Source organism: Phacochoerus africanus, chromosome 2 (assembly GCF_016906955.1).
Source record: "Phacochoerus africanus isolate WHEZ1 chromosome 2, ROS_Pafr_v1, whole genome shotgun sequence".
Taxonomy (NCBI): domain Eukaryota; kingdom Metazoa; phylum Chordata; class Mammalia; order Artiodactyla; family Suidae; genus Phacochoerus; species Phacochoerus africanus.
Window position 1 is genome coordinate 123,224,035 of NC_062545.1, and position 129,140 is coordinate 123,353,174.

The window sequence follows — 129,140 nt, forward strand, 5'->3', positions numbered from 1 at the left end:
AGACAGATAGATAGATAGATAGATGATAGATAGATAGATAGATACAGAGAAACTTAGAAAAATGAAGAGAGGTTATACATTCAGTTCTGTGAAGTCTTAACTTTTTTTTCCTTTTTGTCTTTTTAGGGCTGTACCCTTGACATATGGAGGTTCCCAGGCTAGGGGTCAAATCGGAGCTGTAGCTGCCTGCCTACACCACAGTCACAGCAACTCGGGATCTGAGCCGTGTCTGCAACCTACACCACAGCTCACAGCAATGGCGGATTCTTAACCCACTGAGCAAGGCCACGGATTGAACCTGCATCCTCATGGATGCTAGTCACATTTGTTTCCACTGAGCCAAGATGGGAACTGCTGAGGTATAATCTTTTAAAGTTTTAAAGCAACCAGGTAACAGTATCCTGACAACATGATAGAATCCTGATGTGTAATGTAAAGGATTATGATGTATGGGAAATCCAAGTCGGAACGTACCTGAAGTACAGATGAAATCAGTTTGCAGCTACTGAAAGCAGGGAGGAACATATAAGTTATTTATTACAAAGAAAAAGAGCCAAAGTAAAAGGCTTGGAGAAATGAAGTTAAAAGGAATAGAAGTAGCTCCTGAATAGAAGTGAAAGACCAAAGTAGTTTCACTAAAATGGCTTCACAGCTGCCTTTCCCTGCAGACGACTTCGGTATCTACTATGTCCTGTGAGCCTCTGTCTACTACAGCTTACTCGAAAAGTTTAGTTGGGGTGGAGGGAAGAAGCTATGCTTAAAGGAATCAGGAGTACATGCCTTATTTCAAGTTGACCCATTGGCGGCCCCCCAAAGGAAAGGGAAGATATTAATATCTAGTCAGTAGGTATTCCTAAAGAGTGACGGTTCAGGGGCTCCCATGACATCAGTAAATAAAAGGGAACATGGCCAACCATGTAACAGCATTCTTCAAACTGGTAGCATTGTAAGTAGAGGTACTGAGGTGAGGTAGCTGTACCCAATTGTAGATACTACATGGAAAGAAAAACCAAAAGGACAAAAATACTGGACTGCCTGGTGCAGTAGCCAGATTATAAAAGGAAACTGTGTGGAAAGAGGAGGACTGTCTTCTCTGTGCAGGTCTGCTTGGCCACGTGGACACACTAATTCTATAGCTACTATCGAGGAGAGCCTAGATCAGTCATTACTTTTTTAAAAATGTTTTTAGGTTACCATTTATTAAGTGTGGCATCTGTGCCACATGCCTTGCATCATTTAAGCTAATCCTCACAACAACATTATAAAGCAGGTAATATTATTCCTATTTTATAGATGAGAAACAGATATTAGTCCCAGATCATGTAACTGGTAAGTGACAGAGTCAGAATTTAGCTCTTATGTATTTATTTGTTTTTTACTTTAAGGGCTGCACCCATGACATATGAATGTTCCCAGGCTATGGGGTGGAATTGAGCTACAGCTGCCAGTCTACACCATAGCTCATAGCAATGCTGGATCCCCGACCCACTGAGCGAGTCCAGAGATCAAACCTCCTGCATCCTCATGGATACTAGTCAGATTTGTTTCTGCTATGCCACAACCAGAACTCCCAGAATCAGAATTTAAACTGTGTTCTTTCTCTCCCGCTATGTATTATGTATGTTTGTGTTTACATGTATATATATGCATATACATATATAGAACACACACATATGTATGTGCTCTTAATGTATATATATATACTCTTACCATGTGTATATATTATGCTGTTAAATGTATATATACCATATATATGTGTATACACACACACATATACGTCTGATATATAAATCCAAATAACTCTTGACAGATAGGTGTTAGGTGAATTAACAAATAGATATCCCTTCTCTCCACGTGCCACAACAATGCCTTAGTACAGTGCCATGGGCAAATGACTAAACCATTCATACATGATATTTCACCTGTAAAACAGGCTTTAAAAATAATTATACCTGCTCAATAGAATCATTGAAAGAATTAAATAGGAAAGTTCATGTTAAGTACTTAACAAATGCTAGGTTAATACATGATAGCAATGGTTATTAACTATTATCTATTATTAATAGTAACAATAGACAATACTAATAATAACTTACTTGCCGAGCAAAAACAGGAAATAGCTGGATATTTAGAAGGAAAATCTGTGTTTTTAGCAAAGCAATTCTAGGGCTCTGAAAGGCCAGTATTTTCTGTCTTCTTGCTTTGGTTTTAGGAAAAAAAATTTTTTCTCTGCTTATGTGGCCTCAGGCACTGTTCAAGGAGCCCTGAACAAAGTAATGCAATTTTAGACTCCAAGTCCAAATACTTCTGTCCTTGATAGGGGATGGATGTATTTGGTGGAAGTCTTATGAAAACTGTGTCATAAGATCGAATGGGCCTTATTTCATTTTTATGTATTTTGTTCCTTCCAAATACTTTCCTTTCTTTCCACATGGCACCAACCCAGCTCAGAGTGTACAGATCACTATGACCCCTTTCCAGTGAACGAGGCTGATGAGAACCAGCCACATTTCCAGGGTGTGACTGGCCTACGGAACTTGGGCAATACCTGCTACATGAATGCCATCTTACAGTGTCTCTGCAGCATCTCGCCGCTAGTGGAATATTTTCTCTCCGGAAAGTACATTACTGCCCTTCAAAAGTAAGACCGTTTGCAACAGGGGCCCGCTGTATAGCACAGGGAACTCTACTCACTCTTCTGTAATATACAGGGAAAGAATCTGAAAAAGAACAGTTTTGTGTATAACTAAATCACTTTGTTGTACACCTGAAACTAACACGACATTGTAAATCAACTATACCTCAATAAAACTTTAAAAAATGAAAAAAAGTAAAAACATTAGCCTTCCCTGTGGCCCCGTTCCCACCCCTGCTCCCCAAGGTGAAGTTAGGGAAAGGATCTTCTGGAGCCCCTGTTAAGAGCTAAACCAAATAATAGAGGCTGCAGCACCCCAGATCCCTTTCTAGGGTGAGTAAAACAGGAAGGTCAACCAAGAAAGTGATGAAGCTTTGTTGGGGGCCTGATGCCACATGTGGAAGTTTTTAGGTGCCTTCTTTTCATTAAATCAGCCAGAAACATTTCCCTTCCTTCTTCCAAGGGATTGCAGTGAGGTTGCCACGGCTTTCGCCTATGTGATGACAGACATGTGGCTTGGAGACTCTGAATGTGTCTCACCAGAAATATTTTGGTCAGCTCTTGGCAATCTCTACCCAGCGTTAATGAAAAAGACGCAGCAAGATGCTCAGGAATTCTTGATTTATGTCCTGAATGAACTTCATGAAGCTCTGAAAAAGGTAAGTAGAATGAATGGCCTTGAAATAGGATTGACTTTTAGATCTATCAGCTACTTTCATTTTTCACTGGTTTGTTCAGTAGATAGTATCTATTCAGTGGAGTTGCTGGGGTCACTATGGGGAACATTCAAATTAGTATTTGAGTGGGTCTGTACTTACCAAACTTAGCTGGTTATCAGAATCACCTGGCAAGATTTTTTGGCACAGCTTCTAAGGCCCTCACTCCAATGTTATTGAATTAGAATGTCTGAGTGGTCTTCTGGGAAAACTTGGGATTACTAGTGATCAACAGGTGTGAAAACCACTGATCTAGTTCCCCTTGTAATAACATCTGCATGGACTGGTTTTTAAAGGTGAAAAATATGAGATATGTTTTATCATGAGATAGAACATATAAAACTTTACAACTTAAAATAAATGTTCTCAGAGTTTCCTCATGGCTCAGCAAGTTAAGGATCGGTGTTTTCACTGCTGAGGCTTTGGTTATACCTGTGGTGCAAGTTCCATCCCTGGCGTGGGAACTTCTGCATGCCATGGGCATGGCTAAAACAAACAAACAAACAAACAAACAAGCAAAATGTTCTTGGTAGCTACGAACCTGAGAAAATATCAAGCTTGGTATGAGGTGAAAGGACAGATCTGTATACTGCAGAGTTTCATCTTCATACTAAATGTGTCTGACCTGAGTTCTTCATTGGATTAGGACATACATTTAATAAAACATGAACTCACCAGTTACTAAGGAGGTTACCTTTATTTGTAAGAGGCACTACTTTCGGCCTTGATCCAAGACCCACACCCTCCAAGGATGTGCCCTGGACTTTATACAGTGTCCTTGTGCTGCTGTTAGCTTAGTTCATAGCCAGCACCTAGGAGACACTTAGTGTGGAAGATCACAAACTATCACTGTTAATCACTCTCATTTGCAAATTATTAGCCAGAGGGGAAGTGATGGGCAGTAAAGTCACTTAAGTCCTCATTTGCAGCCAGTCTGAATTACATAGTTTCCCAAGGTCAAACTTGAAGTTAGAGGCATCAACTATAGATAGGTGGAAGACCTGGGCGGCAGAATGTGACGAAAGAAGCACAATGCAGAGTTGTGTGCGCAGCTTCAAAGCAGAGCTGACTGATGCTTCCTCAGAACGTATATTCTGCTGAGGCTGTAGAATCACTGACCAATCAGCATGCTCCCGGAAACACTGTTCCTGAACATCAGCTAAATTCAATTTGGGCTCCAGGGAGAGTGAAGTTGGGCTTAACCTTCTTAGAAGTTTAAGATTTGCTCTTTAAAAAACAAGGTTTTCAAACAAAGGAGAAGAGGCTAGGGAACAACACCTGAAGGGCCTGGAAGCAAGATCCAATTCCTTTATTTTACCTCTAGATCAGCTCGCTGGACCAAAAGCTAGTTTGACAGCTTACCTTCTTCCCACAGTAACTGCCTCCAGGACCCTATATCACATTACCTGTCAGCTTATGGGGCCATGGACATGTGTTTTACCAAGGTTAGGGTGTCCTCATTCCTCAGCTTCACATAAGAAGGGAAATAACTGAATTATCAGAAATCACACCTAGTATACACTGTTAAGATCTTATTCTTTTTATTGTCTGAATCCAAAACTAAGTGGTTTTGGGTAGCACTGTATCATTCTGATAGGAAAAAAATCAGGGTATTCTGTTAAAAAATTTGATAGCCATTAGTTGATTTGGGATGAATTTATTCCTTGATTCAGTACCACCGAAGAAGATCATATGAAAATAGATCTATTCCAAGATGCTGCAGGAAAATGATTGCCAGTGAGTCCTCTATCATCACCCGGCTGTTTGAAGGGCAGCTCAGTTACAGCATTATATGTTTAAAGTGTGAAAACTGCACCTATAAGAACGAGGTCTTCACTGTCCTGCCCCTTCCCATTCCATCGGAATATGAGTGCTCTCTTCAGGTAGGGATTTTTACTCCTAGAGAATTCTTTTGTCTTTTTCTACTCAAGCCCTGAATTTTCTCAGGTCTGTTTTCTACATTTTCTAGTGGGTTGCTTTATAACTTAAAAAACAAAACAAAACAAAACAAAAAAAAAACTGGGGAGTTCCCGCTGTGGCACAATGGAATCAGCAGTGTCTTGGGAGCGCTGGAATCCAGGTTTGATCCCTGGCCCTGCACAGTAGGTTAAGGATACAGTATTGCCACAGCTGCAACGTAGGTCGCAACTGTGGCTCGGATCTGATCCCTGGCCCAGGAACTCCATATGCCCGGGGCGGCCAAAAAGAAAAAAAAAAAAATTGTAAGTCTGTGATGACAATGTTTTGTAGAAGAGCAACCTACAGCCAAAAGTTACTGTGAATTCAGGTTATTTCTAAATGTGCTTAATAAAACAGCCTCACTGGAAAGCTAGAAAGATAGGTGTGGCTTTACTCAGTTTATTGTGATGGCTTGATGCACATAGGTTATTTATACTTATCAAAATTTTATGGCCCTTTCTTACCCTAGAAGTCTGTAGGTCCAGATTGGGAACTAGACAGAAATGATCCTCTTAGTGTTGAGCTCTTATGTTTTGGACAGAAGTTGAGGAATTTGAGAGGAAGAAAATGAAATAGTGTCTTAGTTTAACTCCTGAATTTTCTTTATCATGACACCAAGAGTTAATCTGTAAAGGATGTGGAGGTGAGAGGGATGGCAGTGGCAGTAAAAGGCAGGGAGCAGAAACCAGGGAGCAATAAGTTTCCTTGCAGAAAAACACACATGTATGTTTTCTTCCTGAATTATGAAAGCACATATATTGCTAAAGGTTTTAAAGTAGCAGAGAGAGAGAATAGAATTCTACTACTTATTCAGAACTGGGTTTTGTTCTCAGATCAAACTGCAAAAGATGGCTGGAGATGAGGCACTGGCAAGTCTACTGCAAACAGAATATGTGCTCATCTTCCTCTTTAGGTTAATGGTTTGCTGAGTGGGGCCCTGGGTGGGTGAGGATATCTCCTGTGGGAATGAGAGCTCATTCTCTCTGTGCTGCTCTCTTTATTATAGGCCACTCCCAAATACTGGGATAGGATCATTTTTCAATCACCAGATCACTTTTGTGATGAGATGAGTAATTTAAAGCAGTTGCCTGTCTTGGTTAGTGGAAATTGCATAGTCAGTATTATTCTGAAACAAACCAGAAATGTTAAAATGCTGATTCAGAGATTAGAAGTGAGATGGACCCTTGGATCTATTTCAGTAACTGAAAAAACAGCACCTCCTTGCCAAGTGGACTCTATCTAGGCTGCAGCTCGTGGCACTGGCATCTCCTCGAGTTGTTGACTTTGAGAAAAGCATCAAAGATTACATTCCCAAAGCTCTTTCAAGTTCTAATATAGACAGGATCCGGGGTTGCAGTGGATCTAGTTTGGTTACCAAATGCTTTTTTCCTCAACAGGACTGTCTCCAGTGTTTTTTTCAACAAGACACACTGACTTGGAACAACCAGATTCACTGTTCCTTTTGTGAAACCAAGCAAGAAACAGCTGTGAGGGCCAGTATTTCTAAAGCCCCCAAAATAATTGTCTTTCACTTAAAGAGGTATGGATTTTGACATTTTGTGAGCATATTTTTTGAACAGCTTTATCAGGATGTAATTCACATACCAGGCAATTCACCCATTTAAGTGTACAATTCAATGTTGTTGAGTATATTACATTAATTTTTAAAAATCTTTGATAAGGAGTTCCCTTGTGGCCCAGCATGTTAAGGATCCAGCCTTGTCACTGCAGTGGTTTAGTTCACTGCTGTGGCGCAGCACAGGTTTGATCCCTGGCCTAGGAAGTTCCACATGCTGCAGGCATGGCCCAAAAAAAAGTCTGTTGTAAGATACATACAACAAAATTTGCAATTTAAGTATATAATTCACTGGCATTAATTATGTTCACAATTACACTATTACACAGTCACTATTTCTAAAACTTTTTCATCACCCCCAACCGAAACTCTGGAACCATTAAACAGTTACTCCCCATTCCTCTTTTCTCCAGCCCTTGGTAACCTCCAGTCTACTTTCTGTGTCTGTGAACTCTCTGATACTTCATGTAAGTATAATCATACAGTATTTGCCCTTTTCACTCAGTATAATGCTTCCAAGGTTCATCCTTGCTGTGACATGTACCAGAAGGTCATTCCCTTTTAGAGCTGAATAATAATCCATTGTATGTATGTACATCATATTTTGTTTATCTGTTCAACTGTTGATGAACATTTGGCATTCATCTTGAATGCTTTTAAAAAATAAAAAATACAGTTCCTACTGTATAGCACAGGGAACTATATTCAATGTTGTATGATGAACCATAGTGAAAAAGAATATTTTTAAAAGAATGTATATATGTATAACTGAATCACTTTGTTATACAGCAGAAATTAACACAACACTGTAAATCAACTATATTTCAATTTTTAAAAATTCCCTATTGCATTGGGGAAATAAAAATTTTTAAAAAATTAAAATAAAAAAGTTAATGTCCTAAAAAAAAAAAAAAAGATTCCCTGACTTTACCCTTGGGGATTCTAATCCCACAGGTCTGAGGTGGAATCCAAGCATCACTATTTTAATTTTTAAATTCCCCTAATTTTTTATTTTTAAATGTTTCATATCTACAGAAAAGTTGAAGAGATATAAAATGAATACCCATATACCCTAGAATCATCATTAGTTGGTGCTACTTTGTCACACTGCCTTTTGTTCTTCCTATCTGTCTGTTTGTCTGTCTTTCTCCCTGCAGCCTTTCCACTTTGTTAGCTGAACCACCTAAAGTAAGATGCAGGAGTTCCCACCATGGCACAGTGGTAATGAACCCGACTAGTACATATGAGGATGAGGGTTCCATCCCTGGCCTCACTGAATGGGTTAAGGATCCAGCATTGCCGTGAGCTGTGGAAAAGGTCACAGACATGGCTGGCATGGCTGTGGCTGTGGCATAGGCCAGCAGATGTAGCTCCGATTGGACCCTAGCCTGTGAACTTCCATATGCTGTAGATGTGGCCCTAAAAAGACAAAAAATAAAATAAAATAAAATAAAATAGAGTAAGTGGCAAACACCATGGCATTTCATGCTTAAACACTTCAGCATGTATTGCCTAAGAATAAGGACGTTCTCCTACATGATCATGACACTATTATCATACTTAAGAAGTTGAACAATAATCTTATATCACCCAAGATATAGTCTATATTGAAATTCCCCACATCCCAAAAATGACTTTCATAACTTTTTTTTTCTAATCTAGCATCGAGTCAACAACTCTACGTTGTATTTGGCTGTCTCTTTAGTCTCATTTAATCTACAAAAATCTAGATTGTTCTTTTTCCATATTTAAATTTTTTTTCTCATATTGTGCCTTTGAGGAGTCCCTGGTTTAGATTGTGTGCCCCATCCTGGATTTGTCTAATTGTTTCCCTATGGTTAGATTCAGGCTAAACTTTTTTTTAGCAAGAGTCTCCCATAGCTGATATTATGTACTTGTCATCACATCATGTCAGGAGCCAAACCATACAAGTTTGTCTCATATTGGTATTGATAAGTTTGACCCTTTAGTTAAGGTAGTGACTATAAGATCTCACCCTTTAAAGGTTTAGTTTTCTCCTTTGGAAGTAATGTCCTTCTGGATTCATGGACTTTTTTAACTTAATGGGTTTAATATCCATTACTGTTATCATTCTTCTTGATGTTCAAAATCTTCAAAGTTAGCCAGTGGGATCCCTTTCAAGCCAGCTCCTGTAACCATATTAGTTAATTTAAGTTTAATAAAGTATAACTACATATAAAAAATGTATCGTTTCAGCTATATAGTTCTATGAATTTTGGCAAATATGATGTTGTCATCACTCCAAATGTAGAGATTATTTCCATCACCTTAAGAAAGTTTTCTCATTCTCCTTTGTAATCAATCCCTTCTTCCACCCTCAGCCTGTAGAATCTTCTGATGTGGTTTCCATCTTCATAGTTTTGCCATGTCCAGAATACCCTATGTTATACCATATTGTGGCCTTTTGAGTTTGGCCTCTTTCACTTAGCACAATGAGATTCATCCATGTGGTGGCATGTAGCAGTGGTTTCTTCCTTTTTCTCTCTCTTTTTTTTAGGGACATGCCTGTGGCATATGGAGGTTCCCAGGCTAGGGGTCGAATTGGAGCTGTAGACTCTGGCCTAAACCACAGCCACAGCAATGCCAGATGGGAGCCTCGTCTGTAACCTACACCACAGCTCACGGCAATGCCAGATCCTTAACCCACTGAGTGAGGCCAGGGATCAAACCTGCATCCTCATGGATGCCAGTCAGATTCGTTTTTCTGCTGAGCCACGATGGGAACTCTGTTTCCTTTCTTTTTATTGCTGTGTAGTATATACCCTTTTATGAATGTACGAAAATTGTTTATCCATTCGCTAGTTGCTGAATATTTGTGTTGTTTCCAGTTTGGGGCAGATAGGAATACAGCTGCCATTAACATTCACGTATAGGTATTTTTGCAAATATAAATCTTGATTTCTTTGAAATAATAACTAGGAATGGGATTTCTGGGTCATGTGATATTCCCTTAGTTTTTACAAACAAGGTTTCTTGCTTTCTGGCACAAGAATATCTCAGTATCACCCAGTAATTTCCCTGCCCCAGACTTAAATCAGCCATTTTTCCAAAATGAACATAATGTATTTTTTAAAAAGCTCTGGGATGATTCTGATATGAACTCAGATTTGGGAACTGCTGATCTATATAGCAAATGGAGAATATGACAAGATTTTCACAAAATTTTATCTCATTAAAGATATATTAAAACCTCAGAGAAGGAAAATAGGACACTGCCAAGACAATGTATTCTGAAATCAAGATAAGGAAAAGCTGAGTCGGCTTGGTTAGAGTGAACAGCATGAGCTGGAGGGAAGGTTTCAGAAAGTTATCCACGTGATTTCTGCTCCCCTGATGCCAAGCCTGGCTTTATCCCTTTCTTTTCCTCCCACTGGATTGACTCTATCCTGTCTCACTCCCTGACTCAAGATCTTGGCCCATTCTAGCCTCAGTTTTGGCCAGGCTTGTGGATGTGGAGATTCTAAATCTATGTAGATAAGAAAAACATAGTTTATGTATAGGTCTGAACCAAATAATCTTTCCAAAAAATTACTGTTAACTCTACTTGGGATTTATGAAGGTCTGTGGACTTCGTCTGTGGTGGTTCACGAACTTACTTTCTATTTCACACATTTGTTTTATCTCTCCAGGTTTGACATTCTGGGTACAATGAAAAGGAAACTGAGGACAGATATTCATTACCCACTCACTAACTTGGACCTTACTCCTTACATTTGTCCAATTTTTCGGAAACATCCTAAATATAACCTCTGTGCAGTGGTGGTGAGTAATATACTGAAACTATTTAACAGATTTTTTAAAAAGCTGTAGAATTACCTGCTTGAATGACTGTTCCTTCTATATTTCCCTAGCACTGCTCTTTTAAAAACAAAATATAGGCATTCCCTTGTGGCTGAGCAGGTTAAGGATCTGGAGTTGTTACTGCTATGGCTCTGGTGAGAGATGTGGTACAGATTCAATCCCTAGTCTGGGAACTTCTGCATGCTGCAGATGTGGCCAAAAAATAAAATAAAACAAAACAAAATATAGGGCCAAGAAACTCCCTGCTTTGACCATGAACAGTACAACAGTGAAAGAATACAGTGTCCTCTTCACTGCTCTCACTGTCCGTCTGCTCTGTGGCTCTTTCAAATCTAGGGATCTTTGTGAGCTGTGCTCTGGGGAGAAGCAGAAGTTGGTTCTAGTAGCTTTATGTGGAATAACCATGAACACTTCCATGGTCAAAGCCCCCTGAACACGAGGTACACAGGAGTCACAGACACACTGTCTGTGTGAATGAGTTCCAAGGAAACTCTGAGGGTTCCCTTTGGCTCTAAATCAACTGTCATCATCAAGGATTCCCCAAAGGAAGGAAAGCATGAAGTATAATTCAGACCAAATCATCCAGATCTTCCCACAACATCAGCCACTCCAAGTACCAGCCCATTCTCTGGGTTTCTGTTCTAGATCATGCCGTTAAATATCTGCTTCAGAACACTCAGATTTTAGTTGAACCTGGATGTCCGGCTGTGTCCATGTCAGATGGGCGAGGCTCCCTCCAGAACCCAGTATGCTTCACTAGAGTCCCCTGATGTACTGAAGTCTAACTTGCCTATTCAGCTTGTTGTTGGATTAATATAGTATAAAATAGTGATCCAAATGCTTTCTCTTTAACGTCTCTCAGAACTGTACTTCAAACTTAAAAAAAAAATCCTTCTTTATTGTTTCCTTTTTACTTCAAGCCTTGACCTTCTCCTTCTTTCTTATCCTGCCTTTAAATATGATTTTCCTTTTCCCACTCACCTAATTGGATATCTAGAGTGACATCTCTTCTTTATCGTAATAGACTCCAATGTGAAATCTAAAATGATATAGGACCTCTCCCCCCATTTTATTCTTATAACTTCTCATTATAAGTGTTTCTGCTATTTTAAAAAAAATCCAAAAACGGAGTTCCTGTCATAGATCAGCAGAAACAAATCTGAATAGGATCCATGGGGAAGCAGGTTTGATCCCTGGCCTCGCTCAGTAAGTTAAGGATCCAGTGTTGCTGTGAGCTGTGGGGTAGGTTGCAGACACAGATCGGATCTGATGTTGCTGTGGCTGTGGTGTAGGCAAGCGACTACAGCTCTGACTGGACCCCTAGCCTGGGAACCTCCATATGCTGTGGGTGTGGCCCTAAAAAGACAAAAAAAAAAAAAGGAAAAAAAATCCAAAAACATAATTTATATAAAAAGTCTGGCTTCTTATAACTTCTAAATTCTTTTAGTGTTTAAATTATTATTAGTTCACTGAAGGGTAAAACTTGGTTTTGAAAGAGAAACATATCTAGGGAGTTCCTGTTGTGGCACAGCAGAAACCAAAGAGAAATATATCTAGAATTTACTGCAAGGTGATGATTGACCAGAAATGAGAACTGAGCACCTTAGGAACTGTGATGTATTGATTAGAGGGAAAGGCCATCCAGAGCTCTGCTCCTCAAGGTGTCATCTCCAGGAGACTCCTGTTAGAAATAAGCAATATCAGGCTCCACTCCACCTTTACAGACTGGAAACTTGCCTTTTAGTAAGATCTCCATGTGATTTGAATGCACCTGAAGTTTGAGAAGTACTAATTTGGACCAGAAAGGATGGATTACCTCTACACCATCCTTAACAGAGATGTATCCAGCTTTTGAATAAGCCCTTGAAGGGCTTTCTGCTTCACAGGGAAGGCTCTTTGTCTGCCAGATTTGATTTATTTTACAAACATGTGGTGCTTGCTCTGTACCAGGCACCGTTCCAAGCACTTTATGAATAATCACTCACTTAATCCTTACGTAGCCGTGTGAAGTGTAGGCATTCCTTTGTGTTCTACTTCATTAATTTCTGGTCTTTATTTCCTTCCTACTTTCTTCAAGTTTTCATCATGTTATTTAGAGGTGCATTTGAAAAATTCCAAACATAATTTAAAATAGTTGTCTTTTGTTATTAATTTCTAACTTAATTGTGTTCTTATCAGAAAATATGGTTCAAATATCATCCTTTTTTGGTATATGTTGATAATTGCTTTGTGTCATAGTTTTATGTGTTCTTGAAAATAATTTTTAAATTAGGTTCAGAGTTGCTTTGATTTGACAAAAAAAAATTTTTTTTTGGTCTTTTTTTGCCTTTTCTTGAGCCACTCCTGCAGCATATGGAGATTCCTAGGCTAGGGGTCTAATTGGAACTGTAGCCACTGGCCTACACCAGAGCCACAGCAACGCAGGATCCAAGCTGTGTCTGCGACCTACACCACAGCTCACGGCAATGCCGGATCCTTAACCCACTGAGCAAGGCCAGGGATTGAACCCGCAACCCCGTGGTTCCTAGTCAGATTTGTTAACCACTGTGCCACGACAGGAACTCCTGATTTGACAAAATTAATAACTGAAAGATATATGTTAAAAGACTATGATTTTGCCAAATTCTTATAGTAATTGTCATAATTTGAATCTATGTGTGCAGTTTTATATCTTTGTAGTAAATTGTTCCTTTTATCATTCTAGAGGGAGTATTTTATCCTTAGACATGCTTTTGCACTTAAAGTCTATCAAGTCTGATATTGATAAAACTATGCCAGCTTTGTATTCGATGATATTGTTTGTTCTTTTTCTGTCCTTTTCTTCTCTTTTCTTTGTTTTTGGTTTCTTCCAATTTTATTGATATAATTGACATATAGCACTGTATAAGATATACTGAACAGTGATGTAACCTACATAAATCATGAAATGATTATCGCAGTACGTTTACTCAACATCCATAGCTAATACAAATACAAAATTAAGGAAACAGAAAAACATTTTTCCTTGTGATGAGAACTCTTTGGATTTATTCTCTTAACATCTTTCATATCTAACATACAACAGTGTTAACTGTATTTATCATGTTGTACCTTTCATCCCTAGTACTTATTTATCTTTTAACTCTAAGTCTGAACCTTTTGACTACCTTCATCTACTTCCCCCTTTCCCCACCTCTTGCCATTGTAACCACAAATCTGATCTCTTTCTATGAGATTGTTTGTTTTTGAAGTATAATTGATCTACAACACTGTTAGTTTTTGTTACACAACATAGTGATCTAATAGTTTTATACATTCCAAAATGATCACTACAGTAAGCCTAGCTACGCTATATCACTATACAAAGATATTATATATTTGTCGACTATATTTCCCCAGACTGTATATTTCATCCCTGTGACTCATTTATTTTGCAACTAAGTGTACTTCTTACCCTCCCTCACCTATTTCTTTCCTTCTCCTACCTCACTCCCTTCTGGCAACCACCTGTTTGTTCTCTGTATCTATAACTGCTTCTGTTTTCTGTTTTCTTTTTTCTTTTTTTGTTTTTGTTTTTCAGGTTACATATATAAGTGAGATCATTCAGTATTTGTCTTTTCTCAGCTGACTTAATTTACTTAGCGTAATACCCTCTAGATCCATCCATGTTGTTGAAAATAGCAAAATTTCATTCTTTTTTTATGGCTAATACTCCATTATATATATATGTACCACACATCACACATCTTCTTTATCCATTCCTCTCCCGATAGGCACTTGGATTGCTTTCATATCTTGGCTGTTGTAAATAATGCTCCAGTGAACATAGTGCATATATTTTTTCAAATTAGTATTTTGGTTTTCTTTGGATATATATCCAGGAGTGGAATTGCTGGATCACATTTCTCTTTTAAAATTTTTGAGGAATCTCCATAGTTTTCCATAGTGGCTGCACTAGTTTTTTTCCCACCAACCGTGTACTAGGGTTCCCCTTTCTCCACATCACTTGTTATTTTTTGTTTTTGTTTTTTTAATAGCCATTATGACAAGTATGAGGTGCTATCCCACTGTGGTTTTGATGTGCATTTCTCTGATCACTGTGGTGATGAGCATCTTTTCACCTGCCTGTTGTTCATCTGTATGTCTTCTTTGGAAAAAATTCTATTCATATCTTTTGCCCATTTTTTAATAGGGTTGGGTTTGGGGGTATTTTATTTTATTTTGGGCCACACTTGTGGCATATAGAAGTTCCCAGGGTTGAATTGTAGCTGCAGCTGCTGGCCTACACCACAGGCACAGGAACATAGTATCTGAGTCACATCTGCACCATACACCACAGATTGCAGCAACATCAGATCCTTAATTCACTGAGTGAGGCCAGGGGTCAAACTGTATCCTCTTGGATACTAGTTGGGATCTTAACCTGCTGAGCCAAAACTGGAACTCACGTTTTTTTGTTGTTGAGTTGTATGAGTTGTTTATATATTTTGGATGTTAACCCCTTATCAGATATATCGTTTGCAAATATCTTCTCTCATTCAGTAGCCAGTGTATTTGTTTTGTTGATAGGTTCCTTAAAAGGTTTTTTTCCTTCCCTTCCCTTCCCTCCCCTCCCCTTCCCTTCCCTTCCCTCCCCTCCCCTTCCCTTCCCTTCCCTCCCCTCCCCTTCCTCCCCTCCCCCTCCCCTCCATCCTTCCCCTCCCCTCCCCCTCCCTTCCCCTCCCCTGCCCTCCCCTCCGTTCCCTTCCCTTCTCTTCCCTTCTCTTCCCTTCCCTTCCCTTTCCCTTTTGTTCCAATGCAATGTATAGCAGCCTGATGTGGGATCTCAGTTCCCAGACCAGAGACTGAACCCTGGCTGCAGCATGAAAGTGCCAAATCCCAATGACTAGGCCACCAGAGAATTCTCTCAAAAGCTTTTTAGTTTGATGCAGTTCCATTTATTTATTTTTGCCTTGGTTTCCCTTGCCTGAGGACACAAATGCAAAAGAAATATTGCAAAGACTAATGTCAAAGAATGTACTGCTTGTTTTCTTCTAGAAGTTTTGTGGTTTCAGGTCTTATATTTAAGTCTTTAATTCATTTTGAATTTTTGTGTATGTTATAAGAGATTGGTGTGATTCTTTTGCATGTAACTGTCTAGTTTTCCCAACACCATTTCATTTGTTCATTCATTTATTTATTTTTGATTACTCAATGAATTTTATTACATTTATGGTTGTACAACAATCATCACAACAAAGTTTTATAGCATTTCCACCCCAAGCCCTCTGTGCATCCCCCTACACCCCAACCTGTCTCATTTGGAAACCATTAAGTTTTTCACGGTCTGTGAGTCAGTATCTGCTCTGCAAAGTTCATTGTGTCCTTTTTTCAGATTCCACAAGTAAATGATAGCATTTGATGTTGGTGTCTCATTGTCTTATTGACTTAACTTAGCATGATAGTTTCTAGGTCCATCCATGTTGCTGCAAATGCCTTTACTTCTTTCTTTTAATGGCTGAGTGATATTCCATCGTGTATATGTACCACATCTTCTTTATCCACTCCTCTGTCGGTGGACATTTAGGTTGTTTCCATGTCTTGGCAATGTGTGTATAGTGCTGCAATGAACATTGGAGTACATGTGCCTTTCAAGTCATGGTTTCATCTGGATAGATACCCAGGAGTGGGATGGCTGGATCAAATGATAGTTCTATTTTTAGTTTTTTGAGGAATCACCATACTGTTTTCCATAGTGGTTGCACCAATTTATAATCCCACCAATAGCATAGAAGTGTTCCTTTTTCTCCACACCCTCTCCAGCACTTATTGTTTGTAGACTTTTTGATGATGGTGATTCTGGCGGGTGTAAGGTGGTACCTCATAGTGGTTTTGATTTGCAGTTCTCTAATGATGAGTGATGTTGAACATCTTTTCATGTGTTTTTTGGCCATCTGTATGTCTGCTTTGGAGAATTGTCTGTTTAGATCTTCTGCCCATTTTTTTTTTGATGGGGTTGTTTGTTTTTTTGGTATGGAGTTGCAGAAGGTGTTTATAAATTATGGAGATTAATCCCTTGTCAGTTGACTGATTTGCAAATATTTTCTCCCATTCTGTGGGTTGTCTTTTCATTTTGTTTAGGGTTTCCTTTGCTGTACCGAAACTTTTAAGTTTAATTAAGTCCCATTTGTTTATTTTTGTTTGTACTGTCATTACTCTATGAGGTGGATCTGAGAAGATACTGCTGTAGTTTATGTCAGAGTGTGTTTGGCCTATGTTTTCCTCTAAGCATTTTATACTCTCTGGTCTTATATGTAGGCCTTTAATCCATTTCGAGTTTATTTTTGTGTATGGTGTTAAGGAGTGTTCTAATTTCATCCTTTTACATGTGACTGTCCAGTTTTCCCAGCACCACTTCTTGAACAGACTGTCCTTTCTCCATTGTATATTCTTGCCTCCTTTGTCAAAAGATTAGGTAGCTGTAGGTGCGTGGGTTTAATTCTGGGCTTTCTATCCTGTTCGACTGATCTGTATTTCTGTCTTTGTGCAAGTACCATAAGGTTTTGATGACTGTAGCTTTGTAGTATAGTTTGAAGTAAGAGAGCCTAATTCCTCCAGCTCCATTTTTCTTTTTCAGGGAAGCTTTTGTATTCTGGGTCTTCTGTGCTTCCAAACAAATTTTAAAATATTTTGTTCTAGTTCTGTGACAAATGTCCTTGGTAATTTGATAGGGATTGTATTGAATCTGTAGATTGCCTTAGGCAGTATAGTCATTTTGATAATATTAACTCTTCTAGTCCAAGAGCATGGTATGTCTTTCCATCTCTTTGTGTCATCTTTGATTTCTTTCATCAGTGTCTTATAGTTTTCAGAGTACAGGTCTTTTGACTCTTTACGTAGGTTTGCTCCTAATTAATTTATTCTTTTTTTTTTGTCTTTTTGCTTTTTCTAGGGCCACTCCTGTGGCACATGGAGATTCCTAGGTTAGGTGTCTAATCAGAGCTGTAGCCGCTGGTGTACGCCACAGCCACAGCAACTCGAGATCTGAGTCGTGTCTGGGACCTACACCACAGCTCACAGCAATGCCAGATCCTTAACCCACTGAGCAAGGCCAAGGATCGAACCCGCAACCTCATGGTGGTTCCTAGTCAGATTCATTAACCACTGAGCCACAATGGGAACTCCATTAATTAATTTATTCTTTTTGATGCAGTGGCAAATGGGATTGCTTCCCTAATTTTTCTTTATGATCTTTCATTGTTAGTCGATTCTGTGTATTAATTTTGTTTCCTGTGACTTTCCAAATTTATTGATGAGCTCTAATAGTTTTCTGGTAGAGTCTTTAAGATTCTCTAGGTGTAGTATCATGTCATCTGTAAATAGCAGTAGTTTTACTTCTTTCTTTCCAATTTGCGTTCCTTTTATTTCTTTTACTTCTCTGATTGCTGTGGTTAGGACTTCCAAAACTATGTTGAATAGTAGTGGCAAGAGCAGACATCCTTGTCTTATTCCTGATCTCAGCAGGAATTTGTTCAGCTTTTCACCACTGAGAATGATGTTAGCTCTGGGTTTGTCTTATATGCCCTTTTATTATGTTGAGGTAGGTTCCCTCTATGCCCACTTTCTGAAGGGTTTGTATCAGAAATGCGTGTTGGATTTTGTCAAAGGTTTTTTCCATGTCTATTGAGAGGATCACATGGTTTTTATTCTTCAGTTTGTTAATGTGGTGTATCACATTGACTGATTTGTGGATAGTGAAGAATCCTTACATCCCTGGGATAAATCCCACTTGATCATGATGTACAATCCTTTTAATGTACTGTTGGATTTGGTTTGCTAGTATTTTGTTGAGGATTTTTACATCAATGTTCATCAGTGAAATTGACCTGTAGTTTTCTTTTTATGTGATATCTTTGTATGGTTTTGGTATGAGGGTGATGGTGGCCTCATAGAATGAGTTTGGGAGTGTTCCTTCCTCTACAATTTTTTGGGATACTTTCAGAAGGATAGGTGTTAGCTTGTCTCTGAATGTTTGATAGAATTCACCTGTGAAGCCACCTGGTCCTGGACTTCTGTTTGTTGGAAGTTTTTAAATCACAGTTTCAATTTCAGTTCTTGTGATTGGTCCATTCATCTTTTCTATTTCATCATGGTTTAGTCTTGAGAAGATTGTACTGTTGTAAGAATTTCTCCATTTCTTCTAGGTTTTCCATTTTATTGGCGTACAGTTGCATGAAGTAGTCTCTTATGATCCTTTGTATTTCTGTGATGTCCATTGTTACTTCTCCTTTTTCATTTCTAATTTTACTGATTTGGGTCTCCCTCTTTTTTTCCTGGTAATTCTGGCTAAGGGTTTATCAATTTTGTTGATCTTTTCAAAGAACGAGCTTTTCGTTTCATTGATCTTTTCTGTGGTTTTCTTCATTTCTATTTCATTGATTTCTGCTCTGATCTTTATGATTTCTTTCCTTCTCGTAACTTCAGGTCTTGTCTGTTCTCTCTCTAGCTGCTTTAGATGTAAAGTTAGCTTCTTTATTTGAGGTTTCTCTTGTTTCCTGAGGTAGTCTTGTATTGCTCTAAACTTGCCTCTTTGAACTACTTTTGCTGCATCCCATAGGTTTTGGAGTGTTGTATCTTTATTGTTGTTTGCTTCTAGGTAATTTTTAATTTCCTCTTTGATTTCTGCAGTGATCCCTTGGTTGTTTAGTAGCATGTTGTTGAGTCTCCACGTGTTTGTGTATTTGGCAGTTTTTTTCTTGTTGTTATTTCCAGTCATATAGTGTTGTGGTTGGAAAAGATGCTTGTTATGATTTCAATTTTCTTAAAGTTACCGAGGCTTGATTTGTAGCCCAAGATGTGATCAGTCTTAGAGAATGTTCCATGAGCACTTGAGAAGAATATGTATTCTGTTGCTTTTAATGGAATGTCCTATATCTATTAAGTCCATCTGGTCTAATGCTTCATTCAGGACCTATGTTTCCTTATTGATTTTCTATCTGGATGACCTATCCATTGCTGTAAGTGGGGTGTTAATGTCCCCCACTATTACTATGTTATTGTTGATTTGTCCTTTTAAAGTTGTTAGTAGTTGCCTTATGTATATATATATATATATAGTGATCTTATGTTGAGTGCATATATATTTATAATTGTTATATCTTCTTCTTGGATTAATACTTTGATCATTATGTAATGTCCTTCCTTGTCTCTTAAAATATTCTTCATTTTAAGGTCTATTTTGTATATTATGAGTATTGCTACTCCAGCTTTCCTTTGATTCCCATTTGCATGGAATATTTTCTTCCATCTTCTCACTTTCAATTTGTATGTTTCTCTAGAAGTGAAGTGGGACTCTTGAAGATGGCATATATATGGGTCTTATTTTTGTATCCACTTAGCCAGTCTATGTCTTTTGGTTGGGGCATTTAGTCCATTTACATTTAAGGTAATTATTGATATGTATGTTCTTATTGCCATTTTATTTACTGTTTTGGATTTGTTTTTGTTGCTCCTTTTTCTTCCCTTCTTCTTTTGTTCTTTCCTCTTGTGGTTTGATGAGTATCTTTAGTGTTGTATTTGAGTTGATTTTTCTTATTTTTTTGTGTATCAATTGTAGATTTTTGGTTTGGAGTTGCCCTGAAATTTTGATATAGGTGTCTATATATATATACAAGATTGTTTTAAGTTGTTGATCTCTTAATTGCAAGTGTATTTCCAGTATCCTGCATTTGTACCTTCCTCTTCTCATATTTCTGATTTTTGGTAGCATAATTGTGCATGGATGACTTCATATCTTTACTGTATATATGCCTTTACTGGTGTGCCTTGTCATTTGTGGTATTTTTGTTTCTGGTTGTGGCCTTTTCTTTTCTGCCTAGACAAGTTCCTTTAGTATTTGTTGTAAAGCTGGTTTAGTGGTGCTGAATTCTCTTAGCTTTAGCTTATCGGTGAAGCTTTTGATTTCTCCTTCAAATGTAATGAGAGCCTTGCTGGGTAAAGTAATCTTGGTTGGAGGTTTTTTCCTTTCATCACATGAAGTATATCATGCCACTCCCTTCTGGCATGCAGAGTTTCTGCTGAAAAATCTGCCAACAACCCTATTGGTGTTCCCTTGTATGTTATTTCTTTCCCTAGCTGCCTTCAATATTTTCTCTTTGTCATTCATTTTGGTCAGTTTGATTAGTATGTGTCTCAGGGTGTTCCTCCTTGGCTTTATTTTATATGGTACTCATTGTGCTTCCTGGATTTGAGTGAGTGGTTCCCTTCCTGTGTTAGGGAAGTTTTCAGCTATTATCTTCGAATATTTTTTCTGTCCCTTTCTTTCTCTTTTCTCCCTATGATACAGATGTTGGTGCGTTTAATGTTGTCCCAGAGTTCTCTGAGCCTGTCTTCATTTGTTTTCAATCTTTTTTCTCTTTTTTTTTCCACATCAGTGATTTCCACTAGTCTGTCTTCCACCTCACATATGCGTTCTTCTGACTCCTGTATTCTGCTGTTGGTTGCTTCTAATGAGTTTTTTATTTCAGTTATTGTATTTTGCATCTCTGCTTGCTTAAGTTTTAAATCTTGTATTTCCTTTCTTTGTGTTTGCTCTAAATTATCTGTCTGCCTCCAGTTTATTTGTAATGTCTTGCATCATCTTCAGCATCAACAGTCTAAAGTCTTTTTCCTGGAGGCGTAGTTGTTTTTCTGAGTTTTTTTCTTGCTCCATTATCTGAGTTATATTTCTCTGTCTTATCATTTTTATAGGTTTTTGGTGTGGTGTCCTTTTTGCAGACAGTAGAGTTGTAGCCTCTCTTACTTCTGGTGTCTGCCTCCCTTGTGGCTGAAGTTGTTATGTGGGCTTGGTATAGGCTTCCTGATGGGAGGGACTGGTGCCTGCCCACTCGTAGGTGGAGCAGATTCCTATCCCTCTGGTGGGTGGGGCCTTGTCTCTGGTTGAGGTTAGAGGTGGCTGTGTGCCTGGGGGGGGGGTCTTTAGGCAGCCTGTTTACTGATGGGTGGGGCTGCGATCCCACCTGGATTGTTGTTTGGCCTGGGGCTTCTCAGTGCTTATGGGTGGGGCCAGATTTTCAAAAAGCGGCCACCTCTGGAGAAACACACAAAGCTGATGAATATTCCCAAGAGCTTTGATTCCAATGTCCTTCCCCTACAACAAGCCACAGCCCCCCCCCGTCCCCCCGTTTTCTCAAGAGATCCTCCAAGAAGTGCAGTCAGGTCCAACCCAGATTCCTATGGAGCCTTTGCTTTGCTTTGTCCTGGAACGCAGTGCACGTGAATGTCTTTGTGCACCTTTCAAGGATGGGGTCTCCATTTCCCCCAGTCCCATGGAGCTCCTGCACATAAGCCTCTCTGGCCTTCAATACCAGATGCTACAGGGGCTCTTTCTCCCAATGCCAGATCCCCAGGCATGGGGATTTGATGTGGGGTCAGGAACTCTCACTCCTGTAGGTGAGTCTCTCTGATACAGTTACTTTCCAGTCTGTGGGCTTCCCCCCACACCCTGGAGGTATAGGGTTGCTTATATCATGTAATCACTGCTCTTACCTCTTGATGTGGCTTCCTCTTTGTCTTCTGGAGGAGGATATCTTTTTGAAAGTTTCCAGTCCATTTGGCTGAAGGTTGTTCAGCATTTAGTTGTAGTTTTCTTGTTTTTGAGAGAAGTTGAGCTCCAGTCCTATTCCACCATCTTAATCCTGTCTCCAGCCCCCACACCATTTCTATACAATTTCCCCACTGTTGTTATTGCCTCCTTTGTCATAGATTAACTGACCATAGTTCATTTATGGCCTCTCTGTTCTATTCTCTGATCTATGTATCTGTTTTTGTGTTAATTTCTCTTTATGATGGTTCATTGTTGGTGTACAGAAATGAAACAGATTCTATATATTAATTTTGTATCCTGCAACTTTACTGAATTTATTGATGAGTTCTAGTAGTTTTGGGGTTTTTTTTTGCTTTTTGTTTTTCGTTTTTGCTTTTTAGGGCCACACTTGCAGCATATGGAGGTTCCAGACTAGGGGTCAAATCAGAGATACTGCTGCCAGCCTACGCCACAGCAACACTGGATCCGAGCCACATCTGCAACCTACACCACAGCTCATGGCAATGCCAGATCCTTAACCCCCTGAGTGAGGCCAAGGATTGAACTGGCACCTCATGGTTCCTACTCAGATTTGTTTCTGCTGCACCACAACGGGAACTCCTCTAATAGTTTTTTTATGGCATTTTTAGGATTTTCTACATATAAGTATCATATAATCTGCAAACAGTGAGTTTTACCTCTTTTTTTCTAGTTAGGATTCCCTTTATTTCTCTTTCTTGTCTGACTGCTGTGGTAAGAGTGGACATCCTTGTCTTGTTTCTAATCTCAGGGGAAATGCTTTCAGTTTTCCACCAGTGGAGTATGATGTTAGCTGTGGGCTTGTCATATATGGTCTTTATTATTTTGGGATATTTTCCCTCTATACCACTTCATTGAGAGTTGTTAGTCGTATTCCACAGAAAAGAAAATCATGGACATGGAGAACAGACTTGTTGCTAAGAGGGAGGGGGAAGAATGGGAGGGACTGGGAATTTGAGGTTAATAGATGCAAACTATTGCCTTTCAAATGGATAAGCAATGGGATCCTGCTGTATAGCACTGGGAACTATATCTAGTCACTTGTGATGGAGCATGATAATGTGAGAAAGAATGTATACATGTATGTGTGACTGGGTCACCTTGCTGTGTGGTAGAAAATTAACAGAACACTGTAAATCAGCTATAATGAAAAAAGTAAAAATCACTATAAAAATTTTTTTAGGGAGTTCCTGTCGTGGTGCAGTGGAAATGAATCCAGCTGTAGCTCCGATTAGACCCTGAGCCTGGGAACCTCCGTATGCTGCGGGTGTGGCCCTAAAAAGACAAAAAAAAAAAAAAAAGGAGTTTTTAGTCATAAATAGATATTGAATTTGTCAAAACATTTTTCTTCATTTATTGAGATAATCATATGATTTTTATTCTTCAATTTGTTAATGTGGTGTATCACACTGATTTGCAGATACTGAACAATCCTTGCATCCTTAGGATAAATTCCACTTGATCATGGTATCTGATCCTTTTAATGTATTAGTGAATCTACTTTACTAATATTTTGTTGAGGGCTTTTACATATATGTTTGTGAGAGGTATTGGCTTATAATCTTCTTTTTTTGTGATATCTTTGTTTAGTTTGGTATCAGGGTAATACTGGCTTCCTAAAATGAATTCAGATGAATTCCTTCCTCTGTAATTTTCTGAAACAGTTTGAGGATAGGTGTTAACTCTTCTCTAAATGTTCGGTAAGATTCACTTGTGAAGCTGTCTGGTTGTGGATTTTTGTTTGTTGGGAGTTTTAAAATTATTGATTCAGTTCAATTAGTGTTAATTGTTCTGTTCATATTTTCTTTTTTTTTTTTTTTTTTTTGCCTTTTTGCTATTTCTTGGGCCGCTCCTGCGGCATATGGAGGTTCCCAGGCTAGGGGTCTAATCGGAGCTGTAGCTGCCGGCCTACGCCAGAGCCACAGCAACGCAGGATCCGAGCCGTGTCTGCAACCTACACCACAGCTCACGGCAACGCCGGATCATTAACCCACTGAGCAAGGGCAGGGACCGAACCCGCAACCTCATGGTTCCTAGTCGGATTCGTTAACCATTGTGCCACGACGGGAACTCCCTCTGTTCGTATTTTCTCTCTCTTCCTAGTTCAGACTTGGGGGATTGAATTTTCTGGGAATTTGTTCCATTTCTTTTAGGTTGTCTATTTCATTGTGTATACTTGTTTATAGTATTCTCTTATGATCCTCTGCATTTCTTTGGTGTTGGTTTTAAGTTTTCCTTTTTCATTTCTGATTTTGTTGATTTGGGCCCTCTTTTTTCCTTGATGAGTCTAGCTGAAGTTTACCATTTTGTTTATCTTTTCAAAGAACCAGCTCTTTTATCTTTTAAATATCATTATATTTGATGTATATAAAAGAATACATAATGGAAACATGATAAATGAGGACCTGTGAAATCATCACTCAATTAACTTAAACATCATTAGTGCAATTGCATCTACCTGTATGCTCCTTCCTTTCCCTCAGCCCCCCTTGAGGTTACACTCTCCTAGATTTAAAGCTCATTATTCCCTTGACTATTTAATATAATTTTATTTCACACATAGATAAACAATATATTATTTAGCTTCCTTGCATTTGAGATTTATAAAAATACATTATATTCTTTAGACTTTGGCAGGTTGCTTTTTTCATTATATTGTTTTTAAGATTCACCCATATTTTTATATGCATCTGTAATTTCGCTAGCATATGTGTGAATATACCGTAATTTATCCATTGTCCTATTGATGGACATTTGATTGTTTCCAAATTTTTGCTATTATGAACAACACTGTGTGGACATTCTAGCATATATATCTGTGAGAGTTTGCTTAGTGTGTATACTTAGGAATGGAATAACTTGCATCATAGAGTATGTGATTTAACTTTCTAGGAAATATGAATGGTTATCAAAGTGGTTATACCATTAAACACTCCTACCAGTTAATAATTTTTGCACATCTAATAGGTATACATTATATTTCTTAAATTGTATTTCCCTACTAATCATCTTACCATATTTCTTTCCTATTATATGAAAATTGTTCTTTTGCACATTTTAAAAAGGGTTATTTCTCTTTCTTCTTACTTATTCAAAGAAGCTCTTCATGTGCTCTAGGTAGTGTTTCTAAGTTATAGATGTCGCAAATAACTTCTCTCAGTTTTGGTTTGTTGTACATTATCTTTTTCTTTTCCAACTTTAAAAATGTAAGTTATTGAGATAATTCACATACCATTAATTCACTCTTTAATGTATACAGTTACATGGTTTTTAGTATATTCATTTAGAATACTGTCATCATCCCCCAAAGAAACTTCATAACCCACACCTTCTCCTCCCAGCCCATGGCAGTCACTAATATACTCTGTTTCTATGGATTTGCTAGACATTTTGCATAAATAGAATAATACAATATGTGGCCTTTTGTGAATGTTCTTTTATTCAGCATGTTTTCAAGGTTTATCCTTAATGCAGCATTATCTGTGCTTCATTCCTTTTATTGACAAATAATACTCCATTGTATGGGTTTATCACATTTCATTTATCCAATCATCTGCTGATAGGCATTTGGGTTGTTTCTACTTTTTGGCTGTTGTCAGTAATGCTGCTATGAATATTTGTGTACAGGTTTTTGTGTGGACACGTTTTCATTTCTCATAGGTATATACCTAAAAGTGAAATTACTGGGTCACATGGTAAATCTATTTTAACTTTTCAAGGAACTACGAAACTATTTTCCAAAATAACTGCATCATTTTCCATTAGCAGTGTATAAGGTTTCCCTGTCCCATATCCTGCCAACAATTAATATTTTATTTTTTATTTTAGCAGTACAGCTGAGTTTAAAGTAGTATCTCATGATTTTGAATTGCATTTCCCTAGACTAATGATGATGAGCCTCTTTTTATAGGCCTTTTTTTTTCTCCCAAGTTTTTAAATAAAAATTTGGAAACATTCAGAAAATCTGAAAGAACTGTACTAAGAACACTGGTATATTCTTCATCTAGATACAACAACTAATATTTTGCCAGTGTATATATACATTTTAATATATTTTTGTTTATTTTCTCTCCTGTTCTATGTATATATTTATACATATTTATATAAAAATTTATGCTAAAATTATCTGAATGTTAGTTGCATATATTATGAGAATTCATCCATAAATAAATGTATCTTCTAACCACTTTCTCCTACATACACACAATTACTGGTATTATCTGTAAGAACATTAAAAATTCTATCTTATATTCCATTTATAATCATAAATCCATTTTCAAATGTCCCCAGTTGGTTCAGTGTTTTTTATATAACTGTTTTTTTAAAGATGAGAATCCCTTCAAGATTCACAAAACTCATTTGGTTTTTGTATCTTATAGTGACTCCTAACAAACAGAAGTTTTAATTTTAATTAAAACATCAATATCAATATTTTCTAGTTGTTTTCTGTATCTCATTTAAGATATCCTTCCAGTCTTGAAATTACAAAGATACCTTCCTATGTCTTCCAAAAGTTTAAAAATTTTTATTTTTGGCTGTACCTACAGCATATAGAAGTTCATGGGCTAGGGAACAAACCTGCACCTAGGGCAATGACCTGAGCCATAGCAGTGACAATGCCAGATCCTTAATTGCTAGGCCACCAGGGACTCCTAAATTTTGTGTTTGCCCTTTTTATAGACATGTGTTTGGTATAGATTTAATTTTTTCCCATATGAATAACTGTATATCCTGTGGGACTCATGGGCATAAGCTCCACTGGTTACCAGAGTCAGGCAATGTAGAGGAGTTTCCTGGTGGCAACTGTAAAAATCAGTGTGCTAGACAAAGGCATAAGCTCCTTTCTTAGAGATATTGGTGAGCTGGAGCAAAGCAGTGGGAGAGCACAGAGGTTGCATCCACCAGTCTAGGTTCCCTGAGAACACCTCCGTTGGGCCCTATTTGTCCCCAGAAGCATGTCTCTCAGGCTGAAGCTCCAGGACAAGCAAATAAGCCTCTTTCATAAAAAGACTGGGGATATGTTTCAGTCTGCTGTCTCTGCTGTGCCCTGAAGGAGGTGGTCTGCCAGGAACTCTCTCCCCAATTGCCCATGGGATTCACCCCTTGCCCCCACAGCTAGGAGATCAAGGGGCATCCCCTGGGCAGCATCTGCAAAACTAGACACATGTAAAAGCTCCCCTCTTGGAGACACTGGTGCTCTGAAGCATTAGCAGAGGCAGAGTGTGGCAATGGTGCCCACTGGCTGGAGTGAGGCAGAGGGAGAGTGAGTAAATTGTGCCTCCTGGGAAAAAGAAAAAGAAAAGAAAACTGCAGCTAGAGCTAGGGAGAGGGAGAGTTTATAGATGAAGCTCCCCAGCCAGCAGTCCCCTAGATGTGTGTTAAATTAGATGCTTGCCTCTTAGACTAATACTTTTAAGATTAGCAAATGAGCCTCATTCATATAAAGTCTGGGCACCTCTCAATTGGCTGCCTCTGCACTGAGCTCTAGGGTGAGCAAGTCTGAGCACGTAAGCCCTTTAAGAGGAATTTGTCAGATTATATACTTCCGGGTTGTTTCCTGATATGAACCAGAAAGTTTTTCTGTATGCTCCTGGGAGGAAGTGAGACCAGAGTGCTACACCTTGAATGAATGTTTGTTGTTTTTTTTCCTTGATTTTTTAAAGGGGGCAATCAAGAATGTTTGCTGTTAAGTTTTTGTTTATTTATTTTTGTCTTTTTGCCTTTACTAGGGCCGCACCCATGGCATATGGAGGTTCCCAGGCTAGGGGTCCAATCGGAGCTGCAGCCGCTGGCCTACGCCAGAGCCACAGCAATGGGGGATCTGAGCCGTGTCCTCAACCTACATACACCACAGCTCACGGCAATGCCGGATCCTCAACCCACTGAGCAAGGCCAGGGATGGAACCTGAAAGCCCATGGTCCCTAATTGGATTCGTCAACCACTGTGCCACGCCGGGAACTCCTCTACCCTGGTTTTAACATAATGGTTTTTGTGCATGTTTGCAAATGTGTTGCATTTTACTAATCTTTTTCCACAATAATTGAGATGCTATGGCTCCCCTGAATCCTTACTAATCTATTAATATGGTCAGTTGCATTTATAGATTTTCTAATTTTACTACTGGCTGGGATAAATACAATCTGGTCATTATTTATTGTATATCCATACACACATAATGTAATGGTATATAAGAAATATAAACATGATAGCAGAGTTATCAAACTTTTCCTGGAGTTGGTAATATTTTTCTAAATGAATCTTATTTTATTAGATGCATAGCAGTTTGGAGTTATCTTTTTGGTGTCGAACTTTTTTTCAATTTTATGACTCAATCATTTATGTTTTTTAAGTCCATTTTAATTTATTTATATAGCTCCTCCAGCTTTCTTTCAGTAGTGTCTACCTACTTTATCTTTTTTCCGTTCCTTTGAATTCACATTGAGTTCTTAATGTTAAATAGTGTAGAATGTGGAAATGGATTTTTTTTAAAGTTTATTTTATTTTTTCCTTTTTTTTAGGGCCACACCTGTGGCATATGGAGGTTCCTGGGCCAGGGGTCAAATCAGAGCTGCAGCTGCTGGCCTATGCCACAGCCACAGCAACAATGGATCTGAGCCACATCTGCAAGCCTACACTGCAGCTCATGGCAACACTGGATCCTTAACCCACTGAGTGAGGCCAGGGATTGAACCCACATCCTCATGGATACTGGTTGGATTCTTAACCCACTAGGTCACAATGTAAACTCCTAGAAATGGATTTTAAAAATCCAATCAATCTCTCTCTAGTAAGTTTAGTACATTTCCATATACTTCAAATAGTAATAAATTTGGATTTGTTTGTTATTCTTATGTGTTAACCTGATTTCTCTAGTTATCCCCCCTGCTTTTTTCTTACCTGCTACTATAATGATAGTTCTCTTTATTCTTTTCCTCTGCAGCTTTGGAGGTTATACATTTTATTTAGATTCTTTTATAATTACCCTTAAAACTTTTGAGCCTCTATATTTGATTTAAAGCCTAAAGTTAATTAAGACCCCACCCCATATGCTCCTCTCAAACAAACAGAAGGATCTTAGATCATTATAATTCTAATGATTGAACTACTATTGTTTTCTAGCATACTGGTTTTAACTTTATAATATTTACCTACAAAGTAGACATTATTTGTCATGGTCCTATATAGTTCATGTTGGTCTATATTTATTAAGATCTTTACAAACTTTTGCTATCTAATCTATGTCACTTTTTCATTTGTATCCAATTTTATTTACTTGGGATATATTTCAGTACACTTTTCAATAACTTGTTATCCTGAAGTCTCCCAAGTCTGTTTTTTGTTCTCTTTTTCTCAAGGCTGTACCTGAGGCATATAGATGTTCCCAAGCTAGGGGTCCAGCTGGAGCTGCAGCTGGAGGCCTAGACCACAGCCACAGCAATGCCAGATCTGAGACACATCTGCAACCTAAGCCACTTCTTGCGCAACTCCAGATCCTTAACCCACTAAGTGAGGCCAGGAATAGAACCTGCATCCTCACAGAGACTAGTCAGGTTCTTAACGCTTATGAGGCACAATGGGAAAGCCTCCCAAGTCTTTGACTGAAAAAGTTTTTAGTTCACTTTTCTTTCTTGAATAATTTAACTAGAAACCAAATTCTAGATTATCATTTTGAAACTATTTTATTATTTCTCTTTTTGTTTGTTTTTTTGCCTTTTCTAGGGCCGCTCCCGTGGCATATGGAGTTTCCCAGGCCAGGGGTCGAATCAGAGCTGTAGCCACCGGCCTATGCCAGAGCCACAGCAACATGGGATCCGAGCCACGTCTTTGACCTACACCACAACTCACAGCAACACCGGATCCTTAACCCACTCAGCAAGGCCAGGGATCGAACCCTCAACATCATGGTTCCTAGTCGGATTTGTTAACCACTGCACCACGCCAGGAACTCCTATTATTTCTGATTTATATGGCTGCTATGGAGTTCTATCATCATGTGGGTAATCTTTTTTTCTGGCTGCTTTAAAGATTTTTCTCTTTGTGTTGTCTTAAAGCACTATTTTTATTTATGCTTGGTTCACTGTATTTACTAAATTTGAAGATTCATGTCTTTCATTAATCATTTCTAGTCATTATCACTTTCAATATTGCCTATACTCTATTCTCTGAAGCACCTATTAGACATATATTGAATGTCTTCATTCAATTTCCTATCACTACGATATTCAGAGTAATTTCCTGTTTCATTTCTATAGTTTATTCATTCTCTGTTCAATTCTATGTACTAGTTAATCTCTACACTGAATTTTTAATTTCAAGTATTATATTTTTCACTTCTAGAAGTTCCTTTCAGGATTCCAAAGTTTGCTTCCTTTTTCTTAAATGTCTATGCCTTTTATATAGTCTCTATTTATTGCCTTTTAACTCTTACTCATGGTGAATTGTTTCCTTGTGTGTTCTGTAATACTAAATTGTCAGTTCAGCATTACTAGGTTTTTGTCTTATGTGGGTATCCTGTGCAGCCTGAATTAAATACATCAAACCAGAAAGTAATTATCTTCCCTTTTGCCAAAGGCAACCCCAGAATACTTCTAACATTAAATTCACAAGATTCTGGAGTTCCTGCTATGGCATGGTGAGTTAAAGATCCAGGTCACAGCTGTGGCTCAGATTCAGTTTGTGGCTCGAGAACTTCCATGTGCCATGGGTATGGCCAAAAAAAAAAAAAAAAAAATTCACAGGATTCTGAGACACACAGGTAGTGAAAAAAAAAATTTTTTTCCAAGGCATGTGGAAGTTCCCAGGCCAGGGAATGAACCCATGCCACAACAACAGATCCTTAACCTTCTGAGCTATCAGGGAATTCCCCAGGTAGTGTAACTTTGAATCCAAACCAAAGAGAAGTCAGTCTGTGGTAACAAGCTTCCAGGAATGACTTTTGTTCTATGTACCCAGAGCCTAAGCTAAGCTAAGCACTGGAGGATGGGTTTTTCTCTCCTAGTTCATTGTTTTATTGAGGACGAATCTCTTTAAGAGTTGTGGTTATGTGTGTGGATCTCAACCCAACTCCTCGCCTTGCTGGGACCTAAGACTTAACCTCCTCCAGTCCTTAAAGCAAGTACCCTGGTTCCAGGAACCAGGGACTGTCTTTACTCCCAGGAAGTCACAACACGAACCACATGCTATGCTAATCTTTTTATTTCTTCTGTTCTTGGCCTCTGGGGATTACTTTCGTTATACAGTCTTTAAAGTTAGCCATTTATTTCAAAGGGTATTTAACAGGTTTTGTCCAGCACTTCCATAACTAAGGCTTTCAGGCTAGCTAATTGTCTGCCCAAATTACTGGGAATGGAAATCTAGAAAGAGGCTTCATTCTCTTTGACTAAGTTTTTTGTTTGTTTGTTTAACAATAAGCCATCCAACTGAACATATTCCAGCTGCGGTCTGTCTAGTCACTTTAAAACACTACTTCATTATCTGGATCCACCAGATGTTTCTGTCAGTCAAATTACAATCACACCATTATAGGCACCATTTTATAAATAAGGAAGCCAAAGAGCCTATCAGCTTAAGGTAACATGGCAAGGACCAGGATCAAAGACTGGATATTTTATTAATTTTTTTTGTCTTTTTGCCTTTTCTAGGGCCGCTTCCCAAGGCATATGGAGGTTCCCAGGCTAGGGGTCTAATCAGAGCTGTAGCCACTGGCCTACGCCAGAGCCAACGTGGGATCCAAGCCGCGTCTGCGACCTACACCACAGCTCACGGCAACACCGGATCCTTAACCCTCTGAGCAAGGCTAGGGATTGAACCCGCAACCTCATGGTTCCTAGCTGGATTCGTTAACCACTGTGCCATGAAGGGAACTCCAAGACTGCATCTTTTAAATGTCAGCTTTGGGGTATTTCTCTAACATGTAGGGGGAGAGGGAGGGAAGATGAAGGTCTTAGGAAATATTTAACCAAGTACTTCCTATATGGCAGCACTAAGAGAGAAATAGTAGCCATGTAAGACAAGACAGATCTAATTACCCCATTTTAAACGACAGGGGAATTAAAGCTCAGATGGTTAAATAATTTCTTTAAGGTCACTGTGTAGTATTAGAGCTGAATTCATAGTCAGAATGAATTAAAAAAATCCATTTTCTTCACTCTATCCTAGGGATCAACAAACTTATTCTGCAAAAAGCTAGACAGTAAATATTTTAGGCTCTGCAAGCCATATAGTCTCTAGTCTGTACTGCAACTCTTCAACTTTACTGTTGTAGTGTGAGAACAGCCAGCTAAAAACATAAACAAGGAGGAGTTCCCATCATGGCTCAGTGGTTAATGAACCCGACTAGAATCCATGAGGACATGGGTTCCATCCCTGGCCTCGCTCAGTGGGTTAAGGATCCGGTGTTGCCATGAGCTGTGCTGTAGTTTGCAGAGGCGGCTCGAATCCCGCATTGTTGTGGCTGTGGTGCAGGCCAGCAGCTACAGCTCTGATTCGACCCCTAGCCTGGGAACCTCCATATGCCACAGATGTAGCCTTAAAAAGACAAAGACAAAAACAAAAAAACAAAACAAAAAACATAAATGAGTGAGCATGGCTGGGTTCCCATAAAACTTTATTTAAGGACATTGAAAAATCTGAATTTCATATAATTTATAATTTTCACATGTCACAAAATATTATTCTTTTGACTTTCTTCAACCGTATAAAAATATAAAATGCATTCTTAATTCACAGACCATATACAAACAGGCAGTGGGCTGGCTTTTTGACCCATGCACAAATAGTTTGTCAACCCCTGGCCTATACCAGACCACCTTCTGAGAAGTGAGGTTCTCCAGTGCCTTTGCTTCAGACACTCTTTGACTGGGTTAGGAAAGACATGCGAAAAAGAGGATGGAACAGGTTCTTTTTGGGGGCCTTAGATGACCAGGAGAACTGTTGTTCAAGTACAACAGCCTCAAATTGCGTGGTAGCAATATACAGTTGTTTTCATGTCCTGCTCCAATGTTAAATTTTTTTTCCACGTCGTCAAAATTAAACAATAAGCTCATTTAGGAAAGATTATTATTTTCTTATTTTAAAATTTCCCTTGATGTTTAATAGGCTATGTACAGTACATGCTCAGTAAGTATTAATGAATAAATATTAGATGCTGCCAAATATTGTCCTACTTCATTCACAGATTCTGTTAAATAATCAATGTACACAATATATAAGTTCAGTGATTAAGAAAAATATAGCAGTCAGGCTATGTGTGGGATTTAACTTAACAAAATTACCATTTCCTCTTAATCCAGTATATGGGACAATTAGAAAAAATATTTATTGGCCCTACCTTTTTGATTCCAAGTATTTAAAGTATTCGAATGTAAATACTAATGTTGACATTCCTTTCTCCTCTAGAACCATTTTGGTGATCTGGATGGTGGCCACTACACTGCTTTCTGCAAGAACTCGGTGACCCAGGCCTGGTATAGCTTTGATGACACACGAGTCAGTGAGATTCCGGACACTTCAGTTCAAACTGCTACAGCGTATCTCCTGTTCTATAGCTGCCAGCCCTTTTCTATACCTATACAAAAATGCAAGAGTTAGGAATATGGTAATTCCTGAAAATTGCAAAACAAGTAGTCAGAAACTGGTACTTAAGTTCTGTACTATCATTAAAACTCTTGCAACTTACCTGCATCACATTTAAGTCTTTCTGGCATATTATGCAAACTTTTATAAGATAAGTCTATAACAAAGATGGGTCCTGGACCACCAAAAAAAGGCAGCATAAGAATGATGCAATGCCAATGGGCTGGGAGCCTTCAAAGCACTTAGACTACATATTGTGTTCAGGCTTCAAAGTGCAGTGTTTATTAGGGTATTTATTTATTTTTTTACCATAAACTGTCTCATAATTATTTATATCCAAAAAGTTATTTTCCAAAGATATTTCACAGAGCTAACCGAAATAACTTTTGTTCAAATGGCTCTGTGAGCTTAGAATGTGAGCTGAAAATATTTAATTTGATCAGATAATTTAGCCAAGAAGCTTTAATCTCAGACTACTTGTGGTACATGAAGTCGTCACTTTCATAATTCAAAACCTATCCTTTCATCTTCTTCCTGGGAGTCCACTAGTGGTGACATCTTTTAGAAGCAACTTTAGAATTCTGTTTTTATATGGAGTGTTTATATTGATTTTATCTGTAACAACTGAGTCCCTGAGGTAAGTGAAATTCTAAGCTCCTCTGTTCCTATTAATAAATCACTTTTTTTTTTTTTTTCACTTTTTAGGGCCGCACCCATGGCATACGGAAGTTCCCAGGCTAGAGGTCGAATCAGAGCTACAGCCACCAGCCTACACCGCAGCCACAGCAACTTGAGATCCGAGCCATGTCTGTGAGCTACATCACAGCTCTTGGCAACACCAGATCCTTAACCCACTGAGTGAGGCCAGGGATTGAACCCATGTTCTCGTGGATACTAATCGGATTTGTTTGCCCTGTGCCACAACGGGAACTCCAAATGCATCACTTTATAAAGATGTGGTTTATAATGCAGTTTTGCAGTCATGCCTGACTCTTTTTTTTAAAATCTTAATCCAAAGAATTCTACACTCTTGATAGAATAAGTCTGGTTGTTATTATATCTGACTCCCAATACTGAGACTCGTAAGTGTTATATGTAGTTCGGGGTCAAGATGAAGAAGAGTGAATCAACTGATGCAACAGAGTAAGCGAACTAAATTCTAAGTCACTGTAGTGGGATAAAGTGTGTGTATGTGTGTATAAAATCTTTAGTTATTCTGTCCTATGTGTGATAATATAAAATTAAAGACAGAACACTTACAGGATTTTAAATTATTTTTCTCATTAAGATTTTAATGTAGGTGTAAATGAAAATTCTCATTTTAAAAAATTAAAGAAAAGTTTCCATTTATTTTTTTAGAATAAAGGTTTAGTGCACAAATACAGCCCATAGCCAACAGAAAAAGAGCTTTGCCCTGTCATTTCCCTAAGAAAGCACTGCAGTTACTCAGGATAGGCCAAAAGGAAGAAAAAAAAAGCAATCCTCTGAGATCTAGGCTTCACAAAAGGACCACATATTATACTATGTACATCGATTTGATGTGCAAGTGTGCAATAAATATATACACATACATTCCTATCTGCTTTACATCATTCTAGAGTATTCATAGATCAAGCTGAGATTTGGAAATGTGAAAAGGCCATAACAGTGAAACGGAAAATACAGGATACAATGGTTTTTAGACCAGCAGAATAATAATGCTTAGCTAGTTAATTATTTTAACTCTAGAGCAAACTTAAAAAGTTTTTTTGAAATAAATGGTACCTGTCAGGAATGCTTACTGCAATACTTGTTAAATGTTACTGGTCAGATTTTTGATTAATAGCACTGACCTAAAATATATGGTGATAGTAACACAGCTCTCACTGTCCTAGAATTCCCTTACATGGCCAGCCATAGCGATCCGGTATCTTTATAAGCATTTCAAGGGCTGTATTGCTCAGCCTGTTAAAAGATAACTAGCTTATAACCTACTTCTCCTTATGTGGCAACATCAGTTACTCGTGGTCCCAATGACGTATAAAAGAGGATATAAGCTGCTGAAGATTTCACAGAAGAAATGGAGATATCAGAAACTTCGTGATCATCAAATTTAAACCATCGCTGTCTTGCTGCATTTTTACAATAGGCAGTGTAGTGACCTCCATCCAGTCCACCATAGTGATTCTGTGCCAAAAAGGTAGAAAACCCATTTAAGTTGAATTATTTAAAATATGTCAATAATTTCAAAGCCTTTTGTTATTCTTACTTTCCTATGAGGTAAGCAACTGCTTGAAACTTTCTTTTTCAAAAGAAAAAGTATTTAGTTCAAAGAGATACTTACCGAAACAGAAAATAAATTGTATTTCTTTAAATTGTTCTTTGGGCCAATAACATACTGTGCCAAGTCAAGATTTTCTAACGGGAAGTCCACAGATGTCTGTAATTTTTGCTTCCACCTACCATCATAGGAAAAACTGCAGAGCAAAACATTACAGCAATTACAAACCAAAAACATCAGGATGAACCCTAATTAATTAATTAACATCTAGATTTTTAGACAGGATAAGATCTATTTCAAATACATACTCAGAATTTTGATAATGGAAGGACCTGTTAAAGATACTTGGTTTTGGAGTTCCCATCGTGGCCCAGTAGAAACGAATCTGACTGAGAACCATGAGGTTGCGGGTTCGATCCCTGGCCTCGCTCAGTGGGTTAAGGATCCAGTGTTGCTGGGAGCTGTGGTGTAGGTCACAGACGTGGCTTGGATCCAGCGTTGCTGTGCCTCTGGCATAGGCCAGCGGTTACAGCTCCAATTCAACCCCTAGCCTAGGAACCTCTATATGCCGCAGATGTGGCCCTAAAAAGACAAAGAGACAAAAAAAAAGGAAAAAAGAAAAGATACTTGGTTTCATTTCTGGCTTACAAATGAAGAAACTGAAGTGCACAGATATTAAATGGTCTTGTTGCAGGTCAAATAGCTGGAGTGGTAGAAGTAGGGCCACACCTAGGTCCCATAATCCCTAGGCCAGCAAGAGCTATTAGTTGAGTCTGCTACAAACATCAAGTTATGAAAACCCCCTACTTCTAACACTAATCACTGCAAAAGTACAGGGGATCAACAGAGGAGCGTTGCTCCAAATTTCAACTTGTACTTTTGGGGAAATTGGAGCTGGAAATCGTGGGCACTTAGAACAGTGATTGAAATAATGGCATTCCATTACCCTGGCATACTCTGCTTCTTTAAACATCAAAAACTGGTATTTTGGCTGGTGTAATATGGTTATTTCAGAATTATTATGTTTTTCTCTTTTGGCACCCCACGGTAATATGGAGTTCCCGGGCCAGGGATCAGATCTGAGCCACAACTGAGACCTACACCCTAGGTCAGCTACAGTAATGCCTCATCCTTTAACTCACTGTGCCAGGCTAGGATTGAACCTGAGAGCTGGTGCTGCGGAGATGCTGCCAATCCTGCTGTGACACAGCAGGAACTCAAAGAGTTTTTGTTTTTTTTTTTAAATGAATCCTGGGGAGTTCCCTGGTGGCCTAGCAGTTAAAGGATACGATGCCATCACTGCTGTGGCTCGGGTTCAATCCCTGGCCCAGGAACTTCCACATGCTGAGGGCACAGCTACAAAAGGGAAAGGAAAAAATACCAGGTGGTAAAAAGAGAGTAAACAAACCCAAAAGCAAAACAATTGAATTCTGAATTGAATTTATATTTTTAGATATTCTCCATGAATAACAAATAGCATTAAAAATTTTAACAGAACAGGAGTTCCCGCCATTGGTTCAGTGGGTTAAGAACCCGACTGCAGTGGCCCCAGTCCCTACAGAGGTGTAGGTCCCACCCCCTGTCCAGCACAGTGGGTTAATAAAGGATCCCGTGTTGTCACAGCTGTGGTTCAGATTCATCCCCTGGCCCAGGAACTTCCATTTGCCATGGGTGCGGCTATAAAATTTTTTTTAGCAGAACAAATGTGTAATCATTTATACCTCATGATCCTCAAGAAGAAGACACGTGATGTAACAAGATTTTGCTAGGAAATTTATACAAGAAGAATTTGAACATGCCAATGTTGAAATTAACATATGTAACTGCCTAAGGAGTTCCCGTGGTGGCGCAGTGGTTTAACGAATCCGACTAGGAACCATGAGGTTGTGGGTTCGGTCCCTGGCCTTGCTCAGTGGGTTAAGGATCCGGCGTTGCCGTGAGCTGTGGTGTAGGTTGCAGACGTGGCTCTGGCGTAGGCTGGTGGCTACAGCTCCGATTGGACCCCTAGCCTGGGAACCTCCATATGCCGCGGGAGCGGCCCTAGAAATAGCAAAAAAAAAAGACAAAAAAAACCCAAAAAACATATGTAACTGCCTAAGAATCTCCAATAATATAACATTATACAAAAAATTAAAAAGAAATCCTTTCTTTGAAACAAATATTAGAGCTCTCAATAAAGATAAAACTTTTTTTTTTTTTTTGTCTTTCTGCCATTTCTTGGGCCACTCCCGTGGCATATGAAGGTTCCCAGGCTAGGGGTTGAATCGGAGCTGTAGCCGCTGGCCTACGCCAGAGTCAGAGCAACGCAGGATCCGAGCCGCGTCTGTGACCTACACCACAGCTCACAGCAACGCCGGATCCTTAACCCACTGAGCAAGGCCAGGGGCCGAACCCGCAACCTCATGGTTCCTAGTCGGATTTGTTAACCAGTGCGCCACGACGGGAACTCCAAGATAAAATTTTTAAAGTTTATCTAGGTGTTCCCTGGTGGCCTTGTGGTTAAGGACTTAGCATTGTCACTGCTGTGGCTTGGATTCGATCCGTGGCCTGGGAACTTCTGCATGCCACTGATGCAGCCAAAAAAAAAAAAAAAGTTTTTCCAGGATTTCCCGTTGTGGTACAGCAGAAACAAATCAGACTAGGAACCATGAGGTTTCAGGTTTGATCCCTGGCCTCGCCTCCCTCCATATGCCATGGGTGCAACCCCAAAAGGGCAAAAGACAAAAAAAAAAAAAAGTTTTTCCAAAAAATGACTCGAAGTTATTACTCCACAGGTGGATACCACAAAGACAAAGAATCACAGCAGAAGACCTGGCATGCTTTATAACTCTCTTGCCACTACTCTTGTTTTTGTTTTTGCTTTTTAGGGCTGCACCCAAGGCACATGGAGGTTCCCAGGTTAGGGGTCTAATCGGAGCTGCAGCAACCAGCCTACACCACAGCCACAGGGACTCCAAGCCATGTCTGTGACCTACACCACAGCTCACGGCAACACCAGATCCTTAACCCCACTGAGTAAGGCCAGGGATCAAACCCAAGTCCTCATGGATACTAGCTGGATTTGTTTCCATTACCCCACGACAGGAACTCCTGCCACTACTCTTCTACTGCTATAGGGCCAGATCTTTTTCATTGGCTGGAAACATCTGGACAAAAATATGCCTGCACTCTACAATGGCTTCCTTAACATTTTAGCTTTAAAAATCACACTTTTAAAAAACTAATGTATTTCATTTTCAGCACTGTATTAAATCTTTGTTTAAATGAGATATTTTATCTGCTAATGTATTAGTTATACAATATAACATTATTTCTATATTTTCACTGAATGTTTTGTAATGATTTAAAATTTTTACATTTGAAATGTTTTACTTTCATTGATTTTTAAAGATGGAATAACATGAAAAAGTGGTGCTGTCATTTTGCTCTGTTATTACAAACACTGAGGTGAACTAGAGTTTCATCACTCTAGTTTCTGCCTTATTTCCTTAGAGGTATCCTTTTTATTTTTTTTTCAGCCACATTAGCAGCATATGGAAGTTCTTGGGCCAAGGATCAAATCTGAGCTGGAGCTCTGACCTATGCCACAGCTGTGGCAACGCCAGATTCTTAACCTAAGACGCTGGGCAGGGGATCGAACTTGTGCCTCCAGAGAGACAAGCTGGATAATTACCCTGCTGCACCAAAGCGGGAACTCCCCCTAGAGATATTCTAACCAGATAATCTTCCTTTGTTAAACACCCTAAGCAGGCAATACAAAAGTGTTTAGAATAAAAAGACTTAGAATTCCTTCATCTAAAGTGTACCATACCGTTTCAGATGCACTAAAAGTACAGGTGGCAACTTCCAGATTTCTATCTTTTTTAGGGAATCCCGTCGAGCTCTGCAATGACTGCAGTAAAACCTGTTGTTATCTGTGAGTTTTTCTTCTTTGGAAAATAATCTAAGGCAATCCTGGTGGCAAAAACAAGTAAAATGTACTTAATTCATTTCTTCAACACTGTATCACAAAGCACCTATTCAGTATACTTGGGCAAGAATGAGGAATACAAGAGTCAACTATTACAAAACAGGTCCTGCCCCCCACAAAGTTTATGATCTAGTGAGAAGCACAGATGGGAGCTGACAATGACAAAAAGTTTAATGAGTGGTAGTGCTGCCTATGGTGAAGGGAAGAAGCCCTGCATGTCCTGAAAGAACTGAGGAAGGACTTCCACCTGGTGGGCTCAGGAAGTTATGCTGGAAGAAAGGACTGTGAGGGAGTTAACACCAAAGTTCTCAACAAGTTCTCTAAGTTACACTGCTCTTGTGTGCAAGACAGGTATTTATTTGATACCACCATGAAGAGCAGATTCTTAGAAAAAGTGGACCTAAATTAAAGTCAACATACAATTTTCCAAATTAACTTTTTTTTTTTGGCCTCACCCATAGCATGTGTATGTTCCCAGGCCAGGGATCAAACCTGCACCACAGCAGCAACCTGAGACACAGCAGTGACAATGCAGGATCCTTAATCTGCTGAGCCACCAGGGAACTCCAAATTAACTTTTTTTTTCTTTTTAGGGCTGCACCTTCGGCATATGGAAGTTCCTAGGCTGGGGATCAAATTGGAGCTGCAGCTGCTGGCCTACTGCACAGCCACGCCAGATCTGAGCCGCATCTGCAACCTATGCTGTAGCTTGCAGCAACCCAATTAACTTTTAAAACTTTTTTTCAATAAAATCAAACTTTAAAAAACATTATTATGGAGATGCAAACTATTACATTTACAATGGATAAGCAATTGAGATCCCACTGTACAGCACAGGGAACTACACCCAATCTTTTGTGATAGAACATGATGGAATATGAGAAAAAGAATGTCTATATATGTACAATTGGGTCACTTTGCTATATAAGCAGAAATTGACACAACACTGTAAATCAACTATACTTTGCCTTTCGGGTTTTTTGTTTTTGTTTTTGTTTTAGGGCCAAACCCATGGCATATGGAGGTTTCCAGGCTAGCGGTAAAATCGGAGCTACAGCCTTTAGTCTCTGCCACAGCCATAGCAACGGAGGATCGGAGCCGCATCTGCAACCTACACCACAGCTCATGGCAACACTGGATCCTTAACACACTGATTGAGGCCAGGGATCGAACCTGCAACCTCACAGTTGCTAGTCAGATTCATTTCTGCTGCACCACAATGGTAACTCCTAAATCAACTATACTTCGAAAAAAACTATTATCAACTCTAAAAGAATATTTAATAGGAAAATATCTTAAAAAGGAATATTTCAGGAGTTCCCGTTGTGGCTCAGCAGAAACAAAATGGATTAGTATCCATGAGGATGCAGGTTTGATCCCTGGCCTTGCTTAGTGGGTTAAAGATCTGGCATTGCTGTGAGCTGTGGTGTAGGTCACAGACATGGCCTGGATCCTGCGTTGCTGTGTCTGTTGTGTAGGCCGGCAGCTGCAGCTCCGATTCAACCCGTAGCCCAAACTTCCAAATGCTGCAGGTGTGGCCCTAAAAAGCAAAACAAGAAAAAAGGAATATTCTTTATTTTTTAAAGCTAATTTAACTTATACAGGCCTAATTAAAACAAAATTTTTGTTTGAGTTTTAGCCTATAAAATGTTTATGGGGTAATGAACAGAGATAGGAATTCCCTGGTAGCACAAAGGGTTTGGGATATGGCATTGTCACTGCTGTGGCACTGGTTCAATTCCTGGCCCAAGAACTTTTGCATGCTGCCAGTACAGGAAAAAAAAAAAAAAAACAGAAATAAACTGCTGAATAAAGTATACCGTATAAGCAAAATTTTTCTTCAACAAATCACTTTCTCTCAATTTTAAACTTACCTGTAATGTACATTTACTTGTAGATGCTAGTGGTAGAGACAAATACATGAAGGCCTCAAATGTCCTAGACTTTTTGTGACAAGTGAGGCACTGTACTGTGGATTTAAACTGACCCTGAAAAAGTGCAACAATGATAGATTCATTGAGCTGCTTGTGTTTCTGCCAAGCATATTCTGCAGCTTTAAAGTCATCAAGATGATCATTATTTTCTTCTTTATGTCTCTTCCGATTATCAGCCTGGAAATAAGATTTAAATTCTATATTAATATCTCAAGTCAACATTTATATAAAATTGAAAAGAGTATATTAAATATAAACACTTTGAGACTTAGGAACACTTCTGGTGCTCTCCTTAAGGGAGTGCTAATCTCAAATGCTACCAAAAAACTTTCCAGAAAACCAAAACCCACTTTATCAAAAGGGTGCAACATATTGTAATCTCTTAATAAATTTTTATTTAAAAAGCTGAAAAATCTTTTGAGAAGAGAAAGGGCAACAATAAAACATGTTATTCTGGGTTCTGCCTTATTGCATGGATACTCTGTCTCCACATACAAATACACATATAGATACATACAACATGCGTATATTTACGCACATACATATATACGTATATGTATATACGTGTGTGTGTGTATTTGTTGGTAAGGCTATCCCAAAGGTATCTGAAAGAGAGAGGACAGCTTGGTACTAAAAAGAAGACACAGGAGTCCCCTGGTGGCACAGCAGGTTAAGGATCCAGCATTGTCACTGCTGTGGCTCCAGTCACTGTTGTGGCAAGGGTTTGATACCTGACCTCAAAACCTCAGCATGTCATGAGTGCGGCCAAAGAGGAAAAAAAAAAAAAAAAGCCATAATATACAGAGATAAAGATTAGTTATTGGAGTTCCTGTTGTGGCTCAGTGGAAACAAATCCAACTAGTATCCATGAGGATGTGGGTTTGATCCCTGGCCTTGCTCTGTGGGTTGAAGGTTCTGGCATTGCTATGAGCTGTGGTGCAGGTCGCAGATGTGTCTCAGATCGTGGGTGGCTACAGCTGTTTTGACCCCCTAGCCTGGGAACTTCCATATGCTGTGAGTGTGGCCCTAAAAAAAAAAAAGAAGATATTTATGTAGCGATAGATGCATCAGTAATAACTTTTTGCATGGATCACTTGGTCATGTGGGTCACAAACATAGTATCTCCAACAACTATTTTTACAAATTTACACAATAGTTACAAATTTCTCAAAATAATACAACCTGCAAACATTTTAGTAAATAAATACAAATTGTATACACTTCCTTTCAAATATTAGACCTATTACAAATATTTATTTTAAAGTTCCATGCCATAGTACAAAGGCACTAGATTTGAATACTTTAGCATGTAACAATTACCAACTCTGATTTTTTATTTTTCTTTTTATGGCTACACCTGCAGCATACAGAAGTTCCCCAGCTTGGGGTTGAGTTGGAGCTGCAGCTGACGTCTGCGCCACAGCTTGTGGCAGCACTAGATCCTTAACCCAATCAGCCAGGCCTGGGATCAAACCTGAATCCTCACAAGAGACAATGTTGGGTCCTTAACCTGCTGAGCCACAATGGAAACTCTGCCAACTATAATTTTAAATTGCTATGAATACATTGGTAAAAAAAAGCCTAAAGAACCTTTGTAACTTAGAAAAATCAAATTTCTTACTTTATTAAGATCTTCATGGAGACCATCCATCAGGAAAAGAAGCAGTTCTTGTGAATCTTGCTGGCTGTATCCAGCAAATTGGTCATTGATCTTGCCAATGGTGATTTTGAAGTCTTTTGGACTGATATACCTGTACTGTCCTGTCCACAGGGCTTTCATGATTATGCCAAATTCTTCTGCTACTTCACCTTTATGCCCCAACAAATTTGACCTTTGCAAATAAAATTAATGTTACAAAAAAAACAATAAAGGAAATTATAAAAAGCCAAGGCACAGTGGATTCCTGTTATCAAGATTATTCACATACTGTAATATATGACCCTACACTAAAATACTTATTCATAAGTTTATTACTAAATACTTATCTGATCTTACTTAGATTACAACCCTCCAACTTGTTTCTTTTGGGGGCCAGCCCTGCAGAGTCTCCTCTTCCTTATCAACAAGCTCCAGTTTGACAGTAAGGTTCTGCCTTGTTGCACTATTCCTTTCCTGTCTGTCCTTTACCAATCAGAGGAAGTTTTCTCTATATTGTTCTTTTTTTTTTTTTTTTAATATTTTTAGGGCTGCACATGTGGCATATGGGAGTTCCCAGGCCAGGCACTGAATCAGAGCTACAGCTGCTGGGCTACACCACAGCTACAGCAACAGGGATCCAAGCTGCATCTGCGACCTATACCACAGCTCACAGCAACGCCAGATCCTTATCCTACTAAGTGAGCCCAGGGATCAAACCCACATCCTCATGAATACTAGTCAGGTTCGTTACCACTGAGCCACGATGGGAACTCCTCTACATTGTTCTTAAGAATAAAGATATTTTCCTCTTTCCTAATTTGAGATCTCTGGAACTGAGTGGCAAGGAAGTGTGATTAGATCACTCTTTTAGTATTATATAGCAAAAAGTATGAAGTTTCTTTACCTATTAATATCTTCCTGATAACAGTTGCGGTTGAAATAATCAGCCAAATGTGGAGCATTACATAGGCACTGCAGTATTGAGTTCATGTAACAAGTATTTCCTAAATTACGAAGTCCAGTGAGAGCTGGTCCAGATCCTCCAAAAACAGGATTCAGGTTTCGAATCTGAGAAGCAGAAAGCCTTGTGATCTCAGCTTTAGGGTAGCTTGTTGGCCTAAGGAAGAAAAAGTGTTCAAGATACCTTAAAATGCACAGCATGTGAAATTAAAGTTCACACTACAGAGGGCAGCAAACTTCAGCATCTGTACCACAGTACACAGTAATCCTACCAATACTTATAACGTTCTGGGTCTTACAGGACATTCAGTATCTAGGTAAAACTCATTATATTCTATGACCCTCCCATGAAACAAATACCTTTAACCTCTCATTTGAGTTCATGGTAATTTTTACAAATACATTGAGATAGATTCTCTGGCTTCTCATGAGCAGGTAGTCTTCCATTAGAGAAGGCCCTTTCAGACTTCTTTAAATGATCCCGGGACGTTCAGCACTATCAAATATTAAATTCGACCAGAATGCCAAATAAGGAATCAGAATAGGCATATCTATTTATCATTGTGGAGTATTTATCAAGGAGGCAGAGGTTATTTGGGTACTAGAACCTAAAGTCTAGAGCCATGCTGACAAATATGATAGTAGCTGCAAGCCACAGGTGGCTACATAAATTTAAAATAAAATTTAAAATTCAGGAGTTCCCGTTGTGGCGCAGTGGTTAACGAATCCGACTAGGAACCATGAGGTTGCGGGTTCGGTCCCTGCCCTTGCTCAGTGGGTTAAGGATCCGGCGTTGCCGTGAGCTGTGGTGTAGGTTGCAGACGCGGCTCGGATCCCGCGTTGCTGTGGCTCTGGCGTAGGCCGGTGGCTACAGCTCCTATTCAACCCCTAGCCTGGGAACCTCCATATGCCGCAGGTGCGGCCCAAGAAATAGCAACAACAACAAAAGGCAAAAAAAAAAAAAAAAAAGCCTCATAAAATTCAGCTACTGGAAGTCCTGGTTGTGGCTCTGTGGTAATGAGCCCAACTAGTATCCCTAAGGATGTGGATTCAATCCCTGGACTTGCTCAGTGGGTTAAGGATCCAGCATTGCTATCAGCTCTGGTGCAGGTTGCAGATGTGGCTTGGATCCTGTGTTGCTGTGTCTGTGGTATAGGCCCGCAGCTCCAGCTCTGATTCGACCACTAGTCTGGGAACTTCCATATGCTGCAGGTGTGGCCTTAAAAAGCAAAAATAAAAAATAAAAATAAATAAAATTCAGCTGTTTAGTTATACCAGCCACAATTCAAAATAGCCACTGCCATACTGGATAGCACATATACAGAATGTTTCCACCTACATGTCTAGTGCACAGCACTGGAATAGGGGATGCCTCTAAGATTTTTGTTACTTTAGTGTACTTGACTTACATGTGGAACTTCTAGAATTGCTACAGCATTAAGAAAACTCCTCCTTGATAAGTCTTTTATGATCAATCCTAAGCATATTTCCACCTCTGAAAGGAATACTGAGAACAGATTTAACTATATTTCAGTTAGCTTTTCTTTACACATCTAGGTGTATGCACTCATATGCTCTGTTCAGTACATATAAAAAACTGCATATGCTAGTTTTTAACTTAAAATTAACAAACTTTATTAAGAATGATGACTCAAGAAGGGGAGTTCCCGTCGTGGCGCAGTGGTTAATGAATCCGACTAGGAACCATGAGGTTGCGGGTTCGGTCCCTGCCCTTGCTCAGTGGGTTAATGATCCGGCATTGCCGTGAGCTGTGGTGTAGGTTGCAGATGCGGCTTGGATCCAGCGTTGCTGTGGCTCTGGCGTAGGCTGGTGGCTGCAGCTCCAATTCGACCCCTAGCCTGGGAACCTCCATATGCTGCAGGAGCAGCCCAAGAAATAGCAGAAAGACCAAAAATAAATACATAAATAAAAAAAAAAAGAATGATGACTCAAGAAGGAATTAAATCTTACCAGTTTTAATAGTGGGCCCTACAATCTATAACTACATTTATAAAATTTACAAAATCTCCTCGAGGTAACTCCCCACCTAGCAGGGTAAGTTTTCAGGGGGAAGTGTTAGTTACTAAAGGGGCCAAAAAGATAGCCTAGTTATTAGAATTCCTTAGCAATTAAGAGAATGTATATTACAAACAGAAAAATCCATTTATTTTCACGTCCATCTAGTTTACATCCCTTAAAATTAATGATCAAAAGTGTAAGTACAAGTAACTATCTTCTCATAACCTTACCAATCATAAGCCAGGAGCATTAGGGTATTCAATAGAAGGGATAAAGCCAGGAATACATCTAAGTGAGATACTGTTTGGGGAAACTTAAATGAACCTACTGATCATCACTTGTGAATAGAGTAACAGAAAAGCAACAAAGGAAAAGGGAACAGAATAAAGATTAGAAGTTGATATACAGCACAATGCCAATTATTTTAATACTACATAAATGTTTTCCCATGTTACTGGCTGAGTTTTAGAAAAAGGTGGGAATTTGAGAGCTGCAACCAGACATCCTCAAAAATCCTATAAATTATGGTCCTCAAAGGGAGACAGAATCACAGGAAGTTTATGAACAACATCTAGATAGTCTGGCATGCTCCCTTAAAATGTAACAAGCTGTATACCTTTATGTCTATGTTAATACTTATTTATGATAAACTTCTGTGATATAAGTTAGCATTTGGAAGAAAAACCAAGCATATTTAATGCATTTAACACTTTTTTTCCTCTACAGTAAACAACAACAGCTGGGATATCCATCCACATTAATTTCTGACTCCCTAACATGAGGAAGCTGATATGTTTACAGTAAAAGTTTTCAAATATAGCAGATTATTCTATTTCCAGGAGTTAGGATAAACTTACTTGTTTTCCCGATTAACTGTTGGTGTCACTGTTGGCCTCCTCTTCTCTTCCTCTTGGATGGCCTGGGTTATATCTGGGGAGGAGTAGGAGCGCTTCAGTTTGGATGGTTCCCTGTCCCGCTCAGCAGGAATCTGTGGCTTGGCTTTATGAGTTGGAGGGGTGGAAGGAGGCGCAGATGAAGGAGCCATTTCCGGTGGATACATGTGAACAGTATTGGTGGGTGAATGATAGTAACGAAAAGTTCCAGTGATGGGATCAAGAAACTTAGATGGGGGAAGAAAAACACAGATCAAAACAATGAATGTTAGGTGAACAACAACAACAACAACAAAAATCAAAAGTATTCCACTGCTAAATTTACTTTTGGATTAAAACAATTTCAATAAAATGGTGATAATCACTTTTACAATTCAACTTCCAAAGAACTTTAAGTTTTAAAGTGATACACTGTTTCTAAATGACAAATGCCAGGATGCTCATATTGTAGCCAGAATCCCAGACTGGATATTGAGAAATATAACCCTGCTGTAATTAGAGAAATGAATTATGTCTTCTATAACGAAGAAACAGAATCAACTCTGCATTAGAGAAGATGCAGAATAAACAAATGAGTTTTTAAAAAACAAAAACAAAAAAGTGACAACGTGGAGTTCTCTTGGGGTGCAGCAGGTTAAGGATCTGGCACTGTCACCATTGTGTTTTGGGTCACTGCTGTGGCGTGGGTTCAATCCCTGGCCCAGGGATTTTCACTTGCCACAGTGTGGCCGAAAAACAAACAAGCAAAAACAGTGACCATGTTATTTATTTCTATGCAAATTTTTAGTTTTACCTTGGCCCAGCCTGAAGGCAGTCCTGGTACGATCCTCCCCATTTCTTCACTTCGTGCTCTTGTCAAAGGCTCTCGGGTCTAGTTTAAAAAAAAAATTGTTTTTAAATTAAATTTTGTCATATACAAACTTAAGCTGCTGGTACACTAAAGAACCAAAAAGCCTATGCTGGCTGCTCTAAATCCTTTTTAAAACAAGTTCAAAGATGAGGAAACATACATGCTTTCTCAAAGGCTGAAAACTGTCACAGCAAGGGGAAGGAGTGTGTGTGCACAAGCTTATAATGATGGTGGCTTTTAACACTTTTTCTAAAAAGACCCAAAAATGTAAAGACAATTCATTTCTAAGTGTCAACCCAAAAGAAATGAAAATATATTTCTACACAAAGACTTGGATGCAAATGTCCATAGCAGCATTATTCCTAACAGCCCAAAGCAGAAGCAATTGAAGGTCCATCAAATGTGGTATATCCACACAAGGGAATACTACACTCAGCAACAAAAGCAGTAAACAACTAATATATGGTACAATATAGATGAATCTCAAAAAATTCAAAAGAAGACATATACAAAAGACTATATATGCATATGTTTCAGTTATATGAAATGCCTAGGAGGCAAATCTATGGAGACAAAAGATTAGATTCATGGTTGCCTGGGCTGAAAGGCAGGAGTGGGGAGTGACTATGACCAGGCACAGAGATCTTGCTGGTGTAATGGAAATGTTCTAAAACTGGACTAAGTAAAAAATATTTCACAACTCCAAACTGAAATCACTGAACTGTACACTAAAAATGGGTAAATTCTATGAGATGCAAATTATACCTCAAGAAAGCTCTTAAATAAAAAAAGGCAAAGATGTCTTATAAAGGCCTAAATTTTAAATTGTGATGAAATATACATAACATAAAATTTACCATCTTGACCATTTTTTCATGTACAGGTAAGTGGCATTAAGTACAGTCATGTTGCTGTGCTACCAATCTCCAAAGGTCTCTTCATCTTGCAAAACTGAAACTCTGTACCCATTTAAACAACTCCTGACTCTTCCTAAGGTCCCTGGCAACCACCACTGTACTTCCTGTCTCTATGAATTTAACTGTTTTAAGTACCCTATATAAATGGAATCAAAGAACATTTGTCCTCTTGTGACTGGCTTGTTTAACTTAGTATAATGTCTTCAAGGTTCACCCATGTCAGAACTGCTTTTTTAAGGCTGAATAATATTCCATTTTATGTACACACTACATTTTTAATATATTCATCTGTTAATAGATATTTGGGCTGCTTCATTCTTTGGCTATTATGAATAATACTCTATGAACATAGGTGTATAAATGTATTTTGAGAATGAATCCACTTTCAATCCTTTTTTTTTTGGTCCTTTTTTTTTAGAGCTGCACCCTCAGCATATGGAAGTTCCCAGGCTGGGGGGCAAATCAGAGCTGCAGCTACCAGCCTATGCCACAGCCACAGCAATGCGGGATCCAAGCCATGTCACAGCTCACAGCAATGCTGGATCCTTAGCCCACTGAGCGAGGCCAGGGATTGAAACCGCATCCTCCTGGATACTAGTAGGCTTTGCTTCTGCTGAGCAACAATGGAAATTCTTTACTTTCAATCCTTTTGGGTGTATGTCCAGAACTAGAATTGATGGATCATACAGTAAGGCCTAATAAGCATCTTTCAATTTCAGAAAATGGTTTGAATATCCATTATTCTTTAAATAGGAAGACAAGCATCTATTCCCTTTAGCATATAAATGGATCAAACATATAAAAACAAACAAAAAAGCTACCAAAGAATGCAAAAATTCCCTCAGAGATCTTAAGATGAAGGATGAGGATATGGTAGAGAGAGGACTGCATGGTTATAATCTATGTTTTTCCCCCAATGAACCACTGCTTACTTTATTTCTTTCGGTGTCTTCTGTATTCTCTCTAAAAGTTCCAGTTTTTAGAATTCCACTTTCTGGCTGTCCTTTAATCTTAACAAGCTGTAAAATTATTACAATCAGAAGTGAAATAAGACTAACTTTCCTTCAATATAAACCTACCTATAACTAGCTAATACAAGCAAATCCATCAGACTGAAAGTACAAAGAAAAAAAACAAAACAAAAAAAGAGGCTCTGAAGAGTTATATATATATATATATCTTTTTGTTTTGTTTTGTTTTTAGGGCTGCACTTGCGGCATATGGAGGGTCCAATCAGAGCTACAGCTGTCAGCTTACACCACAGCCACAGCAATGCCAGATCTGAGCCGCATCTGAGACCTACGTCACAGCTCACGGCAACGCCAGATTCTTAGCCCACCAAGTGAGGCCAGGGATCGAACCTGCAAACTCATGGTTCCTGGTCAGATTTGTTTCTGTTGTGCCGCCATGGGAGCTCCTGAAGAGTTTGATTTTATTGTGAAATGAGATATTTTAATTAAAGGTGGTAGGGCCCATATGGCATTTCTTAACACAAAAGGTAAAGAGCTAAGAAACTCTGATGAATCAGTTTGGGGGAAAAAGATGTAAATCATGGCCTCCATAAACACTATCCTTTTATTTAAGTATCTTATGATTTTGGTTACCTTGAAAGTGGTCATGCTCTAAAATCAATAAGTATTAAAGAGAATGAAGAGATTATAGAATTTCATACAAAGCAATATTCAAAAATGTAAAACCCATTTTATTTTCATTTAGTTATTTACTTTTTCAGCTGCACCTGTGGCATATGGAAATTCCCAGGCCAGGGATCAAATCCAAGCCACAGCTGCAACCTATGCCACAGCTGTGGCAACACTGGATCCCTAACCCATTGTGCTGGGCTGGGGATTGACCCCACAAAGCCACAGAGACAATACCAGATCATTAACCCTCTGTGCCACAGCAGGAAATCCAAAAAATCCATTTTATACCTCTTAGAACTTACTACAGTTTCTTTAAAAAATTCACTTTAGTTTTATATTAAAAAAACACTATAGGAGTTCCTGTGGTGGTGCAGCAGAAACCAATCCGATTAGGAACCATGACGTTGTGGGTTCGATCCCTGGCCTTGCTCAGTGGGTTAAGGATCTGGCACTGCCGTGAGCTGTGGTGTAGGTTGCAGAGATAGCTCGGGTCTGGCGTTGCTGTGGCTCTGGCATGGGCTGGCAGCAAGAGCTCCGATTCAACCCCTAGCCTGGGAACCTCCATATGCTGCTGGTGCAGCCCTAAAAGGACAAAAGACAAAAAACAAAACAAAACAAACAAAAAAAAGCAAAAAAACCCCACTACAGTATAGTAAAAACTTGTTAAAATTATGATAATTTAAATAAAATGTATTCCAGAATAAATTATGTATTTTGCCTACTTTTAAAATGACCATATAATTAATGCAACATTATAGGAAACATAAAAAAGGAAACTTGATCATCTCAGAACAATTTAGACTTGTAGGTGGGACGTTTGGCATCTATTCTAAATGACCCCAGAAATATGAATGTTTTAAGTTCTTAAGACTGCCTGCCCCTACGGATATCAAGATAGAAAGTACCTTTGGAATTTAACTGCATATGGATTTATAGGCAAATTACTTAACTTCTAAGCTTCAATTTCATTTGTCAATTGAATACCTCATAGAATTAACATTAGGAAGAACAAGTAAGATAATTTAGAAAAAAAATACCTGGCATATAGCAGCTATATGATGAATGATATTTAAATTGTAAAAGCACCTAACTTTGGATTCTCCTATGAATAAAGTTAAAAAATTTAAGAACATGGGCTTCATTTCCCTCACTTCGGGTGTCTAGAAGGTTTCTGCATGGGAGCTGCTTTTTTTTTTTTTTTTTGGCCACACCTGCAGCAAATGCAATTTCCCAAGCCAGGGATCAAATCCAAGCCACAGCTGTGGCAACATCAGATCCTTAATCCACTGTGGGAGCTGGAGATCAAACCCATGCCTCAGCAGTGACCCAAGCCCCTGCAGAGACAAAGCTAGATCCTTAACCTGCTGTACCACAACAAGAATCTTTAACAGTTATGGTTAGCAGCTAAGTGTTCCCTGGATAAATGTGGCTTAATATGAATTATTATTTTGGTATATGTGTGAACTGGTGCCTAAGTATGAAAATTAATGTTCAATAAAGATAGTATTTCAGACTTTCTCTTGTGGCTCAGCAGTTAATGAATCTGACTAGAATACATAAGGACGCAGGTTCGATCCCTGGCCTTGCTCAGTGGGTTAAGGATCTGGCGTTGCCCTGAGCTGTGGTGTAGGTCACAGACACAGCTTGGATCCTGTATTGCTGTGGCTGTGATGTAGGCTGGCCGCTACAGCTCTGATTCAACCTCTAGCCTGGGAACCTCCATATGCCACAAGTGTAGCCCTAAAAAGTAAAAAAAAAAAAAAAAAGATAGTATTTAACTTTTCATCAGAATTCATTTTCATACTACCAAAAATATATTTCCATTTACATGAAATGTAAAAAGGGCTATCGCTGTTCTTGCTATTATAAAAACTCATTTGTTTAAAGATGACATGGTACTAAAAATAGAAAATCCTAAATACACCACCAAAAAACTACTAGAGCTCATCAATTCATCAATGAATTCAATAAAGGTGCAGGATACAAAACTCATATACCAAAATCTGCTGCATTTCCATAAACCAACAATGAACTGTCACAAAGAAAAATTAAGAAAACCATCCCACTTACAATTGCATTAAAAAGAATAAAATACCTAGGAATAAACCTAAGGAGGTAAAAGACATGTACTTAGAAAACTATAAGATAATGATGAAAGAAACTGAAGATGACTCAAACAGATGTAAAGACATATTATCTGCTCACATATTATGTGTTCATGGATTGGAAGAATTAATATTGTTAAAATGTCCATTCTACACAAGGCAATCTACAGATTCAATGCAATCTCTATCAAAATACCAAGAACATTTTCCATAGAACTAGAATAAATAATTATAAAATGTTTATGGGAACATGAAAGATCCCAAGTAGCCAAAGCAACCCTGAGGAAGAAGAGAAGAACTGGAGGAACCATGCTCCCTGATTTCAACTACAAACCCACAGTCATCAAAACAGTATGGTACTGACACAAAAACAGACACATACAGATCAGCTGAACAAAATGGAGAACCCAAAAATGAACACACATTTAATTGGGCAAATAATCCATGATAAAGGAGGAAGAATATATAATGAGAAAAAGAGATCCTCTTCAATAAATAGTGTTAGTGATGGATCAGGCCTTTGAGCTACATAAGGAAGCATATAATTTCTTTCCATGCTTTTTATTGAACAAAATAATTCAAAGTATATATGCATTATGAAGTTCAACATTTAAAGAGCACTGACACTTTATTAATATTAAAAATAAACCAAGAGAGAAGGTGTAAAACAAAAAACCCCAAAAGCAAAAAAGTAAACAAATACATGGTTTTGGATAAAGTGGACAGCTAAATACAAAGAATCAAATTAGACTACTCACGACATGCACAAAAATGAATTCTAAATGGATTAAAGGAAGTTCCCATCAGGGTGCAACAGAAATGAATCCCACTAGGAACCATGAGGTTGTGGGTTCAATCCCTGGCCTTGCTCAGTAGGTTAAGGATCTGGCATTGCCATGAGCTGTGGTGTAGGTCGCAGACATGGCTCGAATTGCACATTGCTATGGCTGTGGCTGTGATGTAGGTCCCTGGCTTCAGCTCTGATTGGACCCCTAGCCTGGGAATGTTCATATGCTGCAGGTGCAGCCTTAAAAAGACAAAAGACAAAAAAAAAAAAAAAGGATTAAAGACTTAAATGTAAGACCTGGAACCATAAAACATCAAGAAGGAAACATAGATAGTACACTCTTTGACACTGGTCTTGATAATATTTTTTGCAGGTCTCCTCAGGCAAAGGAAACAAAAGCAAAAATAAATGGGACTACATCAAATTAAAAAGCTTCTGCACAGAGAAGGAAACCATCAAGAAAATGAAAAGGCCACTTACTAAGTGGGAGAAGATATTTTCAAGTAATAGATCTGATAAGGCATTAATATCCAAAATATACAAAGAATTCATAGAGCTTTGAAACATCAAAAAAAACAAAACTGATTTAAAAATGGGCAAAGAATCTTTTTTTTTTTTTTTGTCTTTTTGCCATTTCTTGGGCCACTCCCACGGCACATGGAGGTTCCCAGGCTAGGGATCGAATCAGAGCTGTAGCCACCAGCCTATGCCAGAGCCACAGCAACGTGGGATCCGAGCCGCGTCTGCAACCTACACCACAGCTCACGGCAACGCTGGATCATTAACCCACTGAGAAAGGGCAGGGATCGAACCCGCAACCTCATGGTTCCTAGTCGGATTCGTTAACCACTGCGCCACAAAGGGAACTCTGTAAAAAAATGGGCAAAGAATCTTAATGGACATTTTTCCAAAGAAGATACAAAGATGACCAACAGGCATGTGAAAATATGCTCAACATCACTAGTCAGCAGGGAAATGCACATTAAAGCCACAGTGAAATATAACTTTACACCTGTCAGAATGGCTATTATCAAAAAGACAAGTTTTGATGAGGATGTGGAGAAAAGGGAGTCCTAGAGCACTGCTGGTGGGAATATAAATTGGTGCAACAGCTATGGAAAACAGCATAGAGATTTCTTTAAAAATTAAAAATAGAACTACCATGTGATCCATGGTATACATCTAAAGAAAACCAAAACATTAATTTGAAAAAACATATCACCCCTATGTTCACTGGAGCATTATTTATAATAGCCAAGGTATAGAAGCCCATCAATAAATGAATGAATAAAGAAGATGTGTGGTACAATGGAGTATCAGCCATAAAAAAGAATGATATCTTGCCATTTACAACAACATGGATGGGCCAAGAGGGTATCACGCTAAGTGAAATAAGTCAGCTGAGAAAGACAAATACTGAATGATTTTATTCATATGTGTAATCTGAAAAACAACAAATGAACAAACATAAAACAGAAACAGTATAGATACAGAGGACAGGTAGTTGCCAGAGGGGAGGAGCAGGGCTTGGGGGGAGAAAGAAATAGGTGAGGGAGAGCAAGAGGTACAAACTTTCAGTTGGAAAGTCACAGGGATGAAATATACAGTATGGGAATATAGTCAACAGCTATGTATCTCTTGTGACACATATCATAACTAGACTAATCCTAGTGATTTTTTTTTTTTGCCTTTTAGGGCCACACCCACAGCATATGGAAGTTCCCGGGCTAGGAGTCCAATCAGAACTACAGCTGCCGGCCTATACCACAGCCACAGCAACACCAGATCTGAGCTGCATCTGTGACCTATACCACAGCTCCGGGCAATGCTGGATCCCTGACCCTCTGAGCAAGGCCAGGGGTAGAATCAGCATCCTATGGATCCTAGTTGGGTTCATTTCCACTGAGTCACAATAGGAACTCCTCATTTTGAAAGGTATAGAAATACCAAATTGCTATGTTACAGGAACTAACATGGTGTTATAGGTCAATTATACTTCAAAAACAAACACTTAGAAAAAGTATTTAATTTGTGGTTATTGGAGGTAGAAGGCAGAGGAAGGGGGAATTGAATGAGGGCAGTGAAAAGGTATAAACTTCCAGTTATAAATAAGTACTAGTGATATAATGTACAACATAACTAATAAAATTAACACTACTGTATGTTATATAAGAAAGATGTTAAGAAAGTAAATCCTAAGAGTTCTTGTCACACATAAAACTTTAAAAAACTAATTTTGTATCTCTATAAGATGATGGATATTCAGTAAACTTATTATAATTATTTCATACTGTATATAAGTAAAATCATTATGCTGTACATCTTAAACTTATACAGCACTATATGTCATTGTAACTCAATAAAACTGGAAGAAAAAAATGCAAAATATTTATTTGGTGTTCAAAATGGAAAGGCATTGTTAATTGAGTAATAGACCAAAAAAAACCCACGAAAAGCATGCATGCTATATTAAGTTAAAAAAATAACAACAAAAAAAACTCCTCCAAAATTATTAAAATCAATGTTGGGGAATAGTCAAGGGCAGAAAAAGGCAACAACATTAATGGAGTTACTGCCTCTATTACTGATTAGATGAATCAACAAGTGAAATGACATAGACCTGACCAAAAAAATCATTACACACAAAGATAAATATTGGTTAATCTAAATGTCACTGATTTTAGACATATTCTAAGCAAATACAAACTTCATCATATAAGTTTGGTGCCTAATTCCTCCATTCTGAGATCAGATTACATTTCACTCTAATCTTTTGATGATCATACATCAAGCATAAAAATGAAGAATGTAGCTGTTTATTTTGATTATCAAAAATATAATGCACAGAGTTGCCATCGTGGCTCAGTGGTTAACAAACTTGACTAGTCACCATGAGGTTTCGAGTTTGATTCCTGGCCTCACTCAGCTGGTTAAGGATCTGGCGTTGCCATGAGCTGTGGCAGAGGCTGGCAGCTACCGCTCTGACTGGACCCCTAGCCTGGGAACCTCCATATGCCACAGGTGTGGCCCTAAAAAAAAAAAAAAAGACAAAAGACAAAAGACAAAAAAAAATATATATATATATACACACACACACACACACACATACATAAAATGCACTCAGTTCCCACTGTGGTCCAGTGGATTAAGGATTTGGTGTTGCTGCAGCTGTGGCATAGGTTGCAGCTACAGCCTGGATTCAATCCCCCACCCATGAAGGAATTTCCATATGCCACAAGTACAGCCGCCCCCCCCCCCCAAAAAAAACCCACAAAAAGAGAAGCACTTCATAAACACATAAGGCAGTTCCATTTCCAACCAGAGTAGGTAAGCAAATGCAGGTGGATCAGTACAAATCTACCATCTCCTAGAAAACCACTTAAAATATCTGCCCTATTTATGGAATGCTACTGGAGTCATCATCTTATGTACATTTTATTATAGTTAGTTTGCAATTTGCGCTATTTCTGCTTACCTTGCCTGAACCCGAATCTCCTGCCACAGAAGCATGGGGCATATCTCCTGCTGACTGTTTCTGCATTTCTGGGGTTGGACACCTCTTCCCCCTGTCTTCCACAGATTTCTTGGCATCGGTAGTTTCATGTTCACTTTTACTTTGTCTTTTTACTCCTGTTATTTCTCTGCCCTTCTTTGCTGAGGTTTCTTTATCTTCTTTCTTGGCCTGTTCACTTTCTCTCTTTTCCATTTGCTCTTTTGCATTTTGTTGCTTCTCTGTGATTTCATTTTCTTCAGCTTCCTGTTTCTTTCTGTCTTTTTGTTCTTCTTCTTCCCTTCTCAGTTTCTCTTTCTGTTCCTCTTGCTGCCTTTCTCTGAGTTCTTTTTCTTGTTTGTTTTTCTCCATTAGAAGTGCAGTTTCTGCATGAATACGAGCTTTTTCTTCATCTGTTAACATGGCAGTTGGAGGGGGGAATATTGGTTTTGTGGAACGATCAGGAACAACTCTTCCATCCTGAGGAGACTGTTGCTCGTGATCTGTACTTTCAGATTTTACTCTATGATCTTCAGGCAATTTGACTGCTGGTTTTTTAGTACGATCAATCTATATCAACAAAAACAGAAAAACATATGCTTCTGTCAAAATCCAGGAATGTATTAACCTCAGTTCTTGATATCAACTTTTGATAAAAGAACCATCACTTTGTGGATACAATATGTACCAAAACATCTATTTATAAATTATCCTAAGTCAAAATTTCTCATAAAACAGTTAAGTCCTCTTGATTCCACATTTCTAATATACCTTGATGTGTTCTGTATATGAAGAGTTTGTTCTAAAACATAAAACCCAGACCTGGGCATACCTAGACTAAAGTTCCATCTCCACGTCCCCAATTGCCCATTCATTATCTCAACGTGAGCGTCTCCCATATACCACAAACCTCATACTGACAAAACTGAATTCATAATTTCCCCCAACAACACATGGGTGTGACCACCATGCAAATAGTTAAGTCAAACCAGAAAAATGAGAACTTCAGATGTTTTAAATTTATTTTTCCACACTGTTACCAGAATAATCTTTTGGGGGGGGGGGGGCTGCTCCTGTGGCATGCAGAAATTCCAAGGCCAAGGATCAAAGTCGAGCCATAGCTGCGACCTAAGCCACAGCACTGCACTACCAGGGAATACCTTAAAACCTTATTTAAAACAGCCTGTACTAAGATCGCATCTAAAATCCTTGCCATGCTTGTTTGGCCATATGTAGTCTCACTTCTGCTTGTCTCCCTCATTTTATCTCATACTCTTGTACACACCAGACATACTTGCTGCTCCCCCACCCCACCATTCCTCAAAGATGCCATGCTCCTTCCCAACTCAGACCTTTATATCAGCTGTTCATCTAGAAAATGCCCACCACAACATTAGGTCTTGGCTTAAACATCTCTCTCTTAGAAAAGATTTCCCTGATTCCCTAAGTCTAGCCAAGTCCCCTAATATACCCTATATATTCATAATACCCTATTCTTTTCCATCACAGTACTTATTGGGATTCTTTTTTTTTTTTTGTCTTTTTGCCATTTCTTGGGCTGCTCTCGTGGCATATGGAGGTTCCCAGGCTAGGGGTTGAATCAGAGCTGTAGCTGCCAGCCTACACCAGAGCCACAGCAACGCGGGATCCGAGCCACGTCTGCAACCTACACCACAGCTCACAGCAACACTAGATCCTTAACCCACTGAGCAAGGCCAGGGATCGAATCCGCAACCTCATGGTTCCTAGTCGGATTCGTTAACCACTGCGCCACAACGGGAACTCCCTTATTGGGATTCTGATTAAACAACTGTGATTGTTTGTTTAAAATCTTTCTTCCCTCCTGTACATAAGCTTGAGTAGGGGAGAGACTGCCTGACAGTAAATAAATGTTGCAGAAGGAAGGAATAAAATATTCCATAACAACTTTTATAAGAGGTAAGATACTAATTACAAATTGAGTAATCACCTCAATTTAATGACATACTAACCCTACAAAATTGTTAGAAGAGACCCTAAGATTATTTCTTGAGAATATAGTTTACTGAAACAAAAATGAGAATATCTGCTGGTAACATGTACAGTGTTCTTACAAGATAAACTGTATGTTCCTTCTCTTTTTGCCTCTTAACTTACAATCCATTTTTCCACTCATCTTGAAAGCATAGGTATGACCATGTTACTTTCAGGTTTAAAATTCTGTAATGGTTTCCTTTTGCTATGGGATAAAATTCAAATTTGATCAAAGTCTCTCATGAAGACTTTTGTGCACTTTCCCAGTCTTATTTGCTATCACACTCCCCTCTCTCCAACTGAGAGCTCTGCATAAGCATGTCAAAGATACTCACTGATCCCAGAGCATGCTTTGTGCATTTAGTAATACAGTTTTCTACTTGTTTATTTCATCTTCAAATCCTATTCACCCCTTAAAGCTCAGATAAAAATACTACCTCCTCCATGAAGACCTTCCTGATGATTCTCACTCTCAGTCAGAATTTCCCTCCTTGCTCTCTGCTTCTGCAACTATTAAAAACAATTAGGATATTCTGCCTTATGCTATGGCTGATTGTGTCCATGTCTATCCTTCTAAACATCAGACAGAATCCATGGTTTTACCATATTTGTAAACCTTCACATTTTCTTTCATATAGGAAATCTTCTAAGATATGCTTTGCTTGGAGTTTCCGTCGTGGCGCAGTGGTTAACCAATCTAGCTAGGAACCATGAGGTCGCGGGTTCGGTCCCTGCCCTTGCTCATGTGGGTTAACGATCCGGCGTTGCCGTGAGCTGTGGTGTAGGTTGCAGACGCGGCTCGGATCCTGCGTTGCTGTGGCTCTGGCGTAGGCTGGCGGCCACAGCTCCGATTAGACCCCTAGCCTGGGAACCTCCATATGCCGCAGGAGCAGCCCAAGAAATAGCAAAAAAAGGACAAAAAAAAGTAAAATAAAAATAAAATAAATAAATAAAATAGGCCTGATCTAATTATGAAAAAAAAAAAAGATATGCTTTGCTTGGTGAATTGCACATATCTTGGAAAGTCACAAAGGGATTAGGGTCAAATAACATGGTAAGTTGAAAGGAAGCCCCTTTTAAAATTTCTTAAATTTACATTTTAAGAAAAACTTATTCTATGTAGTCTTAAGACTTAATATGAAATATTAAAGCAGACCTTTAAAAAAATGAAGAAATTAACTACCTCGTTTTACAAAAAAACACTAAATTTTCTAATCATAGCCTGCTCCATAAATGAGATGTCACCCACTTCAAAGGTGAAATACATCTGAAGAAAAACATTAAAAATAAATGCTAAAAAACATTGTTAGACTCTCAGCTTTTCCTTACAATTCTCATTGCCTCTGAATTGATTCTATGAACAGTCTTTGTCTCCTTCCCACCTTTGCTCAGGAGTGGGAAGCAGTCCTGGCTGACACTTCTGCCCTGGTGAGGTGGCTGCCAGAGAATGTTGCTGCTAACTCACCAGTTTCTTGTATTTTGGAGGAGGTCAAGGCCAGGCCCCCAGCTGGCTTGAAAAGGAATACTTTCAGAATTTTCTTTCCATCACCTGGGTGGGGTGTCTTTGGTTCTCATATTTCCCTAATAAACTCAACTTTAAAAAATAAAAAACCTTATTGGAAAATGCATAATAGAGAATTAGCTAACCTTTAAGTATATTCTTTTTTTTTTTTTTTTTCCGCTATTTCTTGGGCCGCTTCCACAGCATATGGAGATTCCCAGGCTAGGGATCGAATCAGAGCTGTAGCCACCAGTCTACGCCAGAGCCACAGCAACGCGGGATCCGAGCCGCGTCTGCAACCTACACCACAGCTCACGGCAATGCCGGATCGTTAACCCACTGAGCAAGGGCAGGGACCGAACCCGCAACCTCATGGTGCCTAGTTGGATTCGTTAACCACTGCGCCACGACGGGAACTCCCTTTAAGTATATTCTAATGAATAGAAAGATGCTAAAATTTTTAGTGTAATATCTTTGCTATTAAAACTCTTTTTTTCCTGTCTTTTAGGGCAGCACCAGTGGCATATGGAGGTTCCCAGGCTAAGGGTCTAATCGGAGCTGTAGCCACCGACCTACACCACAGCCACAGCAACTCGGGATCCAAGCCACTTCTGCAGCTTACACCACAGCTCATGGCAACGCCAGATCCTTAACCCATGAGCGAGGCCAGGGATCGAACCTGAGTCCTCATGGATGCTAGTCGGGTTCGTTAACCACTGAGTCACGATGGGAACTCCATTGGCTATTAAAACTCTTAAATAATTATTGTTAAAAACATGCCTGTAATTTGTGTCAAATTTTAAGGAAAGAGAATTAAAGTACTATTTTAAAACCAAAATATTAACATCATATATTCATCATCTATAAGTCAAACTATTTGGGAAAATAATATGAATTATAGTCAAAAAAACCCAAAAAAATTTCACTGTGGGAAAAAAAAGAAAAGAACGAAAGAAAAAAAGGAGTTCCGGCTGTGGCTCAGCGGGTTAGGAACCCAACTAGTATCCATAAGGATGCAGGTTTGATCCCCGGCCTCATTCAGTGGGTTAAGGATCTGGCATCGCCACAAGCTGTGGCACAGGTCACAGGTGTGGCTAGGATCTGATGTTGCTGTTGCTGTGGCTGTGGCTGTGGTGTAGGCCAGCAGGTGCAACTACGATTCAGCCCCTAGCCTGGGAACCTCTATGTACCACAGGTGCAGCCCAAAAATGAAGAAAAAGTTCATTGTGTTAATACTGGCTTTTATTACTACTGCCTGTAGTAAATGGATCCAGCTGGTTTTTAAAATCCTTTCAGTTATCTATTCTAATATTGCTGTGGCAGAATGACTGAATTACAATGAAAAATTTTTATAGCATAAAAGGTACCAAAACATATAGATATTTCTCAATACTTTGTAAAATATTGAGGGTATACTCAATATACATACTTCTATACTATATATTTAATATAATATTTAAAAAAAGAGACAAAAATCAAAAACATACCTGTGGAACAATCTTTACAGTAGGCACTGGCTGAATTATGGGTGAAACATCAGATTTGGAAGCAGCAATTGGTTCAACTGGAATTGGTATATTTAGTGGTCCCACTCTCTCATTTTGATTGTTTGTCAATTCTATACTTTCATTGACTTCTATAGGACGTGACATCTGGGCAGTAGGTTTTGAAGGAAGTGATTCTTCCAGTGAGGGGTAGGTAAAATTCACTAAAATTCCCAAAAGAAATATTTTTGAAGGAACAGCAAAACCCATAAGCAGTATTTAATATCTCATGCATGTTATTTATATGTAATAATTAAATATAAATTAAGAGATGACAACCTCAAAGAATTAATAAACATTAACTTAGAGGCTCTGGACACCTTCTATTCGTTTTTGTTTTTGTTTTGTTTTGTTGGCCTTGCCTGCGGCATAGGGAAGATCCCAAGCCAGGGACTGAACCCACACCACAGCAGTGACCTGAGCCACTGCAGTCACAATGCCAGATCCTTAACTCACCACACCACAGGGGAACTCCTGAACAGCTTCTATTTTTAATGTCTAAAAGCAAACTGCTACCTAATAGGACAAACCCACACACAACCAAGAACATTAATCTGAGAAGATAAATAAAGTATATTTTACCAAAACAACTTTAAAAAAAAATTTTCACATACATACATACATGAGATAGACACCTCTTCATTCTTGGCTCGTGGGGGTGGAGTGACTTTAGCATTTGTTGTATACTGTGGGTAACAAAGGAGCCAGTTTTCATAGCCTCCTTCTAAAACCAAAGGCTCATTGTGCAGGACAGTTTTACTTTCCCACTATAAAATAAGGAAATAGTATGTTTAATATGGCAGCAGCTTCTTCACAGCTAAAAACATTAACAAACTTGAATTTTACAATTGCTTTTAAAAGAGTCATCCTCAAAATGACTGAACAAAAGAGAGGTGAATTCAAAATTCAGCACTGAATGAAACAAATGGATCAGGTTTTTAAAATCACACAAGTAATCCATGATCTTATAAGACAAACAGGAAAATAAGTGAATATACAATAAAAATCTTCTATAACCTCATCACCCAGAGATACTACTTTAACATTCTAGAGTTTATTTTTACCATTTTCTACATAGATACATCTTTTTAAATTTTATTTTTATAAAATAATGAAGCTCGTGATGCTGCTTTTCTCTTACATGAACATCTTTTATTAATAGAGCTATATCATCATTTGTAATAGCAAGACAATATTCTATTTTATAAAGACACATACACAGATACACATACATACACCAAAACTCTATAAATCATTTGAACAATTATTTTTCCCATTTAATCATAAACAATGCTGAGATAAACACTAAAAAGATCCAGAGTTCCCATCGTGGTAGAGCAGAAACGAATCCAACTAGGAACCATGAGGTTGCAGGTTCGATCCCTGGCCTTGCTCAGGGGGTTAAGGATCTGGCATTGCTGTGAGCTGTGGTGTAGGTCGCAGACACAGCTTGGATCTGGCATTGCTTCGGTTCTGGCTCAGGCTGGCGGCTACAGCTCCTAATGGACCCCGAGCCTGGGAAACTTCATATGCCGCAGGTGTGGCCCTAAAAAGACAAAAAACAAACAACAACAACCACAAAAACATTAAAAAGATCCTTACACATGTACACACCCAAATAACTCCATTAGGGAAAATCCCCATAAGTGGAGTCCTGAGCCAAGAGTCATGAACATCTTAAGGCTATTAATATATACTGCTAATCTTTGAAATGACCTTTTAAAAATGTTTGTGCACAATAATTTCCAAGGAGAACTGCTGTTTTAAAGGTATGGTAGATGCCACCAAACAGCCCTTAAAAAGATAATACCAATTTACCAACAGTACATATTTATCAACAGTATATGAGAATGCCCATTCTAAGTCTTTGTAATTTTTACCCAATTGGTGGATATAAAATGGGTTGTTTTAATTACCATTTATTAGTGAAGTTAAACAACTTTTAACATGCTTATTAACCCTTTACAGTCTATGACTTAACAAACCTCAACTTTTGCCCATTTTTCTATAGAGTTTGCAATTTCCTGGCAAAATGAATGTACTGTGAACATTGAGGAAAATAGGTCTTTGTTCTATTTGTTATAAATATTCTTCCTAATTACAAATAAATTTTCTAATTTTGCCTACTTTTACTTTATTTGTGGTGTTTTTAACACAATTATATTAGCCCTCTTGGTTTAGGATCAAGATTTTAAAAACATTTATCAATGCTTTTTCCTGGTAGTTCATGTTTGAATCGACATATTTATATATTTTACCCATCTGGAGTCTAGTTTGGGCTAAGAAATCCTTACCTTTAAGGATCCCCTTTCCTTTACTTACTGGCTAGCCAGCTGCCCCCAAACCAGTCATTTCAATCTATCTTTTCCTCACTGATCTTTTACATCAGCTTTATCATACACTAAACTTTCAGGTATCTTAGGTTGATCTTTATGGAACTGACACTTTTTAAGGTCAAAACTAATTGAATATTTGCAATTTCACATATTGACCTATACCTGGGTGTATTTCTAGATTTCCTTATTTATTTATTTATTTATTTATTTTTGTCTCTTTCCTAGGGCCACACCCATAGGGAGGTTTCCAGGCTAGGGGTCAAATCGGAGCTGTAGTTGCCTGCCTATGCCAGAGCCACAGCAACTAGGGATCCGAGCTGCATCTTCGACCTACACCACAGCTCACGGCAACACCAGATCCTTAACCCAGTGATCAAGGTGAGGGATTGAACCTGCAACCTCATGGTTCCTAGTCAGATTCGTTAATCACTGAGCCAGCCACGACAGGAACTCCTACATGTCCCTATTTTAAAGCATGATTTGTTTCAAGGCTTTTAAGATTACTCTCCTGGAGGGCAAGGTTCCATCAAGTGACCCTCCTACAAGCAGACTGAGTTTTATTTTTACCACACACTCACGAGCATTCAGTGCTATCAATGTTTAATAATTTAATAAATTAAACTGAGTATTATTTTTTATCTTTGTTAATTTGATCATGACAGTGGCACTTACTATTTCAATTTGCATTTCTCTGATTATTAGCCAAGCTGACACTTCTATGTTTTTGTCACTTGCATATCCTCTTCTGTTCACGTCTATCTGAATCCACTACTTATTTCAACATTTTATCATTTATTTTTAAAGTAACTTCATTATTTATTTGCAAAATCTCTTTGGATTTTAGGTACTTGAAATCACTGCCATATTTGTTGCAATATTTTTGTCTTCTGCTTTCAAATTTGGCATATTTTTATACCCTTAAGTTTTTATTTTATGAAGTCAAATCTATTAATCTTTTTTCCTCAGTGCCTTGAAGCTTCCTTTGCTTTTATGAAAAACAACACTTTTTTTCAGATATTTATGTTTCTGAAAATTTTAATATCCTACTTTACAAAGATCAGTTTACTCTTACTTGGTGATTGAAAACTAGTCTTTTAAATTGGAATTAAAAAAAAAACTACAACAAAAGCATGATGGATCTTCTTATCCTTAAGATAATCAACAAGTCATCATATCTTTCTAACAACCAGAGGCGGCTTGCAATTACAGTAAACTAGCAAGGAAACTCGCTAACCTTGAAAAGTGCATCTTTCAGACTCCGCAGAATTGTTCCAAGTTGCAAATCTTTGGCAGAACTAAACCAGTCAAGAAGTACCACATAATCCACACTCCCCCTCTTCTTCCATGTGTCTTTAGAATCATCTGGGAGGTTTGCTTCAATCCAACTAGCAGTGACTCTGAAATGTATTAAAATTTGTATCAGGGCAAAAGTAGATGAGAGGTTCTAATGCACTAATATTATATATTGAAATGAAACACTGAGTTTTGTTCTATAGTCTTTATTACACCATAGCAAGCTTTGGTGACAGTTTCAGATTGTATGTTAAGATAGTAGACAGACTCGGAGTTCCCGTCGTGGCGCAGTGGTTAACGAATCCGACTAGGAACCATGAGGTTGTGGGTTCGGTCCCTGCCCTTGCTCAGTGGGTTGACGATCCGGCGTTGCCGTGAGCTGTGGTGTAGATTGCAGACGTGGCTCGGATCCCACGTTGCTGTGGCTCTGGCATAGGCCAGTGGCTACAGCTCCAATTAGACCCCTAGCCTGGGAACCTCCATATGTCGGGGAGCGGCCCAAGAAATAGCAAAAAGACAAAAAAAAAAAAAAAGATAGTAGACAGACTAAAATAATGAACAACTTCACTAATGCAATATATTTTAGTAACTATTAGAGACTGAAAGAAACAGACTCAGCTGACTTTCTGTTTTGTTTTTTTACGGCTGCACCTGCTGTATATGGAAGTTCCTGGGCTAGGGGTTAAAATGGAGGTACAGCTGCTGGCCTAGGCCACAGCAATAGCAACGCCAGATCCAAGCCTTGTCTACGACCTATACCACAGCTTCTGGCAATGCCAGATGCTTAACCCACTCAGCAAGGCAAGGACTGAAGCTGCATCCTCATGGATACTAGTCAGGTTTGTTACCACTGAGCCACACAATGGGAACTCCCCAGTTGACTTTTTATACCAAAAAAAAAACCTCTCCAAAACAAAAACCAAAACAAAAAGAAAGGACCAAAACTGAAAACGAAGTCATCTAAGTAAGTCTCAGCCAAATATAAACAACTGGGTGGGGGTAGGAATGTCCCTTAGTTAACACTGCCTATATTTCAGTTCTCTTATACCTATACAAACAATTAATAGTGCACCAAATACCAAAATGCTCATTTAACAAACACACAGAGCATTTACTATGTGCCAGGTGCTATTCTAAATGTCTTCTTCTCACCAGACTTTTAGAAAATGGCATTATTAACCCCATTTTATAGATGGGGAAACTTAGCACTTAAGTGGAGGCACAAAGCACTTAAGTAACCTATCCAAAATTACATTTGCCAAGTGGAGCCAGAATTCAAAGTCAGGCAATCTGGTTCCTATCACTCTTAGCTGCTTTGCTGCCTTCTACATCATCACCTGTGAATAATACCAACTCTACACTGAAGCATGCTGTTCACTTCCTCCTTCACTCACACAAAAGCTCAAGTTCTTAGCTATAGGCCTTACCATGGCCCTCTCTCTCGAACTCTACTATTTTAACTTCCTTACTAACTTAGCCCCCCTCACCGTACTCCACCCTTGTCCTCCTGGTAATACCTGGTTTATGGAGGTATGCGCCTGCCTAAGTGCTCTGCTCCTATTGTCCTCTCTGTCCAGAACCCTTTTCCCTCAGATAACTGCATCACTCATTTCTCTTATCTCAAGATTAGCTCAGGAATAATTTCTCCATGAAGTTTTGTGGATTAAAATTTTTAATACTGGAGTTCCCGTTGTGGCTCAGTGGTAATGAACCCTACTAGTATCCATGAGGACATATGTTTGATCCCTGGCCCTGCTCAGTGGGTTAAAGATCTGGCGTTGCCGTGAGCTGTGGTGTAGATCGCAGACGAGACTCGGATCCTGTGTTGCTGTGGCTGCGGTGTAGGCTGGCAGGTGATTCAACCTGGGAAGTTCCTAGCCTGGGAACTTCTGTATGCCTCGGGTGTGGCCCTAAAATACAAAACAAAAACAAAAACAAACCCCCCCCTTTTTTAAAATACTCATCCCAACATACACACTTGACACACCCATATCCATAGCACTTATTAACAGCAGACATACATTTTATGGTTTACAGTCTATCTCACCTATCCCACCTCCCTGTTAAAGTTTAAGCTAAATGAAGCAAAGATTTTTGTCTGTTCAATGATTTAGCCCCAGCACAGTAACTTAGATCATAGTTAGTGCTCAAAAAATACCTGCTTAATGACAATAAGTAATACATGTTTGCTCTCCCAGGCAGGAACTCCATATTATTCCTAGAAAAGCACCTGAGTCATTTCAATATTTAACTGGTGATACTGGCAAGCTGGGCAGGACTGGTGAAAACTATATTCTAAGTAAAACTAATGGTTTAAATAATTTAAGGTGAAAAAATCCTATTCTATATAATAATGTTACTATATTTTCTAGGAAATAAAGAAAAAAATAAAATGCTGTTTCATAATAATTCCTACCTGATATATAGAGATGAGGATACTTAGCCAATGAAAAATGAGAAAAACTGAAACATAATATTTTTCAGGACAACTTCTGACTCTAAGGATATATGTGCTTAAATACACTTTGTCTAAAAACTCAAGATTAATATTCTGCATTGTTCCCGTCATGGCTCAGCAGTTAACGAACCCAACCTGCATCTATGAGGATGTAGGTTCGATCCCCAGCCTTGCTCAGTGGGTTAGGGACCCAGCATTGCCATGAGCTGTGGTGCAGGTTGCATGTGGCTCGGATCCTGAGTTGCTGTGGCTGTGTTGTAGGCAGGTGGCTACAGCTCTGATTTGACCCTTAGCCTGGGAACCTTCATATGCTGAGACTGCTGCCCTAAAAAGACAAGTAGGCAAAAAAAAAAAAAAAAAAAGATTAATATCCTGCATAATACTAGTTTGGAAAACAATAATGTCAATATTCTCCAAACTTCAGTCTTTCCTGTATCACCTTCACAAGATGCTGCAATTTTGCTGTATGTTGTCTATTGTGTAGTGTTTAATTTAATTATTTAATTGAAAGTGATACTTTACTTAAATTTATTTTAACAGGAAAATTTATATCCCTAAATACACTGGAAAACAGCATCATATCCAATAAATAAAGGATAACCCTAAAAGTAAAAAGAATAGAACAGTAAATTATGCTTTGTTCACATAATAGATCAGCATATATCAATGATAAACGAATTATAGCTACACACAATAATATATATGACTTGCAAACATACGATCAAGTACAAAACAGACATAAAATGGTAATGTTCAGTGTCTTGGTCCAGGTGCTAGATAAATGGCTACATCCAGTTTTTGAAAATTCACTGGGCTGAATGCTTAGGACAGTAGTTCTTTATAAATACTATACTGTATTAAAATTTTAAAACAAACAATGAAAAACTAGTAATACAGTTTCCACCATCAGCTAAGTGCAGATACTATTGCCTACCAAAAGCCCTGAGGTCTGCTTTATGGCAAGAAAGGGAGATTAATAAATACTAAAAGGAATGTAGCATCAAATTGAGGCTTAATTTAACTAACTCAGAAGGACTGAAACAGAAATAAAAAAATAAAAAACAGAAAAACAGAAAAAACAGAAAAAAATAAAAAACAGAAATAAAAAAATAAACTCAATAAAAACTACCAGCTTTCTGTTAGTATGGATTAAACCACCAAAATATTAATTATAACTTTGTTTTTTCAAATCCTGGAAATACATTCACACTTACTTGATTAGACTTTGCCCTCTAATCTCACTTTTAAATAGCATGTTTACAAAGCATTCTATTCTTTTTTTTTTTTGGCTTTTTGTCTTTTTTGTTGTTGTAGTTGTTGTTGTTGCTGTTGCTATTTCTTGGGCCGCTCCCGCGGCATATGGAGGTTCCCAGGCTAGGGGTCTAATCAGAGATGTAGCCGCCGGCCTACGCCAGAGCCACAGCAACGTGGGATCCGAGCCTCGTCTGCAACCTACACCACAGCTCACGGCAACGCCGGATCCTTAACCCACTGAGCAAGGGCAGGGACCGAACCCGCAACCTCATGGTTCCTAGTCGGATTCGTTAACCACTGCGCCACGACGGGAACTCCTACAAAGCATTCTATTCTTTAGGTCAAACATTTATCAAGCCTTGGCAATGCACCAAAAACTATGTAAATTTTATTACTTTAAAAATATATCTTTTTAAGGTTATTGAAGTTAGTCCTGGAATGATCACAGATTTTAACTAATCCAGTCTCACAAACAAAGACCTAGAGAGTTATGCAATTTTTATAATAGTGAAAATAGCCCTGGATCTGATGTTTTAGCCCTGTCACTAGTATGATAGTTTCTAATATACAATACATCCATGCAAGTATCTTTAAATTATTTCATAGGTTAAAGGCCTTCTTATCAAAAAGAAAGTTATTTTTTAGTAACTTTTTACTAGCTCCAGGCACTATGCTAACTAGGTGTGTATATAAAATTTCTCATTTAAACATCTCAAGGAGTTCCCTTAGTGGTACAGTGGACTAAGGATCTTACATTGTCACTGCTGTGGCTTGGGGGCAGGTTGAATCACTGGCCCTGGAACTTCCACATGCCGCAAGTACGGACAAAAAAAAAAAGGGCTTAAAAAAAATAAACAAACATACTTCTCAAAATTTCTGAGCTAGGTACTATTATTATCCCCATTTCAAAGATGGAAACATGGGCTTAAAGAGAGGATAGGTCACTAGCTAGAATTATGTAGCTAATAAGAGTCATATATATATATATATATACTGAATATAGTCTGATTTTAGAGCCTATACTTTTTCTTAAGCTATCCTGTTTCTTCTTCAAAAAAGTATTTGTGTACTCTTTTACCACAGGTAACAGTATGGGGAATTTCAAAATAGAAAACAATTTAACTAGTTCACAATTTTAGTCAATTTGGTTCATATGATTCACAAAGCTCATAAATAAAAAAACTAGCAGGAGGAATTAGCCAACAAACACCTGGGGTTAGAGGACACACAAAGGCAATTTCATTTCTCTTTTAGTAAGACGCCAGATGCCACAGACAGGAAAAAATAGCCAAACTGGAATGCCCTTTACACTACCCTTCAGAAAGAGTAAGGTGTGACACTAGGAGCAAAGAATGAAAAGGTCAACAGGAAAAGACAGTCTACTTTATCACATTTAGCTTAGATGCTATTTAAATAGTAACATTTACTACTGCCCAAAGTTTACTATTGTATCTAAACACATGATGACCCACCCTGGACTGATGGCTTCTTCAGGAACACTGAGACAATTTAAAATATGGGAATCCTGATAATCTTGCATTCTTCGAGCATCCATTATAATCAAGCTGATGTTTTTATCCATCATCATTGTGTATAGCTCCTTTGCTGTGATTGCTCCTTGAAATCAAGAGATACAATATAAGTGACAAGAAACACACAGTTCTGTGGCAATCATATCACTAAACACAGGATATGCATAAACTTTTCCTAGAAGTGTCATATACTTGCTATTCCGTCACATTATTTATTATCTTTTATATATAATATCAAATATAATTTAGGTTTCTGACATTTATCAAAAAACTAGTTTAGTAGTTCCCATAGTGGCCCAGTGGAAACAAATCCGACTAGGAACCATGAGGTTGCAGGTTCAATCCCTGGTCTCACTCAGTGGGTTAGGGATCCAGCATTGCCATGAGCTGTGGTGTAGGTTGAAGACGCAGCTTGGATCCCACATTGTGTTGCTCTGGTGTAGACTGGCAGCTGTAGCACCAATTAGACCCCTAGCCTGGGAACTTTCATATGCCACAGGTGTGGCTCTAAAAAGCAAAAACAACAAAAAACTAGTTCGATACTTTGTTTATAAAGACTTAAAAATACCAAAAGTTGTTGGTTAAGTTACAACTACATCAGGTGTTGGCTCTGTTGTTCCATAAAATAAACCAGTATGTGTCTCATGAAAATATTCTATTTAAAAAAATTAAGCCATTTGAGAAATGTCAACCAGAAGAAACAATGATCATTGAAAAAAATTTCTTTTGGTCTTTTTTAGGCTGCACCCGAGGCATATGGAGCTTACAGAGTGAGGGGTCTAATCGGAACTGTAGCCGCCGGCCTATGCCAGAGCCACAGCAACGTAGGATCTGAGCCACATCTTCGACCTACAGCACAGCTCACGGCAATGCCGGATCCTTAACGCACTGATCAAAGCCAGGGATCGAACCTGCAACCTCATGGTTCCTAGTCGGATCTGTTAAACACTGAGCCACGATGGGAACTCCCATTGAAAAATTCTTGAAAGGTTCTAAATTCTTCTTTAAAAGTCTCCATGGGGTCTTATGGAGCTATCTGAAAAACCTGCAGATTTCCTAGAGTAATAAGCCAGAAGCTTATTTGAGTTCTTCATCAGAAGTTGGCAAATTATGGCCACCTGTTTTCAATGGAACACAGCTATACTCATTTGTTTACATACTGTCTATGGCTGCTCTCATGCAAGGATCACAGGGCCCCTTAAGCCTACCAGCTTCTACCACTTGAGGTGAAAAATTAAAAAGCAGTATAAGGAAGCTTGGAGCTTGGTTTGCTCCCTGGTCCAGGAACTTCTACATGCCAGGGGCAAGTCCAAAAAAAGTGGGGAGGGGGGGAAGAGCCCTGCAAGGAAGTGTAAGTATGGTAAGAACTGTTCGATCAGTGATCTGTGAGAAAAACACAGTCACACCATCTCCTAAACTAAAATACCCAGTTGCTAATAATCACCATACTTCCCTAACAACCATCAAGATCATTTTGACAACAAAATAGTCTCAAGTAGAGAACAAACCACCAAGGAGTGTAACATCTAAGCAGGGTAACACACAAAAGAACATGTGGAAAAAAACTAATCTTAGAATGAACTGGTAACAGCTTTTAGGAAGGTATCTTACTACACTCAGTTTTATTTTTTAAATTATTGTATGGCAATATTTTAAATAGGTAATTAATTTTAGTGTTACATACAACTAATATTTAAGTTAATATTTAAGCATCAGCATATGGATAACATGCAAATTATTTGGGTTTTTTTATCTGTTTGTTTTTTGCTTTTTTAGGCCCAAACCTGAGGCATATGGAGGTTCCCAGGCTAGGGGGTGAACTGGAGTTGCAGATGCCAGTCTATACCACAGCCACAGAAACACTAGATCCGAGCCACATCTGCAACCTACATCACAGCTCATGGCAACGCTGGATCCTTGAACCCACTGAGGGGAGCCAGGGATTGAACTCTTGTCCTCATGGATACTAGTCGGGTTTGTTTCCACTGAACCACAATGGGACCCCCTAGATTTTTTTTTCGGAGGGGAGTGAAAACGCTTTTAACAAAGTCTAGGAGTTCCCATTGTGGCTCAGCAGTAACAAACCCAACTAGTATCCATGAGGATGCAGGTTCCATCCCTGGCCCAGCTCAGTGGGTTAAGGATCTGGGGTGTTGCTGTGACCTGTGGTATAAGTCATAGATCTGGCCTTGCTATGGCTGTGATGTAGCCAGCAGCTGCAGCTCTGATTTGACCCCTAGCTTGGGAACTTCTATATGCTGCAGGTGCGGCCCTAAAAAAGCAAAAAAAAAAAAAGAAAAAAAATTAAGTCTACAGCTGAGAGTCATAAGTACTAACAGTTAATACTTATACAAAGTTTACTGTGTTCTAAGAGTTTCACATACATTAACCAATATTCACAATAACCTATAAAATAGATAGAATTATTATTCCCACCTTTAATGGGAAAATTAAAGTGGAGAGGTGAAGTAATAAGCTCAAGATGACATGGATACTCAGAGGAGCCTATACTCAAACCTAGGCAGTCTGACTTCTGAAAGTCCATGCCCTTAAGCACTTCGCTAAACTACATCTTGGAAAAAAAAAAAAACAATGACAGACGCCATCTATGATTCTGATGTTTTCAAATGTATATTACCATAAATATTCCCCATATGTACACAGAGAATATAATACATTTTCAGTATAATTGTACAGGCTAGGAAAAATGATAAAGCTCACACATAGATCAGACACAATGTTCAGAATCTCAGTATGTAAAATCTGAAGCTTATTCTGATTAAAAGATCTCAATAATAACCTAAAAGAACTCCCTCTTTCTGTACACACTTACCTTTCTCTGTAGTTTCATTTTTTTCACTCTTTTCACCATTTATCTATTTCACAGGGAAAAAAAGTTTCAACTTTAATATTTCTTTGAAACTGAAAATCTAGGAAATGAAGTGTGCAGAGTGCTAGCATTTTATAAACATAGAGATGAACAGTTATGGCAGTATCAGGCTATTCTGATAAGAGCTAAAATAACTAGCAGCATATCACAATCATATGTCCCTTCCTCAAAATTTTCCTCAGTTAAAGGTCAGATATAATTTAAAAGCACACACTGTTACAGAAATTTTAATATTTACTTTAACAAGAGAGTACTTCTTACGAAATAAAAATTCTGGCCACCCCTTTCAGTGTCCTACATTACAGAAATAAAGAAAAATGAAGTAATACAAAGTTTTATAAATGTGCATTTCCTAACCAAGATAATCTAAGTTTTTAGGTTGAACTTCCAGCCTACAGTAAATATGGGAGACAGAAGAACAAGTTAAGTGACACAAGGAGGAAGCAATCAGATAAATCTGAAATGTGGTTCATTTTTCTGAACTGATTCAGTACTAAAAAGTCAAATACAGGAAGTGAAAAATGAGAGGGAGACTCAAGTAGAGAATGCTAGAGAGACTTAAGAGATCCTCTGACAATGACTGGACCTCGTTTGGATCCTGATTCAAACATATCAACTCTAAAAAATCATTATGAGACATGTGGGTGAGTTTTGAATACAAACTGGGTTTTAGCTTGCATAAGGGAATTACTGCTAATTTTGTGAGGTAAGAAAACAGCACTGTGGTTATTACGATAATGTTCCTTTGAGATGCATACTCAAATATTTAGGGGTAAAATGATATGTTGTCTGGAATTTGCTTTGAAAAGGGAAGAGGTATAGATAAAAAATATAGCAAATGTTGGAAGATTATTAAAGTTGGGTAACAGGGTTTAACTGTATTCTCTTTTCAATATAAAAATGCTAAACGCAAGTAAAAGTAACAAAAGGCAGTTTGCCCTGTTGCTGAAAAGGCAACAAAATGAAATTTAAAAGTCCCTTTCATACAGTTCTTTGGAATTTGTTATTTTTTTATATCATCAGCCATTTGACCTATAAATGAACATCTAAGGCAGTACTATTTATCTTATGTCATGAGCTCCTAAAATCAAAAGACTAGACCTCTTCACTTCCTTTTACCTAGTGCCTAGCCCAATGTCACTAGCAGCTCAACCACTACTTCTAACGCAATCAATAATGATTCACATACAAATGATAGTTGAAAGCTACTAAATGCTTTAAAAAAAATAAAGCAGAAACCTTTCCATGAATTTCAACAGTGCAGAAGAAATTATCTTTTAGAAAGAATAGTTTCTGAGGAGGTGAAGGGAGGGAGATATAGGAATGGATAGCTGGCAGGTACACATTGAATCATTAACAGTTTTTGGCAAACAAATGATGTAGCTAAAAACACTACAAGTAGCTGCTGAACAAAATGGAAGGGGATGAAGAGAAAAGACGAAGGGGGAACTATGGCAGAGAAAAGAGGAAAAAGCAGAGTGGAGAGAATGTGACCCCAGAAATAGAAAGTTTGGCACCAAATAAATAGTATACCAAACTTTCCCTAAGGTAAATTACACTTATTAGAAAGGAGAGTCCTTAAAGATCATCTATTTCAAGATCTTCATTTTGGCCAATGAAGAAACTGAGTCCCAAAATAGTTAAGCAAGATGTGACATAGCACCAGAACTCAGATATACTGAATCACAGCCCAAACGCTCTTTCCACTGCTCTAGTCAAGTCTACAGTGACTGCTAAAAACTAATGAATTCACACAATATATTTCTGTAAAAGTACCATGAAAAACCTGAAATCAACTAAAGCTAAAATTATTAATTCAATTTCTAGTAAAAACACATTAAACTTTATCCTTGTTGCCTGAAAGAATGATGTAGTGGTATTTCAACTCTTCTTAAACAAATTATCTGACAAAAAAAATCAGTCTTTTTATCTCTCAGAATAAATATGAAATACCTTTCGGGTTTTGTCTTTGGAATCCAATACACTTTCCAAAGAACTTTTTGCTGATGTGCCACCATCCTCAATTCCTGCTTCCTGCCTTTTCTGTCTCTGCAGCTGCTCTTTCTCCTGTCTGTCTTTTTCTTCAAGTTTTTTCCGAACTTCAGCTTCTTCATATCTAGTTGAAAAAAGAAGTCAAGATATTTCTTTATTGGCATGATGGTGGAAAGTAAAGGATTTCCAGTTTCATAAAATTGATACCCTACCTTGGGGTATTTTATGCCTGCATACTTTTTCCCTCCAATTGAAATCCAACACTGCCAGTGTTCCATTACAAATCACAACTCATAAACACACTTATTATAGATTTATTTCAAATTTCTTAAAAGTCTTGAAAACAAACTCTATGCTCTCAAGCTGAAGTTGTTTATTGTTCTTTTTGCTCTTCTACTCCCACAGATTTCAACCTTTTAAAGATTCAAATATGCTGCAATTTCCTTTTCAAAGGATTTCTAATCCTAAAATCCTGAAATTAACTACAAAGCCTCATTTACTTATAAAGTGGCTCAAAATACAAAAAAGTACAGATAATAATTAAATGAAAGAATCTAAAGCCCCAAAGAGAGGAATAAAAAACATGATTATTGCTAGTAGTAACATGATTAAGGAAAATTAGGCAATCTAAGAGAAAACAGTCAATAATGGATAACCCAAAGATTAGGAGAAATTCTATTCGACTTAGTTGATTAACTGGCTAAAGGAGAAAGAGAACAAAGATTCTAAATGACTTCACCGGGCCCCAAGATTAGTAATTCTGGGAAGGACCAAGGGAACATATTAGTTGAAAAAGACAATTTCTAAGTAAAGACAAAGTTAAGCAAAGATGTAAACAGGTATCCCTGTTTTTCAAAGTTTGCTTTTATACCACTGCATCTTTTACAAAAGACCTACATCAATACCTGTTTTCACTAACTGGCAGAAATCTGAAGAGGATTTTCATATATGGAAAAAAGGTGAAAAGTGAAAACAGCCTTTAGCGGTTGTTTTGTAGCCAGCTGTTAGAGAAACAGCAAAGCACCCTGAGCAATGAGAGTGGCACCGTGGGCTCCTTCCCCAGGAACTACACTACTAAACTGCCAAAGCGTTTTTTTCCCCCTCTCTGCCACAGTTTCTCTCACTTTCTACTGATGTAAATTAGTTTAAATTTCAAAATCAGATATAGCTTTTTTTTTTTTTTTGGTCTTTTTAGGACCAGACCCACGGCATATGGAGGTTCCCAGGCTAGGGGTCCAATCGGAGCTAGAGCTGCCGGCCTACACCACAGCCACAGCAATGCCGGATCCTTAATCCACTGAGTGAGGTGAGGGATGCAACCTGTGACCTCATGGATGAAAGTCAGATTTGTTTCCACTGTGCCACGACAGGAACTCCAAACTGCCATAGCTTCGAACTGTGTCTGTGAACATCTATGTTTTATCTCAATTTATTTTGTGCATCCAGTAGCAAGATGTGTCCTAAGGTAATTCCTTCTTTGCCTTTTGCCATTGTGGCTTTGGTAAGGTTTCACAGAACACTTTATTTTCAGATAGCAGGAGAAAACCTGTATAACAGTTAATTGATCCAAGTACTGAATAGTTATCAAGAAAAAAATACGAAAGTTACAAGGCCACCATTTGAAAAGAAATACCGAAGTTACAAGACCAATATCTGAAAAAAAATTTTTTTTGAAGTAAAAATAGTTCACTTTTTATTTTGTCAAAGAATGACTAATGACTAAAACTGAAACATGCTGGTTTTAATTTCTAATTATTTTATAAGCCTGGTAAACCAGTCATAGCAATTATCAGAATTATATTTTTTTAAAGAAACATATGTAACTTCTGTAACCAGGCAGGTCAAAACTAATATTAAATACTTCATTCCCGTAAGTCCAGTGTCCAGTAGCACATTCCAACATGAAGATATGAGAATATTATCTTTTTCTGATGAATCTTGTCAGAAACTTAGAAAAATCTGGACCTGAGTGTTAATACACTTACACTTATCTTAACAATGTATCAGTCTAAACATTTAAAAAAATTTCAGTAAAGAATAGTGACAGTAACACCCGAATATAATGTATGTGATACAGCGAAAGATTTTAAGTTTTGAGTCCTACTTAATACGACTTTTTCCTAGGAATTGGGATTATATGTATGGTCAGACAGAAATGGACAAATTCTAAATATTATTTTTATCTTTTAAGTTTACATTCTTTTAAAGATTTTATAATAGTTGTACCTGAGTTTAAGGCTTTCAGAGAGTCTTTCAGCTTCTTCAATAGCTTTTTTGATGTTTCCAGGTCCAAGTATTGAAAGAAAGTAGTCCTAAAATTACAGGAAAATCATTCTGTACTGTTAGTACTGGCCACTATACATAACACTAATGCCAAAAACACAAAATCATGGCACTTAATGTAAACAAAAGTTTACATAAAAGCATTACTATTAGAAAAAAATATAAAGAAAAAAATTTAAAACATAACCAAAAAATGTAATTATGACTGAATAAAGTATTTTCTAAACTTTTTTTTTAATGTTAGTTTTTTCTTTTAGTCTCAGAAGCAGTAAAGCAAATTTTTTTTTTTTTTGGTCTTTTTGCCTTTTTCTAGGGCCACTTTCACAGCATATGGAGATTCCCAGGCTGGGGGTCCAATCGGAGCTGTGGCCACCGGCCTATGCCAGAGCCACAGCAATGAGGGATCCAAGACGTGTCTGCAACCTACACCACAGCTCACCCGCAATGCCGAATCCTTAACCCACTGAGCAAGGCCAGGGATCGAACCCGCAACCTCATGGTTCCCAGTTGGATTCGTTAACCACTGCGCCACGACGGGAACTCCTAAAGCAAATTTTTTATAAATCTACAGGATAGGTTTTGTTTTACTTGTTTTAAACTGAGATGTTTCCTTCCACTTATATTTTACAATACTTACCTACCTCCCAACTGGAATCAAATCACTTTATACATAAAATAAGTTTTACACTTGAGGAAAACTTGAGTAACTAAAAATCAAATGACAAAAAATAATAAATAATATAGTCTACATTAAAACACACATACACAAGATTTGGCACATAACTAATTAACAAGCATAATAAAGTTTTAATAAGTCACTTCCTTAAGAGTCACTCAATAATTAGGTCCTGCAATCAGAGATGTTTTCAAATCAAGCTTAGGTCAACATGACAGTCATGTAGTGGACTGATGAGTGAGGATCTAATTTTCCACAACTTATCACTATAACTTTGCAAACAGAGCCTACTAGCACAGTTCATCACAAATGATATTATAATCGAAGGTTAATAAAAAAGGTCAGGAAGTCAGAGATATCCATCTTTGGCTCTTTGAAAGGCAGTCATGAAGAGCTAGTATGATAAATTTGCTGATAGCAGCTATCATACATCTTTCTAGCCTAAAAGTAGATCATGTTTTAGTTGATTTTACTCTTCTAGATTAAAGACTAAGTAAATAAAAAGATCTTTCATTATGTAATTTTAATAGAAGTATATAGTTTGAGACTTCAAGTTGTGGCACAGAATAAACAAATCCAACTAGTTATCCATGAAGATGTGGGTTTGATCCCTGGCCTTCATCAGTGGGTTAAGGATCTGGCATTGCCATGAGCTGGGGTGTGGTGTAGGTTGAAGATGCAGCTCCAATGTGACCCCTAGCCTGGGAACTTCCATATGCCATGAGTGAGGCCCTAAAAAGAAAAAAAAAAAAAAGTATATAGTTTTTTCAGTATTATATCAACTAAAAATCATAGTGGAAACTGTAATTACTCCCATTATTACAATGTCATGACTACTGAAGCAGTATTTTTTTTGTGTGTGTATGCTTTTTTTAGAACTGCACCCATGGCATATCAAAGTTCCCAGGCTAGGGGTTGAATTGGAGCTTTAGCTACCAGCCTAAGCTGCAGCCACAGCAATACAGGATCCAAGCTGCATCTGCGACCTACGGCACAACTCATGGCAATACCAGATCCTTAACCCACTGAGCAAGGCCAGGGATCAAACCCACATCCTCACAGATACTAGTCGGGTTTATAATCCACTGAGCCATGACAGGAACTCCTAAAGCAGTATTTTTTATTTTTCTTATAGCCATACCCACGGTATATGGAAATTCCTGGGCCAGGGATTGAATATGAACTGCAGCTCTGACCTATGCCATAGCTGTAGCAACATCAGATCCCTTAACCTACTGCACTGGGCTGGGGATCAAACCCAAGCCTCCCCAGCAACTCAAGCCACTGCAGTTGGATTCTTAACCCATAGTGGGAAATCCTGAATACTTTTTAAATGGAAAACAAAATTTAACAAAACAAAATTTAATCATTACTATAATATTTCTCTGATAAAAACAAACTACTGGTACAACCACTATGGAAAACAGTATGGAAATACCTCAGAAAACTAAATATAGAACCACCATATGACGCAGCAATAGCATTCCTGGGCATATATCCAGACAAAACTTTCATTGAAAAAGATATATGCACCCCTATGTTCACTGCAGCACTATTCACAATAGCCAAGACATGGAAACAACCTAAATGTCCATTGACAGATGAATGGTTAATAAGATGTGGCACATATATACAATGGAATACTACTCAGCCATAAAAAATAATGAAATAATGCCATTTGCAGCAACATGGATGGAACTAGAGACTCTCATGCTAAGTGAAGTCAGAAAGAGAAAGACAAATACCATATGACATCACATATCTGGAATCTAATATATGGCACAAATGAACCTTTCTACAGAAAAGAAAATCATGGACTTGGAGAACAGACTTGTGGTTGCCAAGGGGGAAGGGGAGGGAGTGGGATGGACTGGCAGTTTGGGGTAGTAGATGCAAACTATTGCATTTGGAGTGGATAAGCAATGAGATTCTGCTACATAGCACAGGGAATTATATCCGGTCACTTGTGATGGAACATGATGGAGAATAATGTGAAAAAAAAGAATGTATATAAATGTATAAATGGGTCACTTTGCTGTACAGCAGAAATTGAAAGAACACTGTAAATCAACTAAAATAACAAATTTTTAAAAAGTAAAACCAAAAATACTATGACTTGTTTTGTAATTTTTTGACATGATGTCATTAAAAAGCCCAGTTTAACCCTGTTCACATGCTGAAAAAAAAAAAACAACTATTTGGGAATGCCTGTTACAAACATCCAGGACACTTCCTAATAATAAGGTTTCTTGTCAATAATTATCTCTCTCTCTGCTCTTAAAGGAACACAGTTGGATTAAGTATATTTTTTCCCCAAATTACAACAGTATTAACAATTGGCAGAATAGAAATAATGTCCAATTCCTATATAACTAAAAACATTTGATTCTTAAGTTTACCAAGTATAACGTTCCTACTCCTAAACACACAAATTCAAGCAATTCTCATTATTTCCCAAGCAAAAAGGTTTACTAGTAATATTCAGGATTAATTATCAAGACTGCCGTGGAGATTTAAAAATACTCTAATTTTATGTAGACTTTTCTATCATAATAACTCCTTTCTTTTGGAGGGCCACACCTAAATCATGCAGAAGCTCCTGGGCCAGGAAATGAACCTATAGCACAGCAGCAATCTGAGCCGCAGCAGTGACAAAACAAGATCCTTAACCCACCAGGCCACCAGGGAACTCCCTAATATTTTCAATATATTTGCCTTCCTTTCTTTTTCAGATAACCCTGAAAAATTTGTTCATAAACTGATTTTTTTCAATGAGTAAACAATAAATATGTTTAAAACCAGTGAGCTTGGGAGTTCCCGTCGTGGCGCAGTGGTTAACGAATCCGACTAGGAACCATGAGGTTGCGGGTTCGGTCCCTGCCCTTGCTCAGTGGGTTAACGATCCAGCGTTGCCGTGAGCTGCGGTGTAGGTTGCAGACGCGGCTGGGATCCCGCGTTGCTGTGGCTCTGGCGTAGGCTGGCGGCTACAGCTCCGATTAGACCCCTAGCCTGGGAACCTCCATATGCCATGGAAGCGGCCCAAAGAAATAGCAAAAAGACAAAAAAAAAAACAAAAACAAAAAAAAAAACAAACCAGTGAGCTTGTTAAATTAATAACTTTTATCTAAATCTTAAATAGTGTAAAATAAGTGAAAATATAAGCTTCTGAAGGAGGCTGATTACATTACATTCTGTCCCTTCCTGATGTGAAGGGTAAAAACCAGAAAATATCTAGTTACTAAATTTAATGCTTTACATACTTTAAGTGCGCTGGAGAGGTTGAGCTAAATAAAACAAAACAAAAAACAGTTCTAAGAGAAAAGCAGATGTGGACAGAGCAGATGGAAACAGTCTCTTTACTGAAAACCAGGGACTGAACATCTGCAGCATATGAAGTAACAACCTGGGTTACCTGAGGCTTTGCAGTGAGCTTCCTAACCCAAACAACTCCTGCCACTTTCAACTAGATACTCCCTTTGGAAACTCAATGGATACTTGGTGGAAATGGAAAAGTCTTACTGATTAAAATTTACTCCCAAAATTCTCAAGTTAAAAAAAAAAAAAAAGCCAAAAAACCATTCCCAGTCTTGTCAAAGAAAAAAAGTATACACCAAGTTAGAAAAATAAAGCAGAAATTAAACAAGTACACAAAAAATTGGCCTTACCACAATATATAAAACAGCAAACACCAGAACTACCAAAGTTTTCCAAATCTGCAAATCTTTCAAAAATATTTACTTTGGTATTTTTATACTTCTTTTAAAGCAGTATCTTTTTAACAGCTATTGTAAAAATCATCAAAGATAGGCCTCTGAATCTATCTGCAGATAAGTATGTCCACACATGTTTAAGCGGCCAGACCAATCCAGCCATTTGTAGACAGGAAGATGAACCTCCAAATGCAGGAGGCACCTTTCTAAAGCTAGATTCTAAAATCCCATAAAGACTATTAGCATAGGGAGTTCCCATCATGGCTTAGTGGAAAGGAATCCATGAGGACACAGCTTCGATCCCTGGCCTCGCTAAGGATCCAGTGTTGCTGTGAGCTGTGGTATAGGTCACAGACATGACTTGGATCTGGTGTTGCTGTGGCTGTGCGGTGCCTACAGCTCTGATTTGATCCCTAGCCTGGGAACTTCCGTATGCTGCAGATGCAGCCCTAAAAAGACAAAACAAAAAACAAAAAACAAAACCTACCAAAAAAAAAATTTATCAGCATAATTTTGCTGGTAAGAAGAAACACAAACAATGGTTTATCATCATTAACTAAAACATTAAAGTTACCCCTTAACCAACAACCCCAAAAAATTATACCAGTCATACTACTGTGGACAAAAAAAAAAAAAGGATAAGAGAACTTACCCTCTTCAAAGTGTAAGAGAACTTTTTTTTTACTTCTATAAATCTATTTAAATGAGGCAAGCTAATTCTATCACCATAAATGAAACAAAAGTCTCAAAATTAATTCAAGAATGGCTTGTCTACCAGGTAAGAAATCTATAGACAGTATTTTGCTGCTGTTCTCCAATAGCAAGATCATTCCCAGGTAAAGGCAGAACTACCAACACAATATTCCTCCCATTTCTTTAACCCAGTCTCTATTTTCTTCTTTTGTCTGTTTCTGTGCAATAAAAATGCAACCATTTTCTCAAGCAACACTTATCCTAGTTATCGGCTCTCTTTATCCATTCACACCTACCCCCCAACACTTCAGCAAACTGGAAGGCATCTGGCTTAACGGGTTAAAGGCAAAAAAAAAAAAAAAAAACATAAAAATGGAAGTGATCAACATTAATTTTGCAAACTGAGATCTTTAATATGGCTACAATGTTAATTAAATATAAAAAGCTGTCATATTAAAAAAGTGACTAAACATTTACTTTTTTCCCCATGTTAAAGTAAAACTTTATTTATAAAAACAGCCACAGGCTACAGCGGACAAACTTCTGAACTACATCCTAACTGTATTTAAATCCAGATGTAACTAGCACTCACTAATTGTCTAACATATATGGGAGTATTGTGTTGGGTATTTTTTATGACTCAATGAATTTTATTACATTTACAGTTGTACAACAATCATCATAGCCCAATTTTATAGTATTTCCATCCCAAACCCCCAGCCCATTCCTTCCATCCCCCACCCTGTCTCCTTTGGAAACCATAAATTTTTCAAAGTCTGTGAGTCAGTATCTGTTCTGCAAAAAAGTTCATTGCGTCTTTTTTTAAGATTCCATATGTAAGTGACAGCATATGGTGTTGCTATCTCACTGTCTGACTAACTTCCTTAGCATGATAATTTCTAGGTCCACCCATATTGCTGCAAATGCTGTTATTTCTTTCCTTTCGATGGCTGAGTAATATTCCATTGTGTATGTGCATCACATCGTCTTTATACACTCCTCTGCTGATAGACATGTACATTGTTTTCATGTTTTGGCTATTGTATATAGTGCTGCAATAAACACTGGAGTACATGTATCTTTTCGAGTCATGGTTTTCTAAACACTGACTCTTGAAAAACTACAAACAGAGCTAGATTTTTATTTAATACATGAGTAAACTGAACCTTCCATTTGACCTGGCAATGACTTATTACAACAAAAAACTGAGTCTGTATATTTGCTATAAACTTGTGCTAATCCAAGGCAAATTTAAGTATGTATATACAGAGTGTGTGTGTATCCGTATATATACACATACATATTTGCAAATAATGAAACTAAGTCTTTACTTTGCTTTTTTTCTCTGCAGAAAAGTTTGAACCCACTGCTACATGATACTTAAATTTTAGTATTAAAAATTTTAGAGGCAATCAATTGTTCTATTGCGTAAAAATAGAGCAAATAACTTTAACTTAGCAAATAAAAACATAAAAGGTACCTGCTGTTGCTTGAAATCAGGCCTTTTTTTGATAAGATTATAAACAGTCACATATTTCATATATAGCACATAGGCCCTTTCCTCATCACGATCTAATCTGCTTTCTTCCGCAGTCTTGAAGATCTTCAGGGCACTCTGTACATAACTGAAAATTAGAGAAAAAAGAATTAAAGCACTTCACCTTGGGGAGAAGGCAGGGGGAGTCATGAATAAAGGCCACAGAGAACTTCAATAAAACACATTTCATAATTTAGGTTGCACTATTTCAGATCTGATACAAAGTTAGATATAAGTTTGGATGCAACAGGAAAGTCTCTCATGCTACAAATAGCTATGTTTCATGGTTCTTTATGTCACCAAACTGTTCAAAATGCATTCTAAGTTCAGTTTTAAAGATTTGCTACAATTGAAGTTCTTGTTTTGTAGCAGCAGAAGCAAATCTGACTAGAATCCATGAGGATGAAGGTTCAATTCCTGGCCTCGCTCAGCGGATTGGGGATCCCGAGATGCTGCGACTTGTGTAGGTCTCAGACGCGGCTCAGATCCTGTGTTGCTGTGGCTGTGGCTGTGGCATAGGCCAACAGCTGTAGCTCCAATTTGAACCCTAGCCTGGGAACCTCCATATGCTGTGGATGTAGCCCTAAAAAAAAAAGATTTGCTACAATAGATAATAAGCTTGAGGGAAATGGTCCTCCAGCACCCATATAATATTCAAACTCTATAATCTCTATAATTAAAAAACATAGCTGCATACTACTTGTATTGAAATGGGGGAGCTAAACTATTTAATGTTAAAACAAATAATTTTCAATTCTCCTTACTCCTTTCTAACCATGATATAAAATTCTCTCCATTAAAAAATCCAAGAAACTAGACACAGGGAAGGGGACATGAGTTGAATCTTCACTTCGAGTTTTCCAAACAACGACAGAAGTGCACTCTGATTAACTGGTCCTGGAAGGAAAAGAGATTTAAAATCTAAAAACATATCTTAAAACTTCACTTCAGCAGTTCCTGCTGTGATGCCATGGATTAAGAATTGGACTGCAGCTGACTGGGTTGCTGCAGAGGTGTGGTTGGATCCCCAGTCTGGTGTGTAGGTTGCAGCTGTGGCTCGGATTCAGTCCCTGGCCCAGGAACTTCCAGATGCCTCAGGTGTGTGCAAACAAAAAATTTCCACTTCAGTAAAATAATTTGAGGATTGCACAGCATTCATTCTAAAGACATTTTCTTGGTTTAAGAGTCTTTAGAGAGACTTCAAGAAATTAGACTTTAATAAAACAGACATTTCTGCAAGAGGAATTCATTCACTTTACAATGAAAGCTTGACAACCAAGCTGTAGTGCCAAAGCTTATATACAACACACTTTATCAATAACTCACTTTTACAAAGCAGTTTATCTTGTTTCCTATATTTTTTCAAACTGTGCTCCAAGATTGAGACATGGATTAATAATGAAGTTGGTCAGGCCAAAGAACTAGAACACCACATAAAGAAACAGGGCCAAAGTGGTCTTCAAGAGCAAAGATAGTTCCACACAAGGATGATTTCAGTCATGTGTATGCCCTGCCAAGCATGGCATCAAAGTTCTACGATAGAGGTAAATCAAACCAAAGCTAGAAAGTAAGGCGATTTTCTAAGAGTTTAGGAGTGTGTGCAACAGCTCTTAGGTTTTTCCAAATTTCTTTCACTATGATATACATACATTTCATGGACCTATGTGTAGCAGATCCAGCTGAAATGGCTGCAATGACACCATGAGTTCAATGAACCAGATATCCTAAAAGGATTCTAGCATTCTCTAGAATAGTACTATGGCATAGCCAGAACATGAGTTGTGGTTACAAATTTAGAAACTCCTTCCAACACACCACTCCCTGTGGAGTCAGGGTAGTCATAGAGCTAAACCAAACATTGCTAGAACAGACTTTTCTGTTTTTAGATAAGATGAAGCTCTCTGAGAGAGCATCAACATGGTTTTATTCTTTCCACTATCTCCCATTTGAAAATCACCCAATATGAGTTCAAGAGAGCTACTTTCGCTGTCATCCCATCAACATTACCAACTTAACTCAAGAAGTATGCCCATCCTTTCTTTGTTCTTCCTGCTCCTTCCCCCCACAAAAGATCTTCTTTCTAAAGGTCCATTTTATCCTTAGTAACATTTAAGAATATCAGTTTTTTTGGATTTTCTTTTCTGACCTCCTATAAAGTTCTTATCACTCTCTTATCTTCTCCTTGATGTTTTATTTTCTTCCAATCGTCTGTTTATTTCCTCTAGAAACTGACTCATAAAGATGTCTGTGTGCAACCATGGGTTTAAGATGCCTCTTCACAGGTTCATTTGGGATCACAGACATTTTTTAGTCTCACTTTAGCTCCAGCAACAGAACACTTGTTTTCCCCTAATTTCTAAAATCTGCTTGCTTCAAGTGTTGGGTATATGGGTGGTTAGACCCACCTTTCTTTCTGAAACTCTTACTCCCAAATCTATAATATAGTCATTTCCAAATCTTCTCCTTTGTTGGTCAAAATAAATTCAAAGGAAAAGTTCCCCTACTGCCTCCCTCCTGACAGATAAAACTATCAGCAGGTTAACAATTCTAATAACACCTCATTTTTGGCAAAATAACTTCCAGCAAATAACAAAAGAGCTGGACCACTTCATTTCTATTATATTTTACCTCAGGACAAATTTTGCAGTTATTCCCAGGAAGGTATCATCAGCAGCCTTTACCTCAACATATAGTCTCCCCCAGCATAGACAGACTACATGCCCTCAAAAATAAACACACATAAATCATTAAAGTTCATGTCAAACTGGCAAAAATTACTACTTTGCTCAATACTGTATAAAAAAACACATATCTCCTTCTTTAATTACAAAAAGACTATGCTAGAACTGTATCTTGTATGTGAAATTCACAAGGATAAAAATGATCTTTACTTAAAAAGTACTTTTATACTGTTTTATGAAAAGACACTAACTGTGGTTGAATGAGTTCTGTAGAATCCTTGCAGTCTTTACCCCTTAAACTTATGACTTAATATACTGTCCAGATAACAGATAATATGCACATTAGCAGAATATATATATTCTGACCAGATAAATTAAGAACTTCTCTAACTCATTTAATAAAATGGAAATGAACTGAAAGTTAACAACTATCCCCTGCTTGCTGAAAGTTCACTTTATATCACTTTGCTTTTACCAAAGACCTACCTTAATAGGTCTTTCTCACTAAATCAAAGGACCCCAAAGAGGATTTTTGCTTTTTTATTAAAAAAGTAATTGCTTCCTCATTTTATGCCATTTTGGCTTGCAAAAGGCTTCATAGGAAGACTCTTGAATACTGGGCGACACCTGGATATGACTCAAACTAGCAAAGGATACATACTTCTTAGTGCTTATTTTCTCTGGTTTAACTTCTGTCTTCTTATTGAGGTCTTTTAGTGAAGAACTGAGGTAGAGTTCTTTAGGAACTGAAGCCACAGCAGGCATGATGAATAATCTTTTCCACTTTTACAATGGATGGTATACTTCATTAAAAGCAGTTCTTTTCTGAAACAAAATGAACACAAGTAATTCCACTAGTTTTCCTCATTAACAGTAAAATAAATGAGCAATTAAAACACTCCTAAACCGGAGTTCCCATCATGGCTCAGCGGAAACGAATCTGACTAGCGTCCATGAGAACGTGGGTTTGATCCCTGGCCTTGCTCAGTGGGTTAAGGATCCAGCGTTGCCATGAGCTGTGGTGTAGGTCCCAGACATGGCTCAGATCCTGTGTTTCTGTGGCTTTGGTGTAGGCCAGGAGCTACAGCTCTGATTTAACCTAGGCTGGTAACCTCCATATGCTGCAGAAGAGGCCATTAAAAAAAAAGACCAAAAAAAAAAAACCCAAACAAGCAAAAAAAACACTCCTAAACTGTATTTTTTGCCAAGAGTTAATTTTAAATTATCTTATATTTTGGAAGTTCAAGATATATAGGGTATCAATAAACAACTTACTTTCCCCTCCAAATTTTCATTAACTAAGTGAATTGCTACTTGTATCATTTTGCATTAAGTATTTAGGACTCTTTCCTGTCAATGGAACTAACAGAATAACAGCTTTTATATTTTTCTTCTGTTAAGTCTGCATGTAGAAATCACAGATGGAATTTTCATTTAGAAATATTTCTCTTTCTCATTGAAGCTATCAATTAATAAAAGGAAACAAGCTGAGGGGTAGGAAGGGCCACTTTATATGAAGCTGGAGGTATATGAACATGTTTCTGGGAGAATATACCCATGTACTTTGGTTTACTCTGAAAAAAATCTCTGATGTTTCATGACATTCTTTGTATCCTCATCTGCTCTGGTTAATTCTGACTAGGAAGACAGAGGAGGTAGCAAACAAAATGAAGACAAGAAGAAAGGCTAGATATGTAACAATTAAGTTGTGTGTGTATATACCTGTAGATGGGGCAGATTAGGTGAGCCCATCAAATGAGGAGTCTTAGCAAGATCGTAAGTGTTACTAGATGAAACCCTCAAGAAACCAAGTAAACATACACAAGCTGCTCTGAGGAACTAATTTACAACTTGAATAAAAAGCTTTATTAATACATTTAAGAGATCACAACTTTTTTCTATCACTTATTTCCACTATCTTAATGCTCTTCGATGTGTCAGTTCATTATTATTAGACAACTCAACATCAATGAACACTTAATCCTAAAATGCTGAGTAAGGTAAAACTTTACAGCGGAAAAGGCTTCTGTTTACCTATGTGAAACTTCATAAGCACACCATTTTGCTTTGATTCTAGTCACATTTTACATTAAATATTGATACTTTCTGATTTCATGATACTTATCCCTTCTAATCCCACGCCATTAATCCACTGTCTTATTCACCAAACCTAATTTTTTCTCTTAAAGTCTTATTTTTATAATTTTCAACTTTTTTCCATCCATATTTGCTCTATGCACCTACAAACACAGGTTAGCCAAACACTTGAATTAGTAGTTTCAGATCTATGCATTCAGAAACAAATATCTCATATAAAAACATTTTCTACACTTATCCCTCTACTCTGCGTTCTATGTCTAAAGCTTTTTTTGGCGGCGGGGGGGGGGGTGTCTTTTTAGGGCCACACCCTCGGCATATGGAGGTTGCCAGGCTAGGGGGCGAATCGGAGCTGTTGCTTCTGGCCTATGCCAGAGCCACAGCAATGCAAGATCCAAGCTGCGTCTGTGACCTACACCACAGCAATGCCAGATCCTTAACCCACCAAGTGAGGCCAGGGATCGAACCCATGTCCTCATGGACACTAGTGGGGTTCGTTAACCGCTGAGCCACATGGGAACTCCTATGTCTAAACCTATTAATGACAGGGAAGAAAAAGCCTAGGGACCACACCATCACTTCCAAAAGGATTAATTACCCTTAAATATGTCTTTCTAGTTAGGTATCTAATTCATCAACAAAGCATCACCAAAGCAGCCAAGAGCACCCATGAAAGAAAGATGATAGGGATCTCTTAGAGACAACATTATCTGAGCGTCTTACCTTGTAAAAAACATTATATTACATGGTAAAGATACAATAGGTACATAAGAGGAGTTCCCATTGTGGTGCAGTGGAAACAAATTTGACTAGGCACCATGAGGCTGAGGGTTCAATCCCCAGCCTCGCTCAGTGGGTTAAGGATCCGGAGTTGCCATGAGCTGTGGTATAGGTCGCAAACACAGCTCAGATCCTGCGTTGCTGTGGCTGTGGTGTAGGCCGGCAGCTGTAGCTCCGATTGGACCCCTAGCCTGGGAATCTCCATACACCACGGTTTAGGCCCCCCCCAAAAAAGAAAAAAAACCCAAAGGGTATATAAGACCCTGACCTCCAAGGATAAACAGTTTAATCAGAGAATAATCCCTACCCTCCCACACTTACCACCTACCTCCTCAGTCCCTGCCTATCCCCCTAAAGTTGAATGGAAAAGCAGGAATACATATAACATGATAGCATTTGTATGGTTTTTTTTTTTTGTACAAAGTTTTAAAATAAACTAAATTGAACAATATATTGCTTAAAGATACAAATGAGATAAGCCTATCAAGAAAGGCAGGAAATGATTAACAAAACATTCTTTTTCTGGAGAGGTAGAGGATATAATAAGGGGGGCACACACAAGGAGCTTCAGGGGTATCAGGAAGGTTTTATTTCTCAGGTTGGGTGGTACATTCACAGATGCTCACAGATGATCATTATTTATTTATTTACTGAAGTATAGCCGATGTGCAACATTATATACTACAGTGATTCATAATTTTTAAAAGATATTCCATTTATAGTTATTATAAAAATGTTGGCTATGTTCCCTGTGTCATATAACATTTCCTTGTAACTTATTTTACATATGATAGTTTACACAGATGATCATTTATTATCAGGCTTTTTATAGCATATAAAATAATATGTAACATACTTTGTGTTTCATTAAAAAAATTTAAAGAAAGCAATTATATAACAATGCGAGTATAATAAAAATATCCAAATGCATACAATGAAAAGAATACCCAGAAAGATGTAAAAGTTAGGAAGTTATGGATGAGACAAGCAAACTTAAAATATGTTTTTAAATACTGATGTAAAAAAAAAGGATTTGGAATATTGGAAGAGCCTAATATATATAACCTTTTTTTTTTTTCTTTTGATCTTTTTGCCTTTTCTAGGGCCTCTTCCTGCGGCATGTGGAGGTTCCCAGGCTAGGGATCGAATCAGCTGTAGCCACCGGCCTACGCCAGAGCCACAGCAACGCGGGATCCAAGCCGAGTCTTCGACCTACACCACAGCTTTTGGCAACGCCAGATCCTTAACCCACTGAGCAAGGCCAGGGATCGAACCTGTAACCTCATGGTTCCTAGTGATCCGGCGTTGCCGTGAGTTGTGGTGTAGGTTGCAGACGCGGCTCGGATCCCGCGTTGCTGTGGCTCTGGCGTAGGCTAGTGGCTACAGCTCCGATTCAACCCCTAGCCTGGGAACCTCCATATGCCACGGGAGCGGCCCAAGAAATAGCAACAACAACAACAACAACAACAACAACAACAAAAAAGACAAAAAGACAAAAAAAAAAGTAAATCAGCTATTTCAAAGTTATATTCAATTTGAAGATTCACAGACATCCTGCTGTATAGAAAACACTGTGCTTCCAAGAACTCAAAAATTAGATGTGATCCATTTCCTCACACAATTTAAAAAACATGGAAGAGAAAGTTGTAAGCAGTGTTAATACAACATGTATTCATAGGTATGATAGAGTTGCAAATAATGCACAATAAGAAAAATTAAGAAGGAAGATCAAGTATGACCAAAAGGATCCTGGGAGGCATCACGGAAGAGACAGCATTTATGTGAGTCTTGGTAAGAGATGGCTTTTGAAAGAGATTAGGAATAGTATTAGGAAAAAGTCAAAAAAAGTAAAGAACATTTTTAGGAACTAGACAGTAAAATGAACAAGGACTTGCTAGGCAATAAAGCCTGAAAAAACAGTCTAGGAACACATAATGGAAGGCCCTGAAAGTCACATTAAGGTATTTACTTTGTTTTCTAAAGGTAACAGAGAGCCATAGCCAGTTTCTAACAACTGAGTTACATGATCCAAACTAACAGTACAGGTTAGGCTTGAAAAGACTGGAGATGAGGAAGACACTAGCTACCTATTATAGTGATCCTAAGGAAAGATGATGAAGGTCAGAAGTAGGGCAGTAGAGACAGAATGGAGGAGGCAGATACTAGAGACACTGCAAAGGTAGAATGACAGGACTTGGCAACTAATTAGACACAGTGAGGGAAAGATAGGGATAAGATTATGATGACAATTTTTTTTTGTCTTTTCTAGGACCACACCCGTGGCACATGGAGGTTCTCAGGCTAGGGGTCTAATCAGAGCTGTTGCCGCCAGCCTACACCAGAGCCACAGCAATGAGGGATCCGAGTCAAGTCTGCAACCTACACCACAGCTCAGGGCAACACTGCATCCTTAATCCACTGAGCAAGGCCAGAGTCCTAGTCAGATTTGTTAACCATTGAGCCATGACAGGAACTCCGACATCAATGTTTTTAATGAGGATTTCTAAGAGAAAGATTTGTTGTTTTTAAAAAGTTACCTTTTCTGACATTATCTGATTTTTGTGAGTTGAAATAAAGAACAACTCTCTCAGATAATGTCATCAAAGGATCACAGGTGTTTCCACTTTCATTCATTAAAGTATAAGTTAAAATAAATAAATACATTATAAGTTACATTGTCATAATAGGATGTTTGGTGTTAAAAATACTTTCACCTTTGCCTTAATTGCTATTTCAGCCTCTACAATCACACACATTTCTGCAGAAGTCAAAGCACAAGGTAAAGGGTATTTCTGCTTAACCAAAGGAGAAAGCAAAGAAGGATACATATCCAACTTAATGTATGTAAACTCTAACGTATTAAATTTTTGATAAGTCCTTCTGCTATGTTTTGCCATTAAAGACATTTCAAAAGAGACTGGCATAAAATACATTAAGTCCAGAATGACTGAATGAATTTCCAATTTCCTTATTTTGACTGCAACAATAAAAACAAGGGAAAGAGCATCAGCAGTTTGTTGTTGTTACAACCCACTGATAATTATACAAGCATGCTCAATAACTACAGAACTCAATTTTAAAGTCAACCCGTTTAGTTGTAGGACTAAATATACATAATCCACTAAAACTATGTTATACCTCAAAAATGACAAGTAGAAAAAAATATATGTAAAAAATACTAAAGTTCTTCTAAAACAAAAAATAATTCCTTAAGATGTGTAAACCTGATAAAGATTAAGAACTCCAGCTTAATCAAACAGCCTTGCTCCAAAAGTGAAATCCAGGCAGTGCTGAAAATAAGTTAATAGGGAGAAAATGGAAGGCATATATACCCCTCTCTTTCTCTCTCTGATATCTTTCTGACTGTTCCAAAGAGAGGAGTAGACATTAGATGACTTGAACCACAGAATGAAGACTAAAAAGTAAAAAAAGTGAAGACTTAGATTTGTGGTAATTTAAATCGGTCCTGATATCTTACTTAGGGTTTCACACCAGCTACTGCCAAGGTTGTTGGCAATGCTGAAAGGAAAGCAAGTTTGTCTTCATTGGCCATCCATCATCTCATCCAGCCCCGCCTCTGGCCCCCAGACAGCAACAGTAGTCACTATATATTCCAATTGTCTTAAATTTCATATAATTCACTCTACACTAATTCTAGTTAAAATGCCACAGACTAATGAATACTGATGAAATAATGTTTTAATGCAATCCTAGAGTATTAAGAAGGCTCTGGAGTTCCCACTGTGGTGCAGTAGGTTAAGAATCTGACTGCAGAGGCTCAGGTAGTGCAGAAGTGCAGGTTCAATCCCTGGCCCGGTATAGAGGGCTAAAGGATGCAGCGCTGGTTGCAGCTGCAGCTTGGATTCAGTCCTTGGGTTGGGAACTTCACACATGTCATGGGTGCAACAACAACAAAAAATTCCATTTAGAAGGTCACAGTCAGGAGTTCCCATCGTGGCTCAGTGGTTAACGAATCTGACTAGGAACCATGAGGTTTCGGGTTCAATCCCTAGCCTTGCTCAGTGGGTTAATGACTCGGTGTTGCCATGAGCTGTGGCGTAGGTCACAGATGTGGCTCGGATCCCGAGTTGCTGTGACTCTGGCATAGGCCGGTAGCTACAGCTCTGATTAGACCCCTAGCCTGGGAACCTCCATATGACGCGGGTGCGGCTCTAGAAAAGACAAAAGATAAAAAAAAAAAAAAGGTCACAATCAGCATTAGGAAGAAAGAAAAGAAAGAACAAATGAACTTCAGGGAGTTCCCACCCTGGCTCAGTGGAAATGAATCTGATCGGTATCCATGAGGACACAGGTTCGATCCTTGGCCTCGCTCAGTGGGTTAAGGATTTGGCATTGCCATGAGCTATGGTGTAGGTTGCAGACGCAGACTGGATCCTGAGTTGCTGTGGCTGTGGTGTAGGCAGGCAGCTACAGCTTCAATTTGAACTCTAGCCTGGGAACCGCCATATGCTGCAATTGTAGACGTAAAAAGAAAAAAAAAAAAAGAACTTCAAGAGAAAATATCAGAGTATGTCATACATAGTAAGGTTACGTACTGTTTCATGAAACTTTAGTTTTGGTTATGTGTATGTGTGTGTTCACATATAGAATACTGGGTAGAAATGAAAAATGTTTTCTTACTATAGGTTACAAAAGAAATAGTGTAAAAGTCCCATAGAGCAATGATACTCCAAGTGTGGTCCACAGTCCAGTACTGGTTGAGCAATTGTTTGCTACCAGTCTGTGATAAAATAACCCTACAATAGAATGTAAACCAATTAGAAACACTGGATTTTTCATAGCAGCAAGACTTTATGAAGAAAGTAGTGTACTGATTTATATTCTAGCACAAGCTGCAAGCCTATAACAGAGACTGGCTACTTCTGAGTAATACTGCTCTAGGGAGATAAAGAGAGTAATACCATAGGGCTTCTGATCACAAATACCTTAGTCTAGTTACCAAGACCAAACTAATACTCATTAAACAATAAGCTAACAATTAACTCCTATACTATGCATTAATATGTGACTCCAATCACAGGAAAGTCAAAAGGGAGGAAAAATTCAGTATAACTTGGGGCAAGGTGTGAGTGGGGGAGGTGAGGGAGGGCTTCTTCCAGCCCAAAGATCACTCTTCTCTTTTGAGCTGATCCCTCTTCCTTCAAGGACCAACTCAAGTTCCACATCTTCCATCCTTGATGGTCCCAGTTCTTGAAGTTTATCTCTTGTTCTAAATCCTATAGTATTCTTTATCTGTGTATCATTCCTTTAGTACAGTATTTGGACCAAATGACAATTATGACTATGCTTTAAGATCCTCATACCTCATAAGCCTGCAGTCTCATGATGTGATAGAGACAGAAAGGATAGGAATTAGCCATGAATAGAGTGAGAAAGGAGGGCATTTCAGAGGAGGTGAGGAATCAGTAATGGGAAGGTAGTAAAAAGAATAAAGAATACTATAGGGATTATTAGGAAATAATTAGATCAAGGAATTATACTTACATGCCTTTATATGTCATTACTCTGACATGCTAGATCGCTAACATCTACCTCAGTAGTCCATATAGTCAGCTATGAGTACTTCTTGGCTAACAATAATAAATATACTAGGGAGAAGGAGATGGAGTCACATTACAGAGGACTTTGAAGCCATCCAGAATTTATATTTAATTCAGCAGGCAATAAGAAGCCAGATCTTGATGGGAAAATGGTATCTCCTAGCAGGTCAAAGTGAGGATACGCAAGACAGATTGAAAGGAAACAAGAACAAGGAAACAATACTTTAGAAAAGAATATGGGGCCACAGCAAAAAAGAACGCAAAAAGGTAGAAACATGCTTTGACTGAAACAGTATTTTCTCTCTTGAGTACTTACACACACACACATACCTTTCAACCCTAAGAAATGTGAACAATGGTAGAGATGTTAAAAAAAAAGGAATACTGTAGTTTTAAAAAAGTGATTAGTTTATAGCAGCATTTCTGAACTAGGCACTACCCAGATGTTTGACTGGATAATACTTTGTTGCAGGGCAGCTTTATGCATTGTAGGATGTTTAGGAGCATCCCTGGCTTCTATCTACTAGATGCCAGTAGTACCCACACTTCTCTCTCCAGTTGTGACATCCAAAAAAGTTTCCAGACATTGTCAAATGTCCAGACTGGGGGGGGGGGGAATTACCCCCCAAATAAGGACCAATAATTTACAAAATATTTGAACATGCTGAGTTTATGCAAAAGGGTAACATCTAAAGAAAGAAGCCTTGAGAGAGATATAAATATGTAATTAGACATTAGGTCTACAGAAAGACCAGATACATACTAAATTAACTATTAAGGCATTAATGTTAATTTTGATAACTCCATTGTTTTTGGAGACAAAAAAAAGTACTGACACTGAAAATATGTTATCTAGGGTAGTTTAAATAATTCTATTCTCTTCATTTTTATGTATATTTTAAAACTATAATAGTTTTTTAAATTTATTTTTTTATTTTTGGCTGCATCCACAGCATGTAAAAGTTCCCTGGCCAGGGATGGAACCCTCACTACAACAGCGCTTCAAGCCACTACAGTGACAATGCCAGATCCTGTTTAACCCACTGAGCCACCAGGCAACTGCTATAACAGTTTTAAAAACATAAACGTCTTTTACACAAGTAACTAAAATCAGGAGAACAAATCATCAAGGAAATGAGATCTTGATTCTCTATAGGTGACAAGATACCTGAAGGGCTCAGAACTTGGGGGGCAGGGATGGTTCCTAAAGGAAGAAAGAAACACAGAATGAAGCAAAACCAGGAAAGTGCAGTATCATGGAAACCAAAGAAAAACAGAACTCCAATGTTACAAAGCTCCTACAATACTAAAAAGAAAAACAGTAAAAGAACTAGCCCTAGTTCTAAAGAGTGATTAAAAACTAGCTTCAATGTGGTAAACACTTAGAATACCTATATCTGTTCAAGGTGGGATGTTGGGGGCTTTAGGGGATATAAAGAATATACTTCCTAACATAGTTTGTACCTCTTAAGATGAAAGATAAGTACACAATAGTAACATAAAGCAAAGTATCATAATACAGGCCCTAAAATACCATGCCAAAATTTGTCAATTTTATTAAGGGCTATTCCTAGAGAAAACACAAAGGGTAACTGTTTTACATTCTGTGTTTCTTTCTTCCTTTAGTTTACAGATGTCTAACTATACACATAACCTTGATTCATTTCTTATCTCTTCTCCGTCTTTATCTCCTTTATTTAAAAAAAAATTTTCTTTTCGGAGTTCCCATTGTGGTGCAGAGGTTAACGAATCTGACTAGGAACCATGAGGTTGAAGGTTCGATCCCTGGCCTTGCTCAGTGGGTTAAGGATCTGGCATTACCGTTAGCTGTGGTGTAGGTCGCAGACACGGCTCGGATCCCACGTTGCTGTGGCTCTGGTATAGGCCGGCGGCTACAGCTCCGATTCAACCCCTAGCCTGGGAATCTCTATGTGCCGTGGGTGCAGCCCTAGAAAAGACAAAAAAAAATTTTTTTTTGTTTTTTTGGTCATTTTTGACCGCTCCTCAGCATATGGAGCTCCCAGGGACCAGTCTCGACCCAAGCCACAGCTGCAGCAATGCCAGATCCCTAACCCACTGTGCCGGGCCAGGGACCAAACCCACATCCCCACAGCTCCTCAGGCACAGCCGATCCCACTACACAGCAGCAGTAGCTCCTATTTTTTTAATTTAAAAAAATTAATTTTTTTGGTCACAGCATGCAGCAGCTTGATGGGGGATCTCAGTTCCCAGACCAGGGACTGACCCTCGGCCTTAGTGGTGAAAACACGGAGTCCTAACCACTAGACACCAGGGAACTTGTATGTCAGAATGACCTACAGAACTTTGATGCCCGGAACCTATCCCTAATGGTTCAATCAGACTCTCTGAGCATAAGACTTACACATAGGTATTTTTATAAATCTCCTCAGGTGAATTCTAAATGTGCAATCTAGACAGAAAACTATAGGCATAAACAATGGATATAAGCATGTTACTAGAAGCAATGAAACAATAGGAAGATGACAATTTCCAGCTGCTATCACCATGTTAAGTTATATAATTCCTAATCTACCAAAATTATGAGAAATCATTTTCATTTTAAAAATTTTGCAATTAAGAAATTAAAATAAAACCCTCAGGAGTTCTACACTCACAGCTTTTCAATTTATTTATAATACCACTGCCATTGAAATTGGTATTACAATGCATATAATTTCACTACATTAGGAAGCCTTGTAGGACAAATATCATATGATATCACTTATACAAGAAACCTAGAATAATGATACAAATGAACTTATTTACAAAACATAAAGAGACTCATAGACATAGAAAACAAACTTATGGTTACCAAAGGGGAAAGGTGGGGGAAGGATAAATTTGCAATTTGGTATTAACAGATACATACTACTATATATAAAATAAATAAACAAGGACCTACTTAGCACAGGTAACTATAGTCAACAGCTTGTAAGATCCTATGATGGAAAAGATATGAAAAAGATTTTATATATATATATATATGTAAATAAGCATACCTATACATATATATGTGTATGTCTATGTGTGTATATATATATACTGAAGCACTCTGCCCAATACATATAAATAAGCATATACACACACACGTATATATACAAATACTGAAACACATATAAATAAGCATATATATACACACACATATATGTACTGAAACACTTTGTGCAGTACACCTGAAACACTATAAATCAACTGTACTTCAACTTAAAAAAACATATGCAAGTCCACATCATTACTGGTACATTTCAGAGAATTCAGTATTATGAAAGACTAAACTAATGTGTTGGAAGAGCCCGGATTTAGCTATCTTAACCCTAACTTTATTCACTATACGTAAGTACCGTGTTACTGGAATTAGTATGGTTATAAATATATAATTGCAAATAAGTTTAATATTTCATCATTTACTACTAATAAATTTTATATCATGAAAGTATTATAGGTCTTAGTCCCATTTTCTACTCTTTGTCATGTGACTTTGGGTAAATTCCTTAAATCCTCCCAACCATTCCCCAGTTTATTTTCATCTGCAAAACAGGAAAAATCCATCTGCTTCTAAAGAGTTTTCAAAAGCATCAAATGAAAAAATATACATATGGAAAAGTGCTCTGAAAATTGTAATGTACACTGAAATGACTAAAGAAATCAAAACTGTAACTTATTCTTCATCTACTGCTAAATCCAAACATTAGTTTAAAACAACTTTTTCAACAAAATTATGGTATGCTAAATATGGCCACAAATTCTTTGGCATTTTCCCCTTCAAAAGGTAGAGGGTCAAAGGGGAAGGCTCTTACTGCTCTAACCAAATGAGTATGTTAGAAGTAATGCTGTGCCAAATTCTGGTCCAGGCTTTAAAAGGCTTTAAGAGACAGCTTCCACTTTCCGACTCTTCAAATACTTGCTTTTAGAACTCATCCTCCATCCTTTGACATGTCAAAGATGCATAAAGAGACTGGTGCATGCACTCCAACTGACATCTCCAGCTGAACTCTCAGACAGTATCAACTGCCATCCATGCGAATAAACCATCTAGGATGTGCAGCCCAGGTGAGTTTTCAGATGACTCCAACCCTAGCTGTGTACCTGACGACGAATACATGAAACCCTAACTAAGAACCAACCAGGTGAGTCCACTCAGCCCACAGAAACATGAGAATAAACTGTAGTTTTAAGCCACTTTGTTTTAGAGTGATTTGGTATACGGTAATAGGCAATGGGGACAATAACCAAGATTTGTTTTTAAAGCCTCAGTAATATCTAATTTTATTAGCAGCTCATATTTGATGAACACTTCTCCCCCTTTCATCTCTACAAAACCAAGTATATCTTCATGAAGAAAAGTTCATAATAAAATATAGTGCTAGACATTTTATGGGAAAAAAATCTGATGTGCTAACTCTTACTTTACAAAAGCCATATTGGTTCTTTCCCATTATGTTCACATTAATAAACAAAGACCATAATGATTGATAAAGTTCAAGTAAATACATTAAAAAATTAAATTCTAGAAAGATATCTTTAAAATATTTTTGTTTTTCTGTTTTCTCAAAGACTACAATGCATACTTGTGTGCAATTAATGTATATTTATATCATTAATGACAGGTTGTTGTTGTCTTTTACTATACAATCCTTACTATCTAATTTAAAAGATGCATCTAATGTGTCACAAGAAAAGGAATACACATTTCAACATGATAAAGACATAGCACAAGCTACGGCACCTTTCAGATAAACTGATCCAGTACTCTGGGGTCTGAGAAACTATCTAAATTCATCATGAAAGACATTGAACAATGAATCAAACAGAATCTGTTGAAATGCAAAATCTGCTTACACAGCAAAGCTGCAGAGCAAGCCTAGAAGAGGAACACTTCCTTAACAAAAATCACTTGACATTTTTCATGGCTCCAGTAGGAAGTATTCAAAAATTAAGATGCTCGCAGATTCAGAAAAAGTAAAATCCTCAGTTCGGCATCGCCTACATCTGAAGCCCTCAGAGCTCTTTAACAAATATTAAATTCCTTAGGCTCTGCAACACCTCTGTCTTCAGGTAAATTTTTTTCAGTGATTAAGTGATTTGCTTCAAGGTCACAAAATGTACTGGAGGTAAGAAACAAACCCAAAAGTGTGGTCTGCAGATTTCTGTATAAATTCTGGGTTCTGGTATTTTCCAAGGTGGAGTAGAGGTGAAATTAACTTGTTTCACACCTCTAGTAGAGAGGCCACATTTTAGGGAAGAAAAGATTTTACTTGGGGAGTCGCAGTTTTAGTTTTGATGAGCTCATTGATTCTTTAAACTCCTACTTGGAATTCACTAAAACCAAGTTTGACAGGATCAGAGGAAGGACTGGAAAACACTCTAGAAGGTTGTATTAAGGCCTGGGAAGACAGCCCGACAGCAGAAAATCTGAAAACAGAGGCAAGAGGGACGAGGTCAAAGTCGGACTGAGCGTTCAAGAAGGTGGAAGAATGGTCAAGGCCACCTTCTAAGACCGGAAAACCTGAGCCCACACGAAACTCGCTGGGCAACTCTAGGTGGGCACCAGCAAAGACTCAGGGTAGGGCCCTTCCTCCAAATGCGGATTCTACGTTCGAGCTGTCCCACCCTTTTCCGAAGACAGGGGTTGTCTCCCGGGTGACCAGCAGCTGGTGGAAGGGGGTTCACTGAGAAGAGCTTCCGGAGGAATAAAAACCAGGATCCAACCCCTCACTCACCTTGGCGCACGGCGCGCTTCACAAATGCCAGCCGCCTTGCCAAAGGCCCATCTCCCACCAAACCGAGGAAGAATCGCTAACCCGACGGAAGCCAGACCAGCTCATCCCCTTTTCCCAATTTGCACTGCGTTACGACGCGTCGCTGCTCTGACGTCACGCAGGGGCGGGGCTGCGCGCGCGCGCTCTCCTCACTGCTACTTCCTTCCCAGCCCGGTCACCGCCGGTGAGAGCGTATGGGAGGGCGGAGGAGGGCTGAGGCGGATGTTTTGGATGGGCAGTATGGGTACGGACCAGGCTACGCTGAGCTGAGGCGAGCTGGCCCGCCCATCCCCTGCGCTCTGTATTTCTCGGGCTTAGATCTGTTACCCTGGTGTTACTCGCATCGTGGGTTTTGCTGCGGAGGAAGCATGGCTGCTCTTAACGCCTGAGCTACGTCTCTTCCTCTTCTAATTGGAGATGTAGGGCTTACTAGAAAAGGAATTTCAATTTCCTCTAATTCTGGCTAAAAGTTTCGCCTCTGGTAAGGGAAGAATGAACACGATCCTAAAAATCATATTATGTATGCATATAAAACGTTAACCAAAATTCTAGTCTTACAAAAACTAAACGAGAGGCCTGAACTTTTTCACAAGGTGATCTTTGTATGCTCATAGAAATGGTGATTAAATACTCCAATTAGACCATAAATTTAAACATAAATTTGCTTGGAGTTGCTGGCCGTGGTCACTAAGCTCCCAAGGACAGTCCAAGTGTCTAATGGATGGAAAAGCTGGAAGGCGGGGTATAGTGTGTTAAGTGAAAGTGTGTACCAAATAGGTCTTCAATAAATTTGTAATGAATAAATGACACCTAAAGCAACAATGTGTCACATATAGTAGTCTTTCCATTAATGTTAATATCCTCTACATCATAATGAAGCACCTGCAAAAACATGGTAACTCTTTTAAACTCAAGCTATACACTTTCCCAAGAGATTTAAAACCGATAGAATATGAAGTATACTATACCACCTGAGTATACTATACCACTACTAACTAGGAAACCTTAGAAAAAAATTTCATAACCATGGGGGGAAAATCACAGCTATTGAGGGTGGATCTTAAGAAAGTAAATTGGGAGTTCCCGTCATGGCGCAGTGGTTAACGAATCCGAGTAAGAACCAAGAGGTTGCGGGTTCGATCCCTGCCCTTGCTCAGTGGGTTAACGATCCGGCATTGCCGTGAGCTGTGGTGTAGGTCGCAGACGCGGCTCGGATCCCGCGTTGCTGTGGCTCTGGTGTAGGCCGGTGGCTACAGCTCCGATTCGGCCCCTAGCCTGGGACCGTCCATATGCCAGGGGAGCGGCCCAAGAAATGGCAAAAAGACAAAAAAAAAAAAAGAAAGTAAACTGGTTGTTGGTTGTTTGCTTTGTGTGTGTATGTCTGCTGAACACCTTGATGAATTTGAGTATGCAAAGAAAAAGCCAGAGCAGAGTTTGGAGTGGGAACCAAAGAAAGAAGGAAGAATTTGGGGTTCTCTGAAGACAATCTTAGAGGACCCTAAAAATATGAAGTGATAAAGAAAAAAGCTCCTAAGAATGAATCAACCAATGAAGAGTCTCCTATTGTGGGCTGGCAGAAAGGTTTTAATAAATAAGACTCGTTAACATTCACATAAAGTTTTTTTGTTGCACTGATGTAATTGCCCCAATTCTGACCACCACTCTCCCAGTAAGTAGAATTCTCCAAATTCCTTAAAGCATCAGTCAAGTTTGCTAAAGCACATTCCATTTGCTTTAGCTTTTTTTTTTAATTAATAAGTTCCCACATGTGGATCAACAGGTGTGGTAGAGAAACCAGATACAAGATGAAGGATGATTCTAAAACTGAACTGAGTTGGTGAAAGCATGAAAAAACAAGAACATCTCTAGGAAATTCACAGAAATCGGGATGGGCTCTGGATTTCTCAAAATTAGTGGAATGAAAGTTCTTATGGACCCAGGCTACCTAGATGAAACTATGCTTATTGAATTGAATTATAAACCCTAACTCTTGTTCAAATATGTGTAACAAATGAGGCAACAGTATCTATGGTTCCTAGAATGCAAGTAATGGTCACCAGGTCTTTAAAAGGCATAGCCTATATTTGACCATAGCTTTGATCTCCACCATAAGCAGTAGTCCAAAACAAACTGTAACAGATTTATTCCTCATCCATTCAAGAAGTATCTACTGGAGATCCCATCGTGGCTCAGTGGTTAACGAATCCAACTAGGAACCATGAGGTTGTGGGTTCGATCCCTGGCCTTGCTCAGTGGGTTAAGGATCTGGTGTTGCCGTGAGCTGTGGTGTAGGTCACAGACGTAGCTCAGATCCCAAGTTGCTGTGGCTGTGGTGTAGGCCAGCAGCTACAGCTCCGATTAGACCCCTAGCCTGGGAACCTCCATTTGTCATGGGTGCAGCCCTAAAAAGACAAAATACTACTGAATATGTGTACCATGCAAGGGATTGTTTTATTTATTTTTTTCTTTTTGGCTATGCCCACTACATGTGGAAGTTCCCGGCCCAGCGACCAGAGCTGCAGCAGTGACAATGCTGGATCCTTAACCCACTGGGCCACAAGGACACTCTTGCCAGGGACTGTTTTAGACTTGGGTTATAAAGTCTCTTCTCAGAGTTCCTGTTGTGGCTCAGCAGTTAACAAACCTGACTAGCATCCATGAGGATGATGGATGGCCTCGATCAGTGGGTTAAGATCCGGCATTGCCATGAGCTGTGGTGTAGTTCACAGAAGCAGCTCAGATCCCATGTTGCTGTGGCTCTGGCATAGGCCTAGCCTGGGAACCTCCATGTGCCGAGGGTACGGCCCTAAAAGACAAAAAGACAAAAAAAAAAAAAAAGTTTCTCCTCAACACAGAGCTGACTTACATTCTAGTGGGGGGAGACATGATAAACAAATACATATACAATTGACCCTTGAGCAATATGAGTTTGAACTGCTCGAGTCCACTTAAACATGATTTTTTTTTCAATAGTAAACATGCAATCTGAGGTTGAGCGAATCTGTGGTTGTGGAACTGAACTGGCACACCTGGAGGAAACTGAGATATGGAGAGCCAACTATAAGTTACACTCAGATCTTTAATTCTGAGGAGCTTGGTGCCTCTGGTGCCTGTATTGTTTAAAGATCAACTGTATACTGTGTCAGGTGCTAAGTAGAAAAATAAAACAGGGTAAAGAGCCAGCAAAGATAGACTCTCTCTCTTTAATGAGAGAGTCGGGGAAGAGTTCCTTGACTAGTGACATTTCCTTAGAGCCTTTAGTGAAGAGAAGGAGTAAGCCATGGGCACATATGGGTAGAGAAAATCCAGGCAATAGTAGCAGCACAAGTGAAGGCAGTGCAGCAGGAAAAGGTGAGTATGCTGGAGGGACAGCAAGGAGGACAGTATGGCTGGCAGGGAGTGAGTGGGAGATGATCTCAGGGATAGAGAGAGAATAGAAGACAGATTATTATTATTATTATTATTGCTATTTCTTGGGCCGCTCCCGCAGCATATGGAGGTTCCCAGGCTAGGGGTCTAATCGGAGCTGTAGCCACTAGCCTACGCCAGAGCCACAGCAACGCGGGATCCAAGCCGCGTCTGCAACCTACACCACAGCTCATGGCAACGCTGGATCGTTAACCCACTGAGCAAGGGCAGGGAGCGAACCCACAACCTCATGGTTCCTAGTCGGATTCGTTAACCACTGCGCCACGATGGGAACTCCAGAAGACAGATTATTTAGGCCTTTTAGATCAAGAAAAAATTTATTCTAAAATAACATCGGAAGTCAATCATATAAAATAGTTTATGAGAAAATTTATCTTTCAGATATATAATAAAATTTACAAATGTCATATGTACGAATGTCATGTCAATTGTCCTTTAGCAAAAGCACAAGTATCCTGTGTTTTTTTTAAATTATCACTTATTCTCTTCTCTTCATCTAGTTTTTATTTCATAAAATCATAATGATCATCACATTGGGCCAGTTGATGGCCCATTAAACATTTTCTCCCTAGAAGATGCATCCCTAGTAAAGGGGTGGCAAATCTTGGCTAGTCTCCTGGATATAAACTTCAAAGTTTAGGCACTCACCACTCCGCACTTCACTAAGATGCTATCAGCCATTGGTTTATCTTAAGTTGTAAAGAATTTACTATATCACCACTTAGGGTGATTTGAGTTCTTTTGTGTGTGTCAAGTTACATGTCTAATTGGCCTAAACTTAACTCAATAAAATTTTAGAGATACACTCTCCTTCTATGCTTTCAGGATTTAATGAACTATACAGACATTTTTCATCCCTTCATGATTTTGTGGACTTTGAACTTCTTTCATTTCTGCCTTTGTTTTCTATCTAAACTGATGAGTTTTTATGTTAGTTTTTACCTGGTTGTTAGGTTCTTCAGTGGTTCCCCATTGTAATGTCTTCTGGATCTTCCTGCTTCCATTTGATTTTTATAGCAGATGTAATATTCAGAATACAAATGGTGATACACATAGTTTTATCTCAACAAGAGAAAGTTTTCAGTTTGTTGACCCTATCACAGAATTTTCACTTATTTGATGGAGGCCATCAAAGAGTTACTTAAACTTCTTACTTCTCTCTGCAATTTTGTCATGCTAATATTAGCCGGCAGAAAGGGAATCCCATTCAATAGCCACAGGAACTGTTCAGCTATCAGAGTATTGAATTGAGATCATGGAATCAACACACATGCTTAAAAGCCTTTTCTACATATTTACCAAAATTTTTTTTTACTAAGCTTTAGCTATAATAACATTTTAAGCAAGGTTTTTTGTTTTTGTTTTTTGTGGGTTTTTTTTGGCCATGCCTGTAGTATGCGGAAGTTTCCGGGCCAGGGATCAAACCCATGTCACAGTAGCAACCTCAGCTGCTTCAATGACAGCACCTAGGTCCTTAACCTACTGGAACTCCTAGAAGCATCTAATTCAAAGAAGATACTTTAGGGAATTCCTCCTATGGTGCAGTGGGTTAAGGATCTGGTGTTGTCACAGCTGTGGCACAGTAGCAGCTGTAGCTCAGATTTGATCCCTGGCCCAGAAACTTCCATAAGCCACAGGTTTGGCCAAAAAAAAAAAAAAAAAAGAAAAAAAGAAAAAAAAAAGGCTGAGTTGGAAGGCGAGTCACACCAACTACAGCATTTCAAAAGCAAGTAAGGCCTGTCAGGATATGGAAGATACACATGCAATATTACAATTTTAATTGAGTTTTTGTTTGTTTTGTTTTTGGCTGAACCCTTGGCATGTGGAAGTTCCCAGGCCAGGGACTGAATCAGAGCCACAGCTGTGACCTACACCACAACTTTGGCAATGCCAGATCCTTTAACCCACTGTACCAGGCCAGGAACCAAACCCACACCTTCACAGCAACCCAAACTACTGCAGTTGGACTCTTAACCCACTGTGCCAGAAAAAAATTTAATTTTGAAGGGCACCTTGAGTTCCATTTACCACTTTTCTGTTCGGTTTTTTTTTCCCCCTCCTTTTTTTGGGGGCCACACCTGCAGCATATGGAAGTTCCCAGGCCAGGGGTCCAATCGGAGCTGCAGCAGCCGGCTGATGCCACAGCCACAGTAACACCAGATCCAAGCCGCATCTGCAACCTGTGCTGCAGCTTAACCAGCAATGCTGGATCCTTAACCCACTGTGCAAGGCCAGGAATCGAACCTGCATCCTCATAGGTACTGTATGGTTCTTAACCTGCTGAGCCACAACAGGAACTCCATTTATCACTTTTCTGAATTTATCTGTCAGGAACAGACTTAAGGACATTTTATTGGGATTAAATTTTTGCCAAAATAGAAACTTTTTTCATGGCCATGTTTCTGTAAAAATGTTTGAAATTATTATTATTTCTGATTAAAATAATCTTTGTCACAAGCAAAAGTGGAGGGATGGATTGGGATGGGGGGATTAGCAGAGACAAACTATTATACAGATGGATAAACAACAAGATCCTACTGTATAGCACAAGGAACTATATTCAATATCCTGGGATATATATATGAGTCACTTTTCTATACAGCAAAAATTAACACAACATTGTAAATCAACTATACTTCAATAAAAAAATTAATTTATTGTTTTATTTTATTTTAATTTTTGCTTTTTAGGGCTGCACGCAGGGCATATGGACGTTCCCCGGCTAGGGGTCCAATCAGAGCTGTAGCTGCTGCCCTAAACCACAGCCACAGCAATGCAGGATCTGAACTGGGTCTGCAACTTATATCACAGCTCATGGCAATGCCGTATCCTTAACCCACTGAATGAGGCCAGGGATTGAACCCATAACCTCAAGGTTCCTAGTCGGATTTGTTTCTGCTGCACCATGACAGGAACTCCCAATAAAAAAATAAATTCAAAAATGTGGTTCTGAAGATAAAGTCATATGAATAGGTAGATTATGAACTTCTTTGGGCCACAGCAATCTTATTTATAAAGTGGAGATATTAATGCACTACCTGACTGAGGCTAAAGACATTTTGAAGGGAGTTCCCTTGGTGGCTCAGCAGGTTTAAGAACTCAAGTAGCATCCATGAGGGTTCAGGTACAATCCCTGTCCTTGTTCAGTGGGTTAAGGATCTAGCGTGGCTGTGGCTGTGTTGTGGGCCAGCAGTTATAGCTCTGATTGGACACCTAGCCTGGGACCTTCCATACTGCTGTAAGTATGGCCCTAAAAAGGAAAAATACATAAGTAAATGAATACATAAAGACATTTTGAAGTCCATTCAAGCTCTGGGATTTATTATTCTACTACGTTTATAGAGCCCTGACTTCCTGAGACTTGTTTTCTATCACCGTCCATTTCTCTTTTGGTCTAAGGATACTTGTATTCTACAGCCCTTCCCCTCATGCCTTCTCAGGAATCCTGCTTTGTCAATTGCCCTTTTTTTCTTGTAACTTCTATTTCTGTCTCTCTCTTATTGCCCATTCCTCTCTGAACATGAACATGTTCTTCTATCTTAAACACACATCCCCAACTTTTCCCATTCCATATCCTCCTTTGCCAGCACCTTCTCAACCTCCTTCCTTTCACATGCAAGTTTCCTTCACATTCTTAATAGAATGCTTCAATTCAGGGCTCTCCTTATCTCTCTCAGAAGTAGCTCTTCTCTTTGAGGTCACCAGGAGTTTCCTAAATTCAAGATCCATTGGGAAACATTTCAGTCTTTATCTCCCTTGGCCTTTCTCTATCATCTGCTCTCTCTCCCGCATTTATTTCTGTGACTTTATGCTCTCTTGGCACATCTCCAGTTCCATGGATATCTCCTTCTCCATCACTTTTTTTTTTTTGTCTTTTTAAGGCTGTACCTGCTGCTTATGGAGGTTCCCAGGCTAGGGGTCAAATTGGGGCTGTTGCTGCCGGCCTACATCACAGCCACAGCAACTCAGGATCCGAGCCACGTCTGTGACCTACCCTACAGCTCACGGCAACGCCAGATCCTTAACACACTGAGCAAGGCCAGGGATTGAACCTGCAACCTCATGGTTCTTAGTCGGATTCATTTCCGCTGTGCCACGATGGGAACTCCTCTCAGTCACATTAAATGACATCACTTTCTTCATCTACCACCTCCCTAAGATGTTGATGAAATCAGCTAGATTCTTGTTAATGTTACTCCATCCTCCCAATTCCTCTATACCACCACCACCATTTCCCCTATGGTAACCATAAGATTGCTTTAGACATCCGTGAGTTAGTTTCTGTTTTATAAATAAGTTCTTTTGTATCATTTTTAAATTAGATTCCACATATAAGTGATACCATATGGTATTTGTCTTTCTCTGCCTTACTTCACTCAGTATGATCACCTCTAGGTCCATCCATGTTGCTGCAAATGGCATTATTTCATTCTTTTTTATGGATGAGTAATATTCCATTGTATATATGTACCACATCTTCTTTATCCATTCCTCTGTCGATGAACATTTAGTCTGGTACCATGCCTTGACTATTGTAAGTAATGCTGCAGTGAACATGGGGGTGCGTGTATTTTTCAAAGAACCTACTGTATAGCCCAGGGAAATCTACTCAATCATTTATAATAGCCTATATGGGAAAAAAGTGGATATATATAGATATATATATCTCCAATTCACTTAGCTATATACCTGGAACTAATACAATATTGTCAGTCAACTATACTCCAATACATTAAAAAAAAAAAAAAAAAGAAATCAGGGAGTTCTCGTCATGGCAGAGTGGAAATGAATCCGACTAGGAACCATGAGGTTGTGGGTTTGATCCCTGGCCTCGCTCAGTGGGTTAAGGAACTGGCATTGCCATGAGCTGTGGTGTAGGTCGCAGATGCGGCTCGGATCCCACATTGCTGTGTCTGTCGCATAGGCTGGCAGCTACAGCTCCAATTAGACCCCTAGCCTGGGAACTTCCATATGCCATGGGTGTGGCCCTAAAAAGACAAAAGACCAAAAAAAAAAAAAGAAAAATAAATCAACTAGAGTGTACAATTTGACATGCATAAATTGAGAATCCTCTTTAGCTTTTCTTTCCCTTTTTCTCTTTCCTCCTTCTCTCTTTCTTTCTCCCATTTAAGTATAATTTGATGTCTACAGAAAAGAGGTCCTGGATGAATTGGCAGAGTATAAGGTAATATTTAAGAAAGCACAGATGCCTGTTTTTGAATCTAGGCTCTGCCAGTTAATAGTTATGTGACCTTGGCCAAGTTATTTCACCTCTGTTCAACCTCAGTTATGTTATTTGTAAATGGAGATGATAATAATAGCATCCACCTTATAGGATGGCTCTGAAGGTTAAATTATTTAGTACCTAAAAAGTGCTTAGCACACAACTGCTCCCCCCAACTATTAGCCACTATTAACTACTGCTTAATTCTAAGTGAGTAATGGGGATTAATTAGAAGTGAAGTGGGGTGTGGGGAGAAAGAAGCTCTTTAGATAAAGGAAACATATCTGAAATTCTGAGGCAGGAAGTAGGGGCAGGATATTTGGGAGAACAGACAGGAGCTGAGACCTGGCTAGAATGAGTAGGGGAAGATCATCAGGGGCCTTGTAGATCCATCAGGATTTAGGATTTTGTTTTACTTCCTAAAAGTCATGCAAAACCTCGAAAAGGTAAACAAGGGGATGACATGATCCAATTTGCTTTCATAAAGATAACTCCTACTGCTGTGGGAGAGAGTACTTTGAAGCAGGAAATGTGGGGAGATCATGGGGGAGGGGAAAAAACTATGATGATGCTAAAGAGTTGAGCCACTGGGTGGATGATGGAGCCATTCATTGAAGATAGGAAACCTGGAGTTCCCCGTGGCACAGTGGGTTAAGAATCCAACTTCAGTGGCTCAGGTTGCTATGGAGGTGGGGGTTCAATCCCCTGCTGGCACAATGGGTTAAAGGATCCAGCATTCAGGTCAAAGCTGTGGCTCAGATTCATCCCTGGCCCTGGAACTTGCTTACTGCTTTGGGTAAAGCCATAAAAAGAAAGAAAGGAAAAAAAAAAAAAAGATGGGGAACACTAGAAGAGGATCAGGCTGGCAGAGGAGAGGAGAGGACTCACCTTTGAACATGTGCGGTCTTGTAATAACCCTTAATGGAGTATAATCTGTAACAATACTGAATCACTATGCTGTATAACTGAAATGAATATAATATCGTAAAACAATTATCCTTCAGAAAAATAAAAAATTTAGGAGTTCCCATCATGGCTCAGTGGAAACAAATCTAACTAGTATCCATGAGGACCCAGGTTCAATCCCTGGCCTCGATCAGTGGGTTAAGGATATGGCGTTGCAGTGAGCTGTGGTGTAGATCCAAGACGCGGCTCGGATCCCGAGTTGCTGTGGTTGTGTTGTAGGCCAGAGGCTACAGCTTGGATTTGATCCTTAGCTTGGGAATTTTCACATGCCACAGTTTCGGCCCTAAAAAGACAATAAATAAATAAATAAATAAAATAACTTAGCCACCCTTCTCCCCCTCCCCCCCAGACCTCCATGGATATGTGGATTTGAAGGGGATAGGAAACCTCCAAACAGAATTAGATATTTAGAGAAACTGGATATATAGGTCCAGAGCTTAGAGTTAAAATTTGACTTGATCTCTCTTGAATTCAGAGTCAAGGTGAAAAAGGAAATTCTCATTCAAATTAAAGTAGACAGCTTCAGTTAGGGATGGAACAGTGATCAAGTGAGTACATTTAGTAAGAGGGGAAAAACTTTCCTATAACTTTTGACTGAAACACAGGGATAATTAGCTTAGAAAGACTGAATTTCAAAAAAGCATTTGAGAGAGTGACACTTTAGCCTTTGATAATTGTCAAATAAACACTTCTCGTCAATTTAAGGATTACTTTATTTACCCTAAGAAAGCGGAAAAAAAGGGCAGAGAATTTCTGTCTCTAGTTTTGACTTTTCTGCTGCAGATCAGAACTATCAACTAAGACCTACTAATGTTTTTCAAATTGAAAAATTCCACAGGCTTAGATTTTAAGTGGACACTTGAGGTAAGCAGAGTGCTTCCTGGAGTCTGAAAGGTCACTATTAGTCTTGCTGAAACATTCCAGGAGAAATGAGCAAATACTAATTAGCAAATTAGTATTTGCTGCATAGTTTTAAAGTTAACATGTTAAAGACTCCTTAGAAATTGGATTAAATCTTTCAGAGATTTTGAGACTGAAGCTGCAGTTGGGGTGAGAGCCATGGATTTATATTTTAAAAAAGAGCAGGTTATATAAAATATTGTGTCCTTAAGGGTGTCAGAAAAGATATTTTTACTATAGAAAATTTCAAACACATGAAAAAATAGAATAGTATGATGAATACCCATGTACCCATCCCCCAGCTTCAACTACTGTCACTTGTCTGCTTGTAAAAAGATATTTTTGGGGGTGGGTGTGGCACACCTGCAGCCGATGGAAGTTCCCAGGTTAGAGGTTGATTCTGAGCTGCAGCCACGGGCCTACATCACAGCAACCACAATACAGGATCTGAGCCTCATGTGTGACCTGCGCCGCAGCTCACAGCAACAGCCGGATCCTTAGCCCACTGAGAAAGGCCAGGGATCAAACCCACATCCTCCTCATGGATACTAGTTGGGTTTATAACCCATTAAGCCACAGCAGGAACTCCATAAAAACATATATTTTTTAATTGTATTTTTTCTTTCACAAAAGCAATACTTATACGATGAAAATATAGAAAGTACAGAGTAGCCAGGAAAAGAAGATAAATACTGGTCACAATCCCAGCCCTTCTAGCAGGGCTCTCTTATGCACAATTCAGAAAAAGCTATCCCCTTCCAGCCCTGTGCCCAAGGTGCAAGGCAAGGCAAGTAGAGTAGGAACTTGACCTCTGCTCTAACTCTCTCTGCTAAGCTCCTTTCTAGAGAGCTCAACAAGCACCATGGACCTGGCATACCTGCCTTCAAACCTCCTTTCTCTGCAAAGGCACACATACATTTACATAATGTCATCGTACTATACACACTGATTTTTCATACTCCTTTTCACTTAGTATTTCACAAACACTGTTCATTATTGAATTCTTCTAAAAAAATCTTATTTATTTATTTATTTATTTTTGGGTATGCCTGCAGCATGCAGAGGTTCCTGGGCCTGGGTTTGAACCTGAGCCACAGCAGTGACAATGCTGAATCCTTAACCTCTAGGGCACTAGGGAACTCATCACTTTTAATGACTGCACAATATTATTCAATAATCTCCTAATTTATTCAACTCTACCATTGTACACTTAGATTACTCCTATTTAACAGTATTATAAAGAGTACTGAGTATAAAAACATATACCTTCATGGATTGGTAACATAAATATTACTGTACATCCATGATAAACGCCTTAGAATAATTTTCAAAAGTGGCATTCCTGGGACAAAGGGCATGGCAAATCCCAAGCTTTTCCCTACCTGTTACCAAACTGCCTTTTAGTAAAGTTAAACTAGCTCATATACCATTAGCAGTCTTTTGCTCATTTTCCCAAAAACCTGACAATATTAAATATGATGATGAAAGACATGGATTCATGTTTTTACAATTAAAAACCCCCAAGAGGTTGTCAGTTTAACTATTGAAAAATAGTACCCAGTGTTACTTTATTTGAGTTTGTGTAGAGGTAAAGTGAAAAAATATGTTTATATGTATATTAGTCATTCTTTTTCCTGAATTTCTCACATGTTATCATTTATCCTTTTCTACTAGTGTATTTTCTTTTTCTTTTTTCTTTTGGTCTTTTTGCCTTTTCTTGAGCCACTCCCACGGCATATGGAGGCTCCCAGGCTAGGGGTCAAATCGGAGTTGCAGCCACTGGCCTACGCCAGAGCCACAGGAATGAGGGATCCAAGCCGCATCTGCAAACTACACCACAGCTCAGGGCAACGCTGGATCCTTAAGCCACTGAGCAAAGCCAGGGATCGAACCCTCAACCTCATGGTTCCTAGTCGGATTCGTTAACCACTGTGCCACGACGGGAACTCCTACTAGTGTATTTTCTTTCTTTCTTTTTTCGTTTTTTGTCTTTTGTAGTGCCGCACCTGTGGCATATGGAGGTTCCCAAGCTAGGGGTCGAATCACAGCTGTAGCCTCTGGCCTACACAACAGCAAAGCAATGCCAGATCCGAGCTGCATCTGCAACCTATACTACAGCTTATGGCAACACTGGATCCTTAACCCATTGATCGAGGCCAGGGATTGAACCTTCATCCTCATGGATGCTAGTCAGATTCGTTTCCGCTGAGCCACGACTGGAACTCCTCTACTGGTGTATTTCTGATTTCAGAAATCTTTTGGGAGAGTTCCTGCTGTGGTGCAATAGGATCGGATGGCATCTCTGCAGCACCAGGACTCAGGCTGGATCCCTGGCCAGCACAGTGGGTTAAAGGATTTGGTGTTGGCCCCACAGCTGTGGTATAGGTTGAACTGCACTTCTCAGATGTGATCCCTGGCCCAGGAACTCCATATGCCATGGGGCAGCCAAAAAAGGAAAAAAAAAGTTGAATATATGTCACACTACCCACATCTTACTAAAAGTATAAGAAGGCGATTAAGAAGTATTGCATATCACACTTAAAAAGATGTAAGTATTCCTCCCTGAATATTTTGAGGGAGGAGATGTATAGTAGATTGAACCATGTGAAATTGCCAACCCTATGCGGTAGTGGTCCTCATATTGTGGTCTGGGGATCTCAGGAAGTTCCCAATTTCATATAGAGGGGTCCACAAGGTCAAAATGATTTTCCTAAGAATATTAAGATACCATTTGCACTTCCACTTTCATTCTCTTACAAACATACTATGGAATTTTCCAGAGGCTGTATGATGTGTGATATTCTAACGAGTTGAGTGCAAAAGCAAATGAGAATCCATCTATCCTCTATTAAGCCATACATTGAAGAGATTTGCAAAAATATAAAACAATGTTACTCTTCTCACCAAATTTTCTTGTTTTGGGAAAATATAGTTATTTCTCATAAAAGTATGTTATTTATGTTAACATATAATGGGTTTATTATTTTTAAATGATTTAATAAATTTTTGTTCGGTTTTAAATTAAAGTATGGGTAATATCAATAGGTACAACCTGTATAAACAAAAGCTCTTCAGGGCCCTCAGTTTTTAAGAGTGTAAAGGGGTCTTGAGTTGAAAGATTTGAGAACCTCTTCTTTGTGACGTTTGAACATAGTTGCCTTTTATTTCAAAGACAGCAAGAGATGTGAATTGCTTTCCCAGCACTAAATGAAATTAATCACAGGAGTGATTGTTAAGGGTTTCATCCCAACACTTCTGTGTTCTTTATTTTTTTATTTTTGTCTTTTTGCCTTTTCTAGGGCCCCTTCTGCGGCATATGGAGGTTCCCAGCCTAGGGGTCTAATCGGAGCTGTAGCTTCTGGCCTATACCAGAGCCACAGCAACTTGGGATCCAAGCCGTGTCTTCGACCCACACCACAGCTCATGGCAATGCCAGATCCTTAACCCTCTGACCGAGGCCAGGGATCAAACCCACAACCTCATGGTTCCTAGTCAGATTCGTTAACCACTGCACCACGACGGGGAACTCCCTGTGTTCTTTAATAATGTATTTTTTTCTAAGCCTAATGGCAGTATTGTAGATGAGCAATAATGAGAGAATTAGTTAATTAGAGATAACATATTAAAAATTTCACCTCAACAACAAAAATGGTAAAACACATTTTCCGCTGAGCCTTGACAGGAAGCCCCAGAACATTATTAAAAATGTTGCTTCTCTCCAAATCACATTTTGGGTGAAACACAATACCAATAAAAATGTGCACACCCTCTGAACCAGTAATATTATTTTTAAAATCAGGAATCCATGATATTAAGCTTATTTTTACTCTTTAAAATTTAGTTCATGTTTCATTTTTTTTCCTCTGGTACCCTATGTCTACATTGAAGATATTTTTGTATAATTGTTTCTCTAGAACGGTGAATAACTACTGAACAAGGACACTGCCCCAAACAAGGAACTCTTGACTTTAATACCCCTCCACTATCATCAATTTCCCTTGATGTTAATGTCCAGATGTCCTCAAGGGAACCTGGAAGATTAGAATGTGGCAATAAGAGGAATCAAAGGTACTGACCAAACTGAGGGTGTCCAGAGTTGTAGTAGTGCTGGATGGACCTTTTCGTTGTGAACACCACACTGAATGGTATTATTGTCCATTTGGTTATTTGAGCAATTTCTGCAGAGTTGTGGATTTTAAGGGTGATACTCTGTGCTGTATAACATAAGAGCACAGACCACAAAGCACAGAACCTGGTGTAATATTCTCTTGTGTGAAAAACATTAAAGGGTTTCAAGATGTGGAGAACTGGGCAGTTGGAGATTTAGAAAGTAGAAACTAATGAGAAACATGAATAATTTTAATAAAGAGGTTAAAATGAGAAAGAAACTGATAAATTACAATGTTGATCTTGTCTTGATTTAAGCCTATGGTGAGAACGAGGTTGACAGACTTGAGGCCTCTGATTAAAAAATATCCTGGGAGTTCCCGTCGTGGCACCGTGGTTAACAAATCTGACTAGGAGTTCCCATTGTGATGCAGTGGTTAATGAATCCGACTAGGAACCATGAGGTTTCGGGTTCGGTCCCTGCCCTTGCTCAGTGGGTTAACGATCCAGCGTTGCCATGAGCTGTGGTGTAGGTCGCAGACGCGGCTCGGATCCAGCGTTGCTGTGGCTTTGGCGTAGGCTGGTGGCTACAGCTCTGATTCAACCCCTAGCCCGGGAACCTTCATATGCCGCAGGAGCGGCCCAAGAAATAGCAAAAAAAAAAAAAAAAAAGGACAAAAAAACCCACACCCAAATCTGACTAGGAACCATGAGGTTGTGGGTTCGATCCCTGGCCTTGCTTGCTCAGTGGGTTAAGGATCTGGCATTGCTGTGAGCAGTGGTGTAGGTCGAAGTCTCAGCTTGGATCCTGCGTTCCTGTGGCTCTGGCGTAGGCCAGTAGCTACAGCTCCGATTAGACCCTAGCCTGGGACCCTCCATACGTCGTGGGAGCGGCCTTAGAAAAGACAAAAAAAAAAAAAAAATCCTGAAGTATAACATGCATACAGAAAAGTGCACATGGGAGCTCCCATGTGGCTCAGCATGTTACAAACCCAACTAGCATCCATGTGCTCGATCCATGGCCTCACTCAGTGGGTTAAGGATATGGCGTTGCTTGTGGCTGTGATGTAGGCCAGCAGGAAAAAGAAAAAAAAAGAAACCCCCAAACAGAGAGGTGCACAAATCATGAATGTGTAACAATGAATTTCACAAACTGAATCCATCTGTGTAACTACTGTCAGATCAAGAAATAAAATCTTGGGAGTTTCCGTTGCGGCTCATCAGTAACAAATCCAACAAGCATCCTAGGGGATGTGGGTTTGATCCCTGGCCTTACTCAGTGGGTTAAGGGTTAAGGATCCGGTGCTGCAGTGAGCTGTGGTGTAGGTTGCAGACAAGGCTTGGATCTGGCGTTGCTGTGGCTGTGGTGTAGGTCGAAGACTTGAGCAGCTGCAGCTCCAATTCAAGCCCTAGCCTGGGAACTTCCGTATGCTGCCATTGCGGCCCTAAAAAGAAAAAGAAAAAGAAAAAAAAAAAGAGAGAGAGAGAAAAGAAAAAAGAAATATTGCTTTCCCTGGTGCACACACACTCCATAGGCAACCACTATCCTCTTTTCTAACTGAATAGACTCTCTTTGTCTGTTTTTGAACTCTCTCAAATGGAATCATACAGTATGAATTCTTTTGTCTCTGGTTCTTCTGCTCATCATGATGTAGTATAATTCATCCATACCATTGTGTGTAGTTGTGGTTCATTCATTCTCACTGTTGAGTAGTATTACACTACATGAAGACACTACTTTCATCTGTTCATTCTACTAGAGAACATTTGCATAGAATCCAGTTGTTTCTGCTAGGTAGATATCTAGAACTGGAATTGCTAGGTCATAGACTATGCATTTGTTCAGCTTTATGAGGTACGAGCAAACGGTTTTCCAAGGTGATTGTACCAATTTATACTCTTCTGAGCTGTGTATAAGAGTTCCAGTTGGTCCAAAACCTTATCTAACACTTCATATTTTTCTGTTCTTTTCATTTGAGCTGTTTCGATGACTAAAATATCTTGCTGTAGTTCAGCAATTTTTGATGAATAAAGAAGTCGAGCTTCTTTTTTTTTTTTTTTTTTGGCTTTTTAGGCCTGTACTCACAGCATAAGGAGGTTTCCAGGCTAGGGGTCCAATCAGAGCTGCAGCATCCAGCCTACTCCAGAGCCACAGTGATGCAGAATCAAGCCATGCCTTCGAAATACACCACAGCTCACAGCAATGCCAGATTCTTAACCCACTGAGAGAGGCCAGGAATCGAACCTGCATCCTCATGGAATCTAGTCCAGTTCGTTAACCGCTGAGCCACGACGGGAACTCCACACTTTTTCTTACTGATGTATAGAAATTCTTTATATAGTCTGAGGTATGTGGCTATTTCATTTACATATGGAGAACATTTTCTTTCACTCTGAGTCTTGTTTTTTTTTTAAATTTTCTTATTGACAGCTCTTGATGAACAAAACCTTACAATTGTTTAGCCATCTTAGTCTATCACATCCCCTGCCCCTTATGACTAGTGATTTTTTTTTTTGGTCTGATTTTAGAAATCTTTGCCAAGTTTCTGCTGTGGCATAATGGGATTGGTAGCATCTGGGAAGTGCTGGAACTTGGGTTCTATCCCCTGCCTAGCACAGTTGGTGAAGGATATGGCATTGCCAAAGCTGCAGCTTAGGTCATGACTGTGGCTCAGATCTGATCCCTGGTCCAGGAACTCCATATGCTGCAAGGTGGCCAAAAATGGGAAAAAAAAAAAAAAGAAAGAAAGAAATAAACCTTTGCTTATTCTAAAGTCATGAAGCTACTTTTTAATGTTTTCTTCTAAAGGCTTTATTCTTTTACTCCTGACTTTATTTATTCACTTATTTTTAAAGTTTTTTGCTTTTTAGGTCTGTACCTGCTGCATATGGAAGTTCCCGGCTAGGGGTCAAATTGGAGCTACACCTGCTGGCCCACACCACAGTCACAGCAACTTGGTATCCGAGCCATGTCTGTGACCCACACCACAGCTCATGGCAACGCCGGATCTTTAACCCACTGATCAAGGCCAGGGATCGAACCCACATCTTCATGGATCCTATTTGGGTTTGTTAACCACCAAGGGAATTCCCTATTTGTTTATTTATTTAAAAATCTTTTTATGGCCGCATCTGCAGCATATGGAAGTTCCTGGGTCAGGGACTGAATCCAAGGCACGGCTGTGACCTATGTTGATGTGGTCAGATTCTTAATTGCGGCACCACAGCAGGAACTCCACTCCTGACTTTTAAAATGTGTGAGTTGGGAAAGTTGTGAAAATAAACATTTATCTAAATTGAAGCGATCTGCTCCCCTCCCCAAACACACTAGTGGCATGTAGAAGTTCCTGGGCCAGGGATGAAATCCTCACCACAGCAGTGACCCAATCGACTGCAGTGACAAGTTGAATCCTTAACCCTCTGTGTCATAAGAACACTCCCTGAAGAGCTTTTTTTTTTGAAGAGTGAGGAACATAATCTTGCGCTATCAAATCTGAAATAGTTGAGCTCTTTGTACAAGGAACACTAGAGAAAGCAATTACTCAACTCCCACTCTACTTCAGGAAAGTGTCTCTAACTAAGTAGGCCATGTTGCAAGTCAGTCAGATATTGGTTTAATTGCCAAGGAACTGGAAAAAAATAGGGTGATATTTTCCACAAAGGAAAAAAAAATTATCTAAAAATCATCTGAGATCATCTGAATTAGAAACTGAAAGTCTTCTATCTCTCATGCCTAGAAATTAGTCACAGAAATAGTTCTTATCTTTTCCTCCACTAATACCTCTGAAACTATGACCTTGTTCCATCTCATTCCCCTCTCTTTTATCTTCAATTTTTGGTCTGTTCTTCATTTTCCCTTTCAACTTCCAAGCTCAGTCTCTCCAGTTCATCATACAATGAAAATCCTCAAGATCTTTCCTCATACATCTTTCCTTTACTGCCAAAGCTCACAAAAAGTAGCTACATTTGCTGCCCCATTCTCACTTCCCATTTCTCCTTAACCACTTGTTCCATATTATCTATTATTTCTACTAGTTTACAGAAACTGCTCTTTTGCAGATTCTCAAAATCAATGTGTCCAAACTGATTTTTTCCACTTCCTCCAAGCATTCTCGCTTAGGTTTCTCATTTCTGTTAAAAGTACACCATCCTCTCAAGCGCTCAGGTTGCCAACAACCACACCCCATGTCTGCAACACTTTCGCCATTTGGCCTCCTCCTCCCATTCCTCCTGCCATTCTCTACATGATCTTGTTATCTCTTACCTATCAATTTTAATAGTCTCCTAATCACCCTCCTTGCTCCTAGTGTGCCCTTATCCAACCAATCCTGTAAAAAACTCTAAGCTTAATCTTCTTAATTCAAAATTCTAAACTCATCATGTCTCAGCTTGAAGACCTTTGTTTTCTCCATTGTGTTAACCCCACCACAAGCTGGATCAAGTTCATTAATTTTTATTTATTCATAATACACTTCATGCTTTCTTTATTCAATATTTCACTTCATGCTTTCTTTTGCTTTTCCTACCTTTGTTGATACAATTCTGGATTGTGCCCACTTCTGAATGTGTAAATTCTTCCCGTTTTTAAGATGAAAGGGCAACTTCTTAATAAATACCCTTTCCTATCTTCTGTATCTGATAAACTCCTCTTTATCTTTCAAGCATCATTTCTTCCTCATACTCTCTGTTCACTGTGTTAATCACTTTTGATCTCTACTTCTAAAGCACATTGAACATACCATTTATTTATTTATTTATTTATTTATTTATTTTATTACTCAATGAATTTATCACACCTGTAGTTGTACAATGATGAACATATCACTTATAGAGCAACCAGTCCCTAGCACTTAGTATTTCAATTATTTTTCCTGTGACTTTCTCCTCTACTAAGTTCTTAGCAAACAAGTGTAATATGATTTAATTTAATTGATTTATTTGGCCTCACATGTAGCATGCGGAAGTTCCTAGGCCAGGGATTGAAGCCGAGCTACAGCAGTAACCTGAGCCACAGCAGTAACCTAAGCTGTTAGGCCATTAAGGAATCCTGAGTGTAATATAATTTTAATCTTTGCATTCCCAGTGCCTAGAAAAATACCTTGCAAGACACATCTATGACAAATGTCTATATACCTTGCAAGACACATCTATGACACATGTCTATTGAATGAATCCATTTTTTTAACTTCTGTAGCTGGAAGTGATTTTTCCTTATTAAATTGTCATAGCATTGTCTCTGCATATCTCATGTCATTAAGACATACATTACATTCTATTTTGCGTAATTGTTACTTATGTAAATATCTTATATTTTCTAGTAGATGGTTATCACCTAAGGGCCAGAGACTCCACTGTGTCATATATGAGCACCTTATGGAACCTATTAAGAGGGACCCTTACACACCAACATCATGGACACAATTAGACTTGGCCTTTGATCAGGACATGCTATGACACACCTCAAGAGCACAATGTTCCCAAACTAAAGTGCTAGAGACAGGCCAAGGCAAGCTACTAAGAGACCTGGTTTACTCCTGTCTTCAGAAACAGGTAGTACAGGTTTCTATAAATAAGGTAAGTATAGCTGCTTTGGAACTGTTCACTTATTTCTTCATTAATTTGTAAACCACTTTGTGGAAAAAAAGGGAAATATATTCAGAGTAGTTACCATTTGCCAGGAATTTTCACATGCCTTATCTCTAAATCACCAAAACATTATGAGAAGAGCATTATTACTGCTAAATTTGCAAATAAGGTTCAAGGTGCTTTAGTGACCTATTCAATATTATGGAGCTAGTTTAGAATTAGGATTTTTTTTTCCTTAGCCACCCTGAGGCATATGGAGTTCCCTTGCTAGGGATTAGATCTGAGCCACAGTTGTGACCCGGCAATGCCCAGATCCTTAACCCACTGTGCCAGGCCAGGGAGCAAGCCTATCCCAGTGCCCCTAAGACGCCACTGATCCTGTTGCGCCACAGCCAGAACTCTGACAAAACTAGGATTTGAATGCCTATAATGCCTGGGACTCTCAAGCAGAAGATCTTTCCCACTTTATCATGCTATATATTCAGGAGGTTTCTGGAGGAACAACTAGAGAAACCCTTGAACCTAGGGGAGCATAACCTGCCAGGAACAAGGGTCAGGCTTTTATCAAATTTTATATTGAGGAAATCCTTGAGGAACAAAAACAACCCTGCCAAATTTTCTTATTAAAAATTGTGGTATTATTTACATACAACATTTTATTAGTTTCAGGTGTACAACATATTGATTTAATATTTGTATGTACTGCAAAATGATTACCACAATAAATCCAGTTAACATCCATCAGTATATGTAGTTAAGAATACTTTTTGTCTTGTGATGAGAACTTTTGAAGATTTACTCTCTTAGCAACTTTCAGTATGTAATGTAATATTAACTATAGTTGCCATCCTGTACATTACCTACCCATTACCTATTTATAACTGGGAGTTTATGCCTTTTGACTCCCTTCACCCATTTTGCCTTCCCTTCACCCCTCGCCTCTGACAACCACCAGTCTGTTCCCTTCGATTTTTTTAAAGACTCCACATATAAGAGAGACCATATGGTATTTGTCTTTCTCTTAAAAATTTTTGTTTAAATACAGCTGATTTCCAGTATTATATTAGTTTCAGATATATCAGCCTTTTGAGTTAGTATTTTTACAGATTATACTGCATTTAAAGTTATTATAAGACAATGGCTATAATTTCCTGTGCTATACAATGTATTCTTGGTGCATATCTATTTTATACATACTAGTATGTATCTCTTAATCCCATACCCTTAACTAGCCCCTTCCTCTCCCCTTTAGTAACCACTGGTTTGTCTTCTATATCTGGGAGTCTGTTTCTGTTTTGCATATACATTCATTTGTATTATTTTTATATTCCACAAATAAGTGATTATCATCACTTACATTTTTCTCTGCCTGACTTTAATTCACTAAGTGTAATATTCTGTAGGTCCATCCACTTTGCTGCAGATGTCAAAATTTCATTCTTTTTTTTATGGCCAAGTAATGGTCTCTGTGTGTGTGTGTGTGTGTGTGTGTGTGTGTGTGTATATTTTTTTTTTCTAATAACCATTCCTACAGGTATGAGATGATATCTTGTGGTTTTGATTTGCATTTCCCTAATGATAGTGACATTGATGTCAATTCAGATTCTCTGCCCATTTTTTTCATCATATATATATATGTATATATATATATATTTGCTATTAAGTTGTATATGTTTTTTTTTTTTGGTCTTTTTTTCTAGGGCCGCACCCACGGCATATGGCTAGGGGTCTAATCGGAGCTGTTGCTGCCAGCCTACGCCAGAGACACAGCAATGTGGGATCTGAGCCGCATCTGTGACCTACACCACAGCTCACGGCAACAGTGGATTCTTAACCCACTGAGTGAGGCCAGGAATCAAATCTGCAACCTCATGGTTCCGAGTCAGATTCACTAACCACTGAGCCATGATGGGAACTCTGATATATTCTTGCTTCCTTCGTCATATACTGACAAAGTATGTCAAGAATGCTGGTTTATTTTGGGGCTTTCTTTTCTGTTCCAAGAACCCATGTGTTTGTTTTTGTGCCAGTATCATGCCATTTTGATTACTGTAGATTTGTAGTATAGTTTGAAATCATGGGGTGTGAAACTTCCAGTTTTGTTCTTTTTCAAGACTGCTTTGGCTAGGAGTTTCCTGGTGGCTCAGAGGGTTAAGGATCTAGCAGTTGTCACTGTTGTGGCTCAGGCATGATCCCTGGCCTGGGAATGTCCACTTGTCAAGGGTTTGGCCAAAGAAAAAAATAGCCTTGGCTGTTTGCCAGGTTATATCATGAACACCGGGGAAATACCTGCTTCCAAGTAGTCCTGAGGTTAGGGGTAGGATACATTTCCAGAAAGGATAGAGGAAAGATGGCAGTTATGGTTATTGGGAAAGGGAACAGAGGCTATAGATTTTATGTCTGGGAATCAGAAACATTAAAACAGATTGGAATAAAGACAATAAAGACACAAATAAACCAATGGGATGTAATTAAACTCAAAAGCTTATGCACAGCAAGGGAAACCATTAACAAAACAAAAAGACAATCCACAGAATGGGAGAAAATTTTTACGAATGACTCAACCAACAAAGGTTTAATCTCCAAAATATGCAAACAACTTACACAAATCAACAACAACAACAACAAAAAACAAGCAACCCAATTGGAAAATTGGCAGAAGACTAAAACAGACATTTCTCCAAAGAAGACATACAGATGGCCAGCAGACACATGAAAAAATGCTCAACATCGCTAATTATTAGAGAAATGCAAATGAAAACAACAGTGAAGTACCACCTCACACCAGTTAGAGTAGCCATCATTAACAAGTCAACAAACAACAAATGCTGGAGAGGATGTGGAGGAAAGGGAACCCTCCTTCACTGTTGGTGGGAATGTAAAGTGATACAACCACTTTGGAAAACAGTATGGCAATACCTCAGAAAACTAAATATAGAACTACCATATGTCCCAGCAATACCACTCCTGGGGATATATCCAGACAAAACTTTCACTGAAAAATATACATGCACCCCTATGTTCACTGAAGCACTATTCACAATAGCCAAGACATGGAAACAACCTAAATGCACAAGAATGGGTGAATGGATTAGGAAGATGTGGCACATATATACAATAGAATACTACTCAGCCATAAAAAAGGACAAAATAATGCCATCTGCAGCAACATGGATGAAACTCGAGACTCTCATACCGAATGAAGTCAGAAAGAGAAAGACACGACATGATATCACTAATATGTGGAATCTAAAATATGGCACAAATGATCTATCTATAAAGCAGAAAAGATCATGGACATGGAGGATAGACTTGTGTTTGCCAGAGGGAAGGGGGAGGGAGTGGTATGGATTGGGAATCTGGGGTTAGTAGATGAAAACTGTTGCATTTGGAGTGGATGGGCAATGGGATCCTGCTGTATAGCGCAGGCAGCTATATATTTAATCATTTGTGATGGAACATGATGGAGGATAATGTAAGAAAAAGAATATGTGTGTGTATATATATATATATATATATATATATAAATATATATATATATATATAACTGGGTCATTTGCCTGTACGGCAGAAATTGACAGAACATTATAAATCAATTATAATAAAAAATTTAAAAAAGACTGGAAATGAAACAAAATTCACTCTAGTGGAAACACATTGCAAGTGACATGCTTGTAGTCTTTTTTTTTTTTTTTGGTTTTTTAGGGCCACACTCGTGGTATATGGAAGTTCCCAGGCTAGGGGTCTATTCGGAGCTGCCGGCCTGCCCCACAACCACAGCAATGCCAGATAGGAGCCTCATCAGTGACCTTCAGCACAGCTCACAGCAATGACGGATCCTTAATCCACTTAGTGAGCCCAGGGATTGAACCTGCATCCTCATGGATCCTAGTAGGGTTCGTTACTGCTGAGCCATGATGGGAACTCCACTTGTAATCTTAAGTATAGGTGTGCATGGTCCTAAACATGTTTGGTTCAGTTCACTAACATTAATCGTGCTAGGCACTTTAAAAGGCATTAGGAATACAAAGAGAGTTCCTGCTTTCAAGACACTGACAGTCTGGCACAGGCAGTAGGTTGACAGAAATGGGAGACAAGTTACCAGGGGAGTCTTTTCTAAAAGTTCCTTGAAAACACAGAGTGATCCTCAGAAATAGAATGGAAGGGGAATCTCATTAACAGCAGGCAGGCCAAAAGTTCTGTTTACCTAACTTTGGGTTTGATGATCAGTGATCTTGCTCATTTAACACCAATGTATGAGTAGCAGAATGTATGTCACCCACTGCTCAGGCCCTACCCAAAATTATTAAGAAAGTGAACATAGATATGGCTTCACATACATAGGTGAATTAATTACAGGCTTTGTTGCCTTTATGTTCAATGGTTAGAACAAGGATGAAAACTTCTACCTCCTCTTCCAGTGTTCCAATTGACAGCAATGTAGTCATGAAACCAAGTAGTATACTTAGCATTTAATGAACACTCAACAAATTGTTGAATAAATGAACAAAGCACTTATGGGCCAAACACTGCGTCCAGTGGTATCGAAAATAGAGGAATACCTTTGAGGATGTAAACACTTATGAGTGAAAATTAAGACACATGAAATCAGCAAAGAGTTAGTAAAAAGGGAGATCAGCATGGGCTGGAACACACAGCACCTATCAAGAGACTGAGGAGAAAAGCATTCATCAAGAGATTAGTATTCTAGTTCTGGAACAAATTAGCCATGCTATTTCATGAACACTTCCCTCTTATATTCTTTCGTGTTCTTACTTTTAAGATTAGGAAACCATTTTAGGTGATCTCTGATGGCCTTTTCAACTCTTTAATTTTTAAACTTGTATTTACAGCCAGGGAAAGCATTTTTCATTTTTTTTAAAAGGTAATACATTTAATTCCTATCGTTTAAAAATATCAAAAGGTGTATGTACATTGAAAGGTCTCCATGGGTATGCGTGTGTATAAAATCTTCTCCCTTCATTAAAAGGTAGCACTCTATACTTTCTGTATCTTAACTTTTTTGTTTTTTGCTTTTTAGGGCCACATGGGCCACACCTGCAGCATATGGAAGTCCCCAGGCTAGCGGTCAAATCAGAGCTGCAGCTGCTGGCCTATGCCACAGCCACAGCAGTGCAGGACCAGAGCCCCATCTGTGACCTACACCACAGCTCACAGCAGCACCAGATCCTTAACCTACTGAGCGAGAGCAGGGATTGAACCCGCATTATTCATGGATACTCAACAGGTTTGTTACCACTGAGCTACAGCGGGAACTCCTGCGCCTTACTTTTCACCTTAATGATATATTGTTTATACTAAGCTGGAGGTGTTTCCCTATCAGTACTTAGGTTTTTTTTTTTTTCTTTTTCTATAGTCCCCTCTTGATGGATATTTGGTGCTATAAACTGAATGTATTCTCCCCAAATTCCTGTGTGGAATCTTGATCACCACTATGTTGGTATTTGGAGGTAGGATGCTGGGAAGTGTTTAGGTCATGAGGGTGGATTAGTGTCCTTATGCTTTATTATTTACAGATACTTGGCTCCTTTTATTGCTCTTATTTGTCAGGAATTTCTGGCCATTCTTGCTTATTTTTTCCGTACGAGCTTAGAATTAGCTTGGCTAGCTCCCCTCCTCCCATTTCCTTTGCTCCCCTCCAAATCTTATTCGTATTTTTGACATGTTAAAAAAACAATATTTTTATGATGTTGAATTTCTTAGCCAAGAACAAGGTATGATTTTTCTATTTGTTCCAACTTTTGTGACCTTCAAGACTTTTAAAGTTTGAAAGTAGAATCTGAATTTGTTTATGTTTGATAGGTTTGGGTTTAGGGGCTGGAGATTGGAGTGAATGACCTTCTTGGATGGAGAATACAGGCATACTTTGCTTTATTGAGCTTCATTTTACTACACTTTGCAGATCCTGGTTTGTTTTTTTTTTTTTTCCTTACCAACTGAAGGTTTCCACACCAAGCAAGTGCATGGGCACCACTTTTGCAATAGGATTTGCCCATTTCATGTCTCTGTATCACATTTTGGTAATCCTTGCAATATATATATATATATTTTTTGGTCTTTTCTAGGACCACACCTGAGGCATGTGGAAGTTCCCAGGCTAGGGGTCTAATTGGAGCTGCAGCCGCCGGCCTACGCCAGAGCCACAGCAACTCGGGATCCGAGCCACATCTGCGACCTACACCACAGTTCACGGCAACGCCAGATTGTTAACCCAATGAGCAAGGGCAGGAATCGAACCCACAATCTCATTGTTTCTAGTCAGATTTGTTAACCACCGCACCATGATGGGAACTCATTTTTTTTTGTCTTTCCTTGCAATATTTCAAAACTTTGTTTTGTTTGTTTGTTTGCTTTTCAGGGCTGAACCCGCAGCATATGGACGTTCCCAGGCTAGGGGTGGAATCGGAGCTACAGCTGCTGGTCTATGCTACAGCCACAGCAATGCAGGATCCAAGCCGCGTCTTCGACCTACAGCACAGCTCACGGCAATGCCGGATCCTTAACACACTGATCAAAGCCAGGGATCGAACCTGCAACCTCATGGTTCCTAGTCGGATTCGTTAACCACTGCGCCATGATGGGAACTCCTCAAAATCTTTCATTATTATATTTGTTATGGAAATCTGATCTTTGCTGTTACTACAACTCACTGAAGGCTCAGGTGATACTGTTTTTTAGCAATAAAATATTATTTAAAGTATGTACATTTTGCACACTAATAGACTATAGTATAGTATAAAGAGTAACTTTCATATGGATAAACTAAAAAAATTCATGTGACTCACTTTATTGCAATATTGCCTTTATTGTGGTGGTCTGGAACAAAGCTGCAATATCTCCAAAGCATGCCTGTAATCTATGAGGCTTGTACAACTAGTGTACCCTTTGGGACAGTAAATAAACTAACTTGATAAGAAGAGGAAAAAGGGGAGTTCCCGTCGTAGCACAGCAGAAATGAATCTAAC

General features: G+C 38.7%; 2 protein-coding genes across 7 annotated transcripts; one reads left to right on the forward strand and one right to left on the reverse strand.

Annotated features, from left to right (window-relative positions):
- Positions 1-493: 493 nt before the first annotated feature.
- Positions 494-33,996, forward strand: USP50 (ubiquitin specific peptidase 50). The gene is made up of 7 exons (XM_047766373.1): positions 494-693; positions 2,447-2,641; positions 3,099-3,294; positions 5,025-5,234; positions 6,708-6,850; positions 10,537-10,669; positions 33,688-33,996. Exons 1-7 carry the CDS (start codon positions 641-643, stop codon positions 33,877-33,879), a joined length of 1,122 nt encoding a protein of 373 aa, XP_047622329.1. The 5' UTR covers positions 494-640; the 3' UTR covers positions 33,880-33,996.
- USP8 (ubiquitin specific peptidase 8) lies at positions 33,731-102,032 on the reverse strand. 6 transcript variants are annotated; one of them, XM_047766368.1, is made up of 21 exons: positions 101,904-102,032; positions 88,386-88,549; positions 84,987-85,131; positions 78,371-78,456; positions 76,106-76,268; positions 74,096-74,138; positions 71,203-71,347; positions 65,960-66,122; positions 63,012-63,156; positions 62,333-62,553; positions 57,317-57,901; positions 50,239-50,325; positions 48,333-48,410; positions 47,504-47,766; positions 44,572-44,784; positions 43,650-43,860; positions 41,969-42,205; positions 39,936-40,078; positions 36,188-36,320; positions 35,839-36,030; positions 33,731-33,856 (listed from the first exon to the last, which is right to left on the reverse strand). In XM_047766368.1, the coding sequence occupies exons 2-20, from the start codon at positions 88,487-88,489 to the stop codon at positions 35,845-35,847; spliced, it is 3,351 nt and encodes a 1,116-aa protein (XP_047622324.1). In that variant the 5' UTR covers positions 88,490-88,549; positions 101,904-102,032; the 3' UTR covers positions 33,731-33,856; positions 35,839-35,844. The 6 variants fall into 6 exon arrangements, with proteins under 6 accessions (XP_047622324.1, XP_047622323.1, XP_047622325.1 ...); XM_047766367.1 differs by lacking the exon at positions 33,731-33,856 and having other exon boundaries at positions 35,194-36,030; XM_047766369.1 differs by lacking the exons at positions 33,731-33,856; positions 101,904-102,032 and adding an exon at positions 97,331-97,352 and having other exon boundaries at positions 35,194-36,030.
- Positions 102,033-129,140: the final 27,108 nt, after the last annotated feature.

Bases quoted from the DNA above. Each gene is read 5' to 3' on its own strand.
- USP50 (XM_047766373.1), top strand. From the start codon at position 641: ATGGCTTCACAGCTGCCTTTCCCTGCAGACGACTTCGGTATCTACTAT. The intron at 6,851-10,536 runs GTATGGATTTTG...TTATCTCTCCAG, and splicing joins ATTGTCTTTCACTTAAAGAG to GTTTGACATTCTGGGTACAA. The intron at 10,670-33,687 runs GTGAGTAATATA...TTTCTCCTCTAG, and splicing joins ATAACCTCTGTGCAGTGGTG to AACCATTTTGGTGATCTGGA.
- USP8 (XM_047766368.1), bottom strand. From the start codon at position 88,489: ATGCCTGCTGTGGCTTCAGTTCCTAAAGAACTCTACCTCAGTTCTTCA. The intron at 71,348-74,095 runs GTAAGTGTGTAC...CTTGATTTCAAG, and splicing joins AAATGAAACTACAGAGAAAG to GAGCAATCACAGCAAAGGAG. The intron at 42,206-43,649 runs GTAAGAAATTTG...TCTTATTTCCAG, and splicing joins TCCATGAAGATCTTAATAAA to GCTGATAATCGGAAGAGACA.